Source organism: Xenopus tropicalis, chromosome 6 (assembly GCF_000004195.4).
Source record: "Xenopus tropicalis strain Nigerian chromosome 6, UCB_Xtro_10.0, whole genome shotgun sequence".
NCBI lineage: Eukaryota > Metazoa > Chordata > Amphibia > Anura > Pipidae > Xenopus > Xenopus tropicalis.
Genome location: NC_030682.2, coordinates 38,921,346 through 39,065,524, shown reverse-complemented (window position 1 = coordinate 39,065,524; position 144,179 = coordinate 38,921,346). Strand labels below are relative to the sequence as shown.

At 38.9% G+C, this 144,179-nt stretch overlaps 2 protein-coding genes across 2 annotated transcripts; both read right to left on the bottom strand.

The window, feature by feature from the left end:
- Positions 1 to 25,349: 25,349 nt before the first annotated feature.
- On the bottom strand, positions 25,350 to 62,373 carry LOC100494740 (multidrug resistance protein 1). The gene is made up of 29 exons (XM_018094859.2): positions 62,221 to 62,373; positions 59,697 to 59,771; positions 59,224 to 59,317; positions 58,644 to 58,701; positions 57,143 to 57,281; positions 54,224 to 54,284; positions 53,700 to 53,891; positions 52,719 to 52,890; positions 49,840 to 49,964; positions 47,374 to 47,551; positions 45,624 to 45,737; positions 45,357 to 45,467; positions 45,149 to 45,274; positions 44,677 to 44,880; positions 44,408 to 44,578; positions 43,044 to 43,205; positions 41,683 to 41,916; positions 40,047 to 40,302; positions 39,172 to 39,356; positions 37,957 to 38,034; positions 36,249 to 36,332; positions 35,918 to 36,121; positions 34,159 to 34,259; positions 32,323 to 32,463; positions 31,960 to 32,116; positions 30,224 to 30,421; positions 29,442 to 29,648; positions 29,205 to 29,351; positions 25,350 to 25,991 (listed from the first exon to the last, which is right to left on the bottom strand). The coding sequence occupies exons 2-29, from the start codon at positions 59,740 to 59,742 to the stop codon at positions 25,791 to 25,793; spliced, it is 4,146 nt and encodes a 1,381-aa protein (XP_017950348.2). The 5' UTR covers positions 59,743 to 59,771; positions 62,221 to 62,373; the 3' UTR covers positions 25,350 to 25,790.
- A 15,435-nt stretch (positions 62,374 to 77,808) lies between these two features.
- Positions 77,809 to 134,993, bottom strand: itgb8 (integrin subunit beta 8). The gene is made up of 14 exons (XM_002933298.5): positions 133,469 to 134,993; positions 111,917 to 112,002; positions 106,548 to 106,722; positions 100,931 to 101,177; positions 98,061 to 98,226; positions 96,801 to 96,959; positions 96,246 to 96,341; positions 96,075 to 96,164; positions 94,333 to 94,467; positions 89,581 to 89,986; positions 85,180 to 85,384; positions 81,639 to 81,742; positions 78,591 to 78,754; positions 77,809 to 78,015 (listed from the first exon to the last, which is right to left on the bottom strand). Exons 1-14 carry the CDS (start codon positions 133,737 to 133,739, stop codon positions 77,893 to 77,895), a joined length of 2,427 nt encoding a protein of 808 aa, XP_002933344.3. The 5' UTR covers positions 133,740 to 134,993; the 3' UTR covers positions 77,809 to 77,892.
- Between the last annotated feature and the right edge of the window lie 9,186 nt (positions 134,994 to 144,179).

The following is a 144,179-nucleotide window of genomic DNA, read 5'->3' as shown; positions in this document are numbered from 1 at the left end:
AATTACTATATAATGTTATGCTGCCCTGCACTGGTACAACTGGTGTGTTTTCCTTAGAAAGACTACTATAGTTTATATAATAAAGCTGCTGTGTAGCCACAGGGGCAGCCATTTACAGGAGAAAAGGCACAGGTTACTTAGCAGATAACAGATAAAACCCCATTATATTCTACAAAGCTTATCTGTTATTGGCTATGTAACCTGTGCCTTTTCTCCTTTTTCCCAGCTTCAATGGCTGCCCCCGTGTTGACATAGCAGCTCATTTATATAAACTATAGTAGCATTTCTGTTGCAAACTTACCAGTTTTACCAGCGCAGGGCAACTGTACATTATATTTTAATTACTTTAAAACACTTTCATTTTTTGGTGTTACTGTTCCTTTAAGATTTCTGGGCTCTCTGACAAAAACTACTTTTGAATTATATGTGAGAATGTTTCTAAGTGCAGCTGAAGCTTGTTTAACTGTCTGGGCTCTCTGCCAAAAACTACTTTTTAATTAAATTTATATCTTTTTTAGGTTCAGTGCAGGAGATTAAAGGGAAATGAGGGACTTTTCAGTAAGAATCCAGGACTGTGGGCTGAGCTGTCAAAAGAGGGACTGTCCTGCAGAAATCAGGACAGTTTGGAGGTATGTATATGGGATGCTGGAGTTTACAACCCCCCTTCCAACAGAACCTTCATTTTGCATAAGTGAATGGGGACAGTTCCTAGGCTGGGCATTTCTTATTGCAATCAGGCTTCTCCCCCCCGTGATGCGGTCCCCGAACCGACTGCCCCATAACCTCAAATGTAATCCGATCGTTTGGCCCCAGGGCCAAACGATCGGATTATTTTTTTTTTTAGTCCCTTGCTACCCGATATCGCCCACCCATAGGTGGGGATATCAGGTGAAGATCCGGTGACATCGCCAAGCGAGCGGATCTTATAGTGTATGGGTACCTTAACCCATAGTAATCCAATAAGTGAAATGTTTGTTATCAACACAAACCACCGACACTGCAGACAACAATAACCCACACACTGCACTAATTAATCCGATTCTCAGAATTATAAAGGCAGAGTTAATTCATGCACTGCTTAAGGTGGCCATACACGAGGCGATTTCGCTCGTTGTGCGATGAACGATTATATCGACAAACGATCGTATGGCGATCGAGTTCCCATACGATATGCCATCCACGGGCAACGATAATTCGGGAAAGATTTTGTCGCATCATTATCGTAAACTACCTACGATCGTACATCTACGTACGATCAATGTCGTTGACTTCTGCTGCTGGCAATCGTGACATGCGCAGAGAACAATCGTTGAAAGACAAATGTCTGACACTCACACCAACTGGCAGATTTTATCGTTAAACGACCAAAATTTTTAAACCTGGCCGATCGATTTTGGGGACGATAATGTCGGCTCGTTTAGTGGGCCGACGATCGTTCGTACACCACCAACTATACGATAACTTAACGATAGCATCGGATCGTTCGGGAATCGGTCGTTTGTAAGTAAAAAATCGGTCCGTGTATGGCCACCTTTAGACTGTAGTCTAAAGCTCCAGTGAATTTCCACAGTGCAGCAGCCAGCAGTAAACAAGTTCAAAGTATGCAATAAAAGTAAAATGTCTAATATAAAACAGCTCATGCCTTTTGATTTTCTCACTAAGGAGTCCCCAAAAACAGCTCATTTTCCATTTTAATCACAGCAACATTGTTAAAATAAAATTTTAATTCCATTTTGTATACAGTTCGTATTCTATGTATTTGTCTGTGTGTGGGGGAGATGCCTTATTGCTTCATTGAGCTTTGTAATTTTAGATTAAATTCAGTGAAAAATCAACAAAATGCAATTAACCCTTTGGTATCACTGCCTCACTCCTCACACTAAATTGTGTGAATCTCTTGTCTGTCCATGTCTCTTTAACAATAATTAATACAAATAGGAGCTGCCCACACTGTTACTGATGCTGGTGCCACAATCAGTAATGCAATCTACAGTATTTATGACCAATAAAAATAGGAGCTGCATACAATTACTGATGCTGGTGCTTAACCCATTTATTCATCCATTACCATATCAGCATTTCAGGAGGTCTATACTTCTCTTTGTCAGAAGGTGATCCTGACAATGGGAGGTGTAGACCCCCCCCCCCCAGAAAGTCAAGACGGTAATGATTAAGGGGCGTATTTATTATGCTGTGTAAAACTAATTCGCCGAAAAAATGGAGTAAAAAGCTGTGTAAAAGATGGAAAAGATTGCCGTCTGAACGCCGGATATTACGCCGTTATTTTCCATAAGTTCCGGTGGAAGAAAAAACACGTAAAAAAATTACGCCGATTTTACACCATTTTCACGTGGCGAAGCCTGGCAATGTGTGGCGAATTTTCTCGCCATTTTTTATACAGCATAATAAATATGCCCCTTAATGTGTTAAGCACCGGTAAGCATCAGTAATTGCATGCAGCTCCTATTGGTATTGATCCAAAATAGATTGCAATTTTGCAAGAGAGAAGACCTCTGTCCAACCAAATTATATGGTAGGTTGGTGTATCCTAATAGCATGTGTAGATATGAATAGAAGGAATGCTGTCCATGTTCTCCCCTAGCTTAGTGGCTATGTAATTGTGAGCTATTTGTAATACTGTCACAAATAGACACTGAAATGCCTTTTTTTTGTGACTTGCACCCTCCCATCCCAACTTAAGAAGGTCCATTAAAGGAAAACTAAAGCTTAGCTAAATAAGTAGGCTAGAAATGTACTCTATGTTTTGTGCTTCTGTACCAGCCCAAGGCACCCACAGCCCTTTAACAGGGAAGATCTGTGCCCCCAAAGATGCCCCAGTAGCTCCCCATCTTCTTTTCTGCTGATTCCCTGCACACGCTCTGTGCTGCTGTCACTTACTGAGCTTAGGACCCACTCCCTATATACTGTATGTATAGATATATAGATAAATGTCACAGTATAAGTGTGATTAGTAATTGGCTTCTGACTAAATTGTCCACAGTGTGGGACCTTAGCTCCTCTGGGGTAGGGACTGATGTGAATGATAAATAATCTTTTTTAAAGATCTACAAAAATGTGTCTGTGCTATATAAACAATAATAAATACGAGACCATCTATGTGTATGGCCAGTCGAGCAGTTTGTGTCTGTTTGGTCAGATACCCTGAGGTTTAGTCAATGCACCACTTTTAGACAGTTTGTCAGACTGTCGTGTGAACAAACACCACCAGCCCCTATTCATTTATATAGTTTGTTTATAAAACAATAGCTGCACCTCACAAGCACCTTCTTGTCTTTCCCTAGTATTTGTATATTAAGGAAAACTGAAGGTTTTTCCTATAAACTTTTTGTTGTAAATAAGCCAAGATGGGCAAAATACATTTAGAAAAATTTAGCTGTTCATTAAAGACTGAGTATGAAATATGTGAATTTATTTGAAATATGGATTCATTTTGTTTGAATAAATGTAACTTCTGTAAACAGGGAGAACTGTGCAGATTACTGTTGTTATATGCATGTGACTGTATTATATAATGTTTGGTTTAATATCCATTAAACCATAGCTTGGCATTTTGTGTTTGTGTTTATATTATTTTGCCTCTTTCTTCTAACTGTAACCCATAGATGCTTTGTAGTGCTGGACTTTGACTTTCTTCTTTCCCCAAAGGTGGCCTTAATAAAGGATACCAGAAGGGAATAGGTCATTGCAACCTGATGACATTGTAACCTGTCATAATTACTGAGCAGGGCACAAACGAACTGAGATGGTAGATTTGTAAAAAGAGGGGAATAAAGGGTGAAAAAGAACTGAAACAGAGCACTTTCCACTGGGTGGCAACTCACTCAGAATCTCCTAGGGTCAACCAAAAAAACTTGGGCCCATACTCAAGCTATTTAGATAAAGATAGTGCCAATTTACATAAGTGTTTATGTACATCCTTGATGGAAATAAGGATGGGCTAATGGGTCCTAGGCTGGTAGGCCAGTGCCAATCTGTGCCTGCTGACATGTGACATTAGCAAACAGACTATCGATAGTGGAGGACAGAGCAGAGGGTGCACTGATCCAGTTATCCAGAAAGCTCGGAAATACTGAAAGCATTTTAAAAAATTATTTCCCTTTTCTCTGTAGCAATAAAAAAGTACCTTGTACTTGATCCCTAGGGGGACCTGTTAGACAGGTATTTACTAGGAATGCTGATTTCCACATTTCCAAATGATACCATTCTTACAGTGCTAGAATCTGTTGAAACAATTCTTTAAACTATTATTCGATTACAAACTAATTACAAACTATTATATAAACTATGAAACTATTATTATAAACTATTATTCTATAAACTATTCCCATGCCCCTACTGGCAGCTGCTTTCCATTAAAAACAATAGGATGACCCATTCTTTGGCAGGTGCAAACCGCACATGTAAATCTTCAAGCTATCACTTAGCCTATCGCTCCTTACAAGCTTCCAACATCGCAACTATCACTTTACATCAAGTTCCATTACTCATTATTAAATCTGCTACCATGCTTCTGCTGGTAAACAGAAATACATCCTGGATACAGGGATTGTACATTTGTGCCACAAGTGACATCTGTTGGCAATTCAAAAGAATGCACTTTTTAAAATAACCAAAAATACACTCCTCCAGATTTTGGCTGGGGAAATTACATATGAAGGAGCCAAGATTGTATCTGTAATTCAGGTCTCTGCTAATGGGCAACACAAGCAAAGACGGCACTAGGGGTAGGCAGAAGAGCCACCAGCCTAGGGCACAACGATTGGGGGGCGCCAGACTATAGGTGAGGACTATAGGGAGTGCAAGTGCAGTGTGCTTAAATGCAAATGACCATGTTTTACCAATAATGCAGCATTTCCCCCCATAATTCCAGTGTAATTGGATGCACATGGGGAGATGGGCCCGAAGTAAACCTGTCTGGATTACAGGGTTCCCAGGCAACAACATGGGCAAAAATGGCAGGATCATGGATTCAATGGCACCTGGCATGACTATATGGAAGGGCAAGGACTGTGTTTGGACACAGGTTTCCTTAATAAATGGGATCAATATATGTATGCATTGTGCTGTATATTTTTAGGAAATGAATAACATATTTTACTAGGGGTCATGAGGGAACATTAATACCCAACGTTATAGCTTAAACAGAAACTGAACCCCCCCCAAATGAATAGCTGATCTTATTTCAGTAGTGTGCTGTAGAATTAAAGGATAACTAAAGCATAACTAAAAAAGTAGGTCAGTGATTGTACATTATGTTTTGGGCTTCTGTACCAGCCCAAGGCACCCACAGCCCTTTAGCTTGGAAGATCTGTGCCCCCAAAGATGCCCCAGTAGCCCACCATCTTCTTTTCTGCTGATTCACTAAACATGCTCTGTGCTGCTGTCACTTACTGAGCTTAGAAACCAATTTGCAATATACTGTATATACAGAATATAAAAGGCTGATTAGTAATTAATACAGATAATTACTACATGGCAGCTCAGAAACCTGTGCAATTAACATCAGAATTTAATAATCAGCCCTGTAATCAGCTCATGTTCTACTTGATAATTTGTGACGACCCCTAAGCTCAGCTTCTCAACAGCCCACTGAGCATGTGAGTGTCGCAGACACTTTCCAAGATGGAGAGCTTTGGTGACAAGTTTGAAGTCCTGGATCATTGCTGCTATTGATATACTAAAATGTAGGCTGATGCAGTATATAAAGTATTGTATTTTTAGCCATATTCATATTTAAGGTTTAGTTCTCCTTTAATAGGGTGAAACAATTATTCTCATCTTCTGACTTTTGTTGTCTAAAGCAGAAGTAGTTTCTTCCAACAGCAGCAGTTTTGGCTGCAGTATTAGTGCTATGACTATAGCTATCCTTTGCCTCTTTCTTTAGAGAGCCGGGTTCCCTTTCCTCCAACCCCAGTGTCATATTTCTACAAATATTAAAAGTGTTATGTGGAAAGAATATGGAAGTAGTTTTTGTTTCAAGGAGTATTTACCATTTAGAGCTGGAAATAACAATTGTGGGGTTTATAAAAGGAAACATATATGCTCATTCGCCAATTGTGGATCTCATGATTGAGCTTTTTATGTTTCTGTATAATAAGGCATAGTATGCCGGGCTTTAATCCACACACTAATGACAGCATTTTTCAACATGAGTATATTTCTCCCTGAATTGGCAAATCCTGTACAAGTTTTGGCACCTGCTATTATGCTTACATTCTGAGGAAACTCAGCAATTTGGTTAAAAAAAAAAACACTGTGATTTAAGTGTGTTTTGTAATGTGATTTGTAAACAAGCTTTTTCATACTGTAGATACTAACTGTTTACATTAAACCTATGACATCAAGTTGGTGCCTTTTTGCTGTATATCACATCTATATAAGTGTGATGGCTTATAATGATCAATAGGTGTCAGTGTTTTACCATCCTCAGTTAATATTAATCACAGTCAGCGTTCAATGTGTACACTGAAAATAATTACTATAAATCTTGTTTGCTGATCCATGCAACAGCAGCTTCATACAAACAAGAACCACAATTGACCCAACATAAAGATTGAGGCAATATATCTAAACAAATCCAACATACAGAGCAGCTCAGCCACTGCCACTGAACCTTTAGTTTACACGCACAATGTGGCTGGTTATTGATGCCAACTGAAATGACTGATTTACTCAACTGCCAACTAGAAAAATGGACGAAGAAAATATTTAAGTAAACCACCCTTGGAGCTAAATTCTCAGAAAACAAGATTATTGTTCTGTAGATCTGTAACATAGACCTGTTTGCTAAGGACAAAAGTATTTATTTTCTCGCACAGAAAACAATGTACTACAGTGTGTCGACACAGTGCAGGGTGTAGCAGAACTAGAAGAAGTCACACAGAGATAGGGTCGGACTGGGCTGCCGGGACACCGGGAAAAATCCCAGTGGGCCCAAGCTCTAGTGGGCCCCGGCGGCCCAGACCCGACCGTTACCGGCGCTTCCCCTCCCAAACGCTCCTCCCCTGACACGTCAAATTTATGCGCTCAGGGGAGGAAGTCGGGTGGGGGCCCTGCGAGGGGGGTTAGGGGGGGGCCCTACGGGGGGGGGTTAGAGGACGCACCCGGCTGAGTGCACCAGCAGGGCCCCTGGGACGGGAGCCCCGGTGGGCCCTTCATACCACAGTCCGATACTGCACAGAGATACCAGACTGCAGGGTAAAGTTGAGAGGGTTTATTACTGTTCCACACATGCTCACACACCCAGTGCTAAGCTACTAAGACATTAAAATAAACATTTAACATTTTTGCAGGAATGGATGGAATAACAATACATTCAGTACAACAATACATCCAGTGTCCCTTGTTAATAGACAGATATACTGCTCAGGAGAATTAAGCAAAAACCTTATGCAACTGACCATTGTACTTTAGGAGTTTGAGTGGAAGATCAGTCCTACACCCATTACTAAACAAGCTGCATTGTAGGTACATATTATAATGCAATCAATAGTTACCCCTAACCCCCCGCCTAGGGAGGCTGTGAATACCTATCCCTCCCAGTGTATTGTGCAGGCAGGGGAAGGTGGGGAAGTGCCCACATAGCTGTGAGGTGACAGGAAGGAAGGCCTAGAGAGGAAGTGCTGGGAGAGAAGCTGGAAGAGTGAGAGAATGGGGCTGTAAGATCTCAGATAGTAATGTGTGTGAAAAGTCCATAGGGAACCCCAGAGGCAGAAAAGCCACATAAGTATGGATCCCGCAGAAGGACAGATATAAAAAATCTGCATTATTAAGTGAAGTCGCTACTGGCTGCAGGCTGTATTGATGAAATAGTGAAACCAATATTAACAGGGAATATAATAAGGTAATAAATATACAATACAGTATGTAGTTTATATATAGTATAGGGACCAAACTGTAAATTATATCCTTATAAACGGTGCTTAGTGATGTCATCAGTCACATACCTCCCAACTGTCCCGCTTTCCGCGGGACAGTCCCGGTTTTTAGAGCACATCCCACTGTCCCGCATAGTTCCATGAATGTCCCGCATTTCCGTAATAAATTACGGAAATGCGGAACATTCATTGACTTACCCGGGACAGCGGGATGCGTTGGCGCTCCTTCTTCCCCAGCGGCTCCTCAGTGTATGCAGCTCCTTCTCCGGCGGTCCCAGGTACTTTTATAAGGTTGCGCCCTTACGCACGGGTGACGTCATTACGCACGAGCGCAACCTTATAAAAGGGCCTGGGACCGCCGCAGAAGGAGCCGCATACACCGAGGAGCCACTGGGGACGAAGAAGAAGGGAGCGCTGTGTATGGGGGGGGCTGTCTCTATTGGTGGCACTGTGTATGGGGGGGGCTGTCTCTATTGGGGGCACTGTGTATGGGGGGGCTGTCTCTATTGGGGGCACTGTGTATGGGGGGCTGTCTCTATTGGGGGCGCTGTGTATGGGGGGGCTGTCTCTATTGGGGGCACTGTGTATGGGGGGATGTCTCTATTGGGGGCACTGTGTATGGGGGGGCTGTCTCTATTGGGGGCACTGTGTATGGGGGGGGCTGTCTCTATTGGGGGCACTGTGTATGGGGGGGCTGTCTCTATTGGGGGCACTATGTATGGGGGGGCTGTCTCTATTGGGGGCACTGTGTATGGGGGGGCTGTCTCTATTGGGGGCACTGTGTATGGGGGGGCTGTCTCTATTGGGGGCACTGTGTATGGGGGGGCTGTCTCTATTGGGGGCACTGTGTATGGGGTGGGACTGTCTCAATTGGGGGCACTGTGTATGGGGGGCACTGTCTCAATTGGGGGCACTGTGTATGGGGGGAACTTTCTATGGGGGGCATTGTGTATGGGGGCACTGTGTATGGGTAGTACTGTCTTTTAGGCTATTGGGGGCACTGTGTATGGGGGGGCAAACTGGTAGATAGTTATAACTCACTAATAACTCACTGCCTTCTCTCTATATTTGTATTTTATATGTAGGAGTTGCTATATTGTTTCCCTTAGGTAGTACAGTATGAGGGTATAGCACATTTGCGTCTGATCCTGCCATTTCTACTATATAAAAGGAGAATTTTTTGAAAAAAAAATGGATGGGGTGTGGTAATTGGGGCGTGGCCACAAAAGTGGGCGTGGTCAAAACATGCCCATTCAAATGTTGGGAGGTATGCAGTTATAATCAAAGCTTAGTGATGCTTAGTGATGTAATCAGTTATGATCGGAGGTTTGTGATGTAATTTCGGGCTTGTGGTTTTATATGGTCATGGAACTCCTCGGTAACTTATAATATTCCTATATTTTACAATAGGGGGTACATTCACTATATAATTTTTTCCAGATTATGTGACAAATCTAATCTATCCACTGATTTGTTTCCAGTCCAGTTCTATGCTAGTAGAGCCCACAATGTTTATTCATTTTAAGGAATCCCAAGGGTTCCCCTGCATTTCCTTTTTTAAAATGTTCTTCAGCACATTGTTGTAAGACAGACATTTAAAATATATGATTTCCCTAAACAATTAGCTGCCGGATGCATGCCTCTCTCCCACTCCACGCTTACAATTTTAGCATTGCTGCGGGTCCAGGGGACACACTGCGAGCACTATTGCACTCTCTGCGCCAGCAGAGCTGAAATTTTATTTTAAAATATTAAATTTTGGCTTTTAATGTTACCAGAGATGACTTTTTGCTGCCCCTAGTAACTGGCTGCTCCCTGCTGCCTGAGTTCTCACCTTGCCTTATGGCAGGAGCGGCCCTGATGCCTGCAGGTATTGAACAAATCCCCAAAGCCATCATTTTTTTTTCATTCACCAGGGAAGCATCTGAGAGACCTATACAGAAAGTCTTTCACTGAAATTTGTTACTCCAAAAAACTTACAATAATATCTTACAACTTCTCCTCCCTGTGGGTCATAGAATCTCTGCAGAAGTTGAACTGAAGCGCTTTCCCCACATCTGCAATTCTACAATCTGTCCAGTGCCTATTTTAATGGAAAATTCCTGGAGTACAGGAACATTAGGTCGAGATGGATTACTGAATGAAAATTTGTGGAATTCTAATGATCCTTGGAATGTTTCCTGTCCCACAGTAAAAAAAAATGTAAACAAAAGAATACAGTATAACTATATGACATTGTAGCTATGCAGTAATATCAATAACCATCTTAAGTCTATGTATATCCAGATCTGTATGTAATGGGCAATTTATTTTTTTAGTGGATAACTAACTCCACAAAAATTAAGTTAGAAATTATCTGTCAGTCAGAATGTGCAAAAATATACAGGTATATGACCTGTTATCCAGAATGTTTGGGACCCGGGATATTCCGGATAAGGGATCTTTCCGTCATTTGGATCTCCATAACTTAAGTCTGCTGAAAATCATTTAAATATTGAATAAACCCAATAGGCTTGTTTTGCTTCCAATAAGGATGAATTATATCTTTGTTGGGATGAAGTACAATGTACTGTTTTATAATTACAGAGACAAAGGAAATCATTTTAAAAAATTAGAATTATTTGCTTATAATGGAGTCTATGGGAGACGGCCTTTCCGTAATTCGGAACTTTCTGGATAATGGGTTTCCGGATAAGGGATCCCATACCTGTACGGGTATTCCAGATAAGAGATCTTTCCATAATTTGCTTCTCCATAACTTGTCTACTAAAAAAACATTTAAACATAAATAAACCTAAAAGGATTGTTTCCACCAATAAGGATATCTTAGTTAGGATCAATTACTGTTTTATTATTACAGAGAAAAAGGAAATCATTTTTAAAAATTGTAATTATTTGATTACAATGGAGTCTATGGGAGATGGCCTTCATGTAATTAGCTTTCAGGATAACGGGTTTCCGGATAATGGATCCCATACCTGTGCATGCTTCTAAAGTTGTCATTTATAGACTTGTGGAGTCTTTGCATGCCCACTGACTCCAGCACCAGAGCTGATATCAGTTGGTACTCTTACTTATACTTTGTCAGTACAAAAACTGCTAATAACTTCACAAAGTACTTCAGGATGCAAAATTGTATTTGTGCTTGCCGCAAACAATTAGTTCTTTAAACAAGAGCTGGTGTTTGCGGCTAGACTGTAAGTATAATATTTGTATTTAGTATTTTACTGCATTTGCATTATATGTTGTTTGCTATTTTACATTATATGCATGGTACAATCATGGTAATTACAAATGTTAGTAGCTGTTTCTAGCAGCCTTATTGACTTTTCGGCTTTTAATTTACAAAGTATCCCATTCTCCCATAATGTGGAGGCTTAGGTCTACTGTTGCCAACAGGGGTGCCATTTCATTCCCTACTGTTCATATACATTCAGCGCCAGGATTACATTGGTAGATTTTGCAATAGGCCTGGTTATCCCAGTATAGCATGTTCTAAATATTTGTCTTGTGAGCTGAACCCTTACCCTTTACATAGAATGTAACCGGAGTAAGTTGGGGTGCTATCAATGATAAATTACTATATAAGTCTTCACATAATTTTGGCAAAGACAATGGAAAATGCTGAATGAACTCCTCCATTCACAGTGGCACCAAGTGTTCCAAAGAAAATATAAAGCCATTCTGATCTGTTCAGTTTTACAGTTTTCAAAAAAGAAACCTTAGGGAGATGAGTCTGAAATAAGAATAGAGGAATCCAGCAAAAGCATCTTAGCTGTATTTGCCACAATGTTAAGCACTCTTTGAATACACAGTGATCGGCTACTTCTGATCTTGGCCGATTGTTTGAAATTAGTTGCCATCAGGCTGGACCTGTACATGCACCATGTGATAATGTGTCCATTGTGTTGACAAGCATATCTGCACTGTTGCATGGAGGCATATACCATGGCGGGACGTTAGAAACAAGTTGCAATTGCAAAATGAATAACAGTCCCCACGTAAGACCTAGGACTGACATGACTGTTTGCCTTTCCCTGGCTATATGGAAACAGTATGTTACTTACAGTAGGAATTCACCCACTGGTGTTACAGATTGTAAAAGACAGGGCTACCTAGTTAACTACATAGTAACTATTCTTACTTTCAGTTTAGGTCCTATAAAGATTTTGGACCAGTTGGCTGTACTCACAGACACAGTGCATAATCTCTTTAATAACCATTGCTGGAACAAGGTGCCCTTATAATGCTTCACAGATCTCTCTGGATTCCTGAAGAGGCACTTACTTAAATAGATACCCAATAGCACAGCACAATTCAGAGGAGTAGCAACACTTACAATGTTCCTTAATGAACCAATTCAGCTATGAATCTATTTGTCTGACATTGGTAAAGTATCACCTCTACTGGGGAATTGTTACAGTAACACTCAGACAAGGAGTATAGGTTGCTCTTAATGATCTGCCTCTGGATTCTAGTTCCTACACACAAATGCCTTGGTACGACAGATCCCTTTCCTACAAAGACTTCATTGGGTCCAACCCACCTTGGCTTTAAAGGATAAGGAAAGAGAACTCAGTGCAGTGTGTCTGTAAGTGCTTATGGCTGTATTTACATAGACCTTTCTGATAAAGCTTACTTAGTTTTATCAGAAAGGTCTATGTAAATACAGCCATAAGCACTTAAGCTGGCCATACACGCACCGATAATATCGTACGAAACCTCGTTTCGTACGATATTCGGTGCGTGTATGGCAAGTCGGCGAATCGACCGATATCGCAGGAAGCTGCTAATATCGGTCCACTCACCGATCGGGCCAGTTAAAAGATTTTGATCGGGCACCATCAGTGTTGGACTGGGACCCCAGGGGCCCACCAGAAAACCTTATATCATAGGCCCCCTCTCCAAACTATTTTTCCTCCTTTCTTCACCCAAACTCTTTATTCTCCTAGTCTCTTTTATTTACTGTACATGCTAGCATCTATTCTTCCATCTATTTCTCCTCTTCATTTCCATTTAGAAATAGGTAATGACCATATAGCAGGCCATTTGGTAAAGGGCAGGAGGGCCCACTGACACCTGGGCCCACCGGGAGATTTCCTGGTATCCTGGTGGGCCAGTCCGGCACTGAGTAAGTCAGTAGAGGAGCATAACAAGCGGGTCGGTTGGTATCTAGAGATAAGTTCAGAGATGTAGGGTGGGGCAGAGTTATGAACTGCTTTGAATGCAAGAGTCATGAGTTTAAATTTTATCCTGGATGGTAGGGGAAGCCAGGGGAGAGCTTAGTCTCTAATTGCATCTATTGAATAGAGATGTATACTCCTGTACTTTAGCTTGCTGGGTGCCCACAACAATGTGTTTTAAAGTGCATTAGTAACAATCCATGAAAAGTAATGTCTGTTTCTAGATGTCAAACCTAACAGCCAGAAACATTGTCTTCAAAGTACAGTGGAGGCAAAGGGTTACGGTAAGGGGCAGCAAATTCTTTCTAACTAGAGAGACTTGTCTACAACCGACTGACGATATTACTCTCTGACAATAACCTCCTGGATCCCCTACAATCTGGTTTTAGATAACAACACTCCACCGAAACTGCTCTAACCCGACTAACAAATGACCTCCTATCGGCTAAAGCCAAAAAACACTACTCACTACTAATACTTCTCGATCTCTCTGCTGCTTTTGACACTGTGGATCACCCTCTTCTCCTCCAGACTCTCCGCTCTCTTGGCCTTTGTGAGACTGCCTTATCCTGGTTTTCACCTTATCTCTCAGATCGATCCTTCAGTGTCTCTTACAATGGGGAATCATCTTCTCCTGGGCCCCTTACTATTTTCTCTCTATACCTCCTCACTTGGCAAATTAATCAATTCTTTTGGCTTTCAGTACCACCTCTATGCTGACGATACTCAGATCTATCTTTCCTCTCCTGATCTCAACCCAGAGCTTCTAACTCACGTCTCTTCCTGCCTGTCCGCTATCTCCACTTGGATGTCCCAGCGTTACCTTAAATTAAACCTCTCTAAGACTGAATTGGTTCTCTTTCCCCCATCCAACGCCCACATTGTTCCCGAGGTATCTATAACGGTTAACAATTCTACCATCACCCCATCTTCCCAGGCCCGGTGCCTTGGGGTTATCCTTGATTCTGCCCTGTCCTTCACTCCTCATATCCAATCACTTATCAAATCATGTCACTTTCACCTAAGAAATATTTCCAAAATACGATCATTTATCACCCAAGATGATGCCAAAATTATTATTCACTCTCTTATAATATCTCGCCTGGACTACTGTAACTCCCTGTTAATTGGCCTTCCCCTCCAAAGACTGTCCCCACTCCAGTCCATAATGAATACTGCTGCCAGGCTCATACACCTCTCCAACCGCTCCTCCTCTGCCGTGCCACTCTGCCAATCCCTGCACTGGCTTCCCCTACCATAAAGGATAAAATTCAAACTAATGACTCTCACGTTCAAAGCAGTTCATAACTCTGCCCCACCCTACATCTCTGAACTCATCTCTAGGTACCATCCAACCCGCTTGTTACGCTCCTCTACTGACCTGCTCCTCAACTCCTCTCTCATTCTCTCCTCACACGCTCGCATTCAGGTCTTTGCAAGGGCTGCCCCCCTTCTCTGGAATTTGCTCCCACAATCTGTCAGACTTTCTCCCAATCTCTCTGCCTTCAAGTGATCTCTTAAAACACATTTATTTAGAGAAGCGTACCCTAATCTAGTTTAGCAATACCCTGTGCCACACCTCTCACAACTCTGGTCATGCCCATTCCCACACCTTGTGTCTCAATCCTTTCTCCTTGTAGATTGTAAGCTCTTTTTGGCAGGGCCCTCGTCACCTCTTGTATTGGTTATTGATTGCTTTATATGTTACTCTGTATGTCCAATGTATGAAACCCACATTGTACAGCGCTGCGGGATATGTTGGCGCTTTATAAATAACTGTTAATAACAATAATAATAATAAGTAGGCTGCAATGCTTTTTGAATCTGCTTCTAAGTTCTGGCTTCAGAAAAGAAAATATCTCTCTTTCTCTCCCCAGTTTGATGGCCATGCTTTATGAATATCAACTGGCAAAGTCCACAGAAGTGTTTATCTGGTTACCCACTAACCCACTGGCCAGTTCAACATGCTTTATATGCGTTTCAAAAAGCATCAGTTAATAGAGCTTCTCCTGCAGAATCCTGCATTGAAATCTGTGTGTTTTCCCATGCCAGATTCCCTTAAAAACTATCGTTCTACCTACTACAGAATTGCACTAGAGTCCCTGACTTTCTTATTAAATCCTTTACAATAAATCAACTAAGAACTTGCTATGCCACAAAGATTAGTAGTGTTTGCAAGGTAATGTTTCAGGGCAAATGCACCATGCAGCATGGATTAGAAGCTGAAGATGATTTTGATTTAGCGCATTAATAGACAGAACACTGGGGGCTATGTAAAAAAAAAGTGACTAAGTTTTCCCAGGAGCAATCACCCATAGCAACCAATCGGCATTTAGAATTGCTGGTCACCTATTTAAAAGCAAACATCTTAGTGGTTGCTATGGGTTACTGCTACTGGGCAAACAGTGATTTTTTTTACATATGTGGCATCCTTCCATTTATTTTATATTGTACACAGATGTCCTGGGTATGATAAGTATTTAACATACATTGACCAGCCAATGAATAGATGGGCCAATGACTTCTAGAAGAAAAGTAAAAGTCATTTGCCAGATCTGTAGGGGGTAGAAAAGTTGTCAAAAAAAGTGCAAGAGTGCAGATAAGCGCAGAATGAAATATTTACTTGTCGCAGGAAACACATCTGCTGGTTGTGGACAAATAAAAAAAAAAAAAGGCAAACAGAACAAACTCCTCTTATTTAGTTTAATGGTAACTACAGCCCATCAGTTTGCCCAGATGCAGCCCCTTTCCACCTGCTCATGTGAACAGAACATATGTTGCTCATCTTAACTCGGCACAAGGTGACAATTAAAGAGATTTTATTGTTCCCTCCACCTTTATATCACTGGCAAACAGTCTCAGTGTTTTTAGTTATTATAGAGATCTGGAAAAGGCTGAAACCCCTCTAACATCAGTCTGACCACCCAGGGATATTTGATCAAATAACTTTCACATTATAATAGCCTTTGATGAGACCCATCATGTCTGGCACTATCAGGTCTTAGGGGGCATCTTGCAAAGGGCAAGACGCATTGGGACAGGAATCGTCATGTTTCCCCCCCCATGTATAATATAAGGTTGAAGGGAGTTGTTGCTGGCAGGAGGAGGGCCGTACCATAGTATCCAACAGCTAGTGCTTTAATGGAGACTGTTACACAGTAGAAGCTGCATGGAAATAAAAGTGCTGGGAATGAGACAACTGCTGATATTGGGGCACAGTATAACCTTCCAGTTTGGGGCAGCGCCACTAAACACACACTTGGGCTGCTGCTACTGCACAGTTCTGTTTGTCACTTACAGTTATGGCTGTTTCTTGTGGGAGAGGGAATGGACTTGCCCAGCCCTCATTAAAACAGTAAAACACATTGTAAACCAATTGTATATTTGACATTATACAGTTAAAGGAAGGGGGAATATGATACTAGGAGAAAAGGCTGCATTTTGGGATACTGTCAGCCCCAGTGTTGCTCCATAGAACAAGTAGCCCTATCTGAAAGCTGCACTGATGACATCATGAGCTGTAAAAGACAAGATTACTATATGGGCAGTCAGTTAACTGGGCAGCACGGTGGCGCAGTGAGTAGCACTGCTGCCTTACAGAAGCACCGGTCACAGGTTCAATCCTGGCCAGGGCACCGTCTGTAAGGAGTTTAAGTGTATGTTCTCCCCGTGGCTGCGTGGGTTTCCTCCCACACTCCAAAAACATACAGATAGGATCCCCCTTCCCTTAGTGTGTGAATGTGTGAGTGAGTGATAAGCCAGTATGAATAATCTCCATGGTCGTGGAGGACTATACTGGCTTGAGTGAATGGGAGCCAGTATGAATAATCTCCATGGTCGTGGAGGACTATACTGGCTCGAGTGAATGTTTTCCTTTTTATCATATGGGTTGTTTTGCAATATGAAATTTCAACATGCAACAAAATTTACCTAATTTATCTATATTTTTGGAGTTCATATAATACATTTTCTGAAAAATTTACATTCATATATTTTCATAAAGGACATGTCAACCCCAAAAATATTTTTTTGCCTCATAAAAGAAAACATAATGCGAAGCAACTTTCCAATATCAATTTGTTAAACATTATTAGTGCTTTAATAGTTATTGTGTTGGGTTGAAAACCCCACTTTGGCTTATTCTTCCGCTTCTTCTTCTTCTTAGCGCCCCCCATTTTCTAAACGCTACTCCTCCTACAGTTTTAGGGGTACAACACCCAAACTCCCCACACTTCTTCGCCCTATAGCGGAGTAGGTAGCTTGTGCTTTTCTAAGCGATCCGGCCCCCCGTCTTTTTGTGGCGCCACTCCGAACCCCCCAATTTTCCCATTGACTTTGACAGGTAAAATTTTCTGCTGCCACTCTTACAGCTTTGAAGCTACACCCCCCAAACTTGAATAACATAATCATGGGGTCACCCCGAATGAAACAGCGACATTTGTTGGATGACCCCAAAGTGGGAGGGGCCAACAACAGCCAATCAAGTTTCACCCATTGACTTTAATGGGGAAATTGAAACTGCTGCCAATCTTACAGCTTTGAGGCTACACTCCCCAAACTTGAATCACACAGTCATGGGCTCAGCCTGAATGAAAATATGATGATTGTTGGATGCCCAAAAGTGGGTGGAGCTGTGAACAGCCAATCAGATTTTACCTATTGACTTGGTGGAAATCCAACCTGCTGCCATTCTCACAGTAATAACACCGGGGTCCCCAAACTTTGCAGACTTAGGCACCAGGTAACTGCAGTTAAAGGTTAGAAAAAGTGGGTGGAGCCACCAACAGCCAATCAGAGTTTACCTATTGACTTTTAATGGGGAAATTCAACCTGCTGCCATTCTCACAGTATTAACACCAGGGTCCCCAAACATTTCACAGTTTGTCAATAGAGGACTGCAGTTTTAGTTTTGAAAAACTAGGTGGAGCCACCAACAGCCAATCAGATTTTACCTATTGAATTTTATTAGTATAATGCCAGGGTTCGCAAACTTCACTACACAGTCAGTCACTGGGTGACTTCGTACTCAAGGTTAGAGAAAGTGGGTGGGGCCGCCAAAAGCCAATCACATGTCTTTTATTGTTTTCAGTATGGAAATTTTAACTGCTGCCATTCTCACATGTTTAATGTCAGGGTCCCCCAACTTTGCACACTTTGTCACTGGGTGACTATGTTCCAAGTTTAGAAAAGTGGGTGGGGCCAACAACAGCCAATCAGATTTCACCTATAGACTTCATATGTTTAAATTTAAACTCCTGCTATTCTTTAAATATTAATACTAATGTCTCCAAACTTTGCAGAGCTAGTCACCTGGTAACTGCGGTTAGAAAAAGTGGGTGGAGCCACAAACAGCCAATCAGATTTTTATTGATTTTCAATGGGGAAATTCAACCTGCTGCCATTCTCACAGTATTAACACCAGGGCCACTAGGGGACTGCATTTTTATGGGTGGAGCCACCAACAGCCAATCAGACTTCTCCTATTGAATTTCTTTTGTGTAAATTTAAAATGCTGCTTTTCTCACACTATTTATGTCTGGGTTCCCAAACTTTGCACAGTCAGTCACTGGCTGACTACATATTCAGGGTTAGAACAAGTGGGCGGAGCCACCAATAGCCAATCCATTTCAAGACACTATTAAAACCAGGGTCCCCAAACTTTGCATAATGGTTTTTACTGTATAACTGTGGCCCAAGGTTAGAGAAAGTGGGCAGAGCCCATTCAGTGACTTCATGTTTTTCAACCCAACATGAAGTTTGTTCTCAAACTTACTTTTCTAGTTTGTATATGTAATTGCTATTGAAAGCAGCATTTGCTGAACTCCTGGTTGTTACTTTTTAAACAATGTTGCAAGTGCCAGGCTCCTCCAGCAAGTCAGGTCTGTCAGTCTGCTGCTTGTGTTACACTGTTTCAAACGCCAGAGCCCCCAGGGCTAACCGCACTGCACAATACCTTTTGCGTATTATTTTGGTGTTTCTACTACATTTTCTGTGATTTTGGTGCATTTTTAGGTGTTTTATTGCATTTTTAGCCATTTTATTGCATTTTCAGTTATGCATAGTTGTTGTTCGCTTGACTTTGTCTGTAAAACTTATTTGGCCAAGCCAAAATACTCAAATTGTTATTCTGACCGCAGATATTGTTAGACAAAAAAAAATGACTTTAGTGATTTTTTTTAAATTTTTATCAATTTTATTGCATTTCACATTGTTCTTTATTACTTGTCTTTGCACATGGACAGATTTACCAAACTTTCAGTAGACCCCTGGCGTTCATATATACATCGGTGATCCTATGCACAATGTGCATGAAACTGTTCAGCGGACCCTTGGCTTTCATATTTAGGGTGTGTTTTCTTGGTACCTAATGTTATGTGGGAGATATAATGTTTGAAAGTGGAAGATTTGAGACGATTTTTTCAGTAAAGCATTGCCCTTTGGTACTTAGGAGTTGGAAGACATAGTTACCCATTTTGGATTCGTCAGAATGTGTACTTTTCAAAAATATATGTTTCCTGGGGTAAACCTAATGTTCCAGGATTTTTGGCTTTGGAATGTAAAGTATGCCGTATTCTGCTGTAATGCTTTGAAAATTTAGTAATTTACTGCTGGGAGTTTTTGATCTATAGAAGTCAGAAATCTCCATAAAACTATACATATCGGGTTTTGGCACGTTCCAGAGACATGAGGCTTTCCAAATCCGTTGAATTTTTGTCCATAAAATAAAATATGTTTCTGGTATAAATCCTTATATCAAGAAAAATAGCAGTTTTTTAGCAGATTTGGAAAGTTCAGGTTCTCCAGAAAAAAACAATATATAGTTTGCCTACCTAAACTTAACCCTTCCCCCAGTAAAAGCCCCTAAATTGAGAGAGCACAGAATGTTTACAAAACGTCTGGCACTGAGGGGAACCGAAATGTCAAATTCTGCTGGCACTTAAAGGGTTAATAGCAATTATATATACAAATAACTCAAAAACCATTACAAATATGTAATGAATGTATATTGCAAAGTTGCTTAGAATTAAGTTTTCTTTTATTAGGCAAAAATGTATTATTGGGGTTTACATGTCCTTTAAACCTGAAATTAATACATTTTCTGAAATCTGAATATTCCCAGCACCGAGTACCTTGTCCAACATTGAGAAACAGGAAGATTCACTTTTAGTCAGAGTGACTGCAGCTGTATTAGATAGTGAATAAATGCCGATAAATATTCTGTCAGCTATACACACTTGTACTTTAATATCCGCTCAAAGGAAAACTAAATTATTGAAAAACATTTTGAAATAATGTATATTTTCCATGTATTTTTTTTAAAACTTCCCAAAATATATTTCTCTTAGTCAGTGTTACTAAAGGAATCATAAAATGGCTCAGCCAAAATTCAGCGTGAGGAGCAGAGTACATTGTCCACCCGGTTTCTCCTAAGTAAGCACTTTAGCATTTGTGTCCTGGGCTAAAACTAATGCCCCATTATGTGTAATAAAATATAGAGAAATTCCTATAATTCCTACGCTGACATTTATGTTATATCTTTGCACAGACAGACATTAGGCCATGCCCATGAATGATGCCCCAAGAGCTTATTATTATTAACATTTATTTATAAAGCGCCAACATATTCCGCAGCGCTGTACAATAAGTGAGTTTCATACATTGGACATATAGAGTAACATATAACGCAACTAATAACCGATACAAGAGGTGACGAGGGCCCTGCCCAAAAGAGCTTACAATCTACAAGGAGAGAGGGTTGAGACACAAGGTGTGGGAATGGGCAAGTTTAGAGTTAAGCAAGGTGAGAGATGTGGCACAGGTTATTGCTTTCAGCAGCACACTGAGGTAATGTTAAGCTAAATTAGGCTAAGCTCTAAATAAATGCATATTTAGAGATCTTTTGAAGGCAGAGAGATTGGGAGAAATCTGACAGATTGTGGGAGCGAATTCCAGAGAAGGGGGGCAGCCCTTGCAAAGTCTTGAATGCGAGTGTGTGAGGAGGGAATGAGAGAGGAGTTGGGGAGCAGGTGGGCCCCAGGGGCCCACCAGAAAACCTTATGACATAGACCCCCTCCAAACTATTTTTCCTCCTTTCCTCACTCAACCTCTTTATTCTCCTAGTCTCTTTTATTTACTGTACATGCTAGCATCTATTCTTCCATCTATTTCTCCTCTTCATTTCCATTTAGAAATAGGTAATGACCATATAGCAGGCCATTTGGTAAAGGGCAGGAGGGCCCACTGACACCTGGGCCCACCGGGAGATTTCCTGGTATCCTGGTGGGCCAGTCCGACACTGGGCGCCATAGAAGGCACCTGAACAAAATCTGCCTTCAGCGCTGAATTGGAGGAGGTAGAAATCCTATTGTTTTTACCTCCTTATCTGCCGTTTCAAAAGAGAACTGTTTGTTCTCCTGTGCCAGTGACACGCAGCTCTCTCCCCTCTCCTGCTCCCCCATCCCTAAAGAATGCTAAGAACTCTCTCATCCCCCCCTTAGAAATGTGGATCTGAGCCAATCAGCAGGAAGCTTCCTCATAGTCTTACAAACTGAGCATGTACACCGGTCTTGGTCTTGGTGCAGGAGCGAGGCATTATGGGAATTTTTTTTACAGAGCTCAGCGTTTTTTTTTCCTAAGAGGCTTCTGATCATCTGAACAGGGGAAATATGGGACTTAAGGGCACTATTAAGAGAACTGAAGGTATGCCTGCAGCTTGAGATTAACTCTTTATTAGCCTTTCCTTCTCCTTTAAAGCAAGATGAGTTCATCCACAATGTATTCCTCGCAAACCCTAGGTTTTGCTTTCCAAACAATCATCAGATTTGCAACAGTGTAACATAACTGGTTATTTATTTTTACCTCTTCAGCTTTTTCTTCTGCATCCTCTGGCATTTCAATCTTAGTAAAGAGGAGCTGGAAGCAGTGGACTAGTAATGGTTTTCCAGATTTTTATTATTTATATAGTGTAAGTGAAGTTTATTTTTCTCAACTAACATTATAGAAAAAAAATTGAAATTATTTCTTAAAGTGACAGGTCCCCTTTAAGTTTATCTTTGAAATTGGAAAATATATTTTATGTTCTTTTGCCTTGAGAAAAAAGAGAATACTGTATATTAAGTCAAAAACAGACTTGATCCAGAAACAGGAGAATCATTTCCATGGGAATCCATTAAACACACCTACAGTTTACAAGAATGTAAAAAAACTGATTTATTTACAGTTTTTGCATGCATTACAAATATTTTAGCAGTTAAATATTTTTGTGTTAAGGGGGTGCCTAAAAACTTGCTACCCCCCTGTGATGTGACCTTTACCTTTCCTGTAAATACAATTTCAGTTATGTCTCAAATTTTTCAAACAATGCACTTTTGCGTCCCACGCCTTGAGAGAGCAGCAGAAAGGGAGACTATAAACCTGAAGGAAATAATTATTATTATTATTGTACAGCGCTGCGGAATATGTTGGCGCTTTACAAATAAATGTTAATAATAATAATAATAATAAAATAATCAGCACACAAAAAATTGATGCTGACACCACAATTTGCTATTGTAGACTTAAATAGTTCTTTAAAAGTTCAATTCTAGCCATGATATTAAAATAATTGTAAATTATTAAAATCTAGTTATCTAGATGTATCTACTGATGTTACATAAAGGAAGATGTTCTGTATTTGGATAATATTTTGTTGTTTTTAAAAAAATCTTTAAGAGGCAATGAGATTTGTAACTGGTAACCCCAAAATGAGAAAGTTCATAACTGTTCAATATGCACAGACTTTCCAATAAAATATAGACAGAATTATTTTGCTTCTGGCCTCATGTTTTGGGAAAATACTCTTCAGTTTTCTTAACCATTCATGGGAAAGCTTATGTATCAAGTGTCAATTAGAGTTTTTTTTAAAAATTAGAATAAACTCAATTATTCAAAAGTTTGCTTATTTATTAAAAACTAGGAAAAAACTTGAATGTATAGAATCCAAATTCTTCTCATCATTTTCAATGGATTTACAAACTCTAAAAAAAAATGTAAAAACTTTCAAAAGCTCAAAAAATGTAAATTGAAAAAAAAAAAAAGACGCTTTACATTTTGCCTATGATAACTCCCACTGACTTTTACATACTCATAAGTTTTTCGATACTGAAGTTTTACACTCGAGTTTTTCTAATTTTTGCAGTTAATAAATATCGAAGATAATTTGAATTTGGGAATATTTGCGCAAGAAAAATGAATTATGGAAAACATTTGAATTAGAATGTTGAAAAATCAGCCTCATAGTATTCAGCTTATTTATGTAATTTACTGAATTTGTCTCCATTATTAAGATCTGAGAAAGAGTAATTAGTTCTCTTCTTTTGTTAATGAATAAGTATATTTTGTAAATATACGATACTTATTTTAGTTTTTTACGTTACTTAAAAACTAAAATAAATCAGTCTCTAAAAGACATTTGACTGATTTGATATGTTTGCGTAATTCACATTACCATTTTTTGGCTTATGTGTATCTGTATCCTGTTTGTTCAGCCATTATGCAATGATGCATTATGCAATGGCCTTGCTTTTTACTTTGGGACCCACCTTATTCACTTTTTCACCTTTCTTGCCTTTCATTAAACAACGGCAATCTTCTGCACAATAAATGTTTAAATGAATGTTTCTGTGTGGTGATCTGCCTGTCACCCCTCCTGCCTGCATCAACTATGGTGTTATAACATTAAAAGTCACAATCTTTGCCCTAGGGCTAGTAACTCAACCAATCAAATGTTTACATGTGACAAGTAAATGCTACCATATGATTGTTTGCTATAGATATTATAAGACCTGGTTTAGACTTTGTGACACATTACATTACCCCCATATATGTTTCTAATTTGTAACATAAAGTCAGACATCAATTACAAATGTTTAATATAAGTGCAGGTCAAATGCTAGATTTCCAAATGCAAATGGTTCCAAGTGCAAAAGTTTTTTGGGCTTGCTACTTTGACCTTTTCATTGTATTAGCCTCTTAGTATTTCCTACCTAAAAACAAGTACCGTATTTTTCGCCCTATAAGACGGTCCGGAATATAAGACGCACCCAATTTTAAAGGAGGAAAATCTAGAAAAAAAAGATTCTGAACCAAATACTGTAGTAAAATATTTTATATCAACTGTATAAAGTTAATTGTCTCTGGGCTCGCACATAATGAGGCTTCCCCCAGGACCCCCCCCCCCAAGCATCCTTCAGCTTCCCCCAAGGCCCCCCCAAGCATCCTTCAGCTTCCCCCAAGGCCCCCCCCAAGTATCCTTCAGCTTCCCCCAGGCCCCCCCAAGTATCCTTCAGCTTCCCCCAGGGCCCCCCAAGTATCCTTCAGCTTCCCCCAGGGCCCCCCCCAAGTATCCTTCAGCGTCCCCCAGGGCCCCCCCAAGTATCCTTCAGCTTCCCCCAGGCCCCCCCAAGTATCCTTCAGCTTCCCCCAAGGCCCCCCCCCAAGTATACTTCAGCTTCCCCCAGGGCCCCCCCCAAGTATCCTTCAGCTTCCCCCAGGGCCCCCCCAAGTATCCTTCAGCTTCCCCCAGGGCCCCCCCCAAGTATCCTTCAGCTTCCCCCAGGGCCCCCCCAAGTATCCTTCAGCTTCCCGCAGGCCCCCCCCCAAGTATCCTTCAGCATCCCCCAGAGCCTCCAAGCATCCTCCAGCTCCCCCACGGCACCCCCAGCATTCTTCAGCTTCCCCCAGGGCCCCCAAGCACCTTCCATTTCCCCCCTAACCTCCCCCCAGCGGCCTCTGGCTCCCATGATGTTTTCCTCTCTGTGCCGCGGCTCCCAGCTGCTTCTGTGCTTTTATAAGGTTGCGCCCTGTGCGTGTGACGTCAGTACGCACGGGCGCAACCTTATAAAAGCGAGGATGTAGCAGAGAGCCGCGGCACATAGAGGAAGACGCAGTTTGTCGTATAAGACACACCAACTTTTCCCCCCCAGTTTTGGGGAAGAAAAAGTGCGTCTTATACGGCGAAAAATACGGTATACGCTTTATCATAATTCATTTACTGTATATAGCACCAGCAAATTCCAGAGTTCTGTACAATAATATTATAAATACAGAGGACAATAAATTAACAGACAAGGGTTACAGAATGAACAGGAGGATAAGACGCCACTGGGTGCAAGAGTTTTGCTTGATTTTTTACCACAGAATTGTCAGGTGGGAAACAGAAAAAGTTTCAGCAATATAACATTTTAACATTAGGGCAAAAGTATACCCTTGCAATAAGTCTACAGTAAAATGAAATTCCAGACTCATGTCCAAGACAGACTTGAGTGTCAAAGCAATATTTAATACTACAGAATGTGAGGAAGCAATTGCCTTTCTTGTACTGAGCCCCTGAGGGACTGTTGGCATAGATTTACTCCAGATCTAGTTAGACATACACCTGTCACACAGCCAGCAGGTAAGCGTCAATAGTCTCCTGCAGAAGAAATTAGGAAAGCAATCGCCTGTTGGATCATTAAATGTGGAACACATGTTGCACCTTTTACTTCATAACCCATCATGTTTTCAAAGGTTTAATGACATCAGATCAGAACAAACTACATGAATGCCAGGTACTTGATAAACCACAGTAAGCAGGGAATGAGATGTTTTTTGTCTGACAGTGTATAAGATCATTAAATAGCATTTCACCTGGATTTGAGGTCAATGTAATAATCGTTTAAGTAATATTTTGTTAACAGTTTGCTACTTGTGAATTGATAAGTGCATAATAAGCTCCTTGCTTTGCCAGTAACTGGTTATGAGTCCCTTGTTCCACCACCTCTCCATTCTGTATTACAGCAATGACGTCTGCATTCTGCACAGTTGTGAGACGATGGGCGATTACTATGCAGGTTCGGCCTTTTCTTGCATCATCCAAAGCCTTTTGCACAACCTGGAAAGAGAGAAACCATTGAAATGTTTATCTACAGGTATTTGTGTGGCAAAACTGTCCGTAACATTCAGATGGAGTGGGATCTGCAAGTAAACTCTTGTGGAAGGTGCTATTTCTAAAAACACTTTTATGCATTTTATTTAAAGTGTTGAATAATGCAGCTCAGGCAAATGTCATAAGTCAACAAAATTGAAATGTTGAAGGCTCTTCAAAATAAATGGTAATTATTTGATTTTTCAATTTCTGCTGTATTTACCACTGTGGAGCAAGTACTCAAGTGTAGTGATGAGTGAATCTGTCCTGAAAAATTCGCAAAACGGCAAAAATGTCATGCGTTAAAAAAAAATTGGCGCCCACGGCTATTCTTTTGTCGCCCACAGCTATTCTTTTGTTGCCCGCGGCTATTCTTTTGTCGCGCAACTATTTTTTTTTTGACGCGCGACTATTCTTTTCTATTCAATTTTTGGACGTGCGACAAATTTTTCCAAGGCAAATTTTTTCATCCGTTTCGCAAAACAATCCGCCAATGGCAAAACACAGAAATTCGTGCCTGGGGAAACATTTCACCCATCACTACTCAAGTGGAAATACCTTAACTGACATAAACAAAAAAAGCACCCTAAAGGCAGGGGTACACGGGGAGATTAGTCCCCGCAATGCCATCCCACCAGCTAGAATGTAAATTGCCGGTGGGATGGCAACTTCGGCGACTTTAGCAAATCAAAGCACCGCATATGCTATCCCACTGGCGATTTACATTCTACATTCTGCAGATAAGCCATTTAAAAGCATAAATTTTATTGGAATACAACATTTAAAATATGTAGATAATATCTGTATGTTCTGTATGTTCTGGCCATCTGACATATTGATCTGCTTTGATAAATGTGGTACAAAAAAAATTGTCCTTAAAGTGATACTGACACAAAAAAGAGACTTATCAAAAGATCCCTATAGGTCATGCTGATCGTTTTCCCCTGATACTCATACAATGTTATAAACATGTTATAAAATATCTAAAAATGAATTTTAGGTGTCAGTATGTCTACGGTTAATGTCACCGAACATGTTAATAACCTTACAAAAATATGTAAATCCCTTTCACTTTCAAATGAAGTTTATTTGGTATGGCCCACAGGTAAAAAAAGAGAGTTTATGGAGAACTTTACCATTCTTTGCTGTTTAGTTTTTTCCTCTGCTAAGTAATGCAAACTTACCATCCCACAAAATTAACAAAATAATAATTTAAACATTTGAAATAGTTTAGTTAAATATGATTAACTATATGTGTGACAAATAGTTTATTTACATAGTTACATAGTTAAGTTGGGTTGAAAAGTAGACAAACAAGTCCATCAAGTTCAACCCTTCCAAGTGAACCCTAGCTCATACACATAGACCCATACTGACCTATACACTCACATACATAAACTATACATACAACCACTAATACAAACTGTAGATATTAGTATCACAATAGCCTTGGATATTCTGATTGTTCAAGAACTCATCCAGGCCCCTCTTATAGGCATTAACAGAATCTGCCATTACAACATCACTAGGAAGGGCATTCCCCAACCTCACTGCCCTCACCGTGAAAAACCACCTACGCTGCTTCAAAATATAGTTCTGTTCCTCTATTCTAAAGGGGTGGCCTCTGGTGTGCTGTTCATTGTAATCATGTCCCCTCGCAAGCGCCTTTTTTCCAGGGAAAATAACCTCAACATTGACAGTCTCACCTCATAGCTTAAATCTTCCATCCCCTTCCCCCCATACTCTCTCCAGCTCATTAATATCCTTCTTAAGGACTGGAGCCCAAAACTGCACTGCATACTCAAGGTGAGGCCTTACCAGGGACCTATAAAGAGGTAAAATTATGTTCTCATCCCTTGAGTCAATGCCCTTTTTTAATACAAGACAGCACTTTATTTGCTTTAGTAGCCACAGAATGACACTGCCTGGAATTAGTTATCTACAAAAATCCCCAGATTCTTCTCAATTAAGGATACCCCCAGCACACTACTACTTACTGTGTAACTCGCATTTATATTATTTCTAAGAGTATAACTTTGCACTTTTAAACACTGAACCTCATTTTCCATTTTGCCAAATCATTCTGCAAAGTGGCAGCATCCTGCATGGAACTTATAGTTTTGCACAATTTAGTATCATCTGCAAAAATGGTAAGAATACTTTCTATGCCCACCTCCAGGTCATTAACAAACAAGTTAAAAAGCAAAGGACCAAGGACTGACCCCTGCGGTACTCCACTAACCACACTGTTCCATTTACTGCCACTCTCTGTAATCTATCCTTCAGCCAGTTCTCTATCCAAGTACAAATATTATGTTCTAGGCCAATATCCCTCTATTTTATCATTAACTTTCTGTGCAGCACTGTTTCAAACGCTTTAGCAAGTAGATGACATCCACCGCCATCCCAGAATTGAGGTTCCTGCTCACCTCCTCATAAAAGAGTTTTTTTTTCCATTCGAATAAACTCAAAACTTAACTAAACTCGAATGTTTGCTTATTTATTAAAAATTTGAATACAAAAACTCACTTATATTAAACCATGCAAAGACAACTCTAATACATCAAATTCGTATTCTTCTCATCATTTTTAATGTGTCTATAAACTCAAAAAAAACTACCAAAACTACCATTGACTTTTACATGAACATGTTTCTGGAGACGTTTCCTATTCAGTGTTTTAGAGCGGATACTCCTCCACTAAGAAGATGTAGTTTTAAGGCAAATCATAACCTTTTTTAATGACACCTAATCATTGACAATCAATGATATCAATGACACCCATCAACCAGGTATATTTTTGGTAATATCTATGGCTACCTTAAAATCCATTTACTCCAGTGAAGCAAGTTGCAATCAAATGGTCGACTGCATACAATAACTTCCACTGCATATAATACCGTCTTCCCTTTCAAAAGGGGTGGGATAACCATAAACTAAAGTTCAACGTGGTAGGGAAAGGGTCATGCATTTTTTCTGTTTAAAATGTATACCTCTTTCACATGTATAGGTCATATTTTTAAGGGTGTAGTGGGATGGTTGGTTTGAGAGTTTGCTTTATACCTGCTTTAGATAATTAAGTAAGAATGTTCAAGGACCTAGAATATACGTTGTTGTGTGTTTAAAGTGCTGAGAAACAATTCAGACAAAGACAACGCAGTGACCAGTCAGGCTCTATTACCTTTTCACTTTCTGTGTCGAGTGCAGAGGTAGCTTCATCCAGCAGTAACACCTTTGGCTTTCTTACAAGAGCACGGGCAATAGCAATTCTTTGTTTCTGCCCTCCAGAGAGTTGGGCTCCTTTATCTCCAACACGTGTGTCATACCCCTGTGTTACAAAACAGCCAGCTCTAACTCACTGTGAACAGAATCATGCAATTCAAAAAACACAATGAATAAATTGAAAATTGGCATTTACCTGAGGTAAGCTCTCAACAAATGTATGAATATTGGCAGTTTTTGCTGCTTCAGCCACCTCATCCTGGGTAACAACCCTGTTGTTGTCTCCATACCGAATATTTTCCCCAATGCTGCAGTCAAAAAGGATTGGTTCTTGGGATACAAGGCCTAGCTGAGACCTTAGCCATTGTATATTGAGAGACTTGGTATCTACACCATCTGCAAGCTGAAATCATACCATCTAGTACATTTACTTACATGGGTATTTTCATTAATATCATTCACACATCTAAATCCCAGTTCTTATTAGAACCAGGAAAAAACTTGATTTTTGTACACCCTGGCACAAACCTGGTAAAATAACATGGTTTTGACATGCAATACAGATTCTGTGAAACTTTTTCTTTGCATTAACTAAGCAAATGTGCAGCAATCTGCCAAGAGTGTAGTTGTACAAAGAGATGGTGAGTGGAGCGAGTATGAGGAGCTGGAAGGCTGCCCTTTTTATGTGTCTAGGAATTGTCCCCAAATAACCTTCAAGTCAGCTACATGAAAAAGGTAAACTAAAATATTCACTGAAAAAGTTAAACTATAATATTCACTAATTAATCATTACTGCTGTATTGCAACTGGTGGCACATCTACCTAGCAACGAACTGCTGAAGACCTCCAACAACCAGGAACATCAGAAAATAAATATGTTATTATTATTATCATGATTAATAATAATAATAATAATAATAATAATGTATGTTTATAAGAACACTTTGGTTTTAATTAGATATTTACTATAGTTCTTACCACATTTCCTTCCATAGGGTCATAAAATCTTTCAAGTAACTGAATCAGGGTGCTTTTCCCACAGCCGCTGCTTCCCACCAGTGCAAGGGTCTGTCCTTTTAAAACTTTGACATTGAGTCCCTGAAGAACTTGAACATTTGGTCTTGTTGGGTACACAAATTTTACATTTTTGAACTCAAGGTTTCCTTCAAATTCATTCTATAAATAAAGAAGACATTCTAGCACACAAATAAAAAAAAAAACACTTCAGAAATATAAGGTTTTGTCTGTATTTTTTGATGATGTGCCATAAAGTAAAGAACATGTAAAAAAAAGAACAATCTTCTTAAAGAAGTGGTAAATTAGGGCCTTTACATATTTCTTTAATGATTTTTATGACAGAGCTAAAAAAAATATTACAGATGTTTTTAATTGTCTATAATGGACTGTTACCTTAAAGCTGAATGGAACAAACTTTAGGCTTTTTTAAATATTCAGTCTCAACCTGTAAACTCCTTGAGGGCTAACAGTGACCCCATTCTCCTAGCTTAGAGGGAGATAGAGTTTCATGTTGTGGTGATAAACTGGCAGTGATTGGGCAAAACGAGCTCTTGTGGGTCACCACTAATACATTACTGCACCTTATACAATCATGCAGGGGAAAGTGCAAAAGGGGCACTAAGAAATTATATTCAGATTTTGTATAGATTTAATCAGAAAAGTCACTGACTGACTAGAACTTAATTCTCAAGCAATAATAATAGCCAGAATGCATCATATGCCCACCTCCTGCAGCAAATACATGCAACAAACTTGATTTATTGTTGAGAAGGTCAAACAGTAAGAAATACAAGAACTAAACATATCCCTACGTTCTTCTGCTACAATAGCTATGGCTATGCACATTACTCTAACTGACAGAGCAAAGAAATGTGTTTTAATAATTTAGATAACCCTAGACTCAGGAATATGATTAAATGTAACAATGTCATTTTTAGAAAGAAGTGCATGTAAATTTCATGCAAACACATAATGTGTAAGGTTATTTCCATTTTTATTATTCAATAAATGATATGGGCTAAAAATTTTTAAGTATTAATAAATGTTACAGCTGCGATACTGCTCCCTTTGCAGAGATGAAATATCTTCCACAGAGTCAGTCTCCACAGTGGGCAAGTTGCAATAAAAAGTATTTTGGCAATTTATCAGCTAACTTTCAAGTAGTTGGGCCATTTATGTTTAAATTATACAGATGTCTATGCCCAGGCCTTTAGCTCCCTTCTGAAAATAACTCAGCTACCTCATTATTTGTAGTAAAATAACCCTAACAGCCAGTGCCGGACCAAGCTGGCCGGGCGCCCTAGGCAACCTGGTTGGCATGGCCCGGCCGGGGCCGCTGACGGGGGTATTGCAGTGGGGGGAAAGGGCCCAGAACTAGTAGTAGGTGAAAGAAGAGGTACCTGTCTGGCGCCCCGCCCCCCGCCGTTGCACCCTAGGCAGGTACCTCTTCTGCCTACCCCTAATTCTGGCCCTGCTAACAGCATCTTCTTCTATCATTTAAAAACTTATTTACAAAAGTAATGTGGTATGTTACTATACTAAAGGCCTTAAAATTCTAAATACATACATTTTATAGACAACTGTTTAAGTATTGCATTCCCTCTAGTTTTTAGATAAATCCCTGCAGCATGGCAATACATTGTATTGTTCATTTCTTTCATAGTCACATGGTGGCTATAGGTAGTAAGACAAAATACCAGGGTTTCGCCTTCATTACTGTAACTGTCAATAGCTGGTTTTCTATCCAAAAGAAGAAACATGCGCTGAGCAGATGACTTGGCTTTTCCAAAATCTGGTGCAAAAGAGTTTGACTGACCAACACTCATTGCTGCAAATACGATGGCCGAGAAAACTCTATAGAAAGGGAAAACATACATTTTTATGTTCTTAATTGGAAAAAAACATGAATTGATGAATAATTGTGCATGTTCTCTGCAAATCTCACTTTACTCAGCCTCCAGACTGGGCCCAAAGCCACTGCTTGAGGTCTCCAAAAGGGGACAACTCAACATTTTGGGAAGCAATATTCTAGGGAAGGTAAAGCTCCTTAAAACACTTACACGAAAACACTTTCAAACTCCATGTAGCAATTAGCAATAAGCCAGGCTCCAAATCTAAACACAGCAGCATTCACAAAATAATTGATGCATTGAGCTATTGCATAAGTAACTCCATACATCCGTGCCTTCCCAAGAGCCACCCTGCAAAAAGAAAGTTTCACCAAATCACTTTAGTAACAGTAGAACAATATGACTAACAACCAGTAGATGCATTTATCTTGTTTTAGACTATGTTTATGGAGGAATCGATGGCTGAGTTATCAAAGTGCAGTTTTGTTTTTGCAATATAAACTGTGAGCTACTGACTGATTGAGGATATAGATCAGGATATCTGGAGAACTGCAAGTTTGACACTCAGGGATATGATTCAGGGATATTATTCAAGTTTTCAGAATGTGTAAAATCTTCAAAGATCTAATGGAAATTGCACAATTGGCATAAATTATATTGTTTTTAGTTAAAGGGCTAGCCAGGATAGAATATTTAAAGGAAAACTATACCCCCAAACAATGTAGCTCTGTATAAAAATATAATGCATAAACAAGCTCATATGTAAAACCCTGCTTCATCTAAATAAACCATTTTCATAAAAATATACTTTTTTAGTAGTATTTGCTAATGGGTACAGATAAATAGAAAATTGGCATTTTAAGAATTAAGTGCCACCCCCTTGGATCAAAGGATTCATAGTGCAAATGAACAGCCAAGGCACACATACTGTACATGCTAGGCCCCATCAGCCAATGAATGGGCAGAGTTCTGTCTTTTGCTTCCACACTACTTCCTGTTACAGTTAGAGCTGCATTATTTCTGGTCATGTGATCTCTGAGGGAGCACACAGCCCATCACTAAATGGTGGATTAAGGTAAAGGATGTAAAAGGGCAATATTTACTGATATATATATTCCAGTTTGGCGAGATTCTTTAATAGGTCACGTAACATAATATAAATCTGTTGGTCAAGTATTCATTCTGGTCCTTTAACCAGGGTAAGGGCTAGTTTGTTCTATGAGTTGGTTGTCGCAATAGGCATGATAATATGATAATATGTGTGAAACAAGTGCTTCTTGCTATTGGATTCTAAATGACATTTCATATTTAACATATGTATAATGTATGTGCTTTCTCTGGGGTAGTGCATCTATATGACTGAGCTCCTGGCATTTAAAATACATATCTCTGATTTTGCATCTTTCTTATTTGTTCTTCGCCCATGTCATTTTTAGCTGATGTTGTTTTTTCTCTCTTTCATTTTTTTTAACAGACCATTTACATTTCTTTTCTCTGTTTAATTATTCACCACCTTGATTTTACTCTCCTCCACTAATGAGCTGCCATGTTAATTCTGTCATTACAGAGGTACTCTCTATGGTTACATAGTTATATAGTTAATTTGGCTTGAAAGGAGACCAAAGTCCATCAAGTTCAACCCCTTCAAATTAACTCTAGTGCACACATATATACACTTGCATATACTGTATAACTATATATATATACCAATATCTGCATTAGCTAACTGTAGATTGCAAGGTGACAGTAGCCTTGAATATTATTCCTGTTTAAGAAGTAATGCAAGCCAAAGGGGAAAGAAAGTCATTTTTTGTCATTTTACTGCCAATAGATTAACCACATTAGTGCCCCCTAGAATGCTATATTTATTCTGCAAAAAGCTTTACCATACCTGAGTAAACAGCCTTAGAAGCTCCCTCTGTTTGTTTTTTAAAAATAAAGCCTTGTTCCCATTTTTTTTAGCTACAAGAGTAGTTACATTATCCACAAGAGAATGTGAACAAAGTAACACAATACAACTACAATATTTAAAAACAAAATAATAACCTGTATGGCCCATTCAAGCTTGCATTATATTTCTCATAAAAGACCTCTTCTTTTGTTAATGATACCACTGTCCTGATATTTTCAACAGCTTCTGTTGATATCTGTAAAAGAAAATAAAGGTAGAAGTTATTGTTAGAGAGTACTTACTAATGAAGGGGAATGAGAGAAATGTTGCGCTAAATTCCCTGGATTTCTCCCCCCATTAGTGGCTGGATAAGGTGCATGCGAGACTTTGCAGAGATGAATTGCTGGTTAGTGACGCTATGAGGTCTGGGCAGAAGGTCTGTTGAAGGGGACAATCATGCTTCCAGCTAATTCTGTACTTTTCCTGTTTGCACAGCCCTTTGGTACATCTTATATATAAGTTTTGCATGTTGTTTGGGAAAATCCGAGATGTTGCTGACAGAAATTAAGTGATCAATTTAGAGGGCCATTACATTAAATTATATATAAATGTATATGTAAATATATATATTTACATATACCATTCAATAAACCTTCAAAGATAGATAAATTGGGTTCTATGCAAGGTAATGATGCTAGCCCATTATCCACTGGCAACATAGTGTCCACCTCATTGACACATACTGTGCTGTTATTGTACCAATAGACCTGCAGCAGCACCATGTTCAGCACTGCTTCTCTTCCTTAAAGGGGAACTCCGGATCCTGAACCAAAATTTACTAAAGATTCCCACATGACAGAGAAACCCCTAATATACTTATCACTGTAATCTGTTCCTTCAAAAAGTATAAATAAATACAATTTTTATATGCTGAAATCCAGCTGCAAAACAGTTCTTCTCTTTCTGCATCATTTGAAATCCCGGCAGGGGAGGAGGGACTAAGACATTGATGTTATAAATTCTCCACAGCTTACAGACAGCATGAGGGAACTACATAACCCACAATGCATTGCACAGTGATGTTCCTCTCCTTACTGGCATCACGTGTTTGCTGGATTGTGGGATTTGGAGGATGCAGGCAGGGGTGGGCCAAGCCGACCGGGCACCCTAGGCAACCCGGTCAGCCACCTCATCCCTGCACCTTGCTCGTTCGCCCCCCACCCCCATTTGGCACGCATGTGCGGTTGAACACGGGGGGGCGGGGTTCGCGTTGCGATGGATCATTGCCCCCACCGCGTAAGGACAAGTGGTGGGGGCAATAACTAAAGAGCGCGGACTAGGGGTAGGCAGGAGAGGCTGCCTGGCGCCCCCCAATCGTTGCACCTAGGCAGCTGCCTCTTCTGCCTACCCCTAGTTCCGTCCCTGGATGCAGGCTGAAGGCAGACCGAGGACAATCGACTACTGTTACTGTTACTGAAAGTAGTCAGATCAGCAGGAGAACAGGGGGTCAGGCTTAGTTAATTGTCCCAAACCTTATAGTTACATAAAAAATCATGAAAAGGCTGCATATTTTTTATTTATGTATAATGCAAAGTTGCTTGAAATTTTGTTTACTTTTCAAAAAGCTTAAGCTGTGTTTGGGTGGAGTTCCCCTTTAAAATAAGTCTTCTTGTACAAATGGATCCCCAGCACCAATGGGACACCTAGAAAGCAGCCAAACAACTTTGTGTATAATCCATCTCTGCATAGTCTGCCCCTCTACAACTGGGGTTGGGTATTAGTTTATGCTTCAGAGTAACTATATCTGCAGAAATAACAGATAAACATGCACAACATCATCTGCTTCAACGTCATTGCTGTTTCTGTCTATTTCATTTACTATCGCTGAAAAACAATCAAGACAAATCAACTCACCCTTCCGGCTTCCTCTAGAGCCTTTTGATCCTTTGATGCATGACCTGCCACAGAGGTCATTCTAATGATATTTGTACCAATCAAAAATGGAATACAGGCCAAAATAAGCAGTGTTAGCTGCCAGCCATGGATAAAAGCAATCAGGATTGCAGCAAGGAGAGTACACACTGTCATGGTGATCAATCCCAGCTGGCTTCCAGCAGCCTACACACAGGAAAAGGAATTTTTGAAAATAAACATTAGCCCATTTCATTCTGTCAATATGAAATAACTGTCAGATTTGGTCAGAATGTTTGTGTTGAGATAATCTATAGAGAAGACCACTACGCACCCCTTTGATTTGCGATGCATCTGTTGCAAGCCTTGTGAGCAGAACTCCAACGGCATTGCGATGGTCATCAAAGAATCCTATTTCCTGCACAAATCAGATTTAAATGAATGGTGAATAGCTGGTATCGGATATGACTTCGTGAACATTCAATTTGAAGCTGTCTACATACAGATGGGTTTTGTACTCAGTAGGTGTGGTTAGAAATCTGCAAGTTTTTTGGTTAGTATGCAACAGGAGAGTGCAAAGGAACAAATGATCAATATATAATGATGAATGGTGTTTGTAATATCTCCATAAAATGTCTGAAAATGTATATAAAGACTGGTTCTAATCTTTCTTGATATGTCTTTAACTATGAATCTCTACAGCAACGGAGAACATAAAGACTACAAGTACAGCACAATAAAAACTGCTGCCTTAAGGGTACAGGTCCAGTGCTCAGGCTGTGAGGCCCATGTAAGGCCCATGTAAGACTAACTGCATGGGAAAGTATGAAGAAAAATACCATTCAATCTTCTGACCACTAGACAAAGTACAGCAAATGAAAACAACTCCTTTTAGCAAAGTCAGTAAAAGCCTATACAAAAGCTGGGCACATGCAAGCAACTGTCCCTGATACAAGGTAAAAAAAACCATGCCCTGGGAACCAGAAGATCTCAAGAAAAATGCTATGGTCACAGGAGTCTGAAGCTGCTAAGTGAAACCCCCAACCCAATGATAGCCATCAACAGTTAAGGGCTTATTTATAAAAGCAGCTTTTTCAGTCTCATTCATGGTTTTTCTATGATGTTTTAGGCTGCAGGAGTTGCATAATACTGTATCCTTTAAAAACGTTGTAATGTAAGACAACTATAAGTATGCTGGGGTGTCTGAGATAGACTGCAACACTAGTAGGGTCAGTGGGGTGGGGGGATTGTCTGCATGATATAGACCATAATCTTGATAAAATAATATTGTTATGGTAGATATTAATACTGACATTTTACGCAGGTTTTACAGTTAGGGCATGTACTTATGAGAGCTTCCTTCTCTGTTTGCTGTGAGTTGCTGTGTGTTTCACACCATGCCACTACCTGCATTAAACGGCCCCAGAAGGCCTGGAAATAAAGACCAATACTTAATTCAGATAAGGGTTTTTTTGTGTGCTCAAACATGGCCTCTGCCCTGCTCTAGTGGGGTGCTATATTAGTATAACAGTATAGCTAGTATAACACAGCTTTATGTTCATAACACCTAACTTGTGTGTCCTCAAAGATTATCAACTTATTTAGTAGCTAGCTAATGGGACATTATAGCTGAAAAAAGGGGTTATAAAAATGCTTTCTCTATGGTTATTTTCTTTTAATAGCTGTATGCTTATTGCACTAATAGCTTGAGGCAGTATATGAAATGCAATAAAACCTACAGATGTTCCCTATTTTAGAAATTCCTTTGGCTCCTCTTCTAAAAGTTCTGCTGGTATAGCCCAGTTTTCTACATGTTACTTTAAGTAAAGAAACATCCTTCACAAGGAAAAACACATGTTAAGTGCAAGGTTTTTTTTTTAACCATGAACTAACCTACAGTATGTATATCTATAAGTACCCGATAGTAAACACTGATACCACTTCAGATATTTCTAGCAGTGTTTGCCAACATGGTTACAATGCAGCCTCCTGTGTTCCACAAATATGGGCCATGTAGAGAAGGACATACAACAATACTGTACCTGACCGAGCAATGCTTTGAATGACAGCGACCGCAACCTCATTGTTAGGTTTTCTCCTGATTTTCCAAACATGAACCCCTATACAATATAAAATGAGAACAACAACTTCCCTTTGTATTAAATTTAACACATTTTGAGAAAGTACAGGTCATTTAGAGGACAGAAGAGACGGTATAGGGAATAATGCATCTCTTATTAAATAATATAAGGATATTATAATTCTGGGACCATGGCCACATAAAGCACAAGACTGCAGGCTGAGTGCATCATTCATTGGTTGACATCTAAGGGTGACATCTAATATCCATATATTTTACATTGTTTATTAAAGTTCACACATTTCATTGAGCCATGTGTCATAAGTGAGCACTATTTATCAGAATACATATATTTTACAGATTATTCATGGTTCAGGGGCACCCAATTACAACTGCATCATAGGTTACTAGCATAGTATCTTACTAATCAGCCCTAATATTGTCTAGAAGCTGAAATTCCAGGGTGCAGGCATCACAGCCTCCATATTGCCTCCAGTGTTTCCAAAGGGGAATTCCACCTTAAAATGGTGTTTTGATTTAGTCTAGATAGACTGCATCTATTTGACCATGTATCAGATCATCCTTTATATAGGAAGACACAATAACCATATGATACAAATATAACGGCCAGTGCTAGATGTGCTTGCTTCTCTAATATTGTATTATACATACCTAACTACATGTCATGCCATTTTCACTGGGAAATGGTGTAAAGGAGGACTTATAACTCTAAGGGGCAGATTTACTAAAATTCAAATTTTAGTGCTAAAAATCCAAATTGGAAAAAAAAAATCAGATGGTAAGCAAACGCCCCCCAAATGTGTGGAAAGTAATTGGAGTATTTTTATATGGCTCTACTTCAGCTTCTTACCCAATGAGCAAATGTGACCATCTTTGATTAGTGAGACAGGGAGATTAAAGTAATCCCAGTATACAATGGGAAAATGTATTGCAATTATTTCTTTTGTTGTTTTCCCAGTTGTTGGTCTGCGCTCGCTACACCAGTCAGAGACAAATTCAGCATTTGCCTAGGAACAATGATTCTCCCTATCTGTTATGTTCTTATACAACCGAGTTACTCTCTGTTAGTAATGATTCTGCACAGTGGAACAGAGTAAGAAGCAAAAATAGTGGCCTGTAAAAGAAATGCAATGGATGCACATTCGCAGGATCTCACCATAGTAATGTGGACGGCAAAGCTAATTAGTCCAAGAACGAAAAACATGAGAGACAATAAAGCAGTTCTCTGGCTTTTCTTAACAGGATCTTGCTCTTGAAATGCCTGTAACAGACAACGTATAAGATAAAAAAAAAACACATATTCGTAATTCCCTGCATTGCTGATGAAATAACATGCAAGGCCTCATTTATTTATCCTATGGGATCAAATCGCTCCCCACATCCATGGAGAACTTGAAAACTATGCAGTCTGTACTTTGCTTCTTGAATAACACCCCCAACACAGGAAGGCAGTAAATATAGGGCCTCATTGCATCTTGCACCCATTGGTGCTCCCTAGGATGTGCAAGCTGTGGGATCTCCAGATTCTTTTGAAGAAGAGCAGACAGACCACAAAAATTAAATTAAATGTGGCCCAGGGAACTAAAACATGGTTGATCTGATGTTATTGGGATATTAACTTGTTTTATATTTATTGGTAAAATCATAAGCAAGTGGCTAAATCTAGCTCAACAAATACAAATATTGTATAAAAAACTCGTTTTTGAATGTGTCCCCAGTGTGTCTTTCTACATAGTTGCATTTATAAATATTAATTAAAGAGATTAATTAAATAATTTGAATAATTCTTCCTTAAAGATCTTTTTCCTTTTTTTGCACATAAAGAAAAGTAGCTCTTATTTCATTTAACAGGTAACTGTGTGCTTATTGAGATCTCCATGTAAGCAAATGTTCTTGTCTATTCAGGGCACGAATTCTCAGACAGAATTTGTTACTAGGGTGTCTAGGGCAGTTATTCATGATGCCCTTTAATTCATGTGAAACATGTGAAAAATTCATGTCAGCAATACATCTGAGTAAAATGTCAGCAACCAAATGTCAGCAATACATCTGAGTAAAATCTTTGTTGACTGCCAGATTTAATCAGAATGAATAAGAATTCATGGATCATATGAATGAATGAATAATGGACACCTGCCCCAATAACTTTTCCAAAGATAACAGCAAATGTTGGGTATATTCCTCCAGAAATGGCTGCAGCTATAATACCAATGACAATATACAACCATTCCGGTTTGTTAAGCTGCAGAATTCTATTCAGAGAAACTTCAGGAAGAATTTCTTTAGCCTGGAATAGACAAAATATAATATATGTCAAGGCATGTACATGCTCTAAAAGCTTATGTAATTCTACACAATACATTTGCACTATGCACTATTTTTCCACTAGATGGCTCTCTTAGCATACCATCCAATATCAGTTTAAAAATAGAACGTGGCCTTGTATTTACAGTTTAACAGCATGTTTAAAGAGTTATCTTTAGGATATGTATGCCAGGGATAGATGTGGTACTAAGACAGAGATTCCATTCTTGGAGAAACTACAGGACTACAAGGGTTTAAATACAATTCAAACAGCCTGAATAGAACTCCTGGCTGCCGTATGTCAGATGAGTATTCTATTCATTCCGGTGAGAAGTGTTTCTCAGCATTCTATGGGAACCCCATCCACCACAATGAATTCAGGATCCTTCCTGAAATATTAACCAGGAAAAAAGGAATATGCAATAATGTGATGATCCTCACAAGATACAAGTATGTGCTGCTGTAAAAAATGAAGATATCTTGAACTTTTTATTGATGTAAGCATTGATACCTTGGCATAACCTGCAATTAGTCTTTGTTTTCTTTCTCTTTTTCTGTGAGGTTCTGCATTATCTGCCCTATTTAACACTTTTAAACCCTATTAGGTTACCAGGGTCAGCAACGATTGGCATCATTTCACTTGGCTCAGATAAGGGTTTCTAGCATTATACAGCATATTTATTGAATGCTACTACTACTATTTGTATTAACAATGCTACAAGAATTACTCTTGTGTGTTATCTAAGTCTCCGTGTTGATAGAACACTTGATAGGTAGGGGTCCAGCAGTTCTGCCTCTGCCATATGACAGATTATACAATGTAGAACATGACATGGCCTTGTCATAAAACAAGATAAGCAAACATTAACAAGACATCATAGTTAATACCCATCTAATGCCGAATGACAGATTTAGCTTAGTCTTTCTTGTTTAAGTCATTGCAGAGCCATTTTAACTTTGAATTATAATGCAGGCAAGTGAGTAGATTTATCAAACATTGAGAGCGCTCTGTCTTGGCAGTGAGAAATGCCTGTCTTTGGAGCCTGGTTCTCAAACAGCACAATTGTATAAACACAGCGATAACTCGGCTCTATAGAATTGCAATAACACAAGATGGAGTGAGCTTTTTCTTCCTGGACATTATTTTTACTATTTGATAAATATGGACCTTTACTCCCCCATGTGCCAAATTGTATTTTTATCTACAGGTTCCCATGGAGGAATAGTTTGTCTTTAAAACATCAAGTCTAATGTTTAAAGGTGTTATCTTGAGAAATCATCCAAACTTTTTTTTAGCTCCCAGTTCTGCTAACTGCACAACAATACTGCAATGAACTATTCACATATTCATGGGACATATTACCTCTTTTATGTTTTCAAGTGATTTGGATTTTCTCAATGTTGATTTCTTATTATTTACTGTGTCATTTCGCCCACGAAAACTTTCTCTTCTAAAAAAATCAGTACATTCCACTGCTTGATGAGCTGGATCGGCCTCTGGAGAAAGACAATCTTCATTCAAGTACGTCTCTTCTGTCTCTAAGAAAGAATGTTCTTCCTGTTCATTGTCTTCAGGACCACTGTCTTCACCTTGTTTCTAGGAAATAGAAATTACCCGTAGCTTTCCTTTCAGCAAGAGATAGCAAGAGATAGAAGAGATGTCATTATTGTGGGTTTCTTTTATGGACTAATGGACTCAGCTCAGAAAAGCTAGCATTCTAAAGGAGAAAGCGTATGAATATGAACATACAAAGATGAGAAATCCAAGGTATTACTTTAAGCAGGTAAAAACCTAATGTATCCTAAGTATTAAGTATAACCTGAGAAAATTCATTTACTGGTAGAGAGGGTAGTATTGGAAGAGTGGGAGTAGACAATAGTAGAACTGTACTAAAATGGGTATAGATTTAAGGGAGGAAAGGGTAAGTCTTTCCCTTTACAAAGCACTGGTAAGGCCCCATCTAGAATAGGCAGTGCAGTTTTGATCTCTGACATTTACAAGGGATATTAAAAGAGAATCAAAGCTTAGCTAAAGAAGTAGGCTAGAAATGTTGCATGTTATGTTTTGGGATTATGTGCCAGCCTAGAATTGCTGCACATGCTCTGAGCTGCTCAGAGTTACTGAGCTTAGGGACCAACTCACAATATACTGTATAAAATGTATAGAATATAAATGTCACATGGCTAACATACAGATTATTAATACATGGCAGCAGTGGCATTATTACCTATACAGCAGGTCTGCTATATTGTAGTCCCCCCTCCCCATCCCCTCTCCTACCTTTTTTGTTTTTTTTAAAGAGCAGAGCGGGGCAGGGGGTTCAGCAAGGTGTGGGCCTGGAGGGGGGCGGCGGAGGGACTGTTCACGCCAGGCTCCCTCAAAAGATTTCTTTGCAGGGGGGCCCAGAGTGACCAAGTTACATCACTGCATGGCAACTCTGAAATCAGTCCAATTAGCATCCAAATGTAATAGTTAGTGCTGTAGCATCATCTTATTTGAAAGGTCAGCCCCATTCTGTTAGTACAGAGTTGATACACAGGGATATATGTGTAAGAGGAGAGTGGGGGGCAAGTAACAAGGTTGGCTATGTGCTGATTGGTTGCTCTGGTGTACTAAACCACTTGCAAACCTTTTTTTCATGTTTTATTACATTTTAGTTGTTGGAGTTCAGAGAAAATCACAGTGCTTCCCAAACATACAGTAATAGAAAGGTGTCAGTATACCTGAAGCATAACAAGAGAATAATAAACGCCCTTCTTAGTCATAAGCTCACTATGTGATCCTTTCTCCACTACCACTCCATTGTGAAATCCAGCAATAACATCAGCCGTTCTAATAGTAGACAGTCGATGAGCTATCACAATTGTGGTCCTTCCAGCTCTGGCCTTAATACAAAACATTAAAAAAGAGGCTGAAATAATATCCAACTTATCCTGTGTACAAGGGTTTTTTTTATATTACCATCATTCCATAGTTATCCATATGCCTGGAATGCTGCTGCTAATCTCCATGATATTCTATGATCCTACCACCATTCAGGCAACACTTTTTACTCAAGAGACTTTGGAAGTCTGTATTAACTTACCTTCAACATAATGGCTAGTGGCTGGGTAGTTTCAGGCATTTCAAAATGCCAAGAACTTAGATTTTGCATGGTCTTATGCTTTACATGCTTAGGTGGTAGAACACTCAGTCACAAGCAACTAAGCCCATGATTAAGGCCATATTTCATCTCACAATGGTCACAAACAACAGCCCCTATTTACCACCATATAGTAAAAGAGAATATATGAAGGTATGGTATGCCTTATCTGCAAACCCATTATCCAGAAAGCTCAGAATTTTGAAAAAGCCATCTCCCATAGATTCCATATTGTAATTTTTTCAAAATGATTTCCTTTTTCTCTGTAGTAATAAAACAGTACCTTGTAATTGATGGTAACTGAGCTGCATGAATCCATATTGGTGGCAAAACAATCCTACTGGGTTTATTTAATTTTTAAATGTTTTTTTAGCAGATTTAAAATATGATGATCCAAATTACAGAAAGACCCTAGATCCCATTGGATACCTGCTATGGTAGCAGGTATCCAATGTAATAATAATGTATCATAGATAAAAGGCTAAATTTGTGACACTGGGTGACAAGAACACATTTTAAACTTATTAAAGGAATGTTGGTTTGGAACAGACATGGTCAACGCTCACTCTGTGGGAGGGCAATGTATATTGAAATCAAAGTTTATCACTGTATATTGATATCAAAGTTTATCACTGTATATTGATATCAAAGTTTATTACTGTATATTGATATCAAAGTTTATCACTGTATATTGATATCAAAGTTTATCACTGTATATTGATATCAAAGTTTATCACTGTATATTGATATCAAAGTTTATCACTGTATATTGAAATCAAAGTTTTTCACTGTATATTGATATCAAAGTTTATTACTATATATTGAAATCAAAGTTTATCACTGTATATTGATATCAAAGTTTATCACTGTATATTGATATCAAAGTTTATCACTGTATATTGATATAAAAGTTTATTACTGTATGTTGATATCAAAGTGTATCACCTTATCCAAGGCAGCTTGTACAATAGCTTCACTTTGTGTGTCCAGGGCTGATGTTGCTTCATCAAGAAGTAGGATTTTAGGGTTCCGTACCAGGGCCCGTGCAATGGCTATCCGCTGCTTCTGACCCCCACTCAACTGAGCACCTCTTTCTCCAACCATTGTCTTAAATTTCTGTGAAAGGCAAGAGGTAATACATTTTATACATTTATCTTTATTTCAATGTAAAGCCTTCAGATAGACGTTTTTTCACCTAAAATGAGCTTACTTACATCAGGAAGCCTTGATATAAAATCAAAGGCATTGGCTTCTTTTGCTGCCTGTTCAATCTCACTGTCTGTTACTGATTCCCTCCCAAAACGTATATTTTCTGCAATAGTTGTTCCAAAAAGCACTGGCTCCTGACTCACTACACCAATATTTTCTCTCAGCCACTTTACATTTAGTGTACGGATATCATGTCCATCCAATGTAATCTAGAAAGCACAAAAGTAAAACATTTCATTATAAGAAACTCAGAGCATCAATCAGCTGCTGCTTTTTAATTCTTTGACAAATTAAAGTATCAAAAAATAAACGTTTTTTTGAGAACTAGGTAAAATGTTATGGGATAATTGTATAATGACTCTGTTGATGGCTGTATAAATTCTGTAAAGTATGTTAACCAACCAAACAGGCAATTTATTCATTAACTTCACATGTGGTCTGTGTGTCACAATTGAACTCCCTGAGCAAACCCCATACCTCTCCATGTGATGGATCATAGAACCGTTGGAGTAACTGTATAGTAGTACTTTTACCACAACCACTCATACCAACCAGAGCTATGGTTTTACCAGCTTCCACTTTCAGGTTTAGCCCAGAGAGAATCTGAAAATATAAATGCATGACATTTCAGTTGCAATTTAGTAGTGAGTTGAAAAAAACCTTGAAACATAATAAAAGAACATACTTGTACATCAGGACGGCATGGGTAGGCAAAGTGAATGTTTTTGAATTCTATATCCCCTTTCAGCCTGTTGGGTTTGTGTCCTTCTTCTGAACTACTGTCTATAGGACGGTGCTGAAACCAAAAATTGACATAAGCTGTATAAAAAGCGACTTAAATAAATCTAAAAGTTTAAATACGTTTATTTATCGTTTGTAAAATAACCCCAGTTCATGTGAACTAAATGTAATGAAATACATTGTATTCAGCATAATAGAGTTTTAATTTTACCTTATTTATAATGTTATATACAGCAAAGGCGGCTCCTCGAGCATTTGCTAGGCTTTCTATGTTTGGTGTTGCTTGTCCCAGGGCGAAGGTGCCAACCAGAACCGAAAAGAAGACCTTAGAGGCAGAATATATTTACTATAACAAGTTTATTTAAAGATCTTACCAGCATTGTATCAACATTCAAAGGGAAATATATCTTATTTTTCAGTAGATACAAGTGAACTGCTTTCAATATGTTTCATTTTCAGAGCAGTGATCCCCAACCAGCAGTTTGTGAGTAGCATCTTGCTCACCAATTATGTTGATCCAAATAGCCTATCACAGCCCTTGTTTGAAAATTTTTCATGCCATGGTGGCTCCCTGACATTTTTTACTTTGAATATGGCCCATAGGTAAAAAAAAATGTTAGGGACCCCTGCTCAAAAGGCACTCCTCCAAGGGTGGCTATGAAGGGCATGTAACCCTAAGAGCCAAACTACCTGCAGCATTATTGAAGTAGGTCACGGCAGCACCCATTATACAAGAGAACCAGATACAGATCAGTAGGTAAGGTTAGGGATAGTGGCCTTAGTAGGATGTTATGGAGGCCACTGCATTTTTGGAGAACACTAGTAAAACCTGTGATATTCCACAATCAACTAATTTTCAGTGTGCTTTTTTGAATTGAAAAAAATCTCTCCAGGGATTTGCCTTTCAAGCTTTACTGTAAATTTCCCCAAAAAGACTTAAATCAGAACCACCAACCTACCTCCCACTTCCTGTTGTGCAGGAGAGCCAGTGGAACTCAACACTTTGCACTGTAGATGCCAGCCATTTGGTTGACAAGGAACTATTGTTCATATTACACTGTACAGGGCAGAACTGTGATTGGCTGTTTATATCCTACTGGTCATTTGTAAAACAATGAGCAGAGAGGATCCATGGGGTGCTCAAATAAAGGTGTAATATATAAAGAAAATTTTTCCAAATTTTAGTCAAGGTCCTTTATTTAGAATTTCCTAATGCAGTGATCCCCAACCAGTGGCTTGCGCGCAACATGTCGCTCACCAACCCCTTGAATGTTGCTCCCAGTGGCCTCAAAGCAGGTGCTGATTTCTTAATTTCTTACTTGGAGGCAAGTTTTGGAGTCATAAAGACCATGTGTACTGCCAACACAGCGCCTCCTGTAGGCTGCTAGTCCACAGTGGGCTACCAGATAACCAGTCACAGCCTTTATTTATCTCCCCAGGGCCTTTTTTCATGGTTTTCATTGGTCCCCATTTTTTAAAATATGTTTTATATGTTGCTCATGGGTTAAAAAGTTTGGGAACCCCTGGCCTAAGGGTTGATGTTTTTTAAAAAATTCTTTAGGTCCCATTTAAGATAAAAAGTATGTGGAAAAGAGTAAGAAAAGAAATATAGGGGGGGATGTAATAAAAGTTGTTAAGTGAAAAAATATTCACAATACAATTTATATTTAATATAGGTTTTGGGGACACAGAAACTGTTTCACAACCATTTTCAGTCGAAGAAAGATTGCAAGATGGTATAGTTTGAACAAGCGCACAGTGTATGTGAACTGTTATGTTTGCTCCAAAACATACGCCACCTTTGAGTACATTTTACAAGTGCGCTATAGTCAATTAAAGCTCAAAATGCAATAACAGTCCTACAAAGAATATTATGTTGTGAAATGTACATTTTTATTCTTATTTGCACAATATTTTCTTCTGTTCACAACTTTTATCACATTTCCCTAAATTTTACTTACGATTAGTACTTTACCAATGGTGTAAGTCTCTGGCTCATCTACAGTCAGTTTTGTACCATACCAAAATGCTAGTGCGTATGCTCCAAATATGAGAAACTGTGATAGTCCCATGGAAACGTTAGTGGTAACTGCCTTTTTTATTCCCACTGTCTTTGCAGTAATTAAATTAGCATCATACCTGCAACAACAATCAATTGCTTTTGTTAGAAAGGAGCAGCACAGAGGCTATTATGGGGTTACTAGTCAATTAGAAAGCAGATGGGGAGATACCCCTCTTGTCAAACACAGAATCTAATCATACATACAACTCTCTTTTTGAAGAACAACAATAGAATTTCCAAAAGAGCAAAATAAATTGAGGACTTGCATATTTACTGAAAATCAAATGCTGGATAGGGGAATATGAGTTTCATTCAAATGTATTCTATGCCAAGGCTAACATGTTACAGAGACATCTCTTACTCTAGATGTACAAAACAGCCGCATTTCTGTAGTAACCTGGATCTTTGAAATTGGACTCTGACCTTACTGGCAACAGCTGGCAACTTATTCTACAAAATTCCAGTCTAAATTTGGAACGCTGGGAAAGACTTAATGCCTCTTTACTACTGGAAAGATCAGTCTCTTGCAGTCAAAGCTGTTTGTAATTTATCAACTGACAGATCTTGTGCCCTTATCTTTTATGTATGTGAATGTAATAGGATTAGAGGCTTGTCAGCACCATGTTACATGTATGCAGGGAAGTAAAAAGCAAACAATTTAAAAAAAAACGAGTTATGATCAATGTTATATATAATCAATGGTCCATAAGAACCTTCTACCAATAGCTCTGGGATGATGTATTGAAAGATAAAGTATAGGTCCCATTGGGTTAATTATGCTATAGTTAAACAGCAGTCTGATTGACTTAGGTGGGACCTTTCTGCTCTAAAGACTTTTTTAAAGCACAATATATTGGCTGATTTAAGGGCCCTGCTGTAATGTGTATCTATCTTTATGTCTGCTTGTCTGTAATGGGTACCTAGGTAGGGCTGTTGGCTCTTGTGTCTATAGTTAAGCTTGATACAATGTAATGTGATTTATTATTCTTTTTGTTGATGTAGAAGTCCCACCTCTAGCTCCAGCTTATTAATATCCTTCTTAAGGACTGGAGCCCAAAACTGCACTGCGTACTCAAGGTGAGGCCTTACCAGGGACCTATAAAGGGGCAAAATTATGTTCTCATCCCTTGAGTCAATGCCCTTTTTTATACAAGACAGCACTTTATTTGCTTTAGTAGCCACAGAATGACACTGCCTGGAATTAGACAACTTGTTATCTACAAAACCCCCAGATCCTTCTCCATTAAGGATACCCCCAACAAACTTGCATTTATATTATTTTTACCAAAGTGCATACCTTTGCACTTTTCAACATTGAACCTCATTTTCCATTTTGCTGCCCAGTTTTCCAATTTTGTCAAATCACTCTGCAAAGCGGCAGCATCCTGCATGGAACTTATAGTTTTACAAAATGTAGTATCATCAGCAAAAATAGAAACAGTACTCTCTATTCCCTCCTCCAGGTCATTAATAAACCAGTTAAAAAGCAAAGGCCCAAGGACTGACCCCTGCGGTACTCCACTAACAGCAAAAAGCTTTCCTAACACTGATGTCAGACTAATGGGTCTATAGTTTTCAGGCTGAGAACAGGATCCCTTTTTAAATAAGATAATCAGTGCATGTGATATTGGTATCTAGCAGAGATGTACTAAAATATATCTGTGTATCAGGACACAGTTTTTCAATAGTCATAACTACTTTTGAGACCCAAGATCCACTGTTTTTCAATGGAATTATTTTATTTTTTTTCTGCATCTTAAGAGAATAAAATCTGTATTATTTATTTCCCAGCTAATTTCCATTGGTACTATTCTTCCATTGGTACTATTATGTGTAGGCTGGGGACAGAGATCGCAAGAGAAATTATTAAATCTGGGCACCCATAACAAAACTGGGTGTAAGGATGGAACCTTTCTTTTCCAAATAATATCACCTATTATTGTGTTATATATAGTGCAACACATTCTTATGATTTATTCTCTCTACTTAAACAGTGCCTCTAGTTACATAATAAGGGAAGCTGTGAGTGACTGCCTGGGCTTTGCCAATAAATTATTTTCCTGGCATGAGGTGTGAACATGTGAACAATGCGGGCTCTTACAGTGTGGGTTTGAGGTCAATGCAGGGGGGCAGTTAATCTCAGTACTGAGACCATTTAAAGCTTACACAAAGGTAAGCAGTCACAGCAGCCAGACAGGTAGGGCCACATCCAGCCTGTGGGCAACCAGTTGGACAGCACTGGTCTTGACCAAATAACCAAATGTTCTTGGACCTCCAGCTGGACAGATTGGCCCAAGACACACATAACTATAGTTTGCTTTGTAAAATAATGTAATGCATAAATAATACTGTTAACACAACAAACTTGTCCTGTGCTTTTTTCTGTCCATTAAAAGCAATCACTGTTCGAATTGCTGTCAGTATCTCTTCTGCAACTGCCCCAGCCTTTGCATAGGCGTGTAACTCCTTTGTTGTGAAAGATGCAACAAGCTGAAAGGAAAAACAATTCAATCTGTATTAAGTGTTCCTTCAGCAAAAGGGCATTACATGAATTAAGTCCATCTCTATGGCATTATGTCATAAACCTATGGATCTAAGATCTATTGCAGAATATTCCCATGGACGAGATGCTTAATTCAAATGTTATTGCTCTGTAAAGCCAAGTATGTTGTTCTGCAGTTCTCCCTGAGGGTTTAGGCAGTGAGAATGGAGAATATGAATGAAATTAGATTATTCCTTTTCAAAGCAACTCTTTATGTAATTCTTATCCATATGAATATCTGAAAATAAGCAAATGATAAACCTCCCTGGCCCTGTGCCAATTTGTTATACTGGACATTTCTAAAAATATTGAGATACTATAAATCCTAGATGTGAAGAGTTTATTTTACTTTCAGGCATTATTTGTACATTCTGTATATTTTGATGGTTCTGGAGCAGTACATATTGCCTTTAAGTAATTCATTAAGCCCCAACATGTCCTGCAGTGCCTTATAAATCATTAACATTGTGTTATATAATACAAAGGCTTAATCAAGTAGAAAGTAATAAAACAATTAGATAACCTCTACCTATAACAAAACTTATTGAAGCACAGCCATGGAAGAAAACCAGCAGGTTTTAGGGCTCTGGCACACAGGGAGATTAGTTGCCCGCGACAAAACTCCCTGTTTGCGGGTGACTAATCTCCCCGAGTTGCCTTCCCCTGCCATCCCACCGGCGAAAATGTAAGTCGCCGGTGGGATGGCACACGCGGCGGCACGATTTCGCGCAAATCGCCGAAAAAGCCTCGCGAGGCAACTCGGGGAGATTAGTCGCCCGCGAACAGGGAGTTTTGTCGTGGGCGACTAATCTCCCCGTGTGCCAGAGCCCTAAAGCATTAAAGTCCCAAGTTATCTTTTCTATATGTTTTACAGTTTGTATCCATGGTTGGTATCTGCCAATGAATACAGTAGGAGGCAGCTTAATTAATGTTCAAATGAATTAAAATTACGGAGGACCTCCTTATCTAGAAAACTCCTCCAGGTCACAAGCATTCTGGATAACAGGTTGTAAAGGGGTGATATAAAAAGATTATTTTATTAATGTGTATAGTAAACAATGTGCAGATCTAGCCAGTAGGTGGCAGCAACTTATAAATTTGACCAGCAGAGGAATGTGCATTAATAAAAGGAACAGAAAAACCAGGTGGGCTGGCCAGTCTGGCTGTGTAAGTGTCAGGGAAAGAAGGTTCCTGGTAGGGAGAGACTAGACCTGGATGAACCTTAGGGAATTAAGTGGAGTTCATTGTGATTGTTGTGCAGTATTGGTTGAAACCAGATCAAGCCTTTCATACCTTGTTAATGAACTTTACAAGGTCACATACCTGCTCTGTATTTATTAGGACTAGTTCCCTTTCCATAATGTTCCAGTTTAAGCATTTCCCATGCATTTTAAACTGAGAATATTAAGTTCAGAAAGTATTGTGCATTGAGAAATGACAGTGCCACAGGAATTATGGTGCCATATATATATTTATTGAATTCAGAAGCTTCTTGATTAAAAGGGGAGTTTTTAGTAAAAAATGCACTTCTTGTAGAGAAACCTTACAAAGCACAATGCTGCCATTTTACTTACCAGGCCACCAAGACAAGAATGCAATTACTGACTTAGCTCCCAGTCTCTCCCAATATACTGTATCACAAACCCTGCCATATATTTATTGCTATACATTCAACAACACTTGCTTAGAGATGTAGCGAACCTCACAAAAAAAGTTCTTCTGCCAAAAAGTGCGAACTTTGCGAACCCCATAAACTTCAATGAGAAGGCGAACTTTAAAACCTAGAAAAGCCATTTCTGGCCAGAAAACTGATTTTAAAGTTGTTTAAAGGGTGCCACGACCTGGACAGTGGCATGCAGGAGGGGGATCAAGGGCAAACATTTCTCTGAAAAATACGTTGTTGACACAGCGTTGCGTTTTGTGCTGTAAAGGGCAGAAATCACACTACATTTCTAAACTTGTGTAATAAACTGCTTTTTACAAGGACTATTGGGTTACAGCAGATGAGATCAGCAGGACAGCTGCCCACAGCAGCTACATACAGAGCAGTAGAAAGTAGATTACTAGTCAGCAAAGCTACCTAAACTGTCCCTCAAACCCCTGCACAGCTCTCTCCCTATGCTAACTCAACAAGCACACACAGGCAGAATGTAAAATGGCTGCTGGGCTTCGGTTTATATATGGAAGGGAGTGGTCCGGGGGTGGTCCAGGAGGGAGAGCTGCCTGATTGGCTGCCATGAATCTGCTGGCTCTGGGGTGAGAGGTCAAAATTTGGCTCCAGCTAAGGCGAACCCAAAATTGCGAACATTGCTAAAAGTTTGCGAACTTGCGAACACCCGATTTTCGTGCGAATTAGTTCGCCGGCGAACAGTTCGCTACATCTCTACACTTGCTGTCTTGAGGGTTTACCATGAAAATGGAGAATCTGAATGATAGTTTATTACTTTTAGTGTGTAGGGGCTAAAAAACAATATGTCCTGCCTTTATATTACCAGTGCACAATGACAGATTCCAAAATGTTAACAAAGTGTTAATACCCTGGGAGACCTTTGCAATGTGTACAGTGTATGGATGTGGCATGTATATTTATGTAAACATAACTGATCCCAAGTATCCACACTGAATAATTACATTTGCATTAAATGGCTCAATAAATATACACAGAAACCAACATTTCAAGTCAGCTTAGTGCAGATACTCACTTTTGTCCAAATAGCTGCAGATGCCCCCAGCAGAGGACTCACAGAGAGGATGACGAGGGTCAGCTTCCAACCATGCACAAATCCTACCACAATGCCAGACACAAAGGATGATAAAAACTGTACGAAGATGCACATTTTATCTCCCAAGCCTTCATGTATAGTATTAATGTCACTGAATAAGCAGAAACAGAAGGAAGTAATTATATTATATATTCAAGTTTTACAGCATTCTGGGAAGGAACAAATTGTATTTAAAGCTGGAAAGTGCAGTTTAGGGCAGGTTGGAGGGGTCATCAGGCAAAATGCAACACCAATTGCTACAGACAAGCCTTATTGCAAGCCTCATTGTACATTCTGTTCTATATTGCAGGTTCTGGCTGACATTTGCTCATGTACCTTGTGTCACTGGACCCAATACATTACACTTTGAAAAAATTGCCTCAGTTTATAATCACCGTGGGAAAGTAACCTTTACCAAAAAGGGACACTTTTTTTTTTTTAATTAAACAGGCAGTAAGTGCAACATTAAGAAAATTCTAATTGTTATGTAAGTAAAATGCTGACAGGCTTGTTACACATAGAAAATGATCTGAGAGAGAACATATAAATGTGTTTTTATGATCCACACAGAATGAGGTGAGCCAGACCATTCTTCCTGATAAATGGACCTTTCCTTGAGAACTTGTATGGAACGATATTCACATATTATGTAATGCATTAAGTATTCTTGGAATTATAGATTAGAAAAACAATGAAGTGTATATAGAAACAGGAGGGAGACCATGTAATTAGTAATATGTTATTTGAATGTGTAATATATCATTCTATATTATTACATTTTGTTAAAGGCAAGTATGTAAATCAAGAGGATGTGTTAGGCTATAGAGAATCAACATTTGAATTCTGTACCATGTTTAGAAAAGGGCCTATCAATTGGACTGAAAGATAATGCTGACGAGACTATTGCTGGCTGCTACTTACTCTGTTAGCCTGGTATTTAGGGTCCCAACTTGGTTTGAGTCAAACCAAGCCATATCTTGATGTAGGACAGCTTTGAAAAATATCTGTCGTATTCTCATGATCTGTCTTGTTGCAGAGACTAAAAATGTCCAGATCTGGATAAGACTTAGTACAAACACAGCACTGCCAAGGCCGATATAGTAATAGGAATACCTTGGAGAAAAAAAAGAACAAATGAAACATATATACATATTTTTAATAAACATAATACTAAGAATGAGGCATTCCTTGCTAGTTTTGCAAACAATCCCAGAACACTGGCCCCTACTATGTCATCTAGAGCCACATGAAATCTTTCTTTTCTTTCTTTGGAATGCTATAGTAAAAGCAAACCCTGTCTGTAAAAAATATATTTGCTCCTCAACATGTATTATAAACACCAAATAAACCCCCAAGTAAACCCCAGTACCATTATCTGGAAACAAAACAGTCTATTATATGTATATATAATAATAATAATCCATAACTAACATGGAATATCATACCTTGTCATTTTAGCCTCCAAATCTATACCTGGGATTGAACCACAGCCAGACACATTTGTAACTGAAAAAAATAAAATAATAATTAATTCTCATTTCAGCCCTCTACTGGGAATAGCAGTTTCTACAGTAATAGCTCATATTGTACAAATTACTAATATCCTTTGTGTTTCTTCTTTATTTTACTTCATAGTTTAAGGGGCAAGTTACTTGCTGCCACCTAAAGATCCAGTACAATTATTTGGCTTGTCCTTCATGACTATTACTTTTAATTTGCACTTGCCCTTTTTTGTTTAATTGTTTCCAGCTATCCAGTTTGGAAATCACTGGTATTTGCTTATGTCTCACTTGCCCTAGCAAACAGCTTAAGGTTTAAATGGCAGGTAGTAAGAAAAATAGGAGAGGGCCAGAAAAGAGGAATAACTAAAAAAAATTGTTTCTGAAAGTCTTTTGCAGCCTCAACAGCAACTGAAGCAAGTGAATAACATTGTCATCAATGTGCTGCTGCATCTTGGAGAGAAGGTCCTGCAAGGCAGTGTTAGAGAAAGCCATTGGGAGCTGGGTGATACAATAACTGGCCTAAAAATCAGTTTTATTAGGTCAGTATTCTCCTACCCCCCCCCCCCTCCCCAGTCAGCCAGCTGTGGGGAAAAAAGAAATAAACCGACTCAGTATTGGCGGACATCCATGTCCGCCCCCCCCTCTCCCGCTATGGAAGGATAATGGGTAGACTTTCTGATTACAGGGTATAATAGCAGCAGAATAAAAAGGGAAGTTCTTAAAAACCACAAAAATATTATCTTAGAATATCAATGTCTCCTCGTAACATGAACTTCCTCTTAAAAAGGTAAATGATTATACATATAATGGTTTCCTCTTGTTTTGATTCATCTTTCCTCTATGTAGATGAGACTAGATCCACTAGCCTGATCATGGCGTTGCCATTTTATCCCCTGCCTTGTTTAAATGTTTAATCCCTATGTTTAAGGAGAACTAAGCACTAAGAATGAATATGGCTAGAAATGGCACATTTTATATACTTATCCTACCACACCAGCCTAAGGGCCCACATCTCTATAGCAGTAATGATCCAGGTCTTTACAGTTGTTACAGGAGCTCTCCCTCTTGGAATTTGTTAGGAGTATTAGCCTTATATTGTGACATTTCTATTCTGTATATACAGTATATTGTGTGTTGGTCCCTAAGCTCAGTAAGTGACAGCAGCACAGAGCATGTGCAGGGAATCAGCAGAAAAGAAGATGGGGAGCTACTGGGGCATCTTTGGGGGCACAGATCTTCCCTGCTAAAGGGCTGTGGGTGCCTGGGGCTGGTATAGAAGGCCAAAACATAATGTACAACATTTCTAGCCTACTGTACTTCTTTAGTTAAACTTTAGTTTAACCAAAAGTAGGTGGGGGAGGGGGGCAGGGTTTTGTATTGCTGGGGGATGCAGCAGGCCTAAATCGCTTAAAATTCTGCAGGTTTTGTATCAGAAGTCCCCATAGTACACAGTCACCATATGTATTCTCCTGTAATAAGCGTGTCTGCAGAAAAGTGCCCAGTGACCCTAAGGGCAAGGTATATCCGCTTTTCTCTGCCCTGTGCATTTCTGTCAGGCTGAGAGAAGTGGATCCTCTTCCATATGCTTCTCTGTGTGCCTGCCTTAAAGGAACAGTAACACCAAAAATGGAAGTTTTTTAAATCAATTAAAATATATTGTACTGTTGCCCTGCAATGGTAAAAGTTGTGTGTTTGCTACATTAACGCTACTATAGTTTATATAAATAAGCTGCTGTGTGGCCATGGGGGCAGCCATTCAAACTGGAAAAATGGAGAAAAGGCACAGGTTACATAGCAGATAACAGACAACCTCTCTAGAATACAATAGTGTTTTATCTGTTATCTGCTATGTGCCTGTGCCTTTTCTCATTTGAATGGCTGCCCTCGTGGCTACAAAGCAACTTGTTTATTTAAGTTTCTGGGGAAAACACCCCAGTTGTACCAGTGCAGGGCAGCAGTACATTATATTCTAATAACTTTTATACACTTTAATTTTTTGGCGTTACTGTTCCTTTAAACAAAGTGCACGAGGGTGGGCACGCAGGGCAGGGTGGATCGGAGGTTGGCCTGGAAAAGTTCACTTTCCCATATTTCAGGAGATCAAAGGGAAATGAGGGACTTTTCAATAAGATTCCGGGACTGCGTGTTGAGCTGTTAAAATCGGAACTATACTCGCGAAAATCGGAAGAGTTGGGAGATATGTATCTCTTCCAAGTTCTACATTGCTTTATTATTTATAGAGTTTACAGAAATAAAGGATTTAATCTTGTGGTTCATTTGGGGGTTTTTAATTAAAATGTGCAAATAGCACTTAAGACCCCCCCCCCCCACCCCTTTATATACTAGAAATGCTCTGCTTACAGACTGTCAACTCTAGTTGTCTGTTACTAGGTATTTAAATGGGTATCCTCTGCTTTGCATACTCTTTGCAGAATGCAGCAACTGCTAAACTAGACTAATGTCTTGACACTTACAGTACTGGTATGGGACCTGTTATCCAGATTGCTCTGGACCTGGGGTATTCTGGATAAGGGATCTTTCCATACTTTGTCTAGTAAAAATCATTTAAACATTAAAGAAACCCAATAGGATTGTTTTGCCTCCAATAAGTGTTAATTATGCTTTAATTGGGATCAAGTACAAGGTACTGTTTTATTATTACAGAGAAAAAGGTAATCATATTTTTTTATAAATGTGAATTATTTGATTATAATGGAATCTATGGGAAATGGCTTTTCCGTAATTTTGAATGGGTTTCCAGATAACAGATCCTATACCTGTATGTATTTATTCTCATGGGTTTGAAGTAAATTATTTTATTTATACAAAAGCTCAAGAATCCAAGCAAACTTATGTATATACCATTAATGCCACTCAGAACAAAGCTGTCTGTCATATCACCGAATACTATAATGAGAAGCGGTAATCCTGTGCCATTGGCAACAGCACAAAAGAGTCCAGTAATCATCAGTAGAATATCCCAGGCATCTGCAAAACGCACCTAGAAACAGACAAATATGTCACATAGTCATTTCAGTAATGGCTGCTGCTCTAGAGGCCAAACTGAATGAGGAAAACTCTCCCATATTTTATAATATCCAAGAGATACCTTTTCTCACAGAATTGTACCTGGACAATTAGATGGAGAAGATCAAGAAGTGAAATAGAGTTATATCAGTTATAGAATAGGAGCAGCAATATTTCTGTGAGGTTTAAGAAAACAATATTCTATAACAAACTGTCTTTTTATTGGCCGCAAGATCAGACTGTCCTTAGTTACAGGTTTGACCATTAATAGAGCAATAAACCCAATCTCAACTGTATCAGGCTTCCACATCGCCCACAATGGAAACTATGTATGGGTGCTGAACCCAATTCTGGGCTCACATACGTCTCACATGTAAATGGTCAAATTGCACCAGTGGATCAGCTCAGTAGTTGGATCACTCAACGGAAGCGCAGGTCTGTAGCTGGCCAGTCATCAGCAATGCATTTGAATTGGGCCAGTTTCCCACAAGCTGCTGTAGGGACCCTGGATTTATTGTCATTATCAGGGTGTTGGCTGCTCCAGGGTTCCTCAGCGTCAATTGGAACATTTGCATATAATTCATCAGAAGAGGCAGGATAGACACAATGGCACTCGGCACAACTATACGGAAGTACAAGGACCATGTTCGTTCACAAGTACCTTTAATGAGTGTTGTTAATACATTTTACACTAAGCACCTTGCAGTCATGGATGACCCTTACTATTGACATTTTTTTAATTACAGAGGGAGGCTCTAAAGCTATAAAATAGCTCTAGTTATCATACAAAGGGATTGGGTTTAATGGGATTTAAGGAAATCATTGTTTAAGGAGAAACCTCAAACTAAATTATAATGTTTTTAACTTTGAAACAGAATGCTTTATTTAAGGGGAAAGTGAGGAATGTATAAATAATCTGCACCACCCTTAAATACAGCTTTAAAGCTGGCCATACACGCACTGATAATATCGCATGAAACCTCGTTTCGTACGATATTCGGTGCGTGTATGTCAAGTCAGCGAGTTGACCAATATGGCAGGAGGCTGCTGATATCGGTCGACTCGCCGATCGGGCGGGTTAAAAGATTTTGATCTGGCGCCATAGAAGGCGCCTAAGCAAAATCTGCCTTCAGGGCTGAATCAGCAGAAGGAGGTAGAAATCCTATTGTTTCTACCTCCTTATCTGCCGTTTCAGCCCTGAACGTTAGTGGCGGATTGAACGATCTTTCGTGCGACCGATGGTCGCACAAAAGATCGATAATCGCCACGTGTGTGGCCACCTTAATAGAATCTAAGGTGTTGCTTAGGATATTACTATGAAAAACAGTGTTCTTACCATATCCAGAAATCCAACCATTTCTTTTGATGGTTTGTCACTGGAATTTTTTCTGGCTCTAATGAAAGGGGTAAGAAATGTAAATACAGCATTTTAACCACAGCAATTCTAACTGATAAGGTTTATATTGTATATACTCGTAGAGATATTGATGCATATATAAGATGTGTTATTTATGCAATATGTCAGATGCAATGTAATGGCCTTTACAAATTCAGATTAATGTAATAAAAGGTGCAAAGTTTGTTGATCGATTAACCCATAGCAACCAATCAGCAGGTAGCATTTACTGGTCATCTGTTTGAAAACAAGCATCTACAGTAATTGATTGGTAAAGGAGTAGAGGATCTGGGCAAACTATACACCTTTTATTACACTACCTTGTATGAGTTCCAGCCTTCAGTTTATCTTGTGAATTGTGAACCTTCCAAAAACAACATTCTAAGAAATCAGTAGAAAAATGGTCCGGGGAAAGAAAGTTGTAATGCTTATATTATAACCGTGCTTTGTTATATAGCAACTCATCTTTCCTTCACAATTATGATTTATTATCAATGTGCTCTCAGGTGTAATCACTTACTCTTCATTGCTCTTTGGGGCTCCTTCATTATCTGCTGTCTTTTCATAATACTGAAAGTCATGGTGGCTGTCACTTGCATCTTGGTCAATATCACCTGCCGATTACAGATAGAATATCAACCTAAAAACTCTTTCGACATGCATCCATTTCACAATCACCTAATCAGGTCTGTCTCATCTGGACAATCTGCCTCATCTGGACGATTTAGACAGCAAGTGTTAGTGATAACAAAGTCAAACTGCAAGCAATAAAATACCATTTCTACTCTTTGAAGTAATTCTTGAGCACTAGACCCTGGGAGGAAAATACCAAATAGAGTACTGCATGGTTTAATAGCATATGGAACACATAATAGATTGATAGATCTCATCATCCCCCTTATTTTAGTACAGGTACTATGCATATATATTATACTATATATATATATATATATAACATGTATATATAGAATTCCACTACAAACACTAACTTACCAGCACTGCATTTTGGGTTTACTGCTGCTCTAGGAACTTCACTCATATTGGCTGCTGGGCATATACTGTATATACCTGTGTAATTAAACTTGATTAGTACATTATTGTACATATAAATTATGTTAAAATGCATAGCTATTAAACTGACACATTAACCTAAATCTACATTGCTAAACATGGGATCCATGAACACAATAGGGATTCCAGGATCTTGGGTTTCCTGCTAAACCGGGGAACATTTATGACACTTGGTGGGTTTCACAAACCATACAAACCGTCAGCTGATAGATTTAGCCTACTCTTTGCACACTTTTGTGGATAGGTACTATAAAACCCACCAAACTTTTACTCGCTTTTTCATACTGTATTTAGTAATATTTATGCCCTGTGCATGCTGGATAATGTTATTTTACTTTAACCTGGGCCCAGCTGCATAAAAGTAAAACTATTGTATCTGCATGCATGGAGCACAATGAACAGTAATCCGAGCAGACAACAGGATTAGGAAAGTCAACTATCTTTGCAGCTAATCCCCAGAGATTGGTCTATTTATTAGGATCCAATTTAAAAGTGAGGATCTGGTAACCATTATTTCTATCAAATAAGTGAAGTCTAATTGCCAGGGCTGCTTTAAGATACCAGCGGGTTCAGGGCAAAGATCTCATGGATGGGCCTCTCACCCAAAGAAATTTATGATAGAACTATCCTCAGGCAGGTACTTCATTATAATAAGGCAGACAATAAAGAAATGGTCTGTGCTTACTGATGCCTGGGTGTGCCATGCTGCACCAAGAGACACAAGAGATGATAAACTACATGGCAAAAATGTCGACACAAGAAAAAATGTCTTCATTGAACAAACAGACTTTTTATGAGAAAGAATTCCCAGGAACATATTCCAATAATAAAATGCCCATGCTGTAGAGCTCTTATAATTAAAAATTAATATAAGGGGAATCTTTTGCAATTTCTGTCAAAAGTTATATCATATTACAATTTCAGTAGTGCTCCCTGTCCTGCTCATTGCACACCTCTTTGAGTTCAGTCATATCACTTTCATTTCAAACGCCTATGATATAAACAGTAACCACTTTGCTGCTTGTTATATTTGCAATGAACGGGTCTTATAAATAAGGATACAGTAGAGCATGCAGTCAGTTTTGCTGCCTATATCTAGTGCTGGAGCAACAGTAACATGTGGCAAAGTGATAAATACAGACATGCACTGGCATTTATTTTCTTCATGGCAGAAAGAGGCAGTTCGTCTTTAATTTAACTTTTAGTATATTATAGAATTGCCTATTCTTAGCAACTTTTCAATTGGTCTTCATATATTATTGTTTGCTAATTTCAAATAGAGATCACTGAGCCCAGCAGCTGTTTAACTATTGCTCTGTGAGGCTACCATTTTACTGATATCTTTTTATTTCTTATCCTTCTGTTCAGCCCCCCCCCCCCCCCCATGGGATACCGGGGGCTCTAGACAAATGCCCCAGCCTAAAATCAAAGCTAAATTGCATTCCTCAGATACTCAAGTATTATAGTTTCACAATAAAAATGTTCTGACACTATGTTTAAAAGTGCAGCTCTAAGATCTCTTATCCATAGTGCTTAGAATTACGGGAGGGCCATCACCCATGTTCATTTTAAGCAAATAACTGAAATTTGTAAAAATGAGTTCCTTTTTCTCCTATTAAAGTAGTACCTTGTACTTGCTGGTAACTAAACTGCATGGATCCATTTTGGTGGCAAAACAATCCTATTGGGTTTATTTAATCTTTAATATTTTGAAGTAGGCTACAGAAAGACCCCTTATTTGGAAAACCCCAGGTCCCAAGCATTCTGCATAATAAATCACATAAATGTATTGAAAACCTTATTAAAAACTATAGCAACATATCTTTATACACATGCACCATATTATAAATCCAAGTACAAATTGGAAACACCCTGTACAAAAACTACTACAGGTATACGATTTGTTATCCAGAAACCAGTTTTCCAGAAAGCTCCAAATAACATGAAGGCCATATCCCATAGACTCTATTTTAATCAGATAATTCTAATTTTTCTCTGTAAAACAGTACCTTGTACTTAATCCCAACTAAAATAGAATTAATCCTTTTTGGAGGCAAACAGTGCTATTGGGTTTATTTCATGTTTAAATGATTTAGCAGACAAAGTATGGACATCCAAATTACAGACCACTTATCCAGACAACCCCAAGCCTCGAGCATTCTGGTCCCATACGTGTACATAGATAGCCTCACTTACCTAGAGAAGAATAGCTGCTGTATTCAGTCAGTGTGTATATACATTTCCATGTTTTAGATAAGTACAGAGGTTTCAGTTAGCTGCCTTGTGGATTCTTGTATTAACAGGTGCTTGCTAATGTATCTACACAACACGTTTTCGGAACTTATGCCGGAACATAACACCAGACACACCCTTCACTATTGACAACAAAGCTATCAATAATCAATGAGCTGTTGGGTGTGTAAGGTGATGGCTTGCCTTCTCTTACCTGTGCTGGTGTTTTCTCATTGAAGGGAAATACAAGGCAGAAATCTTCTCAAATGCTGAAAGAGAATATCCCAAGCAAAGCACATACATTAGGGTATGACTTCAACGTAAGAAAATCAGAGAGAAGACAAAGAACCCCGAGTAGAGAAGGACATTGTCCCAGGCAGGATGTGCCAGTGTGAGGTGCTGGAAATCTGCTCTCCTAGTTTAGTTCACTTGTTTCCTTTTGCCTGGTCACCTACAGGGTGCTTATAAAGCTTCTTACCTTTGATCGGCCCAGTCTATTGTCCTGCCTCAGTAAAAACACTGACCCTGTTTATTTGGAAGTCAGCAGGCAAAATTCTCCTAACTTATAAAAGAATTGGAAGTGACTGAGTGTCTAAAGCTAAACATATTATGTCAAGTAAATAGTAGAAAGGGAGCAATGATATTTTCAACCAGGTACCAGATGGCAGTGACTGATATTCAGTAAGTTACAATGTACAGGTATGAAAAAGCTGTTATCCAGAAAGCTTCAAATTGTGGGAAACCCATCTCCCATAGACTCCATTTTAATCAAATAATTCATTTTTTAAAAATGTATTTCCTTTTTTTCTTTAATAATAAAACAGAACCTTCTACTTGATGGCAACTAAGCAACAATTAATCCTTATTGGTTTACTATTGTGTTTATTTAGTGTTTAAATGATTTTTTAGTAGTATAGTATGGCGATCCAAATTACCCCAGGTTCCGAGCATTCTGGATAACAGGTCCTATACCTGTACAGGAGTCTCTATCAGTGGAATTACTGCATATGATTAAAATACAAATACTGATTTGGAGAAATGGCCTTGACTCTTCTTCTAAGCAAAAAGAGGGTTTTTTGAAATTCCTACACATTGTGCCACACAAATACTTACATTTAATTAAGTTCTATATGCTTTCTATTACTAAGGCTCTATAATCAGCACTGAGCATTAATATTCGTATCCTTTCCCTTCCAGCAAGACAATATAATGGGTCTAGGAACATTATCTGATGTAACACTTCTCTAACCAAATCAGCCTATATTATATAATGCATATGGGGAAAAAAGTCCTGCTGGATTTCACCTCTTGGCCTTGCCCTTGGTGCTTTTGTACCAAAATCACTGCGAGTTGGTCAGTTAATTGTGTTTCTGTAGTGTGTGGAAGTGGAAATATATTCTTAAACAATTCAGCTTTTCTATTTAGAAACATCTCTTTGAAGTACAAGTTTGGTCTACATTTCCTTTACATGCACAATAACACTGGGGCAGTTTCCTACTGAATTAACACATTGCATTGCCACCAAACCACATTGCTATTATAAATTAGGGCACACACTTTCTGTCAAGATTTTTATGGTGTTTTAATTACTAAATTACACTATGTACATGGCAAATAATCCACTTTACTATTTCTAAATTTATTCTTGAACCAATAAATGCATTTTTTTTAAATACTGGTGTGTAGGCAACCATCTCAGTGCATTGAACCTGAACAACACTTCTCAATGGAATTGCTTTCAGATAACCCATTGTTTCCCCTACTCCCATGTAACTGTCATGACTTGGGTAAAGGTCCCCATACATGGGCCGATTCTAGCTGCCAATATCGGTCCCTTAGACTGATTTGGCAGCTAATCGGGCCGAGTATGGGCACTACCGATGGGCTTGCCCGACCGATATCTGGCAGGTTAGAAAATGTAGTCGGATCAGGGACTGTATCGGCTCGTTGATGCGGCCCCCGAACCGACTGCCCCATTGCTGCCCTGGGGCCAAACGATCGAATTAGCCTACACGCTCCCCGATATCGCCCACCCGTAGGTGGGGATATCGGGTGAAGATCCGCTCGCTTGCCGATCTTGCCAAGCAAGCGAATCTTAACGTGTATGGGCACCTTTAGGGCTCTGGCACACGGGGAGATTAGTCGCCCACGGCAAAACTCCCTGTTCGCGGGCGACTAATCTCCCAGAGTTGCCTTCCCCTGCCATCCCATCGGCGAACATGTAAGTCGCCGGCGGGATGGCACATGCGGCGGCGCGATTTCGCGAGTCTTTTTCTGCAATTTCCCGAAATCGCTCCGCCGTGTCTGCCATCCCACCGGCGACTTACATTGTCGCCGATGGGATAGCAGGGGAAGGCAACTCGGGGAGATTAGTTGCCTGCGAACAGGGAGTTTTGCCGCGGGCGACTAATCTCCCCGTGTGCCAGAGCCCTTAGTCGGACTTGGATTTTTTTTATTGAGTGCTCCTCATATATATTTTCCTATTGTTCTGCTGGGGGGGGAGGGGTGGCATCACTCCCACATGCAGTGCAGAAGTAAAGAGTGACTGAAGTTTATCAGAGTACAAAACACATGGCAGAGGGCACCTAGGAAAGAACATAAGTGTTATTTCAAAATTAAATATAAAAGAAACTTGTTTGCTCTATTGAAAAATGAATTTTAATACAGGATTGTGCTTGAGAAGCACTTTTAACTAATGCATTTTGTAAAAAATATGGTTTCCTGTGACAGAATCCCTTTAAAAAACATGTACAAAATGTAAAAACAAAGACCTTATTTAATGGAAACAGAATAGTTATAATTTTCATGCCAGGCTCTATTATTTTATATGCCCTATATTTTGGACTTATGTACCAGCCCAAGGCCACATAAACCCCCAAGGGAGCTATTCCTGATTCTAAATCTGTATTCACTTTGCTAAATCTATAGGCACAAAGATGACTAATGACTGATGCTTAGTGTTCATTAAAGTGGTGCTACATCGTACTCAGCAATGTTACAATTATACATTCCATGGAAAAAAAAGACTTTTCTTCGGCTATTTCCTTCCACTGAGAATTGGAGGAAACAGTTTGGGATAGAAGTCTCGCTGTCAGTAGGCTACAGACAGGCATCACAATGCATTCTTGGCAGTATAAAAAAGAACTTTATTTTCAAAGAACATTTTAAAAGTATTTATTATTCTAAAGAAACCGGTAGCAACAAAGGGCAAAATGCAAACATGAAAACAAATATTGTCAGTTTGAGAAAGTACATAAAGTTGTAAAAGTGAGGGGTTTTCAGCGCAACAGAACTCGTGCTTTACCCCTCTGTGTATAAAGTAGAAATAAGGAAACCAGGACAAATACTCTTCATCATAGGTTGTTCTTTATTCAGAGTTAAGGAAATGGTTTCTCAAGGTGCCCAGTAACATCATTTCATTTTTCTTTTCTTATATCTTTTTTTTCCAGCACAAGTGCATGTATATTTCTCCGTCTCTCTCCTGCGCTCTATTGGCAGCGTGATGCAATCTGTATGGCACCTTTCTTGACTTAAAACATTCTTAGTCATTACACTAGTTTTTAGCAGGTGCTACAAGGAATGGTCACACTACTCACACATGTACTAATAACTCTAAATTACTAAATGTTTATCACCATTATCTGTAATCTATCCTTCAGCCAGCTCTCTATCCAAGTACATATATTATGTTCCAGGCCAATATTCTGTGCGGTACTGTATCATATGCTTTAGCAAAGTCTAAGTAGATGACATCCACTGCCATCTCAAAGTCTAGGTTTCTGCTCATCTCCTCACAAAAAGCAATTATATTCTAGGCCTGCAGAAAAACACAGGCTGAGAATCAGTCCCTATGCTGGCACCAGTTTCCTACCTTGCCTACACCCAGAAGCATTGTGTCCAGCAGGGTGCAGGCTATCAGCTCAAAATGCAAACACTTGTGGGTTTTTTTTGCCGATACCTGCTGGGTGTGCCTGCACCTGGGCTGAATCAATGGTTCCGGGTGCAGGCAAAGAAGAAAGCTGGTGCCAGCATAGGGGCTGATTCTAATCCTTATTCCTCCAGCTGGGAATCAGCCCCCTGCAGCATCAAAATGCACAAACAGACATTTTTAAGCTAAAACACACTTTACTTTTTTTGAACAGGTGAAGGACTGATGCCCACTCTCAGTAAAACCTACTCATACAGTACAGTCTGAACACACAGATACACATACAGTACAATATACACATACAGTACAATCTGAACACACACATATACACATACAGTACAGTCTGAACACACAAATACACATACAGTACAATCTGAACACACATATACACATACAGTACAATCTGAACACACAGATACACATACAGTACAATCTGAACACACATATACACATACAGTACAATCTGAACACACAGATACACATACAGTACAGTCTGAACACACAGATACACATACAGTACAGTCTGAACACACAGATACACATACAGTACAATCTGAACACACATATACACATACAGTACAATCTGAACACACAGATACACATACAGTACAATCTGAACACACATATACACATACAGTACAATCTGAACACACAGATACACATACAGTACAATCTGAACACACATATACACATACAGTACAATCTGAACACACAGATACACATACAGTACAATCTGAACACACATATACACATACAGTACAATCTGAACACACATATACACATACAGTACAATCTGAACACACAGATACACATACAGTACAATCTGAACACACATATACACATACAGTACAATCTGAACACACAGATACACATACAGTACAATCTGAACACACAGATACACATACAGTACAATCTGAACACACAGATACTGTATACATACTTTTTCACTGCACTTTGTTTATAGCTATTTTATTTTTATTTTTTTTCTTGCATTCTGCATTGTTAATTACATATTAATGTTTGAAATATTTCCATTTTGTAGGTCTCTGCTTGTCCCATATATTTTGTTCATTCAGAATTGAGTTGAATTTTGAAAAGTTCATAAAAATGTCCAATTTTATACAAAGTATTTATGAAAAAGGAACAATAACAAAATTCAGGCAGATTTAGAAAGTTTTGGTTATTCTGGCAGAAAAAAAACAATTGTGTGTGCGGATTTTTGGGACACTGCCTATTATGCAACACAAATCTACTAGTATTTGCCTGGATTTATAAGGGAAAAACGAAAGATTTAAAATAAAGAAAATATCATCTTTAATTTACATATTTCCTCTCTGCTTGGCTGTGAGACAAGTTTTGTCTCAGAAAAAAAAGTTGCACGCTAGCAAAAATCACAATGTTTCATTCATTTTCAATAAGGCTAAAACTATTTTAATAAATAAATAGATAAGGGGCAGATTTACTAAAACTCCAACTTTTCCCATGTTTTTATTTTAAAAAAAATTTGAATAAACTCATTTCCATGAATGTCTGACATTTAGCAAAAAAATCTGAAATGAAAAAGCAGGTGAAGGAAAAGTCTCCGAAAAACTCATCTTGTTGCATGAAAACTGCGACTTTTTTGAACTGTGGCACAAAAAACAGCTTAAAAAATCCAAAGACCTCTAAAGTTTTGAAGCAAAGAAATGTTCCAGGGAAGGGAAGGGACATCTGTCATTGGCTTCTATATGATCTCAGCAAGATTTAGCTGTGAATCGTCAGATGCTGAACTGTTAATAAATGGCCCTCAAAGTTGTTAGAGACAATTCCCATTGACTTCTATGAAACTTGGGAATTGTCTCTAACAACTTTGAGGGCCCCTGTGTCTTATTCTCTTCATCTCGCATGGAAACATGTATCTCTTCATGATATTTTGAAGTTTTTGAGAGTATGACATGACATGTGACATGAGCAAACCTTGGTCTTGGCCTACTGGCAAACCTTCCACCCATTGCTGCCTTCCCTGGTCCTTTTAATAACCCTGAGCTCCATAGCTGAATGGAAGTTGCTTTGCACCATAATAAGGGATAAGGGATCTTTCCGTAATTTGGATCTCCATAACTTAAATCTGCTAATTAATTTAAATATTGAATAAACCCAATAGGATTGTTTTGCCTCCAATAAGGATTAATTATATCTTAGATGCAATCAATTACAAGGTACTGTTTTATTATTACAGAGAAAAAGGAAATCATTTATAAAAATTAGAATTATTTGCTTATAATGGAGTCTATGGGAGATGGCCTGTCTGTAATTTGGAACTTTCTGGATAATGGGTTTCCAGATAAGGGATCCCATACCTGTACCACCAAGCAGAATTCTATCTACCTCAGTGGATGGCTCCCATAGCTTCAGCTACAGTTCCTACACATATACAGCAAGAAGCACAAGATACATAGAAGTCAGGGGTTCCAGGGAGACTGGCAGTACGTTGCAGGCTGAGACAAATGTTCTGTTTCATCCCTTGCACACCTTCTAGCCATTCTCTTGACTTAATCATCAGCCTCTTCTGTTTATCATTTTGCAGCTAATACACAGCCATTACACGCTTCCTTGCTATTTCATTTAATCGCTTGCCAACTTCCTCTCTTTATGATTTTCCTCACAAAATTGCAGGAGATGCAATCCAGAGCAAACACTGACATTACATTAAGGGTGATTAATTGCTACCATTGCTTTGGGCTTACAAAAACTTTTTTCCCCAGATTTACTTTTAAGGCCTCCTAGGAAAATATGCATGGAAAATATGTTAAGTCAGGTATGTATACTGCGCTATAGTGTAATGGAGCCTGCCCATGTGACCTGTGGGCCTGCTTATTTCTAACCTCTTCGCTGGAATAGAGAGGAGGCATTTCAGCCCAATTCATGCAAGATGTCATTTTAAGAAACTTTCCAGTATAATTAAAAATTGTGACTAAGAGCTTGCTAGTTGGGCAGGTCTTCTTCACCTTTTGTAGCAGTTGCTTTGTATATAAATCTGTATGTTCAACGTATACACCAATTTATTGTCCTGCGCTGCAGAATATGTTGGTGCTTTATACATACACAATACTAATAACAGTAATGTTATTGCTATTTACTTTGTAACTTTGTCAGCAGAACCCCCATCTTACATTTTTCAAGGACCCGGAAAGAAATGATGTGAAATCTGGGAACATTAAGCCTTCTGTATTAGTGGGACTGCTGTTGATGGGCACATTTATTGCCAGGTCCAGCTGTGAAAAATTGCCATAGAGTGCAATGTCAGGAAAAAAGTTGTGAGGTATGGAAAAAGTCACAGTAAAAAAAAATGCCCATTGACTTCAATAAGTTTTGCTAATTTTTGCTGTTTCGCAAAATTTTCTGAAAGGTGAAATGAGACAAATTCAGTCATCACTAGGGGCCACTAAAAAAGTGTAAAATTGAAGTTTCACTGTATTTCCATCCTGTATTGTTCTGACTACTCCTGCCACTTTAACATTGTATCAGATGTGTCAGATTTCATCCAGCCAAGACTCCAATCCCCAAAATGCCTTGCTTGCTCTGTGAATAGGAGAAATGTGCAGGGTATTTTGGGAAGAGTCTTGGCAGGAGGAGAGCTATTCAGTTGCTAGGATGTTATTTACTCTAGCAACCGGGCAGTTGTTTGCAGGGTCGGAACTAGGGGTAGACAGAAGAGGCACCTGCCTTTGCAACAGTGGGGGGCAGGCAGGTACCCCTTCTTTCACCTACCACTTGTTCCGGACCCTTTCCCCCGACTGCAGTGGCTCCAGTAATCCCGCCGCCCTGTGTGCACGCATTGTGCGCTTGCTTGCAAATGGTCGGGGAGGGGGGGTCAGTGGGCCAAGCTGACTAGGTTGCCTAGGGTGCCCAGCATTGGTTGTTTGAATGAGAGACTCAAATATGAGTAGGTGACTGAATAGAAAGATCCGTAATAAAAAGTAAAATGTTAACTTAAAGGTCAACCACCCATTAAGTAGATGCTGTCCCTAGATTATGTTGAGTTAATTATATTTTGCCTTGAATGTTCAGCCCAAATTCTCAGCATGTAGTTTGGCTGTTGCTGTGCCAACCAAGTGGTGTAAGTGCAGTAAAGTGCTCTTGGTCAGATGGACTTTTTAGCAGGGCACATGTTCTATTAAATATATTAAAAATAAAGGGCAATGTCTCTCCATTACCTCAGGAACTGATCATATTTCTCATACTATACAAAATTTACATTCTTAAACTACAAAAAATACAGTAAATAATGGCCGACATTCTGCTTTCTACTCTGTAACTCATCACTGCCACCTAGTGGCTCCTTGTAAATACTATATTTGTAAATATTTTTTCATTATCCAAAAAAAAAAACAAGAAATCAGACACCAAAGTTAAAACAATACAAACTTTATTATAAAAATAAAGGCTATACTCTACAGTGTCAGTTTATTAAAATATATTAACATAACATTTAGTAGTCATCCCATTACAAAAGAACAAACTTTTTATTTTAGAAACAAACAACACCCACAAATAAAAAGTAAAACACAAGAAGGAATTGGAAATAATTCAAAGTGGAATTTTCTCAGCCTATCCATTTGTACAGATACAAACTTTACACTGCTCTCATTTTGCACCACCTACTGACTGACACTCCGGCACAATATAACTCTCTAGGGCAGGGATGAGCTCTGGGCCCTTTAGCTGTAGCTCCCAGTATCCTTCATAAGGGTGAAGACACACTGAGCTACTAGTAGCAGCTACTTGTCACGGCTACTAAAATAGACAATGCTGATCTTTTTTCTGATAATTGTCTCTATGTGTGTTTTAGCAGAAGGAATTCTCAGTATTGTCTATGGCAGGGTATTTTCTGGCATTTAGTAGCCACAACAAGTAGCTGCTACTAAGTAGCTCTGTGTGTCTTCACCCTAAATCTCCAGTAAACCTTTATGGCAGATACAGTTCAACAACAAAAGCAGAATCAGAGCTGTCCATCCCCACTCTAGGAATTAGTTTGGGAAACATAAGCAAGGGAAGTTCATGGCTGCTGTTAATTCATAATGGGGTTGCATTTGGTCATTATATCCATTCAAGATGCTAGAGACCGATTCAAAAAAGAATGTCTTACAATTAGGAGTAAAAACATGATTATAAAAAGTCAACAGCAGGCAAAGAAAAACAAATAATGTAGGTACATTTAAAAAAAAATAATAATTTGCAATTCTCCCTCCCCTCCCTTTTTGGTATGGCAAGACAAGTACAGTTACAAACACACACATACATACACCAAATGTGAATAATTTATGTAAAAAATATATATATTATAACAATGTAATTACAGGCTTGAATTGATTTTACATCTCCAGGCTTTAATTCAATTAACCTTGCTCTCTACATTCATACGGATAAAAGAACTAAAAAAAAGGACCCAGAAAAACGCACATTTATATGCAGAAATCTCCCAATGCATGACAATATTTGCCATTAAAATATTCATATCATCAAAATTGTTACTGAAACAGCCAAACGGAATTTGCAGTTCTGATATCCATGAAACTGCACCCAGGTTAGAATATTTATTAAAAATGTTTATTATTTGCTGCATGTGAAAATGTGTCCCTATAATTCATGTTCAGTAGATTGGTGTCCTGGCAGGAGAGTTGCACGTGGGTAATGCACAGCAGCTTTATGCAATGGGACCTGTACTCCCCTGGCATTGTCTCTATACCTCCCAGGGAACCTAAAGTAATCACAGTCACCTTCATGATAACAGGGTACTGACGTACTCTACTTAAATGGAAAATTCTCAATAAATCAGCCCTGAATATCACGCATAGTTTTGACTGGAAGAAAGACATAAGAGGATTACAGTCAGCACTTACCCCGGGGCTTTCAGTCTCTGCTGGGAATCAGGCAACCCCGACATCCTCTTCCACCAGGAGTTGTAATTCAGAGCAGCTGGGGGGGGGGGGGTGAATCTGCCTTTAAACTGATGCCTATTTTCTTTTCATTAAAGCTTCAAAGAAATAATGTCCAATAATATACCCTAGTTACAAAATGATATTTCAGCAGAAATCTACCCATTCGGCAGCACTGCTCTGTAGGTCCAGCGCACTGGAAGTGGTTGGCACTATGAAGCACATTCGTTTACATGGAATGTTCTAGGAACTGATGGGGCTGCTGGAGATAATTCTGAGATACCTCTAACAGATTTGGAGTTACGTAATGAGCATGTTCAGCTCTTCTGTTAAAGCATAAATACAGGTGAGACAAGCTGCTAGCCCTGGCAGCTAATTTCCAGCCGATAAGTGATATCACAATGTACATAATAATAATCACACCACAATATCCTGTCCTTACATACTGAGGAATATGCTATATTTTTCTCTAAACCATTAATAATACAGTGACCACATAATCACATAATCTTTAAAGAACAGGAAAAGGCGTAATCCCTGCAGCGTGGGGGGACTTGTTAAGGCATAACCCAGTGATTATAGTTGAAAACCTCAATCTCTGGCAGTAGAGCAAAAGTTTGGCTTTTAATGTCTAAGTTCCACTTTAACTTTACTGCCCAGGTGCACAGCCCAGGTTAACCACAGGGGATCCTGGGACAGGCGACATCATGGCTGCGCCTTGGGCGGGGGCATTTTTTTAGTAAAGAGGAGAGACGGCCCAGGGTTTGAGGTGAGTGATAATATTCACTGGGTGGTGCCTAACAAATTGGAACCCACCAGGCTTACTATGTCCTTCATTAATTGTTTTGCCTTTTATGAAAACCTGTGAATCCTAGCATTCTTTCAGCTGCTCAAAATACACATGGATGGAGAGACCCCCATCCCATGTAGATTTATGGGCAAACAAGGTCTCATAGGGTCCTGGGAAGAAAGTAGCAAATAAAATGATATTTGCTACAAGGTAGCTGTAACAAGGTGCAAAAAACACTAACTATGTACCAATAATTCTACCAGATAATTACCTTTTAAAGGCTGATTTAGAAACTCAAAGTACTACAGCCCTGTACATTACATTGCCTACAGGAAAGAAGTTAAAAGATGGTCAGTAAGTGTGAGATTTGGGATTAATATGTATTCATGTCAGGGTGAGGTTTAATAATAGGCAAACTGTATCTATCTTGGTGATAAAGTCTGCCTTGTCCGTAATGTCCCTGTATAAGTCTGACCTTAGGGCCCCCGTATTCCCTACAAGCTGCCTTCCCATTACTTTCATGCAATGTAAAATATTCCCTGTTCTAGCAGTCTGCAGAATATGTTTCAGTTTAAAGTCTTGGCACATGTATATACAATAAATGCTGGTATTTCCGATTCACTCCGCTAAGTCATAATATATTAGGGAAAAATAAGACACATTTTTATCATTACAGATGAAATATGAAGAACCAAAAGCACAAAACAAAAAATGAACAGAATCTGGGCTCCTCTGTTTCTCACCAATGCAGCTATAACCTCTGGCCAGTTGTAACAAGGCTACTAATTCTTCCCTACACTGTATATTCAACCAAAAGAAGTTTACTATAAATTACCTTTTTAGTGTTTTATAGCCATGGGTAATTTCAAGTAATATACATATGACCTGTTTTTAAAGGGTTCTGAATTGCTACTTATTCTGACACTTTCCAAACTGCCATCTAGTTGCTAAGACACTAAATGTAAGAGTACATGTTTATGAAAGTAAGTTTTATGTGAGTCTCACTTATAGTTCTTTGCTCCCCAGAATGCATGCGATGGATGGTTAGAGTTGTGGGATATAGGCCAGGTATTTTGCCCCACATGTATAGCCAACATGTACTAATTGGAAGTGAGAGGCAAGTGCCAGGCCCAATAGATGGCCAAACTGTGTCTTGTTTAGAGATTGTACATACTGCATTAAAAATGTATGTGACCAGGAAAAATGCCATACTGGAGATGAGCTAATGCCAACTGCCCAGCAGCATTTTCCTATCTACCTAAAAAATGCAACATTAGTTGGTACAAAGAGCTTTCACTCCATACTACAGGGATCAAGCCTTCAGACGTCCTGTTGTAGCAGAACCATAGATGGAATAAGAGCTACTGAGATTTAGCAGACAGTTAAAGCCTTTAGAGCAATAATGAGTTGTTTGCACACAGCCATCCCCCACCCCAGCATTAGCCTAGCGCTCCATTTCTGCTTTATTTCCACATCCCTCTCACAATCTTCATATGGATCATTCTGCTCACAATGCAAGCCCTGAATATCACTGCTGCTCTAAATACAAACCCCAATCAGACTGGATTCCCCAACATTTGGGCATACATTTATCAAAGTGTTAAATTAGAGCTGACCAATAGGTAGTGTTATATAGATCATAAATAAACTAGAGTGTTTTATAGGAAAACATTCTGAAGAGTGAATGGGGGAAATGCAAACTCAGGTAAGTAGATAGGATGTTGTAGTGCACTGCAGCTCATAGTCTAGATCCGTTATATCTACTTGTTCTTTACTTATATACATCACTACTAATGACAATTTGAATCTCACTTTGATTTCACTAACATTTATCTATGTGGCTCTTCATAGAATCACCCACTCACAGAATATAATATCACCCACCCATTGCCAGGGATTTAAGAACACAGCTGCCTGGTTGTGCTAACATGGACACAAATGTTACACTCATTGAAGCTAAAGGTAGCTGCATTCAAACATAACCCTTGCACTGCCATATAATTGTACTGCCATATAATTGTACTATATAAAATCCACCCTGACTCTGCTGAATAGAGCAAAGCCATGCAATCACATATTTGGTACATAGGGGCCGATTCACTAAAGGCCGATAAAACAAGCGCTATTTATAGCATGCGTTAAAAATTTTATTGCTTCTTATTTTTTGCGACAACGTGCGATTCACTAAAAGGACAGGCATCATAATTAAGACGTGATGTTCTTTGCGTTATTTAACTCGCAATGAGCGTTTTTCTTGCATTATTTCCCACTGCACGCGAGATATATTACGCACGTAACCATTACTTTCGGAAAACTACTGTTCTGAAAATTACGATTTCCCTGAAAACTGGAGGCTGCATCACTCTAGGGCCAACACATAGTTGAAAAAATCCCACTGTAAACTCACTGCAAAGCTCATGAACCACAATTTTCTTTAAGTACCGCCTTCCCCAAGTAGGTGTTAATTTTCGACTAATGCGATATTTAGTGCGTTTAACAATTCATATGTGTTTGTGAATCATGCGTTATTATTATTTCTATGGGAGCATTAACGCAATGAGAGGTAAATTGCGAAATGACTTTGATGAATCGGGACTAAATTATTGCATGCTTTTTAACGCAAAAAAGCATGCAATAAGCGTTATCAACCTTTAGTGAATCGGCCCCACAGTGTTATATGCTTCCTACACAAAAGCTTAACAAACTATTTTGCTACATTCTCACAGCTGCATAATGTTGAATAACCTTTTGATTTTTTAAAAACAGGGCAAATCATCTCAATCATGCCCAATCTGCCCATATACAACCAAATTTGCCAAAACTTCACCCACTTTATATTAAATCCCGGTTATTTTAGGGTCTCTCCAATGGAAGTCAGGTATTGGTACAGTAAGATTTATACGTATGTTGGTAGTCATATCAGGGCAATGTTACCGGCATAAAGGAAGGTGCTACCTTCAGAAATTATTTTCTGACTACTAACATCCTCATAACAGGGGGCACATTACATGTATGGGGGGAACATTCGATTTAGGTCTGGATTCCTAGGCAACAGCTTCCTGAGGATTCTAGGCCCTGAAATAAGCCATAATGTTTAGCAACAAACCTAATCCAGTCCTGTTAAGCACAGGAAAGTGATCCTGAAAGATTCAGAATCACAACAGTCAATATCACCAGTTAGTAAACTGTTTGAAGATAGGAAAAAATATAATTCAGCAAAAAGTGAGAGCCTTTAGACCCAGGCTATAGGGTTATTTTTAAATATAAATGGGTGTTGGTGTAGTGCAAAAAAAAACAGGAGCAAAAGAGCCATGTTGTTTTCCCACTATACATCCTCACTATCAGAATGGAGGCTAAAGAATTGTGTCATTGTGAGCATCGCTGCCTGTTCCCATGGTCAGACTAGCCTACTGGGGTACCGGGAAAAATCCCAATACTCCCCAACCCTGTTGGGCCCTGCCCCCAAGCCAACACTCCATGCTCTGCTGCCATGCCTTCCCCAGTGGAACGCATGGCCATCTTTAATTTTTAACAGCAAAGTATGTAGTGCAGTGAAGCAGGAACAGGGAGCGGTGGTCTCTGGGTGGTGGGCACTTGATTTGGGTACCCAGTGGGCCCCGGGTAAACCAGTCTGACTCTGCCTGCTCCTGCCAGAGCTGAATATAGAGGAGGTGGCCCATGAGCAGCATAGACATGTCCCACAACTTTTTCTTGCTTGCCATTTAGGAGGTGCCAGGAAGGACAGACAGTGAATGCCAGCTAATTAGGAGCCATGTACTCAGTGCCTATTCAGTGCAGGCTAACTACAGGACTCCCTTGTACCTGTGATTGCTGCTTTCTGCTTCTTGCTCTGGGACAAGCCAAAGACTGCAGCCTGCAGCTCCCTATTGGTCAGGGCACAAGCCTATAGGGGACACTAAGTGGTGCACTTACACCAGTACCCATGATAAATAAACCTTTCAATTTTTTTCCATGCCAGCAAAAATTTGGATTGCGTCTCTGAGAGGGAAGTTATATCACAAAAAAGGGAGTTAGAGGCAAGAAGTTGCACATAAATATTTCCTAATGGCTGGTATGGTAGAGGTACAGTTCTGGTGAGATATAACAATACATCTAGGGGCATATTTATTATGCTGTGTAAAAAATGGTGTAAAATCTGCGTAAATTTTTAATGCTTTTTTTCTTCCGCCGGAATTTATGTAAAATAACAGCGTAAAATCTGGCGTTCTGACGGCGATCTTCTGGGTTTATTTTACACAGCTTTTTATGCCGTTTTTTCCGCAAATTCATTTTAGACAGCTTAATAACTATTCTCCCTAATGTAACTCTAGCATATGACAATGTAACACAGTGCACTGATATTGGTTTTAAAAGATACATTCTTTTCAGACTGAAATATGTAATTCTCAAACATTTCCAGTGCAGTTTATTTTGCAACATGGTTCTCAAATCTCTCACCTTGATTCCCTTTATCAAAGAACTGTATTAACTGTGCCATTTCCACCCTGTGTTGCTAAAAATCTGACACAAGCACAAAGCACAGGGAAGGAGTCATTTAAAGCTGAAGTTCTGCTTTGATAAGAATCGCTGTAGTGGCCTAATTCATACCAGTGCCATGTTACATTCCCACTTTGCACAATATGACATTTGTATCACATTTCAGCATCGTCAGAGCGGCGCATGTATCATCTTTATACAATATTACGGTGCTTTTTTGGCTAGTCTCAGTTCCAGATTTTCAATGGTACATTCCAAGTGCACAAATTCCTAGCTAAAGTGTAACCAGTGCTTTTTTTGCTTAATCTTATTTAAAATATAAAAAACAGTCATACATTATAGAAGACACAAATAAAATAAAGTGCTACATTTATCAGTGGTACCACACAGTAGTAATGCACATTGATTAGGCCTATGGCACGCAGGGAAGATTTCAGGTGCTAAATCACCCCCCTGCAGCCTCCCATAGATGCAACTGCACTGGCGCCTGTCAGACAACTTTAGCCTGGCAACATGCACCTAAGCATTCAGGTTCCTGACAAGCAACCCTGCTGCCGCCATTTAACGCTATGGGAGTAGGTGCAGAAAGGGAGCAATCTTGGTTCCACCAATTCAGCCCTGGTGCCTTAGGCATTACAGCAGCAACATTATTAATAACAGTTGGTTTTAATTGTTGTTATATGTCAGTGGCAATACTGGCAGCCGACATACTGGAACCAATGTAGTGAAACTTTACTGTGTGAACGCAGTTCTTCAGAAGTTACACTTGATTGTTTCAGGGGCTTCCATTTTTCTGATGTCTATATTGATGTCCTCTGGTTTTTCACGTGTGTATGTTACTGTACGGGTATACACATTGTGCAACACACTTTTATCCTTGGGAAAAATGACAGAACAAAAATAAATGTGTGTTAAGATTCACTTGTTCATGGGAAATGATGCAGGTTGTTTTCAATTAACAAAAAATTCCATTATTCTGGTGTAGGCAGGTATGGGATCTCTAATCTGGAAACCTGTTAGCTGGAAAGCTCCAAATCTCCCATAGAGTCTATTGTAAGCAAACAATTCTAATTTTTCCAAAATGTATTGATTTTTACATCACTGAATTAAAAGGTGATCTTAAGAAAATTGTTGTTTTAGTATAACAAAAGAATGCAATTCTAAGCAACTTTCCAATATACGTTACATGTTTTCAGTGGCTTTAAAGCCAATTCTAAATGTAATTACAATTTGTATGTTTATGTCTTTCTGTTCTATGCACTCACTCTTGGTTCTGCCTCTTCAACCAATGTAGCAAAGGTCAGTTCTCCTCCACAACTGTTAGCAAGATAGCTTATGCTACATTGTTTCTGGAGTCAGTAGTGCAAAGAATACAAACAGCCAGACACATGCTAATTTTAATAACAATTACACTTACAAATAACAGTTACAAGGAAGTAAACAGCACATACTTTTTTGTTTGTAGGAGTCCTGTAACTGGGGGTAGACCTGTCTCTGGTTTTATGGTGGTGCAGAATAATATGTCTAGTTAGAAGCACAGTAAGAATTCCCAGAAGAAATGTGACGATAGAAATAATGAAAAAAAGGGTGAGGATCCGAGGATCTGAGAAGCATTCTGTGCAAAAAAAAAAAATGTATATTTTTAGCAGACAGGCATCTGAGAATACTGTGTTATTAAAGAAGCAATTCCACATAATTGTACAGATATTTTAGTAGAAACAGTTTGTCGTTATACACAGTATTTTTTTTCTAACGTTCCTGATATTTTGTGCACTTTATACTTTGGCTACGTTAGGATAATCAAGGAAGGAAGTAATTTCACCACAAATTGCCCCAATTACAATGATAGACATACATTTGATCTGCCAGTGGCTGGCAGAAATAAAAATTAACAAATAATTGCCAATAACTAGAAGCAGTTCATGCAAGGAGGGCAAAACCATGATTCTGCTTTGTATACCTACTGAAGAGTTTGCCATGATTTGGTTTCTATTAAATGAAATAATTATATTCAGTTACTGCTAAGAGCATAGCCACTCATAGACTATCACTGCTAAGAGCATAGCCACTCATAGACTATCACTGCTAAGAACATAGCCACACATAGACTATCACTGCTAAGAGCACAGTCACTCATAGACTATCACTGCTAAGACCATAGCCACTCATAGACTATCACTGCTAAGAACATAGCCACTCATAGACTATCACTGCTAAGAACATAGCCACACATAGACTATCACTGCTAAGAGCATAGCCACTCATAGACTATCACTGCTAAGAACATAGCCACACATAGACTATCACTGCTAAGAACATAGCCACACATAGACTATCACTGCTAAGAGCACAGTCACTCATAGACTATCACTGCTAAGAGCATAGTCACTCATAGACTATCACTGCTAAGAGCATAGTCACTCATAGACTATCACTGCTAAGACCATAGCCACTCACAGACTCATATTACTGATGACAACCCTTTTTAATCACACCATTCATATACACTATTTTACTAATGTTCATTGGACACTTTGTTGGAGTTGCAGGTTGACCTATGCATTTATTTATTTATATTTTTTTTACTTTTGCATTTAATTGCTTCTGTCTTTATCCTTCTATATTTGTGTTTCATCCATTTCTGCATCTATCTGTCTGTCTATCTAGCTATCTAATTTCCATTTTTACTTTTAAGGGTATCAGGAGTTGTAATAGGCAAAGCCTTGTCCTTATTAATAAATATGTGAGTTTATTTAATTTAGAAAAACAAACTTTTATTCACAAACTCAAAAATTGCTAAATAAGCCCATTAGACTGTAAGGGACCTCCTTCCTCTTGTCTCTCTGACACTTAGCTGTTAATGCTGAATGTAACTGTACTTTGTATTATTCTATTAACATATTGTATTATTCTATTAACATATTGTTGTATTGAACAGCTATTTGGTCACATCTAGCATTACATAAATAAAAATGTACATACATACATATATTGATATTGCATAATAAATATACTGGTTGGAGTTACAATTTTATAAATGTATTGGTTAAAACCAGTTATGTTCATATTTACACACTGCATGTTGTAGATAAAATGAAATCTAAAATAAAATGAGCTTAGATGTGGGGTTGGAAATGATATATGAGATATTTTATGTCATGTTTATTTGTCTGATCTTTCCACAGTTAGAGCCTTTCTGCCCCACAGCCAACTCCCACTAAAGGACTGCAGGTTATCTGTCAACAAGTGAGACTTTTCACTTTGTCCAAATTCCCTAATGTCTTCAACACAATAAAATCCTGCTAACAAACCAGACAGGCTGCGGACAGTACCTGATACCATGAGACCTTGTGATAACCTTGAAATATTTGAAATAATGAAATATTATGTTTTGGCGTGGCTGCAACTTACCCTAACTTTCTATCTATCAGTCAACATGACCTTGCCATTGGAACTGACCTTCCTCATCACTGAGGTGTGTATTTATGTCTGGAATTCATCTGGACACCATCATGTTCTGGGATGCCTATCTGTGTATATGCCTGAGACAAGGTCAGCACCATTTGCCTTATTTATATCAGCCAGCAATCTTATGGGGAACACTAGGAAGAGTTCCTGGGTTTCTGCAGGATAATCATTTAGTACAATTGGACATATTAGAAGAACAAGTAAAAGGGAGTGTTCGCCACGTAGGATTAATGTAAAACTGAAAGGGTAAGTACTCCATGTGTGAGTACTCCAAGTATGTATGCAAGGGTCTATGTGCCTTTTGGTTAAAATGGGCATGTTTATATGATCCAATCAAAGTCCAGATAAGTGTGAAACAAGGTCAGAACTGCTGAAATTATAATTCTGTCAAAGCTAATGTGCATGCCAGTTCCCATTCAATACAATTCCCGATCCTACTCAATAAAATGTTTCAGGCCTCAATGGATCCTTTACTAAGCCATGTGAACACTGGGCCATTAATCAAACATACATTATTATTTCCCATTACACAGGGTCTCCTTTCAGAAGCACCAAAAGAAACGGTGGAGGTGGTCTCTAGTGATTTATCCATTACTGGGTTGGGGAGGTTTGGGTAATAGTAGAATTTCTGGTGCAGGTTTCAGTAGGTCCATCTTTTGGCATTGCAGAACCAACCACCTTGAGCTCCTCCACATTACCTATGCTGCCATCTCCCTGCTGGTGACATCAGTGGCTGGTCCTGTCCCCCCTTCAACAACTCACCATCTGGGTTTGGGTTAAGCTAAAGGTAAGGATCTGTAGGCTTGGGTGGGTGCAGTTCCATCATTTTTGTGACCAGCACATCACTAGTGATCAATAGGATTTTAGATCTATTCACAACTATTTGTTATTTAATTAAATGAATCCCAATAACCTTGTGAAGCTCAGTGAAAATGGCTTTAAATAAATCACACAAACAATACATTTAATTGTGTGTACATAAATATAAAACAATGAATTAATTAACACTGGAAGGATTATGCTATTCATACCTGAAGTCTGATCAATGTAATAAACCAGCAAAGCGCATGCAGTTTCATACAGGTTCCCTTCAGGTTCAGAAACATTAGCGGAGCCTTGGAAGTGTTCACAATTCCTAAAAAAGACACAACAAATTGCAATTGTATACTTGTTATAAGCTACAAGATTTATATACTGTCCCACTAACATGCTTTGTAAGAAATCACCCCAAATTATAGGGCAAAAGGATAGAAAAAGGAATTCCAAATCATAAACAGAATTGTCAGGCAAAAGTAAGGCTTATGTAATTGTATCTATAAGTGATTGAAAGCTGAGGTGGTTTGCTCTAATAATATTCAATAGGCTACTTGTTACTGGCAGTTAAAGGGGCAGTTCACCTTCAAAAAAATTATCATTTTAAAATAGTAAACCTCAGTCAACACCTTTTTAATTGCTAAAATTAATTTTCTAAAATGTTGGTTTAAGGAGAATTATTATCATTTTCCCCTCTCTCGTATAAGCTCTGTAAACTGTGTCACCAACCCTCTGAACAGTTGCAATGTATACATCAAGTAAATGCCAGCAGCTAGAGTATTAGGTGTAATGGTCTATAGTTCACCTTGGTAAGCATGCACAGCTGTGTATCAACTAATGTATCAGACTAAAGGTGGCCATAGGTGTACCAACAAACATCTTTCCTGCAACCATTGGTAGCAGGAAAGATAGTTCATTCCCTCCATTGACATTCAGCGTTGAATTGTTAGCTATGGAGGTAGAAACAATAGGGATTTTACCTTCACCTGACTATTCAGAACTAAATGCAGATTTTGACCCTCCCGATTGACAAGATGACCAATATCCAAAGCTTTTGCAATATCGGTTGTCTTGTCGATCCGTCAAACTAGGTTTTGTACGATACTATGGGTGCGTGTTTGGCCAGCTGAAGTCTAATGGCACAAGAGGCTGTTTCTCTGCCTGGGTAGAAATACATGCAGAGAAAAAGCTGATCCAAGTGGATCCAGAGGCAGACACCATGCCTGTTAGTATGCTTACAGGAGGGAGCAGATGGGTACTGATCTTCTTTGATCAGCTTTTATTTTCTGCTTGTGTTGCTACGCAGGAAGAGAGACTGCCATGTGTGCCATAAGCCATTAGCATTAGAGAGCTGGTTACCTGGCATACTGACCTGACTTCGGGAAGCGGAAAGGGGGGAAATTTCAAACTTTAATTTTTAATACCTGTTCTTTAGAAAAGTACATGTATTGTATCTGTTATTCAGAAGCCTGTTACGAATTACGGGAAAGCCATCTCCCATAGAGTCCATTATAAGAAAATAATTCTAATTTTTAAAAATGATTCCCATTTCTCTGTAATCATAAAACATATGTGTGTCGCTTCACATGGGTGCTGTAAATGTAAAGTTTGGTTCTATATTTTCAACCCACTTATCACCATCACAAAATCTTTACATCAGTTATGAAACTGTAAGAATCAAAGGATTTGCAGTCCAGCAACTAATAATGAGCAAATTTTTTTGCCAGACATAAATTTGTAGTGAACTGCCGCATTTCACCACTTGTTTTGCAAAATGTCAGCGAAATAGAAGCGTTTCACGTCACCCGCGTTTTGTGAATTCGCAAATTTTTTGCTGTTTCACTGTAATTACCTTTTCGGTGATTTCAAATTTTTCAGCTTTGCTCATCACTACCAGCAACATCTAACCTAGACCATTAAAATATGACTATGCTTTGCAGACTCAACCTACAAGTATAGGGTTGTGCTTTCTGGCTGGAAGCCTATGTATATCTACCAATAAATGAAGTGGCCTTGTGGCCATCATTCTAGTTTAGAAGGTAACAAAGTGACACATTAAAGATGTTCTGCTATGTGCTAGGCACACAAACCATGAAAAGGTTGGCCTGGCACTACAAAGGCATTTTTTGCATGCTAGACTGAAGGGAGTAGTAATGTAAACAGACTCAAGACTGGGACTTGCAGCACAGACGGCCTTTTGTTTCAGCTGAGCCCAGAGTTTTTTAAGAAAACAGGATACACTATCTAAATGTTTTATGTTAACCTTAATAGTTTTGGACAGTAAAAAGTAATAACAGAAAAAACAAATAATGGGAACTTTATGAAATATGTCTTAGGCCCATTTCATGGAAAGCATACACACTAACGCAAAACAATATTCTTAGCCCTTTATTAACATGTATTCCTATAAAGCCTCTGGAGAACTAAAGCTGATTAAGAAAAAAGAACATTGTGTCAAAAAATCATATTAGCATATTTTACAAGAGAACATTATTTGGTATTACATGGAAAAACCACATATAAGTAATCATGTGACTGCTCACTTTATATTGTACACAGGTTTAGAATCTGCTATCTGGAATGCTTGGGATTTGGGGCTTTTCGGGTAAGGGGTCCTTACACAATATGTATCACTATAACTTAATTCTGCTATAATATATTTATATATAAAATGTATATACAATATACTGGCCCAGACCTGATCTGAAGCATTGGAGCTCCCCCCTGACCTTCCCTTCCCGGAACACACCAAAGTTAAGTATAATGTTTGTGGGTGAGGGGTTGGGTGGTCAGTTGGTGATGGGGTGGCAAACCCGGAAGGCCCTGCACACCCCAGTCTGACACTGAATATAAACTCATGAAGCTTAGTTAGAATCAAATGCAATGTTCTGTTTTATCATTACACAGAGAAAGGAAATCATTAAAAAATAAGAACTGTGCATAAAACTATTGGGGATGACATTCCTGTATTTCAGAGCTCTCTAAATAATGGCTTTCTACATAACACATTGTGATCTTGAATAATTTGTAGTAGACCTGCGGGCAGGCGACGGGGGCCACTTTGCACAAAACACTAAAACTTATACTATATATTCCTGGAAGTGTGTAATTGCTTCCTTTAAGATTTATATCACGCATATTGTTACTTCTCATTCATGTTAGCATTAGTCTGCTCCCTGTGATACGTTAGAATAGTAACTATACAAGCACTGTAATTTCTATAATACTCTGCCGTAGTGGAAGATTATTATTGTTTTTCTAACAGTCCTTACTCTTACTTTTATATTCACTAGTGCAAACAACTGGCTTGATCTCGCACTCTAGATGCTGACTCTAGATGGAAACCATGTCAGCTCATTTGGCTCCTTGGAGAACCCACATTTTTCAAGGGTTCAAAGTATGAATGAGTAGGATGCACTAAAATGTGAAGCAGTTCTGGTGTGCTTTAGATGGGGAGGGTGAAACATCTGATTGTAATATATCCGGGATCCCCATCCAACCAAATCACCAGGATAGCCTTGAGTAACTGCTTGTGACCCTGATAAATTGCAAGACAAATTGCAGTCCCATAGGAGTTGCCATAAGGCAAATGAGTTGCAATAAGGTCATTATATGCTTAGTTCTTGGATAAAGTGTAATCCTTTTAGCATTTGTGACATTGCATTCAGTAGTATCTCCTATGTAAGATTTTGTTTAGGGAGCAGAGGAGATACCAAAACATACTCTGTATATGCAATGAATTCAATTCAAGGCGCCTACCAGTTATCTGTGCAGTATTGACACAGAGGGCCAAAGCTTTTGGCATCAGTGCACTCGCATTTCCCACACTGGCACACCCCTCTGCCGCTGCACACCAGGCCTTTTGAATTCATACAGTGTTTTCTGAGCGAGGAAGCACAATGGCAGCGGTCACTTTCCCAGCCATTAAAGCATCTGCATTTCCCATCTTCACAATCTCCGTTACCTGCCGCAGAAAGAAATGGTATTAATATAGAGAAATACAACACCTCTGCAAAACACGCACTTCTGTAACGAAACACAGAACCTAAATATAAGCCATAAAGGAAAGCAGAATTAGAGCCCACCCATGTGCAGCCACAAACATTACTCATTTTTCCCTGGACTTATCTATCAGGGAAATAACTTTCATGGACCTTTCATGATTCACTGCCTCATTCTTCAGCAATAATCCAGAACCACAAAGAGCCACAAACAATGAAATGAGACTGATCTTAACTGAGCATGCAATTGTTTGATTCTGAATTCAAATAGGCTCGCTACATAGAACAAAGCCCATTATCCTCGCAAGACTCTTGCTTTTCTAATTATAACTGCATTTGTATCTGCGACAAACAGCAACATTTTTTCAAAAGATTGCATTTTCCAGCAGGGTGTTTTATATGATGTATACCGTGGAAAGTAAAGTGACTTGGCAAAAGCCAGCTAGCTTATGGCCCGCTTTCCCTGGATTTCTGCAACAGATGGAAGGGTTGTAGTTTGGGCATACTCGTAAATTGATTCTGTCACCAGAATACCCAGGTCTGAAAACAGTGTATAATAATCAGCATTTTAAAACAGTGTAGTTTTGGAAGAAAATACTGTTTACTTTATTTAAGAAAAAGTTCCCAAATCTATTAACTTAGTTAATAGCAGTGATTTTATATATACCTCCAGGATTTGAGCATGGTAAAGTGCAGGATCAGCACCCCATGATCCGAAAGGATTCACTAAGCTGCTGGCAGAACAAACACAGTCACTAAATTTTGGGCAGGGCCCTCTTTACCTCTTGTATTGGTTATGGGTTGTTTTGTATGTGTTTTTGCACGTTTAATGTGTACACTGATTTATTGTACAGCACTGTTGAATATGCTGGCGGTTTGTAAGTATGTTGTAATAATAATAAAAAATAAATATACCATATGTGAACCTCTAACATGACATAAACAGAACTACTAAAGCCTCCGATTGCACAGAGCATTTTACAGTTTGCTAAACCGTTTAGCTGTGCAGCTGTCCACTTGTGGTTACAATTTCAGAAAATGCTATTTGAATCATAACTTGAAAGAGTGGACAGCACTCTAGCACAGTGTAGTACATATTTATTACTATAAAAATATTTATAAAATTGCCCTTACAATGTAGACTAAGGCGCCTATAATGACCACTCATAAGCAGCCTTATATACACATACCTCTGCATAGGCTGGTGACCACACAACCTCTGGGCTGATTGACTTGCACTATATCTGTTGACAACTCAATATTAATACATATTTCTTATACAAGTACGGGGACCATTATCCAGCTGGGGACCTGGGGCTTTCCATAATTTGGAACACCATATTTTAAACCTGCTAAAAATAATTTAAATATTAACCCAATAGGACTGTTTTGCCTCCAATAAGGATTAATTTTATCTTAGTTAACATCAAGTACAAGATACTGTTTTATTATTACAGAGAAAAGGAGTCTATGGGAGATAGCCTTCCTGTAATTCGGAGCTTTATGGATAACGGGGTTCCAGATAACAGATCCCATACCTGTAGTTATAAAGATTTTTTATAACTTGAGAGGGTACACTCTGCACACTCAGTTTATCGTTAAAGTTTGACGACTGGAAAACACAAAATAATTCCATTTAATTCATCATCCGTGGCTGTGATTGTGAAACTCCATCTATAAAATTATCATTCTAAGGCTGCCTATATTACTTCTGCTTATAATATGACTATGAACCCTTTGTTACACTATATCCTGTTGAGCCATTGTTTCAGTTGTTTTATTGCAGACCAAACTGGGGCATTTACTTGTTCAGAGATATGTATTTGCTCTTTTGACATATAATTATGTCTATTTATACAATAATGATAAATAATTATTTACATGAATATTTATATGCAGGGCTGTCCTCTGTAATTCGCAAGCAATGGACAATAAAATAGTTCCAGAATGCATTTTCCGGTTCTAGGGGTTCCCAGGGAAAGCATTCCATGACTGAGTTCAGGTCATTTCTGTTTTTAATGGCTCTCCTGCAGAGGAATGTCTGCTTAAAACAATAAACAGCAGAGATCCTCTGAACTCCAGCCCCTAGCTTTCATAGCTTATGCACCGCCGCATGCTGTGCATAACGTGCCGGCCACTGTGAAATAGCAATCAGAAATAAAATAAAATGAGCACACAGTTAACTAACAGATAAACCTCTAGCTTGTGTTTATACTTCCCCAAGCCTGCCTTCTAACCTTATAATCATACCAGCATTAAGATATATTTTAGAAAGTGTATTTTTGAGGCAGTTAGGGCTCTGGCACACGGGGAGATTAGTCGCCCGTGACAAATCTCCCTGTTCGCGGGCGACTAATCATCCCGAAATGCCATCCCACTGGTGAAAATGTAAATCGCAAGCCATACTGGCAGCTCAGTATCAAATTTAGATAAAGTGACAAGAATTATCGTTAAAAGACAATAGAAATTAGAACCACTGCCAATTGTTTAGGTACACACTAGTGACTCTAATCACTTACCTGTTACCCCTGAGTTATTTGCAGCAGGACATGCATAGCCATCTTCCACTACCCAGATATTCCCCGCTTCTCTTTAGACTGTGCAGTATGATTGATTGGACAGAACTTGGTTACACAGAGATTTGTACCTTGGGTGGTACAACAGATTTAGGATTGGCAGGGCCATGTGGACAGAGTGGTGGGGACAGGAGTGAGCAAAGAGCGGCAGGGAGGAGAGGGAGCAGAGTAGGTGGCATGTGGCCGAGGGGGGAAGGTGATCAAACGGTTGGGCAGGGGATGGTTAGCAATTGAGTGCCAATACTACTTTGCCTGGCTCTGTGCCCTGAAATAGTCTTGTGCTGCTCATGTGGCAAGTCTAAAAGCCTGACTTTGACAGATTGCCTGTATAGGTAGAAGAAGATAGCAGTGGCCCATCCTGCTGAAAACTACTCAGGGTTGCTGCATTTTTCATAGAATAGGAGCATCAGCCTGCGATAGGAGATAAGTGATTAGAGTCGGGAAGGGGAGGGGGGGGGGTGGTTTAACAAATTATCACCTTCCCAGACCCTAGTGTTCCTTGTCCTTTATATTGCATCTACAGGGTCCCTGCTTGTGTAGCTTTGATGTAAAATAGATTAGTGTTAGCCTGCACAATATGCATAATATATGCATGGACAATTATTTGAATTCCTATATATATGGTGGTAGCCTGTACTGCTCCAAAAATGTGGAGAATGCCATCACAGAATAAGCAGCATGGTATCTCACATTAATATGTACAAATGTTTGTTTGAAAAAAAAGACCTGTATGCCCTGATACTTTTCTGTTTATGAAAAAAAAAAAAAAGTATTTTCAAGTTATGCGCTCTATTTCATACCCATTAATTCTGGCAAAGGGTTTTTAGTATTTTATTACTTTCTGCAATTCTAGAGTGTAGTGATTTCTTTGACACTTGGACTGCAGACCCTTGGACTGTTAGTGGGGGCTTGGGGTTGGAGTGTGGAGCTCCCTGCAGGCCAAAATAGTTGCATAGTTACAACATATCATTTTCTTGTAATACAGAAGAATGTTATTATAGTCGCTGCAAATGTAAATCTTATCCTTCTAGAGTCTTCTCCAGAGGCGAAAAGAGCAGTTATTCTAAAGGCAAAGGGGCTGATACCTTCAATCTACCCTGTTAAGACTGAGTGGGAAATTTGGCTTAGTTCAGTTTTAATGGGTAATTGTACTAAGGAACATAAAGAACCAGGTCCTTTTATGTAGTCACACTGGGAAGTGAGGGTTTTTTGTAACTGAATTATTCATCTGTGCTCAACCATCTGTGAAGTGGGCAAGGCCAAAAGCAACCTACTACTAAGATTCACAGGGCTAGACCAACCTTTAGCCCAAATATTAGAACATTCACAAGTCACAAACCAATGGCAACAAGAACCCCCCAAAAGAAGCACAAACAGCACATCTATATGGCACATATAGAGCATCACACATACCACTACATTGTTTATTTTGAAAGGCAAGTTGGGTGACTGTCAATAAAGAGATAATAAATCCATGTGGGCCACATGTTCATGCAACTGAATAGACATTTATACATTTAGCATTTTTAACATTTCAAGACTTCAGGCTACATTGCTAGAAAAAATACCATGGTTGAACTCACCAGAACACAGTTTACCATGATGGTAAGGGCAAGAGAAGGTGTCCTTTTCACAGTATTTCCCATATATTGCTCCCAATTTAGTTTTCTGGCAAAAGCATTTCCCGCACAAGCAAACGCCCCGGCCGCTGCAGACTGGCTGAGATGGGGAAGCCCTGCAGCTTTCAGACGCAGAGTCCAACTCATCGGAGCTGCAGATTTCTTCTTTACATGGAGTTGTCTGACAGTCTGTAGAATCATCCGTCACACACTTTCCTTTGGCCTGTGATACACTGTTACACTGACAAGTACAGTCTCTGTGTACCTTTATTATAGCAGTTTCATTGAAACCAAGGGGTCTAAGTACAATGTAGTCACGTCCATTATGTACATCACAACTGTCCATTGTAAGGGTTACATTGAAAAACACCTAAATAAATCAGAAGAGGTTTACATGTTAATGTCACACAATGGCGATCAGAATATATTTTAAAATAAATATTAGAGGAAACTACAACAGTGTTTGAGGGCAAGTAAGGCCCCTTAAAAAAATTGCTCAGGGTGCTCATCTCATTAATTTTCAAAATATTAACAGTTTTATAATGATAATATCTTGGTATTCAAGGGCAGTGCTGTTGTGGCCAGTTGCCAGAGAGGTTTTCTCTACCTGTCAACTTGTTTAGACTTTAAGTTACACAGTGAAAGCAGTGCAGAGAAGAGCTGGGGCATGCTGCCTGGATTAGTCAACTTTACATTTTTTGGCTTCCCCTAGAAAATTGTTTTAAATCAGAGTTAGTAGATAAAGCTGAATAGTTGTTTGTCATCATAACTATATAGTAACCCAATGACCTTAAAGATATCTTCTACAAAAGCCTACTCTGCACACAAAATGAAGCCTTTCCTGGATATAAACAAAAGGCCTCATTTAGCCTCACTTGGTGCCCTATGGTGGGTGAAGTACAAGGCTGTTCTATGCCTAAAGAGGGCATTTTGCACTTTGTGCCAGATTCAGCACAAGGTGCAAAGCAGAGGCTGTACAAACCCCACAGATGCAAGCAATCTCTAACTGAGCACTATGGGAAATCGCTTCTCTTAGGGCTCTGGCACTTGTGACCCAGGGATTAATAATTCCCCAAAATACGTAATGCCTGCAGAAAGTGATTTATTCTATGTGTTTGGCCACATAAAAGCAGGCTCTTTAATCTGAGGCTCTCTTATATTTATCATACAAGTTAAAAATAAAGAACTCTTTAAGAAAGAGTGACTATTTATTTATCACCATACAATACACCATTTGATATAACTTTCCCTTTATAAACATTTCTCCCACTGCTAATTTTTCCACATAACCCTGAATATAAACATGTTGATGCACAGAGAGTCCCTGCCCTTTTGGATTGCTAACTAGGACTTAATGCCCGAGGCACAAAGAAATGACGTGACCTGCCCAAGGTCACAAGGTGCTGACATAGGAACTGGGCCCTTGACTTAATCAATCAGAGTCCCAGCTAAACGGCTCAACCAACCTTGCTCATTTAACTCTTTGTTTCCCTGTTGAAGATTAGGGTTCTATCATACCAATGCTTCACTTAATTTTTTAATGCTTACAGCAATTCCTCACCTTAACGAAAGCCTTGTTTATAACACCAAAAATCCCACCCCTGGATTTTTAGCTTTTTATTTGTGAGAACAGATTGTTACTGCCAAATAAATTACCTCAGCTGTTCCTGTAAGCTTCTGGCACCCATAAGTATAATTCAGCAAATGTTCTATACCCTTCTGCCAGCACCATGTAAACTCAAGGTGCCATGTCTGGTGTAGGATAGGGACTGCAATGGTTCAAGCTCTGGTTCAAGATTTTGGACATCATACAGATACATGCCCTACATATAACCCTTTAGCAAACCCCTGTTCTACAATCCCAGATTTCTGCTATCCCTGGATGCTGTGAGCTGTAGTTCACAACCGGGTTGGGACATTGCTTGGTTCTGCTTTTCATGGCTGAGCTATAACGCAGGAGCTTTTCCCCCGTACAAAGATTAATGATGTGACCTTTACAACTTTCCTAGCGTTGGAACTGGGACACGGTTAAAAATCTGGCAAGAGTGCATAATGATGAAAAATTTAACTCAAAGTGGAAAATGCAGATGGAATAGTTTGACACGTTTAATCTACAGTTTGTGCAATCATTTCCCATAACAGATGTGCGGGTCAGGCAAAGGCTAAATGCACTGTGTTAAATTTTATAGGTGAGGCTAATTTTTAGAAGTTCATGCATTGTCAGTTGTGATGTTTTTTTAACTATATTTTCACTAAAATTATTGAAACCCAGGGAGCAATTTAAACAATTTTAGATCTTGAGGCTATCAACTGCACTGACTCGCAATATCTATTGGGCCTCATCATTATCACCTTTTTATTCTGGTTGTATTGCCACTTATGTACTAGCTATGACTCCCTACAGAACAATTATATTTTTTCAGCCAAGCAGTTTAAAACTGCTTGATAAAACGCAAGCCCCAGAATGAAAAGGACCTTGAGCAGTGATGGTATACATGACTAAAAATGCAATAGCCCTACAAAAGTAAAGGTATCAGCCTTTTACAATTTGTCTTAGTCAGGTTTATATTCTGGTCTGCAGTTACCTACCACAATGGTCCTTCTTTATTTGTGTAGGCAGCCCTGCTCATTCGAGGCATGTGCCGGGCTGGCATGGGTGCTCAGGGGGTACGTAAAAACACCAATCAGTTAATTCTATACATGCTCAGTGATGTAATAAGCTCAGATCATTACTGAAAGTTTGAGGTCTATGTATTCCTGCATTTGCTCTCCTAAAGGTTAAAGCACTGGGGCTACCAACATGTTTGGTGCCCCCCAGTAAGTTAAAATGCTAACTCTGTTGCTTAGGCTAGTTTGACTAGTCAATTCCCCAAGCATTGCTACACTACCCTCACCAGGTACATGAATGGCATCTACCAACATTACTATTCTGCACATGCGGCTGCCCAGGGCAGCACAGGAGGTGGATCAATTCTGCCCCCTTAAAGAAAGTCTCCCAGCCTTCCACAATACAAGAGCCAGGGCTACAGGTTTAGTGATTTGCTTCACTTTGGGTAACAAAACATATTCCCACATTAAGCATGCTAAAATTGAGCTCTTCTTTTAAATAATAAATGCAAAAGGGAAGATGGTGACAAAATTTGCCTTCCCAGTTTTATTTAATGGACAATCAAAGAAAAACTACAATTCCTGATTGGCTGTACAGCAGTTCTGCAGAGCTAACTTCATCAGAAATAAAATATAATTTGATATGGGGGCAAAAGATTATATCAAAGTAGCAATTATATGCTATATTAGATGCTGATCCAGAAGAAGCGGCACAATATTAAGTGAAAAAAATAAATTCCTAATGCCTAAAAAACTGATCCAAGCTTGTTGTATTTTTTTTTCAGGATTTGAATGCACTGTAATCTATCACCAGCTATCATATAGCCAATAAGGGCAACTCATTTCATGGGGGGGATCATGGTGACAGTAGTTTGGAACAAACAGGAGGGATGCAGGATGGAGATCCCCATGTTAAGATCAAGTGAGCACTATAAATCACCCACTGTAATGCTAGATTTCTAAAGCTGTGCCAGGGTGAGGTTACTTATTATTCAAGGCCATTGCGGTTATATAGTAGGACTTTTATATGCCCTACATTCAGTATGAAAACAAAACAAAAAACTTGGCAGGAACACAAAAGTATAAAAAAAGGCCCACTATCTGAACTTTCTATGCAGTTCTATGCAGAATCCCATGTGCTTTATGTTGGTTAATAATGGGCAGCCAGCCAAAGGGACTGCTGAAACAAAGGATTCCCTAGGGATGAAATATGACACATAAATCAACATGAACCAGTAGGATTTTGTAACAAATACTGATATTCCTCTTCTAGGTTTCATTTTAATGGCTAGGCTCTTTATGCCAGCTTACAGGAAAAAAATACATCATCTTACATGGCAATGCCTAACCAACAATGAGTTTTCAGTACATACAAATCCCTAACATTTCCACTGCAATACTGAAGTACTAGCTAATGCACAGCAAGTCCTTTTGCTCTTAAAAAAACAACGACCCATAACTCCTCTCTGGCATACTGAGTAGTCACTGCTAATAGGCTGTGCTCTACTAGAGTAAGACCACATGGTTCTTGTGGTGCCTGTGCGAAACCACATCCAATATGGGCGAAAAACATTGGAAAATACCTGTATTTGTGGTGCAGGGAATCTATGTCAAAACCAGTTGTATCATTGTTGCAATTCAACTGTTGTAGACACAGAAATTTCCAGGCACTGCCCATAAGAAAAATGACAGTACAGGCAACAAAATGTCCCCTCTGTTTTAGGGAATGATGACATCTCTAATATATTCAAATAACAATCACAGAAAAAATCAGTTGAAATTAAAAATTAGCTAGGCCTTTAACTGACTTCTGTGCCAGCTTTTTGCAACCTTGTACTAAACTTCAGACACCAGGAGTAGACTGGAGGCTTTATGCAAAACGCTGTGTCCGATAACAGCAATAGTAACTGTACTACATAACTTACTCTGTTTGTAAGAATAAAGACATAATAAACAGGACACTTACCATGCGAAGATGGCAGTGAACAAGAAATTGGTGTTAATTACATTGTTGGTGAGTTGGCAATAGATTTACGTATGAGAAAAAACAAACTTGCATACTTCTAGATCCCAAAATAGACCATACTACTTTATCATTCTATACGCTACCTTTTCATTGGCTTTAACATTCTGACATCCTTCTTTCCCCGAGCGTCTCGTCCCATCGGGACATATAGCAGTAACATGAACATGAATCCCTTTAATAGGATTATCCACTTCAATTTTCACTTCTGAAAGAAGCATCTGAAAGATCACAGCAAATTTCATTTTGCATTTCCCAAAATTTTTTTCTTGCCACCAGAAGTGACCCTGTTTGTGTGAGTGAACTCATTTCCCTGTTTCTCATATAAAGGACCCTCTGTACTGTTCACCAGTTAGATGGAAACAAATGACAGCATTCTAGTACACTCCATTCTCTTTTATTCCTTTTCCAGAAAGCAAAGGACATTGATACAGCATGTTACAAATATTTTATTAGCAGAGATTATCATTTTGTGGTGCTGCTTGTGTGCCAAAAGCCATGCTAAATACATCCTTAATATTTAAATGATTTTACTGAATTGGCCTATGCATCACTAGGCATGACGTTTTAATACAAGGAATACTCGTGGTAGGGTACTTAAGGGGTTAAAAGGGAATTCAAACATCGCCATAAGATGGTGATATCTTTCTGTGTAGGCTATGAGGAAACTTGCAATTACTTTGATGGCCACTCCTGTAAAAAATGAGTGACTGCCACGCTCCCTGGGGGTTTGTAAGTGACTTATGACAGTAGACGAGGGCTGAGTCCAGGACTATTTGGGAACAATGCAAACTTATGCAAGCCTCAAACTGAAAATATTTTTATCAATGTGAAAGCTATTGACAAATGCATAAGCTAAAGATCTACAAAAGCTGGGGCCCATAAATCCACACTAGGAAACATACTGAAAACTGGCCCAAAAGTCAGGCACCTCTTCAACAACACATGGTAGCATTGCTGCGAAGGAACCTAATTCACCAGCCAAAATGTATAAATTAAAAAATAATAGTAAATAACAAAATGAATGGCAGATTTTCTTAAAACACTTATATCATAATTTTAAAATTAAATTTTAAAGGTTAACTCTCATTACCACTACCTTCCCAGTGAAACTACCAAATAAGATAAAAATAACAGCTTAGTATTATTCTAGGTTACTCGTTTGATGTTTATTTAAAGTTTAGCTGTCATATAACACAGATTCTGGGATTCATCAAGCGGTAATCCCCTGTATCACAAGGCTGAAACTAAATAATCTCAGAGATGTAAAACTTTTGTTTTAAAAATGTTTAGAGGAAGCTATTACACAAAAAGGTCAGATTCCATGGGTAAATAAACTATAGTACACTTGCATAAGCAAGCTAGTACCTCTTCTCCTAGTTTGCCATGTGATACTGGCTCATTCTCAGAGGTAGCACACTGAAAGCAAAAATGTTTAGAGAACCTGGACAAATGCCAGATGTCAACGCAGTACAATGAAAATGGGAATCAGTAGTGCAAGTGCCAAATTCATGCTGTGGACAGCAAAGTCCTGAATATAACATGGACCAGCCATACCATATAGGTATCAACTGCCTGGGATCCACAACACAAAAGGGTATTCCTTATACCTAAGGTATAGGTGTAGAAGAGGCAGACCAGGTTTGTGGCCAGGTGTATTTACATGTCCTAATTGTTATAACTATTACTATCAACATGAGATTCTGCTTATACTAGTGAAGCTGGTCTGAAGGGCATTAAAATAGTAATAAAATGTGTCCTTGTGTTTCAGGATAGTAAACAAGACATATTATTAGATGTGAAGTCAAAATAGGTTGGTGGCACTAACCTTATAGGCATCAAACACCAAGTTTTTCATGTTTGATGCAAATGGGTCCAACTGTCTTGCAGTAGTCCCAGGAATTAATGGTAACAGATCCTGTAAAATAAAAGTGGAGTAGAGTGAAAATACAGTAATATCCACTAGCCCATGATACATTATAAATGATGTAAAGGTTACCTTATACCAATTAAACTGAGGTCCTTGCACAGCAAAAACTCCACTTATATGGTTTTCTGTTAATTTTTCTCCAAGAAGACCCAAGGATGGATACTCCTGCAGCAAGAGAGAAACACTGGTAAATACATTAACTCACCAGTCCTTGTAAGTGTTAAGGTTAGCAAGGCTAATGGGAAAATATATTTAGAAATACATTTATAATATATTTAGAATAACCTGTTATCTTCCATTGTTATTATCCAAATGAATTAATTAATATAACATAACCCCTTTCTTGTTTCCACCATAAACCTATATATATATAACCTCTACACCATCTGGCAGTCTCAGTGTAATTGTTTTGAAAGTGGGCCCTGGATATCAGGTTCTCTAATGGGCCCTGGGAGGCCCAATATATAGACAGAGCATCATACATCAGCTAGACGCTGCAGATAAACTATACTAAATATGTGTGCATGTCTGGTCTGCTAAAATGATACCAAAATTGCTTTACCCCACCCAGTGGCATGGTATGTTTGCCATCTAACTACTAAAATCAGTGATCTTATTCCTTACCATATCCGATGACCTGATGTAAACATTGTCTTTAAGGTGGCAACTGCCATCATTAGGAGTGACTATCCCTGCCAATTTGCTATCAAGTGCTAAGTGAGAGGTTTGGTCTGTCATCAAAATGAGCAAATGCCTTGCTTCTTTGCGCCAGCCAATATCTGTCTGGAACAGAAAAACAAGTCAATTAGAAATATGAACTAATTCTATTACATCAGAACCCCGATAAAAATAAGCAGTTTAATTATAAAATGATATAAAACCATATAAAACCTTCATACAATCAATTTATATGTTGGGGGTATTCTTATGTCCAAGTCTGGGAGAATAACTTTATATAGGACTATAACAAATTATAGTTTTCCTTTTAAAAAGTTTAGTTTTTTTTCAGTGATATCTAATGATGAGATGTGAGAAGGATAATAAATGAAGAGCTGGACGTCAACTCTCATCCAAAAGGATAAAAATTTGTTCCAACACATTCTAGGTGTATCCACCTCCTGACATTTTTTATGACGAGAAACCTCAAAATAATCTATTTGCGGTCCCTTTACTCACAATTCACTGCTTAACCAAAACTAGTAAATTATTTTGGGGTCTGATTAACCTATTGGAGTCTGACACCCTCTATCTTCTACTGACCCACAAAAGGAAGGGGGGGGTGGGAAAACAATGACAAACTGTCTTACTATCAAAAAAATAATAAAGCTAAATGACCATTCGCTAATCACAGATCAAAACAATGTAAAAGGTGCAAAAAATGAGCAAGTCTTGTAACCCACGTTTATTTCCAAACAGCTGAAAATTAAATGCAACTTAATGCTTGGTTGCTAGGGGTTCCTAGACCAGTATCAAACTTTGCATCTTTAGGGCTCTGGCACACAGGGAGATTAATCTCCCCGTGTGCCAGAGCCCTTGATTGCATGTCCCCCCCATGATGAATCTAACAGACAAAGGATACTAACAATAATTTTAGTCTACGAGGAAAGAGGGGATAATGTATCCTCTCACTTAATCTTGGGAATAACCTTTTGGAAAGAAGGAGAGACATTATATAACCTTCTCTAAACAAAAGGATGAATACAAGTGGGGTACATGTAGAGTGAAGTGATCTATATTAACAATTAACAAACCCTCTTTCTATGATAACCATTCTTCAATTTAAGCACACAGTGACACCTGGTAGCAGGTAATGGTGGGCAGACACCTCCTAACCAATCAGTTCAACAACAGAAAGGCACAATTGTTTAGTTGCCATAAACTTACATTGCAAACAGCTGCCTGCAGCATGGCCTCAAATGCACCTTCAGGATTATCAATATTCCCAGCAATTCTCTGCTTACCAACAACATTTTTGAATTTAGTTGTATTGTACGTTAAGGGCAGCACATTTATGTATCCATGGGGTGGCATGCAAACCAGATCTACAACACTGCAGGGGCAAAAAAGCATAAAATGTTTAAAAGTTCAGTATGACCATACTTTATATAGTTTTAGGCAGTAACGCTATTTGCATGCGCAAACAAAGAACATATCTTGCTTACGGTAGTGCTTTCTTTCAATATATTAGATATACAGACTAGTCCTATGCCTGCCGGTGTGCAGTTTGGAACTTGCTTTATATAAAGGAAAGCAGGGTTTACAAGTAAAATGTAAATTACGGAAAGTTATTGAGGCTTAAGCTCAGATGGCTTAGGCCTGTGGGTGAACGTTTTACAGGTATGGGATCCCTTATCCGGAAACACGTTATCCAAAAAATTCTGAATTACGGAAAGGCCATCGCCCATAGACTCCATTATAAGCAAATAATTCTTATTTTTATAAATGATTTCCTTTTTCTCTGTAATAATAAAACAGTACCTTTTATTTAATTCCAACTAAGATATAATTAATATTTATTGGAGGCAAAACAAGCCTATTGGGCTTATTCAATATTTAAATCATGATTAGCAGATTGAAGTTATGGAGATCCAAATTATGGAAAAATCCCTTATCAGGAAAACCCCAGGTCCTGAGCATTCTGGATAATAGGTCCCATACCTGTAAAAAGCACCTCCAATTGGCTGGAACCATATAAATTCCTCATTTTAACGATGAACCCTTTGGAACTGCTGCACAAGACTGCACCAGACAGGCTACAAACAATGATATTGGTGTGTGCATGGGCTTTCAGAAAGGATCTGATATTTACACAAGCTACCCCTAGTTTAGTAAAGCCTAGAAGTACACCATGAAAAGATATTTTTAGAGCACCAGCCTAAAGCTTCGGCATCTCTATTACAGCAATGAAATAGGCCTAGAAATCTGTGTGCAGAAGTTCCCCATCTTGGGTTTTGTTAGAAGTGTCACTGACACTCACATGCTCAGTGTGCCTTGGGCAGATATTAAGAAGCTAAGCTTAGGAGTCGATGCAAATTAAAGGTTTTTACTATCAAAATCCACCATACTGGCAGACGCAATCTAGACATGTTTGTAAAGCCTAATGGACAACTAAATGTTTACCCTTTTTAAAGGACATGTAAATCCCCCACAAAAAAATTGAATTAATGGACAGGCTTAATGTTTAAATACCTGCTACTCTGTGTGTTTAAAGGTTAATAGAAAGGCTGCAGCATTCCCTTAATAACTTATGATTCCTTATCCTCTTCTATCCCACTCGGGATAGAATTTACTTTGGCTGTTGGCTACTGAGCATGCTCAGTTCTTCTCAACTCAGGTCACTAATCAGGCCCTCCAGTGTATCAGCCAATGAAGAGCTGGCATTGCTGGTTTCCATAGAAACTCTGCTCTAACTGAGCAATCTACTGGAGAAACATGTTTATGTGTCAGAGGAAAATGGCTGCCAGGTAAAAGTTGCTATTTGTTTTAGAAAAATGTGATGGTGCTGGGGGTCATTTATTTAAAACAAATTTGCATCTGGGTAGTAACTTAGCAACCAATCAAATGTTTCTTTTCATTCTTCTACCTGCAGCTGGCTGAAAAATGCTAATCACTGATTGGTTGCTGTAAGTTACTGCTCAGGTGCAGATTTGCCCAGTGTTTATAAATGAGCCTCAATCTACCATTCCTGCCAATGGGCTGCTGTTATTCAGCACTGATATAGCAGCACTAAGCAAACATTACAAGAGCGCGAGGCCTGTTATATTAGGGTTTTTCCCATTTAGCACATAAATGTCGAAAGCAGCAGTTATTTTCAGAGAAATTACCAATGTTCTTTTTTTAGAGTTCTTGATAATAACCCCATTCCAGCCTAATCCCAAAATGTTACTGCAGGTTTGCTTATCTCCAGCATTAATATTTACATTTTTATTGTTCTGTGAGAAAAGAAAACTTGTGATATTTTTAGTCCCTATTGCCAGGCCTGACAGATAAGGGGGAATTAAGTAATAGCCCTGCATGAAGTTATTTGTTTAACTAACCTCTTAAATGTCAGACTACCATTATACACATGTGGCTTGGGATAATTGTGTTTTTTTCCACTAAAGTAAAATGACATAATTATTAATCCTGACAGGAAAATAAATCCAGTTTATGAGTGATAATCTGTTATTTATATTTCCTCAAACAGATGGTAAAAAAGAACATAAAACATCCCTTCTCTGTAAGTCTCCATTTGGTAAAGGGGAAGTTCACAATTACAATAACATTATAGATGGATACGGCAATTCTGCATTAAGTATACTTGTAAGAGGTCTTTATTGTTTATTAGGTTTGTTTTTTGAATGAATTTTCTTCTAGTCTTGCTTATTTGCAGCAAATGAAAATGCTGTCTGGGTCACTGATCCAAAAAATCAGACTTCAGATTTATCATCAATCTAATTTCTTATTGCATATTTTTCTTTATGGGCTCTTCACTAATAATCAGCCATTTTGATTTAAAAACTGATTGATGGTTGCTAAGGTAATTTACCCCTAGCAGACAGAATTCCAAACTAATAATTAAAGAACTACCATAAATATGAAACAGATTTACCCAACAGGCCACTGAAATACCAGCTGAGATACACTGATGCTTACATTTTCGTTAGAAGGAAGTAGCTGCAATTATTGATAAGATATACTTGTCCTTTAAAAGTGGCTCAACACAACTATTTTGCAAACACAACAGCACAGTTAGAAAAGATATTTATACATACCTGCACTGATTTTTAATCTTCTGTGGATGGACACTTATATAAGGTGAGACTGGCTTATCCACAAATGAACCAAAGCCGTATTTTATGTCATCCGAAAAGTTTGCCATTTTCTGGGAAAGATCAAATCCTACGGAATTTAGCCGTGCGATACTTTTGTGCATTGAAGCGGATATATCAACCAGATAATAAATATCCAATGGATACTTCCTTAGATGGTGCACTTTTAGCATGAAGTTAACCTTTGCTCCTAATTTAGGTTAAAAAAAAAATCAAATAACATGTCAGTATGCAATGTCTGTAAAATTGCTGTCAGTTAACATCATTAGCACATTACAATTATCAACATGTAAAAAGTATTACACAGACTGGCAATGTGTAACCAAGGACAGAACGACGAGTGACTGGACCCTAAATATTTCAGCACCACCAAATGCCAAATTGCCAGGACCTCAAATGTGAACTCCATCAGTGTTTTCTTTTGAAACTACATTATATGCCTAAGCATGGCTCTCCAACTATTGCTAAAATATACAATTTAATATCCTCAAATGTACTCATTACTGGCAGGCTGGACTACACAGAGCCCCAAGCAGCTCCCCCTCCCCAAGCCCACTAATTAGTGACTGTCTATGGGATCTTACAGCAGCCCCTCTGGCATTCGCCAGAATCCAGATTGCCAGTCTGGGCGTGGGCTGGACCATATAAAAAGACTGCAGCACTTCCAACGCAAAAAAGAAAAATATGTACTTTGTGTATTTGTTTTAAACCGGGCAATAGCTTCATGCTAGAATAGCCATTACACTGTTACTATATCTAACACACAAGAGCCATGAATATCCTGTAAATAATATCTTTATCATGGGTTTTAATTGTTGCTAACTGGTTTAATTTGGGCCACGCCTTACTAAGATTTGTGTATTACAACAAATAATGTGCCCCCTGTTGTAAAGGACATGATTTTACTTATAATATTGTTATATTTTACAACAGGGAATATTTTATTCCCTATATATATGCAACAGCTATGATTATCCTGTAAATATATCTTTATAATATACAGTGTGGTCATTTCCCTATGTAACCAAACTGTAAATTATATCCTTGTAAACACTGCTTAGTGATGTCATCATTTATAATCGGAGCATAGTGATGTAACATCACTCACTAAAACTTGTATATTATAATAAATAAAGTTCCCCCTGTTGCAAAATATGAGGATAGTAGAAGTCCCCTTGGAGTTCCTTTGGTCTTGTGGTTTTATATGGTCATGGAACTCCTTGGTGACTTATAATATCCCTATATTTTACAATAGGGGGTACGTTATTAACTTTATAAATGGTACTTCATGATGTCATCAGTTGTAATCATTGTTTAGTGACATAATTTGTGTCACATGACTGAAACTAAACTAAACTATATAAAATAATATACACCTGTATATTAGAAGTTCCACAGCTGTATTAAAGCTGTCGGCCTCATGCCTTATACGATCATGGAACTCCTTAATGACTTTTATGGTATAAATAAGATATATTCAGGAACTTAATTTCACTGTAAGTTTATGTCCAAATAAGTCCAATTCTATGCTATGAAATCCTGCTATATGTGCTATATATTTGGATGCAGGATGGCAATTGCAATAAGCAAGGGAGGTGGGCAATTTCCCTGCTAAATATTTATTATTCTAAAAAAGGGGGTTCTTAACAGGTCTTGATCACTGATTTTCTTCTGCTGTTTAATGGAGTGCTTCAACACTAGACACCTTTGTTACACATGATAAGTCACATTCAGCCTTGCCATGTATTTCGGTGCAATGATGGATAAATAATCCCCAAGGTGAGTTGCTACTAACAATTGCATTCAAATAGCTAAGCATTAAATTATTATGTAGCCTTGTAATTTCCAGAAATAGATCATTTTAGGAATATCAGGACACTGCAAAGAGGAAAATGACACATTCATTTCACTGCTTGTGTTCCAGTATAGCTCAGCCAAACACCTGATACTTTAGCACCAAAAAGTCTAGACTTTTCATCACCTAAAGAACACAAGGTTTACTTCACTTTAAAAATGAAGCAATAATCCCGAGGAACAAATTCCATTATTTCATAGACTTGTTATTGTAGGACTTTGCAGTGGTTGTATTTATGAGCTTATATTCCTAGGGCAATTTGTACATTCAACTATAAACGGCTAATTGGACAATGCCATTGAGACATAAAAGAATGAACGTGGAAATTTTCAAGAGATTGGTCATGCTAAATAACCCACAGCCTGGATAGGTTTTACTCTAATACAGAGCTGGAAAGGTTGCCTTTTGAGTCTAGCCAATGAGCGGCATGGCAGGAGAATTACTGGAAAATGGGATGGGGTTTCTACTAAACTCAGTCTATGTGCCCAGTATAGCAGAAAAAAAAAAACTGAAGTACCTGTTGCTTCTGCGACATTAAAACAACAAAAACCATAAATATCTTATAAATTATACCCTCTTAGATAGTGTTTAGTGATGTAATTGGTTATAATTGGAACTTAGTGATGTAATTTGTGTTACATGACTGCATTAAACCTGTGTATTATTAAGAAAAATTACCTCCTGTTGTAAAATCAGAGGAAATCAAGAGAGTATAAACTTACACAATGATTATTAAAAAAGAATATTGAAAACACCTAGAAGCCAAAAGTAAAATTGAGAAAAGTAGGAAGTAAGACCATCAGTTTATATTTAAGAAAACAGGACTGTATTCAGTGCAAAAGTCCTGAGAGAAGTATCATTAGCTAGATTACTTATAATAGGCCATCAATTTATAGAAAAGAAACATTTGCATTTCTATAACTGTGTAATAGTTGTTTAATGAGCCTTAAGCCTAGTAAGAAATAAAAACATTACATTCATCACAGAACAGAAGTATAGTTAAAAATTAATTTATGTATAATTGCAGACTCTCTGGGATTTTTTTTTTTCTTGCTGTGAACAAAATAGTGCTGAATTCGCCATGAGTCATCTTAAAAATAAAGTTCTATTCCAGTTTAACTGTGGAAACAACTTCTACTCTGAGCGGGGGCCGCAGGTAACAGCTACTGATAATACTGTACACTTCATTTTAACATGTTCTCTTAAATTATCTACACACTAAACTGACTGGTAAGTGGAAAGAGATCTTTTCATTTAAAATAACATACTTTAAAGTTTCTTTTATGCGTAGAGATATAATGCAGCACAAAAAGGAAGTGAAAACTGAACCTGAAAAATAAGTGCCGCAGTTAGACTGGAGCACTTACATACATCTAGCAGAGTAAGGCTGGCGTTTAGAAGGGAGAAGTGGGGTTGCCAATAATGCTTCTATTTTTTGCATCTTTGTACACAGACAATTTTTTCCTCACATTTTTATATGAAATTTCGAGTTTGCATTCAGTTCGGTATTATCGAAATCTTGGATTCAAACATTATGAATCTGAAGCATCTCTGCTTTTTTACAGGCTTTCGGGTTTTGGAATTCAAACCCTGTAAAGTCCACAGCCTAATGCAAAATTATATTGATTTCTGAACTAACTGTAAAAGACTGGTGGAATGACTTAACAGTTCATCAGCCAAAAGAGAATCTGTATATGTATATGTATAGGTGAAGTCGTAGACAGAAAACGATTTACCCACAAGTTGATCTTTAATTCAGGATAATATAAGACCTATAAGACAACTGGTTTCATATCCAACAAGTCATTCATTAAGCCAAGGCCAAGAGAAACAGGCACAGAAATCAAACACAGGTCTACTTGTGGTTTTACCACTGAACTTTTTTGGCGTCTTTACGATTTTTGCGTAAAAACGCGATTTTTTTTCGGCATCTTTACAATTTTTGCGTAAAAACGCAAGTTTTTCGTAGCCATTACGAAAGTTGCGCAAAGTCGCGATTTTTTCGTAGCGTTAACACTTGCATGCAAAGTCGCGCCTTTTTCGTAGCATTAAAACTTAAAAGGCGCGAGTTTTAACGCTACGAAAAAATCGCGACTTTGTGCAACTTTTGTAATGGCTACGAAAAACTCGCGTTTTTACGCAAAAATCGTAAAGACGCCGAAAAAAATCGAAAAATTACCGATCATTACGAAAAAAACGCAATCGGACGCATTCGGCCCGTTCGTGGGTTAGTAAATGTGCCCCTTAGTAAAAGCAGAGTTGTGGAGGAAAATAAGTTTATATGAGAAAAGGTTTGCTTGTTGTTAAGATTGTGTCCAGAACATATGGACATGGAAAAGAGTTTTAATTGGCGGGAGAATTATATATATATATATATGCATAAAGAGGTAGAAGAGCAGAATGAAGAAAGTTACTTGAGCTGAAACACATTGTTTTCCATGCTAAGGTAAGCAGAAGAGTTTCCAAGAGGAACATTATCTTATACACTAGTCCACCTTAATTTATGTTTTCCTTTCCTCCACTGATACAAAAGGCAAGTTCACATACATACCAGCAATGAATATATTTGCCCTATACATGTGATATCTCCCTGTCTTTACAAATTACAGTCCTAATAAGTATGTTCTCCCAGTGTCTGCAAGGGTTTCCTTTGGGTACTCATCCTACACTTCAAAAACATACAAGCAGGTTAATTGGCTGTTGATAAAACTGTCCTTACTGTGTGTGAATGTGATAGGTCCCTTAGATTGTAAGCTCCACTGGGGCAGGGCTGATGCGACTGATGTATAATTTCTGTAAGGGTGATGGCCCATGGTATGATTTGTCACCAACGGTAGCCAAGACTTAACCATGGGTGACTAATCTCCCCAAAATGCCTTCCTACCAGAAATAAAGTGAGTGGCTAGACATATGCGTCGTTTTGTCTACTAAAGTTGCACAAAGTTTTCTCCTGCAGGGAACTTCCTAAGATTTTGGAAAACAAAGGAAAAGAATGCCTTAATAAAGAGAATCGCCGGTGTAAAGACATTCCAGGGAGATTAGTCGCCTGTGGTAGCCAAGATTTAACCACAGGTGACTAATCTCCTGTGGGCCATATCCCTTACAGAGATTATACAAGATTCATATCAGTCCCTGCTCCAGTGGAGCGTCCCTATCACATAACTATATTTGCCCACAGTAGCCGAGCTTAGCCATAGGCAACTAATCTCCCCATGGGCCGTCACCTCAAAGTGCTGCTAAAATGCGTCAGCACTATAAAAATACCAGGAAATAAATAAAAATATTATGGATGGGGCAAATGTTGGTTTTTTTAATGTGGTTCAAAATGGGCAAAAATTTAAATATTACAGTATTAATTCAAAATGATTAGGTATGAAAGAAAAATGTAACTATGGTAAATAACTGTAATAAATGTAAATTATCACTTTTATAGTTTATAAATTTAAGCCCAGTACCTCCAAAAGACAGCATGTGCTAATTAAGCTGTAGATAAACTTGGACAATGGTAAATGTAAATACATATAAAATCTGGTAACAATATGATAACTTTATTGTCCAAAGAAAGTAGCACTTTTGTACAACTTTTGTTGACTTGTTGTTGAAAGTATTTGCTTTTCGTCAGCTAGCGCAGTGTCAGTAAGTCTGTAAATAACAGCCGACATTTGACATACAAGTACAAAAAAAACATGTCGATTCTGCACTTACCTGGTCTAATGTGCACCGAAACCTCTGCTGGAGTGACTTGGCTATTCGTGTCCCTGCTACTCAGAGGCTGAGCATGGGCTGTAGGATATTCTATTGAATCTTGTCTGCACCCTTTAGATTTTAAATTAAGAGCTGTGTCACATCTTTCATTTTCTGTGGAATCCATCATGAAATCCTGTTTAAAATATTTAAACATTAATATGTGTATTTGCTTTGATAAAGAACATAGCATCTGTAGTGAAATGCATGTAATGTACCACTGCTGTTCTTAAATATTCCCAAATGACCATGTACTTAGTGCACTATAGTCTCCATAATGCTTTCCTCTCATCACCATATGTCTTGCCTCATTTACACAAACAATCCATAGTTGCCATCATTTCTGAAAAATTTCAAAGGAAACTTCTTTTGGAGGGATTGTGTCCCGTACAGTGTAAACATTTGGGCAGACCTCACTAAAGGTCACTCATCACACCAAGAGGCTCTGTTTCCAAATCTATTTTACTGCCTCGAGATGACCAGCCTTCACATTATGACAGAGTGGTCACAGCCTTTCTGTCCTTGTATTAAAGTATATTGTTGGAGGCTTGTTTGGACTAAACCTATTGCAGAAGTGCCTAAGATTATATAATTTCTTTTGCCAATATTTGACCACACCCTCTTTTTAAACGCATTTCTTTGTAGAATAAAGCTCTTCAAATCATACATACAGTACAGGTTGCATGATTCTACAGCAACAATCTAGAAAGCAACAATAATGTAACTATAACATACAAAGGGAACCAAAATGGAACACCAATGTAGCCAGCACTTTCCACTTGAACAAATTAAAATACACATTTTTAACTAGAGACTGTGCTACCTTAAAATGTAATATAGTCTTTATTACATTCATATCGATCCAGGTTTAGACTTAGAGATGCTTGAGCATTTTTTGAATGAATGTCCACCTGTCATTGCAGCATGGCATTCGCCAGGGCCCTTTCATTAAAAAACATTAGGACCAATGACTGGTGGAGAGGGTACCCAAAGGGAATATCTACCAAGAGATCATATTAAAAAGTTTTCAGGTTTTTTAACGTAGATTCCTTTTCATTAGAATACTTAAAAAAGGGACATATTTATTAAACTATGAATTTATTTTATTCAAATTAAAAATGTATTTAAATAAAGTCATGTGTACATTCTGGAGCAAAAAGAAGTGCTAGATGCCACTAATTTGTAAGTGCTATTTGTATGCTTTAAGTCTATTTAAAAAGCTTTATAATTACAATGATTATTTTTACACACATTTCTAAACATTCCTCTAACCAGAGTTCTGGTTAATGTGAAGCTATTCAATTCATGAAGAAATAGTCAATACACAGAAGGAAAATACATAGGAAACAAGAAACTACCCCAATATGGGGAGTGGCGCAGTCAGGAGCCCACAAAAGTACTTCCAGATTCTACACCTGCTCAGTATTTGACCATCTAATGTTATGTGATCAAATAAACAGCTGTGGAGGCACAATAGGGGGCCTATGTGAGCACTTCTGGATCAGCCACTTGCTTCTTTATGCTCTGTTTGAGCAGTGTTCTACTATAAATCCCTTTTCAACAATAGGAGACACCTCAGAAACCATCTACTCAATGGGATGTCACTAGGGAACATAAACATCTGGTGTACAATGCCTCAGTTTCCTATTAATAAAATCATTAAGAAGCCTCTTTTGCTTTATATTACTTCATTTAGCACATTCAGTACAACAAAAGCCTTACTAATTTTTAATTAATGTAAACAGCCTCCTATTTTAAGGTACATGGATTCCTCAAGAAAGGCCTGACAGCAACTGGTTTTGAAAACTGCCAATTTGTTGGGCACTCACCCCAGGTAAGCACCCCCAGATACTATGTGCATGCAACAACCCAGGGTGGTGAATAGAATAAGATAGCAGGGCAGCATGGGCCGGGGAAGAGGAGCACCAATAATTTTGTCTTTCATAGTAGAACTATACTGTAACAATTACAACAGTTATATAAAACGTGTGTAGTGCTGTAGCTGAGTAATGAAAATACTAGATTTACTTAGGGCTATAATTGCAAAGCATCAAAGTGTGAATACTTTGCAACCTTTGACGATTCCCATGACTTGTTCCACTGAATATTTATTAAATTATACTTTCAAGCGATGTTACTTAAACACTGCTTCAATGCAAAGTGTGAGAAGAAGTTAAAGATATTTTATTAACAGATGCTGTTAGCTCATAAACCATTTAAATAATGGGGTTTAACAAAATGTTACTACTTCAATGATATTTACATTACTACTTGAATAACTATTTCCCTTCCCTTTTCAACAAGAGCTCGACAAATAGAGCTTGTAATGCACATACTTCCTAACTATTGTTTTAATAAACAAATATCTTGGATTTTTTGCACCAAACCAGGCAAAATCTTACATTTACAGAAGTCCAATTCTATAATTCTATTTCTTATGAGCTACTTAAAACCAATCAACAACCCACTGAGAAGCCTCTGCATCAACAAACCCCTCACTTACCCCAGCCACAGTCTGTTAGGCTGTAAGATTAAGAAGTAGCTCTTATACTGCAGCTAATTTATTGGGCAGTGCCAAGGGATGCCTGGGAAAAAATGGGTGCCACACTATGAAGGACAGTACCCAGGGTCAGTAGGTTGTTTTTAAAGAAGAGTTGAGCTGGCCCAAGATAAAAAGGCATGTGTTTATAAAAAAGCGTGTTTTAAGGCTTTCGTTCCAAGCATGTCCTATTATAAAAACATAAAAATAAAGCTTGATATTTTTACATTTTTCCACTGCATCTGAACAGCATGTTGGATTACAGACAAGTGTGCAAAATCCCTTTTTGTGACTTAAAAGCAACTCAAGTTATGCGAAAGTGAAAAAATACCCTGGCAGAAGCTAAAATAAGCCAGGCAGGAAGTGATTACCAAGTGCACTATATTTAGCCCACATAACCACTGCTAATTACATAACCTGGTAACTAAAATTAAAACTGAGTAACTGAAAAAAAAGAAGTGTTCCAAAACATTAGCTCACTGCTAGTGAATGGCAAGAGATTACAAAGGAATATTAAAACGAGAAGATAGCAGACAAAAAACACCCCTGGGGTTTCATATGACACAAAAAGAACATCAGTTTTTCCACAAGACTCAGGAAATGAGATGGAAATGGACTCGAGATAAAACGTTACAGTGTCATATTCACTTGCTAAAATAATCTCCTAGTAAGAGAATGCTGAGCAGGAGATATTCAGTCCCTGTTTTCTGAGAGAAAACATATTCTTTGTAACAAATGAGTTTCAGGGATGTACAGTCTGTTACCCTTTTATAACTGCTACACTGCAACTCTCCCAGCATACCCAGCACTATGTCAAGCATATTATCCAGCAAAGACTAGCCACTAGCCTGCTGTAGAATTCTTTGATCCATGCAGGACAGAGAAGTGAAAGGTTAAATTTCAATCATGGACAAAAACTCACACATAGCCCACAGCATGCTCAAATCCACCCTGCCTTGCCTCTGATCCACCCATACCATGTACCCTTTCCAATTTCAATTCGCTTTCCAAGTAATATGTAATGTATATTCATATATACAACTCTAAAAACTGCAAATAAGATTGTCTAATAAAACTTTAAAAATAAAAGATTGTCAAAGAAAAAGGCTCTCCTAAAGATGGAGTTAATTGGCTGTGAAAATACAGTATGTGCAAGTTGTTAACATGCCTGGATGTGCAAAAATGCACTAAGCCCACTATGGAAGTGCAATTCTTGCACCAAATATTGATCACAATAGAGTGTTCATACATATTCATCTCAAATTGTTAGCTTCGGAATAGCCTAAACATTGGAAAGTGTGATTCCAGACTGGGACTGCACAACCATCTGTTAAAACTGGCTTCAACAATGGTTTGATGATAAGACCACCCAAACACAATAACCTAAGTTAGAGGATGTGTCATTTATGAATGTACACAAATATTAGGTTTACCATTAGTTATTCTGTCATGTGAAAGCTGTTTGTATTAGATGCTAGTATTAAGTCAGTACTTACCTGAAGAAAAAAAGAGGATTATTACGGCCATTGCAACAATATATAAATTGCCTTATTTTAAAGCATGCTCACATTAAGGGTAAAGGCACACATAGCTTCTAGTAGAGCTACTTGTCACGGCTATAAAAATAGACAATTCTGATAACTTACTGATAACTGTCTCTACGAGGCAATTCTCAGTATTGTCTATGGTAGGGTGATTTTTGGCGACTTGTAGCTGTGACAAATAGGTGCTACTAAGTAGCTCCATGTGCCCTAAGGAAAGGACGCCATAGATGCTATATGACCAACTAGCCTTCCTGTGTGTACTCCACTTAAGCAAAGAACTCCCTTGATTGACTAACACAAAAGTGGAAAAACCTTCTTTTATTGCAATTAAAAAACACCTATTTCACACCTGGGCCAGGAAGGCTGCCTAGCCTGCTCACCCTTCCCCATTTTCCCCTCAGTGGGCTCTTTTGCAGTGGACAGGAAAATAGGGCTTAAAGGAGACATATTGGATAAATGGGGAGCAACGCTAATTTTGTAGGCAATTATGAATAATATCCGGTGCTGGTTTCACTTTGTGCTAAAAATAAATTCTCTCTGTAAAAATGGCCCCTTTATTGGAGCTCCCTATAGATCCTCTCACTTCTCCCTCCAGTGTGAAATGGAGAGTGGGCGTGTCCTAACGGTCCCTGCCAGAAGCACAGTAGGAGGGGGAGAGCCAATCACAGCCCTGCACTCACACAAGCACAGAGAGGCTTCAGTTCCCTATCAGGTCAGCCTAGCTGCTGATTGGTTCCTATCCTACAGTGCAGGGTATGGAGGGCCGCCGGCTCCCCAGCTCATCCAGAGAATTCAGCCAGCAGGAAGTGGCACAGATGGGCGGGGCTAGTGGGGGTTTTGTGGAATTTCTCAATAAATCAGTCAGAAACACAACTTTTTAAGCACAATCCTTCTATATCTAGAGGAGTATAATTCCCTGGTACATTCATCATTTTTATAGGATATGTCTCCTTTAATATTCACCAATTAGGGCCAGCGCTGGTATTATAAATTTGTGTGATTCGATGTGTTACCCCACTACAACACTAGTATTTCACAGTTTAAACATGCCAGTACATCAGGTAGGTTCAGCCATTTGTTAGTACAAAAAAACACTTGCTTGGAGTTATGGTTCAGTGATTACTATAGGGCCACAAGATGAAAATCTAGGCAGAGAATTCTGGAGAACATAATCAAATAGACAAAGGGTGACAAACATGCAAGATTTACAACAAACAGCACATGAGAAAATCAAACAAGACGCGCACCTCTTGAGTACACCATCCGCATTCTGGTCCTAGGGCCAGGCATTTCGCACATGTTGTTGCACTGGAGGAGGAACACCTGTTTTCCACTGAAAAACAAAATATAAATATCATTTGTGCTGTTTACTCTCCCCAGACTCAAAGCTAACTTCTTTATATTGTATAGTGTAAGAGCCATACACAGCATTTACAGGCCCATATAGCAACAAAGGCAAACATTTGTCCTGTCTGACCTAAGGCTTAAAGTACATGGGGTTATTCTCTACCATTTTCCCTGCCAAAAGGTGCAGATTAAAAATGCCACCACTGTCAATAGGGCAGAAAATAAAAAATAAGGTTTATTTCCCTATTTCTATATAGTCTCATTTTCTAAAGCAGGATTAATTTTGATTTCTCTGTAATGACAGTTTGGATACTCATAAGGAGGTAAAAGGCACCCTATTTTTACTAGGATTATTTTTACTAGGATTATTTTCCATGTACTTTACCTTTAGCCGTCGTGCATACTACACTGGATTGCTGTGTGTTTGTTAGCAACACTGCATAACAATGAAATAGTGGTGGAGGGTTTAGGAGGTTTTTACATGCACTTGACGTGGAAAAACAAATGGAAACCAGTCACCATATAATTTTTGGAATGTAGGAATTCACACCTTCTTTACAATATAAAATATTGTTTCACTGAACTGATTTTCCACTTGAGCCAAGCTCAGAAATATGATTTCTTTTTAGTTTATTTTAAAACAAGATACAAATAGCCAGCATGAAATTGAAATTAACTCTCATACTTCTAAGCTGGCAAAAGCTAAAGTAGACTGATAGCTGGCCAACAGCTGTACTCATCCCAAACATTTTTAAAGTGGTAATTCACAATAAATGTTAGTGTGATGTAGGCAGTGATATTTTGAGGCAATCTGCAAATAGTCTTGTTTTTGGAATTTGGAATTTTAGCAGCCACCTAGTTAGTAGGTCCAAATTACCCTAGCAATCAGGCAGTGGTTTAAAAGAAAGACCGAAAGATGAAAAGGGGAAGACCTGAATACAAAAATAAGTAATAAAATTCCAGGCATGCTAAAAGACTTCCAGTAGAGACTAAAGGAAACCATACAGAATAAGATGGCCCCTTTAGAACAATTTGGCAGCTTATCTGCCTATGTATGGGTCCCTCCAACAAGCCAACCCAAATGATGTTTGGGGACAATTGGCCCAATTTGTTGTGCTCTTTGATCCAACTGCCTGCATTTCAGCAATTACGATCCAGTCATTGGCCCGAGCTCCAAATGATCAAATCAGCGCAATATTGCCCACCTTAAAGAAGGCATATCGGTGAAAGATTCGCTCCTTTGGTGTCTTATTGTGTATCATTCCTGTAAAAATTCTATAATGTAAGACTGGGCGACAGCTTCAGGTCCCAGTCAAATTAAGAGGCAAGTTCTTTTCGCTTGACCTATAAGAATTTCCAGTTTATGTCTTTAACAGTGATTTGGGGCCCAAGTAAACATCCATCATCTTTACTAAATGCAGGACTTTACAGTACAGGTATGGAACCTGTTATTCAGAACGCAGAACTGGGGTTTTCCAGATAAGAGATCTTACTATAATATAATACTAAAAAATCAAACATTAAATAGGACTGTTTTCCACAAATAAGGAATTATTATATCTGAGTTAGGATCAGGTACAAGGTACTGTTTTATTATTACAGAGAGGATTCATTTTTAAAAATTATAATCATTTGATTAATATAGAGTCTATGGGATTTGGTCTTTCTGTAATTCTGAACTTTCTGGATAACATGTTTTCAGATAATGGATCCCATTCCTGTACCAGCTAATGCAACAAACTATTATTGCTATAGTACACATCCAATACATGTGCTTCTTGGGCTTTTCCTGCTTTAGATGTCTCACCAGTGTACTCAAGATAAATCCATCTGTGAAAGTAATTTCCACAAGGTGTTAACCACACTTTAATGTTTTTTAAGAACCAGTCACACTGACCATATCCTTTAACTAGACAATCATATTATTAGGTAAATTTGGTTTCTTTAAAGAGGCTGCATAGGTTATTTAGAATGGGTTATTATCTTTCACTAGAAGAATCACAAACATTAATTTTTAAAAATGAACTTTACTTAACAAATCTACATAGTTTTTTTTATCATTAGACCATATTGATATACTTTGCTATTTATATAATTGATGGAATTTACTTGTCTTGAACAGGTGAATTTATTAACATTTGGATTATTGTGGTTTTATAACTTTTTTTGAAACCACGACTAAACCCGTTTCCACGAATGTCAGTCATTTATCAAAAGATTCGAATTAAAACAGCATGAACAAAAAAAAAAAAAAAGATGCAGAAAAAATGTGAAAACTGAGACATTTTCGTTTGGTCACATGAAAACCTATTTCTTATTTAGAATTGTTGCGGTTTTGTCGCATAATAAATCACAACAAAATTTTTTTTTTCCCTGCGACAAAATCTCGTTTTGGCTAGTGATGAGCGAATTTTTTCGGCAGGCATGGATTTGCAGCGAATTTCCACATTTCGCCTTTGGCGAATTGTTTTGCAAAACTTCTGAGAAAATTTGCAGCGGAAAAATTCAGCGCACAAATTTTTTTTTTGTCGCGCAGCAAATTTCGCCATTTCACGCATTTTATGGCGAAGCGAAACAGGACAGATTCACTCATCGCTAATTTTTGCATCTAAAAAACTCTAACTGAAAAAATAGTGTAAAATATTAGTAAATGTCCCCCTTAGCACTATGAGAATTGCCACACTGGAACTGATGGACAATATTTTTCTGTTCTCACACCTATGCTGGAATTATGGGTAAAAAATATGAGCGTTGATGCAAATTTTGTATTTTGTAAACTGCACTTGCTTCAAACAATATAAATGAGCCCTTAAACTGAATAGTCAAACAGTATTTCAGCAAATCGATTCATTTCCAGCTAGTGCTGCAAGAGAACCTACTTATATTTATTGTGATAGCTTGACTGTAATGTGTAACATATTTCTTATATTGAATACTTTTTATTGCTGTCTTCTATTATTCATCTTGCAGTTTGTCAATCAAACCCCTAACCAGTTAACAAACATATTACATAACATAGCAAGCTGCAAGACATAAATATTTTGCATTCTTTTTTATTAATAATAATAAACAACAACATTAGGTTACCTTTAACCCCTGACCTGCTGGGCATGTGTATTGCCATAAAATACATGGCACGGTATGGATCATGGAGTAACCTTGAAACGTATTTAGCACTATCAGACCTGTGGCAGGTAAATAAAGGATATTTTAATGGTGCCTGGTTATAATTTATGCTCACTGCATTATCTCTTCTGTTATATGCAGCGCATTATAGATGAGCCCCAGCTGTAACTACACTGCATAGAAATAGGCTGAATAAATACATATAGTTAAATGGCACATAATAGGTATCTATAGCAGTCTGCTCGGGCATCTGGTAACAGAGACAATGAGTTACTTATGATTCTGAAACTTTCCAACTGCCATGACGCCTTAATGAGGGGAAACTCACAGAAAGCTCCTGAACCTACTGTTCTTGATTATTAGGGATAGAAATACAAACCTAAACTGGAAAATGACTAGTCAGGTATTTGGATAGGAAAAATGATGCCAGGGAACAGTAGAAACCTCTGTTTTTAACTGGGCAGAGTCCAAACACAATTAGTGCATGATGGTGAACTTTAAGTGAATGTTTGGGTGGAGGGGGAGAGAAATGTGCACCTGAGGAAAGGGTGTTCCCCTAATTTTTCTGCCTCTTTTTATTATAAATAGCAGTATGGATTGGAGGCCCACTTAAAACTGTTTTTTTCTGCTCTGGTATGTAAATTGGGCCTTGCCAGGTGCAAGTGCATGGCAGTGTACTGAGTAAATCAGAAATCAGTGCAAGGGAATTAGGACTAAGACTTGTTTGGGGAACACATAAACCCAACCAGCGAACATATGAATATGAATTTTTTTTTCGTTAAAAATATTACTTCAATGCAAGTAGCCCAGAACCCATGATGATCACCTAAATATGCCTACAGTATACAGCTGTGAATGAATGTACATTGTCTAATCTCTACATTTTCCAGGGGATGTAACAGAAAACCCTAAGCCGCATGCAATAAGCCCAAGTAATAGATATAGCTGCAGTAGTATAAATATAAAGCAGTTTGGAGGATAGGAAAGTATGCTAACTAAAGAAGCATGATCTAGGCTATTCAGCAGCAGTTATACACAGTGATTGTGTCCTGTGACTCAGGAAGAACATGTTCCTCACGTATACAATGGGCACTTGTATATTACGTGAGCCCAGGGCCTGCCATATAGAGACTGTAAAGGCGAGGATTTGTTCAGCATTAAATGTAAAAATTACCTACAAAAATTCCACATCGTACAAACACAGACATGATGTGACTGCAGGTCTAACCTATAGTGAGTGACATTTACAACAGCACCAGTTTTTTTCTGCTGACAGCTCAGAAATCACCCTTTTTGAAGTGGGAACTAATGCAGTGGAAATATAGAAATACATGTTTTTTTTAATGTGGTGAAAACTGAAATTTAACCCTTTGGCATTTATTTCAGTCAATTGCCCCATATGTGGCTCATTAAAGTACAGTCATCTTACAATTTTAACACATACTCTCTGCACTGATCCGTTTACAGTGACACCAAAAATTAATGTAATATAAGTGAAAACTAAAGAGTGTAGGCTTCCCTTACCCTTTATAAAATAAATACATGTTAAAGAGTTCATAGAATAGTAGTTGAAAAATATTCCCCCTTGCAGTCCCCTCCTCCGATTTTTCATTGTCCCCCTTCTTTACCATAACTCAGAAGATGTGAAAGAGAGCCATAACAAAAAGGTAAGTGTGGGTTGCAAAGGGGACATGATGTTTAATGACTGGCTATAGGGGAAGTACAGCTCAAAGCCATAGGCTAATAAATATAAGCCATATTGTTGCTGGCATGTACTTTTCTTTTAGACTATTACCCAATGTCACCTCTTTTGAGAAGCCTGATTCTTGCTTGAGCCAGAATTCCCAATTTACAGTATATGGGAGAACACAGAAGGTACTGTATGTGGGAGGAGTTTAAAGGTTCATAGATAGCATAGGGCTGCAGCATTGGGGATATGATGATGTCCTTCATATTAATGCACACAAAACAGGTAAGAATTGTTGTGCTGTTAAAAACATTTTAACTATAATTTATTGAACCTACATTTTCTCCTTTTTTCTTTCTGCAGAGTTTAATGTATATTTATGGTGCTATAAAAACAAGCATGTTAATTCTACCACCTGACATTTAGGGGCAGATTTATCAAAATGTGAGTTTAAAGCTTAATACATAAAACCTCACCCATGGTCTATTCATTACTATAGGATGTTTAGAAGCACAATTATCAGTGGGTTAAAGTTAGAGTTTACCAATTGGCTCTACTGAAAAATCTGGAACTGGTTACATGGTTAAAATGGGTTGAAAAAGGCCATCATTCATCAAGTTCAACTCCAGTGCAACCCCAGTGCATAAACATAGACCTATACTGACCTGTCTATACACTCACATACATTAACCATATATACCAACATCAATACTGACTGTAGATTTTAGTATCACAATAGCCTTGGATATTATGCTTGTTCATGAAATCATCCAAGGCATCAACAGAACCTGCCATCACCACATCTATCGGAACGGTATTCCCTAACCTCACTGCCCTTTATGTAGAAAAAAAAAACCAATGCTGCTTCATGGTGCTTATGGTGCACTATTTCATCCCTTGAGTCAATGCCCTTTTTTATAAAAGACAACACTTTATTTGCTTTAGTAGTCACAGAATGTCACTGCCTGGAATTAGACAGCTTGTTTTCTATAAAAAATCCCAGATCCTTTTCAATTAAGCATACCCCATCAGCAAAAACAGAAACAGTACTTTCCATGCCCACCTCCAGGTCATTAACAAACACGTTAAAAAGGATCAAGGACTGACCCCTGTGGTACTCTAGTAACAACACTGGCCCATTTAAAAAATGTTCCATTTACCACCACTCTTTGTAATCTATCCTACAGCCAGTTTTCTATCCAAGTACAAATATTGTGTTCTAGGTCAATATTCCTCAATTGTATCATTAACATTCTGTGCAGTACTGTATCAAATGCTTTAGCAAAGTTTAAGTAAATGACATCCACTGCTATCTCAGAGTTGAGGTTCCTGATCACCACATCATAAAAGGCAATTTCATAAGTCTGGTAAGATCTGTTACGCATAAAACCATGCTGGCACAAACTTACAGTATTGCAATTTCTAATGTATTCAAGCATCCTATCCCTTATTACCCCTTCCAGAAGCTTTCCTACCACTTATATAAGACTAACAGGCCTATAGTTTTCAGGCTCAGAACGGGATCCCTTTCTAAATAACGGCACCGCATTAGCAATTCACCAGTCTCTCTGCACCATGCTAGACCTCAATGAATTCTGAAAAATTAAGTGAAGAGGTTTGGTAATCACAGAGCTAAGCTTGATTAACACGCTGGGGTGAATACCATCCTGTCCTGCACGTTTCTTTACTTTTACATTTTCAAGTCTCTTTTTAATTTCTTCCTGAATGACCCATGTATCAGTAGTTATATTACTAGAATTGGGTCTGTTAAAAAAGGAAACCTTCATTTGCTGGTTCATCAGCTCTGTACACAGATTAAGAAAATTAAGAGTTCAGAATTTCTGCTTTTTCCCTGTTCTCATACCAACTAACCCCCCCCCCGTGATAATAAGGGTCCCACCCCTTCTTGCTTCATTTTTTGTAACTTTTTACATGCTTAAAAATAATTTTGGATTCATTTTACTCCTTGCTGCAATACCCCTTTCCATCTCTATTTTAGCTTGTCTGATAGCTTTTTTGCATGCTTTATTGGCTTCCTTGTACCTGATGAAAGTTTCAGCTGTTCCAGCTAACTAGGAGATAAGCTTTTCTAATCATATTGGATATGGCCCATTAACACCAACATTAAAGCCACAGGACCTATGTAATATGTCACCTGGCTTGCAGTAGCAGCCAAAGTTAAAACCCAAACAAACTACAGATATACTGGCACTCTGCATATTAGCAGACATATTAAGGCGGAATTCTTCTACTAATTTCTTATAGGGCTGAGTCTGTTTATGAACCTGGAAGTAATTATTGTTCCTTATGAGTCCCAGTTAGGCTCAAAAGAGCAATGTTTTGCATGCAATGCATGGAGTTTTACAATTTATTAAAATAAATAGATAAATATGGTACATGTTTTTAACAGATTTGGAAAGGTTACATAGAGCAGCTACAGAGTTAAAAAGGCAAAGTCCTCTGCGCGCAGACTGTACACTGAAAGGGATATCTCTGGGAGATGGTGGGTGGCTGATTAATATTTGTAATAACATATGTAAAAGAAACTATTTTATTGCTACAAACAGCCTTAAACGTGTAACATAAACTCGCCCTCCATAGGCATCCACAATAAGGGGCAAGGGGGGGGGGGCATGGAGTTTCCCCCTCAAACAGGGCAAGTACAAGTGCCCCAGGTCCCCATAATGGTGTTTAAGATCTCAGTTTGTCCTGATTCTGGGTCTCTCTCCTCATAATACTGCTAAAATACTGATAAAACATACAAACGCTTTGCAAATAGAGCCATAGGTAGAACTGCATTTAGGACCCCAGGGCGCAAAGCTGCAGTGCTACCCACTAAGGCACCATGCCATCCAAGGACTCTGCCTCTCTGTCTATCTATCTATCTCTCAAAGACAAATGTACCCATTTTATATACAAATGTGTACTTCTTAAAATATATGGTTTTCTAGGGTTTTTGTGTTGTTTGGGGGTCTTACGACACATTATACACAGGTAGGGGGCTCTGTTTGCAGAAATTGAGTTGGCAGCCAAGAAAATGTATATGCACTATTTTCATTTTAGGTCCCTACAGGCCACATACTTTGGTAAATCTAAGCATATTGGGCATAAAACTGCTCAGTAGACCTCTGGCATTCATATTTAGGGTAATTGTCTTTATAGGTAAGATATTGTTAAAGATAAATGAGGCGAATTGCAACATTCTTAGGCAATTCTCAAGAATGTCATAAAAACCACAAGCTTTGCAGTTTGGTACTTTGGTGTAGAAAGACTTATTTACTCATATTTGATTCATTAGAATATTTACTTTCCCCCCAAACATTGTTTTCTTTGGAGTCAATTCAAGGTCTCTGCCATTCAGAAAGGCCAAACTACAGTATTGAGGACTTGAAAAGTCATGGCCCTAGTTATACTGTCAGCAAATATTCACTGGTATGCCATGGGCATACATTTGTGTTACCATTTAGACTTTTAAGATCTGTTTGATATCTTGCAAGCTGGTCCACATGGAATAAACAGAAACACGATACTACAGAATCTACACATGGGCATTTAATAACTTAAAGGATTAAGTAAGTACAGGTATGGGACCTGTTATCCAGAATGCTTGGGACATGGGGTTTTCCGGATAGGGGATCTTTCTGTAATTTGGATCTCCATAACTTAAGTCTGCTTAATTATATCTTAGTTGGGATCAAGTACAAGGTTCTGTTTTATTATTACAGAGAAAAGGAAATCATTTTTAAAAATTAGAATTATTTGCTTATAATAATGTCTATGGGACATGGCCTTTCCGTAATTCGGAACTTTCTGGATAACGGGTTTCCAGATAAAGGATCCCATACCTGTATTACAAAGCTACCTTCTAGTTGCAGTACAGGTATAGGACTCATTATCCAGAATGCTCGGGACCAAGGGTATTCCGGATAAGGGGTCTTTCCATAATTTGGATCTCCATACCTTAAGTCTACTAAAAAATCAATAAAAAAAAATCAATTACATGGTACTGTTTTATTACTACAGAGAAAAAGGAAAAATTCTGAATTTTTTGATTAAAATGGAGTCTATGGGAGATGGGCTTTCCGTAATTTGGAGCTTTCTGGATAACGGGTTTCCGGATAAGGGATCCAATACCTGTACCATGTAAAAAGGTAATCAGAATTATTAAAAAACAGAAATCATTAAAGGCTGTATTTTATCTGAGAAAACTTCTGCATACAGACAGAAAAGTATAACGTGTTTATTTCTAGACCTTACCTGCCAGAGAAAAATGGTTGAGACTTAGAGGCTTGAAGCTCATACTTACACTGAGGAGCATTTCTTCCTGCACTCTCATGCGTTTTACATGGTTATTTTTAACATAGCTAAAAGTTGAGGCACAACTAGCTAACCACTGTTTTAAAACACATAATTTATGAAATCTGACCCTCTAATGAGATATAAAATAAAACTTCATTGTTATAGCTAGTGTAAAAATGATATATTACGACATTTCCACTAGCAGGCAGGGCTGCATCTTTCCTCAGTCCCTGTTAGTTATGAATAAGAGGTATATGCAATAGTGTATAATCATCAACTGAAATTCTCCTGTTGGCACAGCCATTATTGAAACCATGATGCTTTCTCTGATCTATTTGTTTAATTCACTATAGAAGCCTCTCTTCTATGATGTAATTAATCAGGCTGTAGACATAGACTGTTTCCCTAGATACCCCACTAGAGCAGGGCTCTCCAGCCTAAAGGTGGCCATACACGCACCGATATTATCGTACGAAACCTCGTTTCGTACGATAATCGGTGCGTGTATGGCATGTCAGCGAGCCGACCGATATCGCAGGAAGCTGCTGAAATCGGTCGGCTCGCCGATCGGCCAAGTTAGAAAATTTTGATCGGGCGCCATAGAAGGCGCCTGACCAAAATTCTCCCTTCAGAGCTGAATCGGCAGAAGGAGGTAGAAATCCTATTGTTTCTACCTCCTTACCTGCCGATTCAGCCCTGAATGGTGTGTGGCGGATCTGACGATGTTTCGTGCGACCGACGGTCGTACGAAACATCGTGAGATCGCCACGTGTATGGCCAGCTTTAAGCTTTCTCTATCAAGCTATCATATGTTTGCAGCTGAAGTTTAACAACAGTTGAATGGGCTAAGATGAAGATATCTCACCTTCTTGTAGTTGCTGCTCTGGTTTTTCCATTACGGGACTGAGTGGCACAGTAGGATGAATGTCAAAAGAAAGCCAATAGGATCTATAGGAAGACTTGCAAGCATATACCAGTAAAAGCTACCTGCTGAATGCTCTCTATAATTTGCTGAAGCAAACTTTACAGCTGCAATTGCAAGGTATCACAAACAGAGGGCAGTATGCTTAGAATCTACATCATTCTGGGTCTATTAGAGAGTAGCGATTCTTGTAGAATTCTTTGTCCTCTATAACAACCTTTTTGTGTTCTAGTTTCCATGTGTATTATAGCAATGTCTATTATTCAGTTCCAAAAGGAGTGACATAATCATTCATAAAGCATGTACAGGAATACAAGATCCGTTATCCGGAAACCCATATCAAGACAGCTCTGAATTACATGAAGGCCATGGACTCCATTATAATCAAATAATTCAAACTTCTAGAAATAAGTTCCCTTTTCTCTGTAATAATAAAACAGTACCTTGTACTTGATCAAAACTAAGATATAATTAAATATAGGGATGCACTGAACCCCCCAAACCGAATCCGAATCCTAATTAGCATATGCTAATTAGGATTTGGAAGGGTTAAATGTCGCCGCGCATGAAGCTAAAGTTCAAGTTACTTTACTCTTTGTAATATGCAAATGTTTAACTGGTAGAGAAATGTAATGATGCAGAAAGCTATTAACTCTGAAACATACATCTGCTGTGGTGAGAAATACAAAAAATCACCCAGTGAGTAAATTAGCATAGGGGGAACATTATCCAGAATAACAAGTCATACAGACACAGTGCCGGGTTGCCTTTATTGCACTAGAGCTAGGCCTGCCAGGGCAATGGATATGCCCCGAGTGTGAACCATTCATGTTGGGAAAATATTTTGGGGCAATTTTAGGGTGCTGAAAACCAGAGGCAGGATACATACACATTAAACTGTGCCTCTTAAATACAGACATATCTAATCTTTTCAGACAATATCACATCTTTTCATCCAACCATGGGAACAGGAGTCGACAAAACGAAGCACTTACGCTGTTACTATAAGCTTACTCAGTTACTGGTGCGCTTGTGAAGAATGCAAAACTAGGGCGCTGATTTACTAATCCACAAATCCGAATCCTGAATGGGAAAAAATTGGATTGGAAACGAACATTTTGCAACTTTTTCGTATTTTTTGCGATTTTTTCGTCACCGTCGTGACTTTTTCGTAGCCGTTACGACTTGCGCGAATTGTCGCGACTTTTTCATAGCCATTGCAAATTTCGTGAATTGTCGCGACTTTTTCATAGCCATTATGACTTTCGTGAATTGTCGCGACTTTTTCATAGCCATTATGACTTTCGTGAATTGTCGCGACTTTTTCATAGCCATTATGACTTTCACGAATTGTCGCGACTTTTTCTTAGCCATTACGACTTTCACGAATTGTCGCGACTTTTCGTATTGAGCTCGAAAATTTCGCGACAATTCACAAAAAAGTCGCAGATCATTACGAAAAAAACGCATTCGGACTCTTTTCGGACGTTTGTGGCATGGCTATTGTGTACGACCTATTTGAGAAATGTACCTACAACATTTTTACAGACATTAGACATACAGACATTTTATACCAAAATGCTCCATAACAAAAATGTTGGGGAAAAACGGGATCAATGGGATAATTTGGCTTAGGTCTGTATAAAGAAAATTTTGGGGTGCACAAACAATATTTTTAAAGCACAATATAAAATTTTTTACTGTGTATACAACACTTTTTAAAATTTGGCTTCATTATGACAAATCCATAAAACTACAAGATACCTTTGTTGTGCTTACGTCATTTTTACAATATGCCCACCGACACTTTGAGAACTGTGTACTTACCAAGATTTTTGTCAATTCCCCCCATAAGAGTCAATGTAGAAACTTCCACAATTTCTCAGAAGCAGAGTTATCCATATGGAAGCTTTCAAATTTGTGAGCGTAAGACAGTGGTTCGGTGTGTGTTATGAAACACGATGCAGTTCAAACATATGGAGAACATTTTTCATGGATTCACTGACTCTAAAAGCATAAAAACTAACACTTGTGGTTTCAAGTGACCCTTTTATGAATTCTTAATGACGACTCCATGCCAATTTCTAGTCTCCTTTCTCATATTCATTGCTAATATGACTGCTAGCTTGGCCACTAATCTATTCATAGTTGGCCTAGGAAATGCACCCTAAAAATATGGCAGGATGCCTACCCCTCCTCTGGTTGGGGGTCATAACTACAGGAACAGCAGAGGTTGTTTGGGGGAGCTCTCTTGTACAAAGAACCCCAGGGGTGCAGGATTACATAAATTATATATATTTCTCTATAACTTCTATTAAAGCCACTATTTGCTTTAATAAATAAAACATAAATGAAGCACCATTAAGCATATTTTTGGGAATAAGGTGGGTATATATAATCTGATAATATTACACGCTGCCTAGTGAGATCTGACAGGGTCCCCCTTGCAGTGGTTAAACCACAAGCTGAGCTCTGTATACTGATGATGGGTGTGTACATCTTTTTAAGTCAGAGTAATGTTTAAAGTATGCTTCTTTTATATGACAGGGCATGTTTTGACATTTGGATATTTCAGGAAAACTTTCCATAATTTGATAAAATGCTAAAGTCAGCACACATGCTGCCAGCTTGATTGGGCCAGCCATTTTTAGATAGTGCCCGCAGCCTTGGCATCATTATAATAAATATTTTACAACTGATAGATATTGCTCTTTTATTGGATGACTGTGTAACTTTCCATAAAATTCAAAGGAAACCTTTCTACTCCAATGTTTTGGAACTTTTATCTATTAAAAGCCTGTTGCCTAGAGCAGGTATGCCAGACTCATAGTTATGATGATTGTTGTAAAAAGTAGATTTCCAAATTCCACTGATCCGATCATTAGCCAGTGGTTGTTGCAGAGGGCTTGGATTTGTGGATTATAAATGCACACACAAGGTACAAGAGATTTGATATTTATTACTCTGTCTATCAGCCAACAGCCCTTTCCAGCTAAAGTAACCAGACTGTTGAAAATCAGAGGTCACGTGCTAAAGGACCACAAAAGCCAGCTGCATAAAAATCTGTGATGTGTAAATGCAAGAAATCTGCATTCAGGGTCTGCCTGCTAATTGCATATGTGTAGGTGCTCCTATATTTCTTTTAAATCTTGCTGCAATAAATATACAGCTAAAGGACTTTGTGCATTTATTAACAATATAAATCAAAGTGTTTTCCAAAATGTGTTAGGCCTATGGCATAAATACCATTACCAAGGGTCTTGCCTTCTGTGTTCAAGACTGCTACCTATGATAATCACTGAAAACAATATCAATAGCGATTTTCATGTGATTCTTTTATTAGATTCTTTTAAGTGATTCTTTAATTAGAGTGCGTTCAAATGTGTTTTCAGATGAGAACAGCACAACAATTGTTTGTGCTGACATTGTGATGTGATTCTGACAGAGAGCAATGGTGGAAAGCAATGTGGAAAATTCTGAAGACTGATTCTTTAGCGTGAAGTTCACAGCAGAGAAAGGACTCCATGGGGCTTGTCACACCCTGCTACGCAAGCTTATTCTCTGTTTCGCCTACTATTATTCTCTGTTTCACCTACTATTATTCTCTGTTTCACCTACTATGTTTTGTTCAGTGGCTGATACGTGGCTGACACAAGCACTATACTTATGATAAAAGCATACAGGACTCTGCTTCATCAATGGTTAGACTAAGATTCAAAATAGGCATTTCAAAGACACTGATGCCTAAACAGCCCAATAATAGCAACTGTCTATGGCATCTAACACCAGCATCTTTCACATTAGCCAGAATATACAGCTTGGCTGGCCAGGCCTGGCTCCATGAAGCATATAAGCTGTTTTCAACTTCCAACGTTCCAACGTTACTAGTGTAAGGTATACTCCCTATGCCTGCCATTCACCAGCCACCTGTAAGATGCAGAAGTGGCTAGCGACAGCGACAACCTTGGTGTAGCCCTTGTTGCCAAACATTTATAGTTGCTGCAATCTAATAAAATCTGTGGGGAGCCAGGATGTCTACCCATGCTTAATTAATCGAACCCAAAAAATATATTCCTTGTCTTTTAAATATCTTTTCCCAGTGAAAAGAGTGAGGGACTGACAACACTTTCCCCAACTCACACTGTAAACAGCTCTGTTAACTCTTATCGTACATACTATGTTCTACTTTAACTTTTACCTTTCACATATACAGAAGATGATAAAGGAGATATTCTGCTCTACACAAAAAGGGGATTATACAGCTCTGGATAAAATCTGAAAACAATATACACTTTACACACTTTTTATCTTAAGCTCCCTTTGGCCCCTTTAAACTCATAATGAGGTTGCAGACATATGGAAACAGTATTAGCCATTCAAAGTTCCAAGAACATTTTGGGCAGCAAACAAATGTTCACCAAAAAACTCACTCTAATTAACCTTTTTAGGGGAAGCCAATCCAGTATTTTTGCATAATAAAAGAAAACGTAATTCTAAGCAACTTTTGATACACATTAACATTTTACCGCAGTTTTAGAGTTAAAGCAAAAAGAAAGTCACAATTGCTGGGGGTGCCAAAAGTTAGGCACCCCCAGTGAATCACTAAACCAACACAATAAAACACACAAATATGATTTAAATAAAATGAATTATTTATTCCCTTAAAATTCTCCAGATACAACCTGTGCCAACCTGTGTTGGGAGAATTTTCTGGAAATAAATAAATAATGCCATTTAATTTTATTTATATCATATGTCTGTGTTTTATTGTCTTTGAGGGTTTAGTGGTTTAAGAATAAATATGGGACACTCTTAGGCTAATGTCCCATGGAGCAATTTAGTTGCTGGTGGAACCCCAGTTTTTTGCTAAAATAAGCACCGGCCCGGGGTATCAGGTAACACAATCACTGCAATTGTGACTTTTCTTCTCCTTTAAGGTAACCATACACGAGTAAATAAAAGATGCCAACAGTCCGTGTCAGCAGCTTATTGGGGGCCCTCCGGCAGGCCTACCTGACCGACATTTAGACAAAAACTGGGAAGATGTTGATACAGGCACATTTCAAAAACAACCCTGTCGGAGCTGAAGACATCCGAACACAGGCATACAGAGGTAGAATTCTAGTGTTTTTACCTAGTGGATAAATCAATGTTCACAGGAAAGATCGTTATTGTAATGTGTATGGCCAGCTTTAAAATCAGCACAGCAGCAATACACAAACAAATATTAATTTACAATGACAACTTTAAAACAATGGCATATTTTAAATTAATATACAGGTAAGGGATCTGTTATCCAGAATGCTTGGGACATGGGGTTTTTCAGATAAGGAGTTTTTCTGTGATTTAAAGCCTTAACGCTCCTCCAAACTTCCAGCTGTTCCAATTATTCAGGCTGTTTGGCAAAATGACAGGGGGTACACAGCCTGATAGGTCAGATTACATACCTTGTTAGCCTGTGTATAGCTGCCTTAAGTAAAAAGTACTGTCTATTTCAGCAAAAAAAAGTGAATCCATAAAAAAATAAAGAACTGTACAGGAAACAGCAATATCATATTTCAGAGCCTTAACAAGTGCATTTGTTCGGAATATGGCATTTGCCTGCAACATAAACTATACCATGTACTAAAAAGTGAACTTAAACACCATTTTCTACACATATATTTACATTTTAGGACCTCTGCCATGTCCCCCATAATTGTGGGCTAAATGGCAGCATATGGGTCTACTTAGTGCCTCTAACGTTACACCCTGTAAGTGCTTAGATTGAGGCATTCTGCATGGTATTTGGGAGCTCAGAGGGTTAAGCTAATGTGAGATGGTTTTCTGAATGGGCATAATGCCATTCTGCAAGAACCACAGGGCAGGGACCTAGGCACATATATACAGTAACTGAGCTGGGAACTATAGATGCTCCTTAATACACAGAAATATAAAATAAATCTGTTGACCCCTTTATATAGAGAAAAAGGCATACTTTATTGTTTTGGCTAATATTCCTTTTAGAGACTCTACATTATAGCATCGCTTTTTAATGTTAGAAAGAAAAGACCAATATTTTAGAACATGATTGCCTTTAGCTGGCTCAGAGCTTAGCCACAAAGCTGTCCGACAGAAATACAGTATGTGATCTCAGCCTCACTGTACTCCAAATAAGTAACACGTGTGCACAGCTCCATGCGTAGAACAGAAACGTAGACAGAGAGGTCGGAAAATCTGGGACTGGTAAACTGAGAAAGAACGAGGGTAAAAATGCTCACGTATTAGGTTTTTACCAAATCAGGTTCAAATCTCTTATTTACAACCACCATTCAAATGGCGCTGCTAACAGCCATATACAAATGACTATTATCCCGTGGCCAGGTGCATCGGCTGCTTGGTCAGCACACGTGGAACTCTGTGCACCAGAACTGATGTCTTCCAGAATATGCACAGATTCCCTCCCCCTACAGATGTCCAAGCCAGCCAGAGATATGGAGTACATTCCAATGTTCCTGACAATGCAGAATAAGAAGTGCACCATGCCAACAACGATGAAGACATATTTTCACATCCTCTAGAGAGGTTGATAGTTATCAGTTATCTTTTCAGTATCATACAGAATACATAATACCACATATTAACCAGTTTTCACCAACAATTAACTCCCATCAGCATCGGACTGGGGTGTGAGAGGCCCATTGTGGTTGTTACCCCAGGGACCCCCACACCCCCTTGAGGGCCCCTGTGGGGAGTGACAATATTGCAGGTGAGGATTGGCTCTGCGTCCCAGTCCAACCTTGACTCCCATGCTAATATGCACCACCATCAATTTCAGATCAGGTAATAGGAAAAACAAGATTTGTGGCCCATAATGCTCTAAGCATGCGGCCCATCCCCTACTTGCTCTGCACGGTTTTTTTTACTCTGTGGCCTTCTTTGACTAAAACCAACCTGTTGCCTCCTCAACCTAGTTTTTTTCAGGCTGCAACCAACACACTAATGTTGTAAGTCACTGATTTCACCATGCTCTAAAGTTGGCCATACAGGGGTTGATAAAAGGACTAGATATCAATTTGACAGGTTTGAAAAATGCATCAGTGCGTGGATACTGTCCTTGTCCAAAGGGTCTCCACTGTATGGCCCTAGGGCCAACAATGGATCGCCCTGTTTTGGCCCAATCATGGGGGTGGCCAATTGAGACCCAGATCCACTTGTTTGGCCGTGTATGACCACCTGAACCAGGGGTGCTCCTGGGCCCCATGCCATCCTGAGTCAGCATTATCCTTCAACCGGTGTAATTACTGGACTGGCTTTTTGCTGCCCATTGTAAATAGTGGGGCACTGCCTTATGAGGCTTAACTAGCTAATTCATCCAATCATTCCATTTGCAATGCACTTCTCACAAAAAGCATGGTTGAATTGTGTGCAGGAAGAAATATGTTTGGCTGAGGATAGACACTAAAACATGTTGTTCAAAAATGGGATATTAACACATCGTTCATATTCCATGGGGCTGTGCAACAGAAAAGTGTCCACATTGAGCATACCGATTACATACAATTAATAATCAATACAGGACGTAAAGATGGCCCTGCTCATCTGGTCATTATATAGTAAATAAAGTACCCCCTGCTGTAAAATATAGCGATATTATAATTCAAAGAGGTGTTCCATGGCCATATAAAAGCACAAGGCCAAAGGCCAAGTGCTTTTATACAGGTCATGGAACTCTAATATCTTTATATTTTATCAGCGAGTCATGTGACTGAAATGACATCATTAAGCACCAAAAATAATTTGTGACTTTAAATGACTTACTGGGAAATGCCTTTTGCATGTTTCAGATTGCGAACATATTTTAAATACTGAGTTCATCTTAAGTTTATTATAAGTGAACATTCTGCAGAACTCTTACGGACCTACTGGTGGGAACACTGCTGATTACAGGCTTCCAAGTTCATGAAGTCATACAAGAATGATTCAGTCCAGTGATATCTAACCGGCAGGCACTTCATTGGTTCCTGAGACACAGCTCAAAGAATACTTCAACTGCTTCCCTTTTTAGTTACCAGCTTCAAAGGACAAAAATTGTAAGAAAACTGTCTAGCTATACTCCAGGTTGCTGTGAGGGCAGTGATTGGCTTAAAGAGGCAGTAAACCTCCTTTTTCAAAACTGGTTCAATGAATAGGGCTTGTGCTGAACATACTTTTCACCTGTTGTTTTAACTATAACTATTTCCAGGTATTTTATTTCTCACGCTAAATGGGAAAATATGTAATTCAAATTCAAGTCACATTCAACTCCCTGTTGATATGAGAAGTATCAAAACAAATCATCAGCCCTTATCGTCTCATCAGAAAGCCTGTATGGGGTCAGCTTAGCAGCGAGAGAGGTTTGTTTATACAGAGGGCTTCTAAGAGGGCTGGTGATTTGTTTTGATTAAGCTAAAAACATAGATATTTCTCAATTAAAACAAATAGGATTTTCAGCAAGAAATATTCTGATAAAATGTGGCCACAAGGGGTTGAACTTGATGGACTCTGGTCTTTTTTCAACCCTATGTAACTAAGTACCAATCTCTGAAAGTAGGGAATTCTTAAATCTGCCTGTTACCATATGGTATAACAGGCTGTGCAAGAGAACAGTATGGGCATCTATGGAGGCACATATTTTTACTGCCAAAGGGCTATGGAGGGTTTGGACAAAAGGTCTTCCATATCTGGCCTAGTACTTTGCTGAGTACAATTCAGTACTCAGTTCCAGTGGCTGCTGACAGGCAAGGGCATAATGATGGCCACTGATTTCCTGAGAGGACTGTGGTGATTGAAACATCCAGTGTGTCTTGGTCAAAAGGTACACAGTGAAGATATTACTTTTATAAAGCAACCACGTGCGGACCCAGGATACAGAGGGTGGGTTATGTGGTAATGAGAGGGATTAAAGATTGTTTCATTTCAGTAACCCGTAGCATCCAATCAGCTTTTACACACTTGAAAAAAACAAGTATGATTGGGTTACTGTTCAGGGCAAACTTAACCCATGCTATAACGAAATCCCAAGTGTATACAACCACAGCCAGCACACTCATTAGAGTTATAGCACTGACCTAAAACCTGTAGCTCTCCAGCTGCAGCTACATTACAGATTCAGCTCTACTACCCATGACTTTATTCACTTGCAAAGGATAATGAGAGCCACAGTTCAGCCACATGGATCGAGATGTGTGTTGCAGATCACTGATTCAGGGCAGTGTTGCTGAACCTGGGCCCCTCAGATGCTGTAACTCTAATCTCAAATCTCATTAACACTTATGGTAACAGTTATTGTGGGCATCATGTAAACTGTAGGAATTTTATTCAAAGAACATAGACATTTAGCCAGATTTACTGACTGTGGGTCTCTACCTTAATCACATTCCAGAAATAAGATGTAACAAATAACACACAACTGTGCATACTGTATGTGTGGTGTGCCCCCAAAGGCATATATCAGAAAGAATATATACACTTTAAACTGGGGACCCAGGACAAACAGCCTCTCTGATCACATTCTGAAATTTTAGGATTAAACTCACACTGGACAACAATAACACTGTCAGTTATCCCAGTAGATACTGCACAGGCAGTGATTCTAAAAATCAGACACAAAATTAGGATTTTGCATTTATTCTTCACCATTATATGCAGGGTGTGTAATGCAGCTTCTGAATGCAGTATTCTCTAACAAGCCTGTTTACTGCCATGCAAATAGATCTTACTAGACAAACAGAGCTAAAGACATTGGGTAATATAACAGCCACAATGTGACTTCACCTTCCCGCAGCAGGAAGTCATAGAGTAAATACTAAGGGATTATCGTTTTAGAACTGCAACAATTCATGGGGAGAAAAGAGGAAGCGCAGGCTCACATCTACAGCACTCCACTTGTTAACGGGGTAGTTCATCTGGAAGCTAGCTGCTTAAACTAATCTTAATAACTTGCCATTTTATTTTATTTTTTTTATGGTTTGTGAAGTAAACGCAATCTTAAACTTAAACATCTATCTGCTATCATTTAGATTTGTACTGTATAACCATGTTATTATTTCCCTTATTGTTATAGCCCTCTCCTTTTCATATGTCTGGTTGCTAGGTCAGGGACCCTACCTGACAGCAGTTTAAACCGCAACCTCTAGTACAATAAAAAAAAAAATCCTAAATCTTTGAAACCCCCAACTGTAAATAATGTTATTAAACTACTTTATACATAAATCTAAGAGTAAACTTACACTCAAGATTTTACTGTGAATTGCATAAACGTGCAGCGTCAGGGGCTATTCTGAGATGCCTAGCTGCCCCCCAATCACTAAACTACTATTCCTGTAATTTACTCAAGGGAGGCTGGGAGAAACAAAAGGACACCTAAATCAAAGCTTTTGTTACAGTTTCTACTAAAAGCCTGTGTACCTAACATATTACCTGCAGAAATGTGCTCTTGGTACCCTGCGTTCAAAAGTTGAAGCAAGAGAGTAAGCTCTGTACATCTCTATCTATACGATATAGGGGTGTACATATAGGGACAACTCACCTTAATATCCCCATTCTAAAACTTTGCCAGTATGACAGTCTGTACAGCCAGGTACCTAACCTTGATTTCTCCTTACTGAACTGTATTATGTTGCTGTGGATTCTTACTTGTGAATCACAGGGTACATGGTTAGTTTGATATTGTTTTTATTGCATCATATCCCCACTTGGATAACACAATACAGCTGGAATAGGATGTGCTATTTAAACACACTGATTAATGTTTATACACAGTAGGTGATGCACTCATTATAGGAAATAGGTTTCTGATTCCAGCAAGCTTGGTACACCCATTAGTTTGGCCAACTTGAATCAAAAACCAATATTAGCAGACTCATATTAGCAATATCACCAATATTAACAGTCTCTCTCTCCCTCTCTATACATATATAGGGAAGGGCAATGCAGGACCCTGTAATAGGGCACCCAGGAAAACGTAGTATATAAATAATGGCTAACTAATGTGTCAATGTTTTACCTATTTTCCCCCCAAAACAAAGCAATCTGAAAATTAACCAGCATGCCAATGTACAACGGATTAGACAAAAGTCGTAATATGCTGCAACTGATTTCGAACCACTACACTAAATTTGATTTTTATAGTATGATGAAACAATTTATCTGAGGCATTCATGCAGCTACCCAGACTGACTCTATCCACATACATATGGATGAAGGTCTGCAGTGTGAATAATGCTGTACTGGAAAATGATTGAAATAGTGACTTTTCCTACAGTCCAGTAGTATCTTACCCATGAAGACTAGAGACACATGGGTTCAGATACAGATATACCTGGTCAATCGAGCCAAGCAGGTAAGTGCAGGGGACAAGTTGGCAGTTGGCACCTGTTAGTGCTGGCACTCACTCACCAGACTGGCAGAGTCCCAGTAGGAGGAAGAGGAGCCCGAAGGCCCGCAGGATGCTCATAAAACACCGAGGGGAAGCAGCAGAATGAGGAGCCGCTGCTGGGCTCATTATAGTCCGGGTTAAGCAGGGTTTTGGGGTGCAAAGCAGAATGTGTCCAATGGGAATGGGATCCCCAGTTGCTGTCTCCTGAGTGAAGATATTCTCGGGATGATCCGACTTGCATAGCGGCTCAGATAGTAGAACAGGGAACCTGATCCGACCCCCTACCCACATCTGCCTCTCACCAACTGCTCCATGTGTAGGTACCGAAGTGCTGCCAATGGAACGTACCCAACCCCGCTTCCATTCCCCGCCGGCTATGCACGGAGCCCGGTACCCTAGTGCCGATGTCTGTGAGGAAGCGGAATAAAGTCCTATGCCGCAGACCAGACTCCCGACTGCAACTAGCGGAGCACACAGGTGGGCTTATAAGCGAGCGAGTCAGCTCAATGGCAAAACCTCTGCGCATGCTCAGTGCAATAAAGGCAACTTAAAACAAAGCTCATCGCCCTGTTGCCACATCTGAGCGGTACCGGTTAAGCCTGTGAGCCGGACTGATAACAAAGGAACCTTGCTCCCGCACTGGCCGCTTCCTTCTGCACTATCCCAGGCAGCGGAGCTGAGGCACTAGCCCAGTGGCGCTAATGGGGCTGCTCAGCCCAGTGGCGCTACTGGGGCTGCAAGTTCAAGCTCATGGTCCCGCTCAGTACACAACGGCTGGTGCTGGTGACCCGCTCCGGGTTCGGACGTTGCTAGGAGACCCGGACCCCACACTCTATAAATCCGTGAGGCTCTCTGTGTTAGCGTAGGCGGGACATTGGTGGAGCATGATGTCACTGGAGCAGTCTCCCACTCTTCTTTGTTTCCCTCTGGCTCGGTCTCACAGACTCCCTTGTTCTAGGAAACCCCTTCATTGCCACAGGGGGGCTGGGGGCCACCATCCCTACTCAGGGAAACGTTCTCCTTTCCCCTAAGCCCTCCAGCCTCCTCACTTTCCCTGGCCAAGTTATAAAATAAGGATTAAGGGAAAGGTGTGGGAGGGATGCTGGATCCACCTAATACATGAGGAGGGCCATGGGTCTCATTTACTGACAGGTACTAAAGGGCCCAAAAGCACAATTCATTAGTTCTGCCAGAATTGTTTAATTGGACGTAATGTATTGTTGCAGCCCAGGCCATGGCAGTATTTAGTCCTGTGGCACAAGGAGCATTTTGATGACAAAATAGTGTCACTCACCAGGGTGTCCTCCTATCGCTCCCATTGCAATAAGCAACCCTCAGATTGTGATTATCACTGAACAACATTGTCCTGTCAGATAAACATGGGCATTGGGCACATGTACACCTGCAGTGCAGGGCCGCTAAAAGCCACCTCTGGTAACGTCAAGAGACTAATTTGTGTTTTTTAAAATGGAAATTCAGCTCTGATAGTGAAGAGAATATAGCGCTCTCTGCACTAGCCATGTGGCCCCCCTGGATCTGCTCCAATGCTGAAGAAGAAAGCGCAGAGTCTCTAAGTCAGCAGTAGCCCCAGAAATGCTACCACACTAATGCAGTGACTAAAATGCAATGTAAAGCACAAACACCATGTTTTTTTTATTATAAGAATTCCAATGTCACTGCAGGCACAAGCCTGCGGGAAGGACTAAGGGAGGTGCAAGGAGCACATTTTGACACAAGTGCAACTGACTGTGGGGAAATGGCAGGCCTCAATGCGCACTGTAGAATATACCATGGGGATTTTCTGCATTTATATTGACAGTCCTGTTTAAAAAGTCATCAAACTGACTTTTAGCGCAGTCATTAAAGACAAGTATACGTTGATCTAATCGCTTGTCTTCAGCAGATCAAATACCTGACTGCCAGCTATGTGGATTCTGTGCTTTTGGTTTCCTCTTTGATCTGTGCTGTGCCATGTGTTACATTTCAGTCTACGCACAGTAAGATCATACCACAAGAGTCAAAATAAAAAATAGATGCAGATATATTCTCTGACCTTAACAGTCACAAGCACCCAGGTGTAATCCTCTGATTTGTTATACAAACTGATCTTTGTTTAATTATTCAGCCTTAGGAATATACATAGCTGGCCTACAGGGTATGGCACACTTAGGGGCAGATTTATCAAAATGTGAGTTTAGAGCTTAATACATAAAAAACTCACCCATGTTTTATTCATTCCTGTGCAGTATTTAAAAGAGTATTTATTAAATGGTGAACTTTTTCACCCATTGATAAATACACTTCTAAAAATCCCATCGGAATGAATAGAACATGGGTGAGTTTTTATGTATCACATTCTAAACTCACACTGGTAAATCTGCCCCCCATCAATCGACTTTTTCTTTTTGATGGGAATTCTGACCAGTTGCACTACACCCCCTGCTAGACTTTAAAGACCCTAGCAACAGTAGTAGGTGCCAAGCAACATGGAAGCCATTGGACATAAATATCTTCAATTAAAATGCTGTGTCTGCCACAGCCATTAAGGAACTACTTTTTAAATTGTTCAAGTTTCCTTGCTAGGTCTCATATTTGTTTGGGGCCTCCCAAAGTTCATAACAGAGTTTCTGATATATGAACATATTGTTGTAACAGCCTTTCAACCATTGTTCCAAAATATCTAAAATTACATAAAATAATGGGGCCCAGCAACACTATAAAATAATGCTTTGAGGCCATTTATTGTGTCATACCAAAGATAATGTTTTAAAGGTATTTGTCTCCTTTTGTCAGGTTACTAAATGAATTAATTAACAGACACACTCCTCTTTGTTATTAATGAGGGTGTCTACAAAATCTAAGTGACAGTATAGAACATAAATACATTTACATTATAAACAGTGTCTATATCTGCAGTAGTACATGCAGTAGCCATAATTAGGACTATTATAAAGTCTTAACTTATATAATATAACTGTATATAAATAACTCCATGAAGTTAAAGGTGCTCACTAGGTAAAGCAAAACAATGCTATAGAGCAGGGAATGTTCCTAAAATCTTAATGCCCAAAATATCTAGGGTAGCAAGTAAATATTCACCCGAAAGCTCACCCTAATTGACCTTCAGGCTGCCCCCTGCAATTTGAGAACTACTGCCTTAGGGTGTTTGACACAGGACAGGGTGCTAGAGAACTGAAATAACTGATATAGCAACAACAATTGTCTGTGTATATGTATATATTAAAATCTGTGTTGCTCCTTTAGTTGTGAGGGTTGTGTGTGGTGATGCCTATATGGGCTTCTTTGTCCTGCTACTACATCTAATTGGATCCAATGTAAAGTGGCAAAATACTATAATATAGATAGGGTTGCCGCCTTTTGCAGTGCTATCTCTGGGCAGGGGGACAGGGCTTGATATTGGCAGGGTGGGTATGACAATCACTGATTGCCATGTCCGTCTCAAAGAGTCCTGCCGGTTTTCCAAATCGGGGAAACCAAGCAGGCGATTTTGACCCAGACAGCTCATCCGAAAACCGGCTGTCTGGGTCGAAACCAGACAGGTGGCAACCTTCTACATACGCCAACTTTATATTATATATATGATACATCAGACCTTGCCTCTAGGTTGCCACCTTTTCAAAATTTCTTGGGACAGCAATGAAAGAGTGTAGGTCTGGTCATAAAGGGGATAGGGCAGTGACACAAAAGGAGTGGAGCCATGATGTGTGAAAGGGTGGAGGAGAAACCATGGAGTAGATTGGGGAAAAAAAGGTATGATAGGGCCACTTCAGGGGCTTAACCTGGAGGTATTGCAGATTTACTGGCTCTGTCCTTGTCAGGTGTTTTACTGACTAGGCTGGTAAAATATGAGCCAGGTGGCAACACTACCTGCTCACTGAAGCATACACACTAAAATTCTGCTGTATGTTTTTGGAGAGTTGGAGGAAATCCGTGCAGGGAGTATAGAACCATTTGCACAGGCTGGAATGAAAACTAGGACCTCATTGTTGCAAGGCAGCAGTACTCATCATTGCACCACACTTCTTCTGAAGCTTTTGAAGTACAGGCAACTTGTTTAAAAAACTAATGTTTTATAAATAGCACCCTAATTACAATTTCAGCAGTAATGTTTCAGATAAGTGTGAGTGGATACAGGTATATTTGGATGATAAAGGAATGGAAACAGCTAATCTTAAATTATAGGCAGCCTTAGCGTATATCAATGGAAGTTTATACACCTAGCCTTTTTATTTATATGCTAGTTTTGTTGCATCAAGTTTTTATATAGGGAAATGTATAAATGTGTTGTGGGTCAGCCCTCACTACATGAATATTTCCTGAAGAAAGTGGTGGAACTCATTAACAGTTATCAGTGCAAGTATCACAGTAGCACTATGATGCCAAGAACTATACTATATACTATACCCGTGTAAGTGTTGTACTGAGTATCTGTATAGCTGGGATGCCTACTATTATTGCTTGCCTGTCTGCTGGTAGAAATAGGAACAAGGTGGGTATATCATAAAGTGATGAATATATCCCACCACCACAACCCAGGCCTAACGTTATCTCTGCTATACTGAGGTGAATGAATATCTGTATTGTACAAAGCACAGTTTAATCTGTATATGATTGCTAATGATGACCCCATGTTTGTTATACCTTCAGTGCACAAATTGTATATGTTGACACATCCAGGATATGGATTGCAAAGCTGACTGACCATTAAAACCACATGCCTCTGTCTGTGCTGCCTCTTACAAAAAAAGTGACAACGCAGCAATCACGGTTTGTTCATATTCTTGCACACTCATGCATGCTCAAGTTACCCCGGCCACAGGCAGCACATTTACCATTCAGATACATGTGAAGCAGCTGCAGACGTGCAAGGACATTTTGACCGCCTCTTTGTTCCTGAGAGGGCTGGGGCAGACAAAACACATCTTGGATAACTTACTTATACTTCAACACACCATTCACATCAGCCGCTGCCGGTGCAACCTTGTCCACAGCTGTTAAAAACTTGCTGTGCATAATCTTCTAAAATAAACAGGCCTTGTGGGCATATTTTATTCAGCAGATGATGATTACAAGGAATTGTAGAACATACTCATTAACATATAATGGAATGTTAAATAATCCTCTAGCCAATTAAAATCAATTGCCATGTTAATGTCCATATTTATATTATTAAAAAGTCTATGGGGCTCGTTTTTTGCACTAAAACTAACAAATTTGAATTGAGGTTTCCAAACCTTGGATGTTCAATATTTACTAAGTATGAAAAACTTGAACGTAAAACTTCTGCATCTTAAAGCTTGTGAGTTCATGGAGAAGTCAAAGGGAGTCATCCTAGCAAAAAGTTTTTATAATTTTTTAATTCTTTGAGAGTTTGTAGACCTATTGAAAATGATGAGTAGGATTCAAATTTTTTTGTATTGAATTTTTTTTTAATCCACCCAAAGACAACTTAAAGGAGAAGGACAGGTAAAATCACAGGGGGTTCCAAACCAGTCATCACCAGTCATAACCAGGCACCAGTAATCACTTACCTAATACTCGACTACCTAGATTGTAAGCTCTACGGGGCAGGGACCTCCTTCCTACTATGTCTCATACCACAAGGCACCTAATCTCTGTGTATTTATAATAATACTTCCCTGTGAGTCATTTTGTATATTGTAAGATTGTACAGTGCTGAGTATAAAGTTATACATAAATACATACCCCAGGCCGGTGCCCCTGTCAGCAGAAAACTGCACTGGCTCAAGTTATGTGCGTGCCAGCAATCCGCTTTTCACTCTACTGTGCATGTGCAAATGGCATGATGACAGAAGAAGGAAGAGGACACTTGTTCGCAGGTACCCCGGGCTGGTGCAGGTTTCAGCTAACAGGATTATACCTTTCCTTCTCCTTTAAGGTTTTGGAAAACTAAACATAATTTCAAGCAACTTTTCAATATACTTCAATTAAAAATATCTGCAGCCTTTTCATGATTTTAAGTGTAATAATATAGTTTGGAACAGTTACCTAAGCCTGGCCCCTGTTCTCCTGCTGATCTGGCTGACTATTCAAAATAAATGTAACAGTATTCCATTTGTCCCTAGCCTGCCGTCAGACTACATCCTCCCAATCCCACAATTCCCTGCAAATGTGATGTCAATAAGGAAATTTTCTCCTGCTGATCTGGCTGACTATTCAAAATAAATGTAACAGTATTCGATTTGTCCCTAGCCTGCCGTCAGACTACATCCTCCCAATCCCACAATTCCCTGCAAATGTGATGTCAATAAGGAAAGAAACATCACAGTGTAATACATTTTGGGTTATGTAGTTCCTGCATGCTGTCCGTAAGCTGTGGATAAGTTGTTACAATTTGTAACAGTGTTTTAGTCTCTCCTCCCTGTGTATGTTTATATGACATGAAAAGTTTTAAACATATGCAGACAACCTCTGTAAGCCCAAAAGTATCTATCGCCTGTAAATAATAAAAATAAAATCATTCAAGCTTCTCAATACATTTATTTTTTGTGACTGATTTATATGTATATGTATGTATCTGAATACATTGTGAAAGCAACAATATTAATCCAGGCTCCTTTTTCTGGAATTTGGTCCTTAACCCTTTGGCTGCCAAGACCGTAGCTCCTACGTGCTGACAAAAAAAGTTGCTAAGTGCCCAGCACGTAGGAGCTACGTTTCTCATTCAGCCAGCGCGTTCTCTGCACTCGCCGATCAATGCGAGTGCAGAGACGCGCTGCCAGCCCCACAACCCCCTAGGCAACGAGCTTACCGGCGCTGATGGTCCTCTTCCTCCTCCGATCGCCCCCAGACTGTCGCAGCGTCGCAGCGACGTCATCAAGACAAGCCTGCTGCGTGGGGTATAAAAATCCCCTCTCTGGCGCCGCCCCCTTCACTCTTGGAGCCTCGAGGACCTGCCTGCAGCCCCCTGCGACCCTCCAGCACAGAGATCTGCCAGCCTGCCTTTGAGATCTGCCCCCAGGTACATTTTTTTGCACTATTACACACACATTACACCATTTACACTAACTGTCATTTTTATTGCTGATTTTAATTTTTTTGCAGTTTCCATTTTTTTTTTTTTTACACTTACATACACTTACATACACATATACACACCTATACACCCTATCACTTCTTTGCAAGTGTGCACACATACATATTTTTTACTTTTTAGCACATAATACGCTGTCAGGGGGCTCTGTGTGCAAAAGCTGAGCTGGCAGGCGAGAAATCCTTATGCGCTATTTTCATTTTGGGGTCAGTACACACCGCAGACTTTGGTATATCTATGCATATTGGGCATCAAACTGTTCAGTAGGCCTCTGGTGTTCCTATTTGGGGTGATTTGTCTTTGTACGCAAGAAATTGTGTGAGATAAATGTGGCAAACTGCAACATTTTTATGCGATTTTCAGAAATGTCATAAAAACCAATAACTTTAGTAAAGCTTTGCAGATTGGTACTTTGGTGTAGAAAGGACTCTTTACCCTTGTTGGATTTGTCAGAATGTGTACTTTCCAAAAATATATGGTTTTGTGGGGGTCTCTGTATAGTTAGGGGAAGTTTCAGCACATAATACGCTGACAGGGGGCTCTGTGTGCAAAAGCTGAGCTGGCAGGCGAGAAATCCTTATGCGCTATTTTCATTTTGGGGTCAGTACACACCGCAGACTTTGGTATATCTATGCATATTGGGCATCAAACTGTTCAGTAGGCCTCTGGTGTTCCTATTTGGGGCGATTTGTCTTTGTACGCAAGAAATTGTGTGAGATAAATGCGGCAAACTGCAACATTTTTATGCGATTTTCAGAAATGTCATAAAAACCAATAACTTTAGTAAAGCTTTGCAGATTGGTACTTTGGTGTAGAAAGGACTCTTTACCCTTGTTGGATTTGTCAGAATGTGTACTTTCCAAAAATATATGGTTTTGTGGGGGTCTCTGTATAGTTAGGGGAAGTTTCAGCACATAATACGCTGACAGGGGGCTCTGTGTGCAAAAGCTGAGCTGGCAGGCGAGAAATCCTTATGCGCTATTTTCATTTTGGGGTCAGTACACACCGCAGACTTTGGTATATCTATGCATATTGGGCATCAAACTGTTCAGTAGGCCTCTGGTGTTCCTATTTGGGGTGATTTCCCTTTGTACGCAAGAAATTGTGTGAGATAAATGCGGCAAACTGCAACATTTTTATGCGATTTTCTGAAATGTCATAAAAACCAATAACTTTAGTAAAGCTTTGCAGATTGGTACTTTGGTGTAGAAAGGACTCTTTACCCTTGTTGGATTTGTCAGAATGTGTACTTTCCAAAAATATATGGTTTTGTGGGGGTCTCTGTATAGTTAGGGGAAGTTTCAGCACATAATACGCTGACAGGGGGCTCTGTGTGCAAAAGCTGAGCTGGCAGGCGAGAAATCCTTATGCGCTATTTTCATTTTGGGGTCAGTAGACACCACAGACTTTGGTATATCTATGCATATTGGGCATCAAACTGTTCAGTAGGCCTCTGGTGTTCCTATTTGGGGTGAGTTGCCTTTGTACGCAAGAAATTGTGTGAGATAAATGCGGCAAACTGCAACATTTTTATGCGATTTTCTGAAATGTCATAAAAACCAATAACTTTAGTAAAGCTTTGCAGATTGGTACTTTGGTGTAGAAAGGACTCTTTACCCTTGTTGGATTTGTCAGAATGTGTACTTTCCAAAAATATATGGTTTTGTGGGGGTCTCTGTATAGTTAGGGGAAGTTTCAGCACATAATACGCTGACAGGGGGCTCTGTGTGCAAAAGCTGAGCTGGCAGGCGAGAAATCCTTATGCGCTATTTTCATTTTGGGGTCAGTACACACCGCAGACTTTGGTATATCTATGCATATTGGGCATCAAACTGTTCAGTAGGCCTCTGGTGTTCCTATTTGGGGTGATTTGTCTTTGTACGCAAGAAATTGTGTGAGATAAATGTGGCAAACTGCAACATTTTTATGCGATTTTCAGAAATGTCATAAAAACCAATAACTTTAGTAAAGCTTTGCAGATTGGTACTTTGGTGTAGAAAGGACTCTTTACCCTTGTTGGATTTGTCAGAATGTGTACTTTCCAAAAATATATGGTTTTGTGGGGGTCTCTGTATAGTTAGGGGAAGTTTCAGCACATAATACGCTGACAGGGGGCTCTGTGTGCAAAAGCTGAGCTGGCAGGCGAGAAATCCTTATGCGCTATTTTCATTTTGGGGTCAGTACACACCGCAGACTTTGGTATATCTATGCATATTGGGCATCAAACTGTTCAGTAGGCCTCTGGTGTTCCTATTTGGGGCGATTTGTCTTTGTACGCAAGAAATTGTGTGAGATAAATGCGGCAAACTGCAACATTTTTATGCGATTTTCAGAAATGTCATAAAAACCAATAACTTTAGTAAAGCTTTGCAGATTGGTACTTTGGTGTAGAAAGGACTCTTTACCCTTGTTGGATTTGTCAGAATGTGTACTTTCCAAAAATATATGGTTTTGTGGGGGTCTCTGTATAGTTAGGGGAAGTTTCAGCACATAATACGCTGACAGGGGGCTCTGTGTGCAAAAGCTGAGCTGGCAGGCGAGAAATCCTTATGCGCTATTTTCATTTTGGGGTCAGTACACACCGCAGACTTTGGTATATCTATGCATATTGGGCATCAAACTGTTCAGTAGGCCTCTGGTGTTCCTATTTGGGGTGATTTCCCTTTGTACGCAAGAAATTGTGTGAGATAAATGCGGCAAACTGCAACATTTTTATGCGATTTTCTGAAATGTCATAAAAACCAATAACTTTAGTAAAGCTTTGCAGATTGGTACTTTGGTGTAGAAAGGACTCTTTACCCTTGTTGGATTTGTCAGAATGTGTACTTTCCAAAAATATATGGTTTTGTGGGGGTCTCTGTATAGTTAGGGGAAGTTTCAGCACATAATACGCTGACAGGGGGCTCTGTGTGCAAAAGCTGAGCTGGCAGGCGAGAAATCCTTATGCGCTATTTTCATTTTGGGGTCAGTAGACACCACAGACTTTGGTATATCTATGCATATTGGGCATCAAACTGTTCAGTAGGCCTCTGGTGTTCCTATTTGGGGTGAGTTGCCTTTGTACGCAAGAAATTGTGTGAGATAAATGCGGCAAACTGCAACATTTTTATGCGATTTTCTGAAATGTCATAAAAACCAATAACTTTAGTAAAGCTTTGCAGATTGGTACTTTGGTGTAGAAAGGACTCTTTACCCTTGTTGGATTTGTCAGAATGTGTACTTTCCAAAAATATATGGTTTTGTGGGGGTCTCTGTATAGTTAGGGGAAGTTTCAGCACATAATACGCTGACAGGGGGCTCTGTGTGCAAAAGCTGAGCTGGCAGGCGAGAAATCCTTATGCGCTATTTTCATTTTGGGTTCAGTACACACCACAGACTTTGGTATATCTATGCATATTGGGCATCAAACTGTTCAGTAGGCCTTTGGTGTTCCTATTTGGGGTGACTTGCCTTTGTACGCAAGAAATTGTGTGAGATAAATGCGGCAAATTGCAACATTTTTATGCGATTTTCTGAAATGTCATAAAAACCACTAACTTTAGGAAAGCTTTGCAGATTGGTACTTTGGTGTAGAAAGGACTCTTTACCCTTGTTGGATTTGTCAGAATGTGTACTTTCCAAAAATATATGGTTTTCTTGGTTTCTCTGTATAGTTA

What these genes read in the sequence shown, in the direction of transcription:
- LOC100494740 (XM_018094859.2), bottom strand. Translation starts at nt 59,742, where the DNA reads ATGAGTGAAGTTCCTAGAGCAGCAGTAAACCCAAAATGCAGTGCTG. An exon ending in CACTTGAAAACATAAAAGAG is followed by an intron (nt 40,303 to 41,682) that starts GTAATATGTCCC and finishes TGTCTATTCCAG; the next exon opens with GCTAAAGAAATTCTTCCTGA. An exon ending in AGCTTGAATGGGCCATACAG is followed by an intron (nt 32,464 to 34,158) that starts GTTATTATTTTG and finishes TTCTTTTTGCAG; the next exon opens with GGTGGCTCTTGGGAAGGCAC.
- itgb8 (XM_002933298.5), bottom strand. Translation starts at nt 133,739, where the DNA reads ATGTGGGTAGGGGGTCGGATCAGGTTCCCTGTTCTACTATCTGAGCCG. An exon ending in TCATGGTAAACTGTGTTCTG is followed by an intron (nt 85,385 to 89,580) that starts GTGAGTTCAACC and finishes TTTCTGCGGCAG; the next exon opens with GTAACGGAGATTGTGAAGAT. An exon ending in GGACTCCTACAAACAAAAAA is followed by an intron (nt 78,016 to 78,590) that starts GTATGTGCTGTT and finishes ATTTTTCCCAAG; the next exon opens with GATAAAAGTGTGTTGCACAA.